Source organism: Nomascus leucogenys, chromosome 18 (genome assembly GCF_006542625.1).
Source record: "Nomascus leucogenys isolate Asia chromosome 18, Asia_NLE_v1, whole genome shotgun sequence".
Lineage (NCBI taxonomy): Eukaryota > Metazoa > Chordata > Mammalia > Primates > Hylobatidae > Nomascus > Nomascus leucogenys.
Window position 1 is genome coordinate 98,883,433 of NC_044398.1, and position 141,446 is coordinate 99,024,878.

General features: G+C 50.1%; 2 protein-coding genes, 1 long non-coding RNA gene and 1 pseudogene across 7 annotated transcripts in view; 3 read left to right on the forward strand and 1 right to left on the reverse strand.

The window, feature by feature from the left end:
• The window catches only part of LOC115831209, an 8,572-nt gene extending 3,471 nt beyond the window's left edge, over nucleotides 1-5,101 (forward strand). Inside the window, exon 2 of the long non-coding RNA XR_004026728.1 lies at nucleotides 4,323-5,101. This is a non-coding gene — a long non-coding RNA (uncharacterized LOC115831209). The remainder of the gene's footprint in view (nucleotides 1-4,322) is intronic.
• Nucleotides 5,102-9,034: 3,933 nt separating this feature from the next.
• On the forward strand, nucleotides 9,035-63,557 carry SRL (sarcalumenin). Of its 3 annotated transcripts, XM_030798135.1 has the most exons (7): nucleotides 9,035-9,108; nucleotides 38,141-38,270; nucleotides 48,403-48,504; nucleotides 49,748-49,843; nucleotides 55,028-55,144; nucleotides 57,117-57,350; nucleotides 59,951-63,557. In XM_030798135.1, the coding sequence occupies exons 3-7, from the start codon at nucleotides 48,468-48,470 to the stop codon at nucleotides 60,760-60,762; spliced, it is 1,296 nt and encodes a 431-aa protein (XP_030653995.1). In that variant the 5' UTR covers nucleotides 9,035-9,108; nucleotides 38,141-38,270; nucleotides 48,403-48,467; the 3' UTR covers nucleotides 60,763-63,557. The 3 variants fall into 3 exon arrangements, with proteins under 3 accessions (XP_030653995.1, XP_030653994.1, XP_030653996.1); XM_030798134.1 differs by lacking the exon at nucleotides 38,141-38,270 and having other exon boundaries at nucleotides 9,041-9,108; XM_030798136.1 differs by lacking the exons at nucleotides 9,035-9,108; nucleotides 38,141-38,270 and adding an exon at nucleotides 11,352-11,461.
• A 32,987-nt stretch (nucleotides 63,558-96,544) lies between these two features.
• Nucleotides 96,545-96,742, reverse strand: LOC115831297 (annotated as a pseudogene).
• Nucleotides 96,743-112,083: 15,341 nt separating this feature from the next.
• ADCY9 (adenylate cyclase 9) overlaps nucleotides 112,084-141,446 on the forward strand; it is a 146,912-nt gene continuing 117,549 nt past the window's right edge. Inside the window, exons 1-2 of one of the 3 annotated variants that reach the window (XM_030798060.1) lie at nucleotides 112,084-112,597; nucleotides 112,800-114,535. In XM_030798060.1, coding sequence (XP_030653920.1) covers nucleotides 112,843-114,535 — 1,693 coding nt within the window. In that variant the 5' untranslated portion in view covers nucleotides 112,084-112,597; nucleotides 112,800-112,842. Of the gene's footprint in view, nucleotides 114,536-141,446 lie in introns of all 3 variants that reach the window. The other 2 variants (XM_030798058.1, XM_030798059.1) reach the window with 2 other exon arrangements.

Genomic DNA, 141,446 nt, shown 5'->3' on the forward strand with positions numbered 1-141,446 from the left:
ATTTTGCCATGTTGGCCAGGCTGGTCTCCAACTCCTGGCCTCAGCTGATCCACCCGCCTTGGCCTCCCGAACTGCTGGGATTTTAGGCGTAAGCCACCACGCCTGGCTGGTCCCCTGCCCTATTTTAAGAGTCTCTATTAGGGATAAACTTCATGGAAAATGTATGTCTGCTCTAAGAATGTTCTCAAGTGTCATTACCTGGTGCTGTGTCTGTTTGCTCTTTACGAGTATTCTCAGAAGAAATTCTTGCCGAGTCTCAATAGTTGAAATAATTTCACTCCTCCCAAGCATTTGGTTTGCTTTTATTTTAAGGACACTGAATTGGGCAGGTGGTCAAGTTACACACATGTGAGGGACTGAAATATATGGTGTCATTTTTTCCCGTTAGTCTTACGAATGGTTCCATATTGTGTGCCTTCCTGTTTTTCTTCCACCAGTGCTTCCAGTTCGTGCTTTCTTGCCATATTTTATAGAGAAAGGCCATCTCTGTGTCTTTCTGGTACTGGGTGGGTTATAATAAAAATATGCCTTTGGTGCCATGATTTGGGGGTGTCTTTGGCCGTGCAGCAGAGCGATGCCCCAGCTCTGCTAGATGTTTGAAGGGCTATTGAGTGGAAGAAGGGTCCCTTCCTGTGACCTTGGCCTCCTTATCGGTTGACTAACTGGCCCCAGACCAGTATGTAAAGCACATGCAAATCCTCTAACAGCCTCTTGGAGCCAGCTGGCCATGCTGTCCCTAGCTTCAGATTTTTTTGTGTCTCTGGCTCCACCCTGTTCCCCCCCATCCTAGTCCATCCTCCTGTCCTTTCTTGAACCAGCTGTCTGTCTGTGCTTTCCTCGATGCTGTGTGGCCTTGTAGCATTTGTCATTTTCACTCTGTTGAGTTGTCCAGCTTGGCCTCCCTTGCGCTGCAGGTCCTAGGCAGGGGTGGGGTTATATCATCCTCTGCCTTGGTCTCCTTTCTCCTCTTGCCCTGCTGAGTTGCAAGTTTCTTCTGTTGATTGGCAAGAACCTGTGCTGACAGAGGAGGGGATAGGACTGGGGGCTGCGGCAGGACCAGCTCTAAATCTGGCAGCTGCAGAAAGGAATGAGTTCCCCAAAGCAGCTCCCCTCACCACACCCCCGATTGAGAAAAAAAGGAGCTGGCCAGGCATGGTGGCTCACGCCTGTAATCCCAGCACTTTGGGAGGTCAAGGCAGGTGGATCACCCAAGGTCAGGAGTTCAAGACCAGCCTGGTCAACATGGCGAAACTCCGTCTCTATTAAAAATACAAAAATTAGCTGGGCATGGTGGTGCCTGCCTGTAATCCCAGCTACTAGGGGGGCTGAGGCAGGAGGATTGCTTGAACCTGGGAGGTGGAAGTTGCAGTGAGCCGAGATCGTGCCACTGCACTCCAGCCTGGGCGACAGAGCGAGACTCCGTCTCAAAACAACAATAACAATGACAACAAAGGCTGGTGGTGGTGGCTCACGCCTGTAATCCTAGTACTTTGGGAGGTCGAGGCGGGCGGATTGCCTGAGCTGAGGAGTTCGAGACCAGCCTGGGCAACACGGTGAAACCCCGTCTCTACTAAAATACAAAAAATCCGTAGTCGCAGCTACTCAGGGGGCTGAGGCAGGAGAATTGCCTGAACCCTGGAGGTGGAGGTTGCAGTGAGCTGAGATCATGCCACTGCACTCCAGCTCGAGTGACAGAGCAAGACTCCGTCTCAAAAAAAAAATAAATAAAAATAAATAAATAAAAATTAGGAGCTAAGCATGACAGCTGCAAAGTTACCTGAATTAGGAGGCCCAAGTCAAGTTTTCCCCAGGGTGCCGGCTATCTTGGTGGATGGCCTCAATAAATAGGCAGGTGATTTGTGAAGGTTGCAGGTGCCACACACATCAGAGATTAGTCTGTTGATAGGCATTTATTATGTCTCCTATTGTCTCCTGCCCTGTGGGAGATGTAGACAGTGCTCTGAACGTTCTGGTTGCAAAGAGAGTTGACAAAACTCTGCTGTTCTCCAGCCTGACCAACATGGTGAAAATCCATCTAAAAATACAAAACAATTAGCTGGACTGTAGTGGTGCGCGCCTGTAATCCCAGCTGAGGAAGCTGAGGCAGGAGAATTGCTTGAATCCAGGAGGTAGAGTTTGCAGTGAGCTGAGATCACGCCATTGCACTCCAGCCTGGGCCACAGAGTGAGACCCTGTATCTGCTGTTCTCTTGTAGGAGAAGGAGATGTCAGGTATAAGGGTTAGCAGGGGGTGGCTTGGTTGCGATCAGGAGAGAGGTGGTGCTCATTCTCCATGAGATGCTTGTGGTGCATGTCCCTGGCTTTTTTTTTTTTTTTTTTTTGAGATAGAGTCTCACTCTTGTCACCCAGGCTGGATGGAGTGCAGAGGCAGGATACTCGGCTTACTCAGCTCTGCCTCCTGGGTTCATGCATTTCTCCTGCCTCAGCCTCCTGAGTAGCTGGGATTACAGGCGTGCACCACCACGCCTGGCTAACTGGTATTTTTAGTAGAGATAGGGTTTCTCCATGTTGGCCAGGCTGGTCTCAAACTCCTGACCTCAAGTGCCACGGTTTGCCACGGTTACCACGGGACTAAACGAAGGGGGACGAACGTAGAAATGAAAACTTAAAACAAAAGAAACTATTTTAAAGGAAGGGGCCAGGGGAAGAAGAAGAGGGCTCCCTGCATCTAGGGAGCCAGGGCAGCCGCGTTGAGCCTCTACCGCCCTTCATATTCATCGAGTAGGAAGAGCAGGGAGGAGGAGGTAACAATTGGTCAGCTGCTTGATTGATCACAGGTTCACATTATCTCATTACAAGAAACACTTGTGCCTGGGTCGTGACTGCCCTCAGCATTCCTTCTGGGTGGCAGGCGCAGTTTGTCAGTTTGCCAACATCCTGCTTTCCTGAGAACAGTTTGCTGTTTACTCATATAGTCTCCAGTGGTATACTGAGTTGATCACGACCCTCACTCTTTCGGCCTGCAACACTCAAGTGATCCACCCGCCTGGGCCGCCCAAAGTGTTGGGATTATAGGTATGAGCCACCGCACCCGGTCTGTTCCTGGCTTTTGGTCGAAAGTTGAGACTTAGAAGTTGGGAGGAGACCTGGAGCACTGGGGCTCGTTCTAGGCCCTACACTCTTCAGCACAGCAGAGCTGTAGCTTTCTGGTACTGAGCTCTCTGTTGCTGGGAGTATTCAGAGGCTGGATGGCTGGCTGTTAAGGGATTTCTGCTTAGGTGGGAATTTGGGTCCCTCTAAGACAGATAACCTATGATTTCTAAGATAAATGGGACAGTACTTTCAATGAAGGTTCCACGTTAACGCTGGGTCAGTCTTGAGTACAAAATGGATTCAGAGGCCTGAGTTGTCATGTGCAATCTGATTTTCCTAGCCCCTTGAGGAACCATTTGAGGTGTGGCATGATATAGCAAATCAGCTGCCAAAGAGGGACTGAGCCACGGGGAGTGCGTGCCCAGAACAGTAAAGGGGCTGTGGCCTTTATTTTTTTTTTGGAGAAGGAATCTCGCTCTGTCGCCCAGGCTGGAGTGCAGTGGCGCAATCTCGGCTCACTGCAAGCTCCGCCTCCCGGGTTCACGCCATTCTCCTGCCTCAGCCTCTCCGAGTAGCTGGGGCTACAAGCGCCCGCCACCACGCCCGGCTAATTTTTTGTATTTTTAGTAGAGACGGGGTTTCACCGTGGTCTCGATCTCCTGACCTCGTGATCCGCCCGCCTCGGCCTCCCAAAGTGCTGGGATTACAAGTGTGAGCCACCATGCCTGGCCAGGGCTGTGGCCTTTCTTATCTTCTTCACTCCCTGTCCCCACCATCACCTGCTCTTCATGTTTTGTGATAATTCAGTGAGCTCATACTCGTGACCTGTGTCCTGCAGCATGTGGGTTACAATTCAATGAAAGGTTAAAATATCTACCCGTCGGCTGGGCACGGTGGCTCACGCTTGTAATCCCAGCACTTTGGGAGGCCGAGGCGGGCGGATCACGAGGTCAGGAGATCGAGACCACGATGAAACCCCGTCTCTACTAAAAATACAAAAAATTAGCCGGGCGTGGTGGCAGGCGCCTGTAGTCCCAGCTACTCGGAGAGGCTGAGACAGGAGAATGGCGTGAACCCGGGAGGCGGAGCTTGCAGTGAGCCGAGATCGCGCCACTGCACTCCAGCCTGGGCGACAGAGCGAGACTCCGTCTCAGAAAAACAAAACAAAACAAAACAAAATATCTACCCGTCTAGCATCTCTCGTGTCCCTCACAGCAGTTCTATGAGCTGGCTGCCCTGTTTGACAACTGAGGCCCGTGTCTTCCCCAGGATCACAGACGTGTGGCTCTGAGCCCTGCCCCAGGGAGTTTCTCCATCAGAGAAGAGGAGCACTTCGAGCTTTGAGAAGAGCAGCCCTCGGCAAGTGAAGTGGAAAAGAAGGAAGCAGGCGAGGAGGCCCATCCAGACCCTCCCCCAAGACCCTTGCTGAAACGGCTGGGATGCGGCGTGCAAAAGCTCTCCTTTCCTTCACAGCCCCTGGCTTTCCAAGAGTCCCTGCCCACCCAGATGCCCGCTGGCGGATGCAGCCTCATCTCAAGAACACTGCTTGCTGGATAAATCCCTCACCACCCTAGAGACAGCCCACAGTCCTGAGACAAGGATGCGGGCCAGGCTTGATGCAGGTAAGCGCCTCCTGCAGAGACCAGTGAGGCCGGAGTTCCGGAGGAAATGATGTAGGGATGGAGGCGGAGGGCCTCCAGGAGGCACCAGCCCCAGGGTCTTCCCTCGAATCAGACTTTAAGCACAGGCAGGGAGGGAAAGCACTTGAGCAGTGCCCCTCCCTGCATACCTGGTCTCTGCTGGAACCCCTGCAGGGACAGGACATTTCTTTATCAGCAATCCTGTTCCTCTCCTGGGCAGCTTCAACCTGAACATCCTCCTTTACCTTGAGCTAAAATGGGTTTCTTGTCGCCCTTGCCTGTCAAACCTGGCCTTGCCCTCAAGAACCACACAGGACAAGCCTAATACTTCCTTCTTGTGGCAACACTTTAGCAATGGAGACCTGGCTGTCAGGTCCTCCAAAGAAACATTCGTGACTGTGACGTTGACTTGTCGCTTCTGGGGACCTCTTCTCATTTGATCGGAGAAAGTTTTTCAGGGTTAAACCTACTTCTTTCCCACCAGAAACTCTTGTTGTCAGGCTCACGCCTATAATCCTGGAACTTTGGGGGGCCAAGGCAGGAGGATTGTTTGAGACCAGCCTGGGTAACGTAGGTAGACTGTGTTGCTACAAAAAGAAAAAGAAAAAATGGCCAGGTGTAGTACTCCCAACTGCTTGGAGGCTGAGGTAGGAGGTTTGCTTGAGCCCAGGAGGTTGAGGCTGCAGTGAGCTATGATTGTGCCACTGCACTCTAGCCTGGGCGACAGAATGAGGCTCTGTCTCAAAAAAAAAAAAAGATTAAGAAAACTCCTCACATATTTCTCCCTGGAGCATGTGCTCCCAGGCTCAAATCCACAGCAGCCTTGTTACACGTAACACATCATCCCCTGGCCCCAAGATACTGCACCACCTTCCCCTTTCTAGCTCTGAACCCCCACATGAAGCAGCCAGACGTAGGAAAACCCAGATTCATAAAGTGCTGATATGGTTGATCCTTTACTAAAGGATTTTCTGCTTTACGAAGTAATTCACCAAATGATTTCCCTAGAGTGTGGGCAGAGATCTGCAAACTACAGCTTAGAACCAGCCTGCTGCCTCTTTTTTATAATAAAGTTTTATCAGGATGCATCCACATCCATTCATCTCTGTGGTGCCAGCTGCTCTAGCTATACAGGCAGAGTGGAAGAGTTGCAGATGGCCAACAAAACCTAAACTATTTACCGCCTGGCCCCTTACAGAAGCAGCTGGCCGACCCTGGCTCCAGGGCATCAGAAATGGGACCGTTGGAAAGGAGTAGCTGGGCTATATGGTTTTTCTCCTGCCCCATGTCTTGTTCTCAAACACACTTCCTCCCCAGTCATCTGAGGAATGTCAGTCTGAGACAGTCACGAGCAGGTGTGCCTAGGGATGCATGGCTTCTGAAAATGGGGCTGGGGACTTTTAGGCTGAGGGCCCTGGCAGCTTCTGTCTGAAGGCCGAGCTGAGCTGAGCTGAGCTGGGCATGGTGGCTCACGCCTGTAGTCCCGGCTACTCAGGAGGCCGAGGTGGGAGAATCACTTGAGCCTGGGAGGTTGAGAGGAGCCTGGGTAACACAGTGAGACCTCATCTATATTTATAAAATTTTTTTATTTTTTAATTTTTTTAATTTTTAGGAGCAGAGGGTTAATAGGCAAAAGAAACAGAAAGAAAGAGAGAGAGGAAAACAGCTCTCTCCAGTGACAGAGAGGGGACTTCTGAAAGGAAAAGGCCACCGGCAGCGGATGCACCGGATTTTATAGTCAGGCTTGAAGAGGTGGTGTCTGATTTACATAGGGCTCACAGATTGGTTCAGTCAGATATGATGTTTACATAGCTCTGGGGTGGGGGGAAGGCTGACCTCCCCACTCTAATCTTATTATGTAAGTGAACTTTCCCCTTGGCCAGCGCCATCTTGTGTGCTCCTTACTGTGCACGTGGCTGGCAGAGAAGGGAAGATGGAGCCACCATTTTGAACATGATTGGCACAACTGCCTGCATCTATGTCTGCAGCTCGATTTTACAGACTGCTCTTTGTTAGAAAGGAAAATGATTTGGGGCTGCTTTTCAGTAAAAGGAAAACCTTACTGAGGACTTCTGTGTCCTCACTATCTAAGTAATTTCTTCTTAACTCCTGTATCATTCACCACTCTGGAGTGGTGACCCTAACTGCTCTTAGGGGTTGTTTGATGATGACGCTTTCTGGCTACTTCATGCTTAAAAGGGGTGTTGTGTGGGGAACAGAAGCTGAGGGCTCCTCCGGGGGTCGAGCTAAGGGTCCTCAGAAAAAAGACATGTCCATGCGTGGTTCTGTCTGCAGCACCATTTAGAGTTTGATTACTGTCAGCCATTCTGATGGGTTGTAACACTGGTTTGTCTCCACCAGATGTTGAGATAGTTTCCAGATTCCAGAGAAACCAGGCAGAGAGAAACAAACATGCTTCAAATTTTCTTCACAGGACTATACCTTATTTAATTATTAAAGGCCGTAAATAGTTCACAGTAAGTTTTCTTGACTCGTTTTGGTGAGTGTTGTACCTTGGGATCCTGGATGAGGTCCCCAACCTGAAGCGGCTACATTGTTTGGGGTAAATACCTAGGGTTCATTGTCTCACGCCAAGAAAATTTAGGACACAGACACACATGAGGAGTTTAGGAGCAGAGGTTTAATAGGCAAAAGAAAGAAAAACAGCTCCTTCCTTAGTGAGAGAGAGGGGACTTCCAAGAGGAAAAGGCCCAAGGCCTTGTCTTTGAAAAAGCAGTAGCTCATGCCTGTAATCATAGTGCTTTGGGAGGTCGAGACAGGAAGATCTCTTGAGCCCAGCAGTTGGAGACCAGGCTGAGTGACATAGGAAGACCCTGTTTGTACAAAACAAAAAAATTAGCCAGATGTGTTGCACACCTGTATTCCCAGCCCCTCAGAGGTTGAGGTGAGAGGGTGGCTTGAGCCCAGGAGTTCAAGGCTGCAGTGAGCTATGATCGTGTCACTACTCCAGCCGGGGTGACAGAGAGAGACCCTGTCTCTTAAAAAAGATTAAAAAAAAAAAAAAAAGTCAAGTGCCTACCAGATGCATAATTCTTTTTTTTTTTTTTTTTTTTTTTTTTTTGAGACAGAGTCTTGCTCTGTTGCCCAGGCCAGAGTCAGTGGCACAATCTTGGCTCATGGCAACCTTCGCCTCCTGGGATCAAGTGGTTCTCCTGCTTCAGCCTCCTGAGGAGCTGGGATTACAGGCACCCGCCACCACACCTGGTAATTTTTGTATTTTTAGTGGAGATGGGGTTTCACCATGTTGGCCAGGCTGTTCTCAATCTCCTGACCTCAGGTGATCCACCCGCCTCGGCCTCCCAAAGTGCTGGGATTACAGGTGTGAGCCGCTGTGCCTGGCCCTGATTTAGTTCCTTTCCTCCAAGGCTGGCTTCTACCTCTTCCCCACACAGTGGCACCATACCCCGACCAGACAAGCAAGTGCCTGCTTTCCCTTGGCTTCTTACAACTGGCTCTCTGGGCCATCTATAAAAAATTTAAAAAAATTAGTACAGCATGGTGGCACTATTGTCCTAGCTACTTGGGAGGCTGAGTTGGGAGGATTGATTGAGCCTGGGAGGTCGAGTGCAGTGAGCGATGATTGTGCCACTGCAGTCCAGCCTGGGTGACAGAGCGAGATCCTCTATCAAAAACAAACAAGCACTTTGCAGAGGTAACTGAATGTTCTGGAACCCCTGGGCCATTGGAAATGGATTTCTATTTGCCCCATCCTCCAATTTACACCGCAGCCTCAGCTTGTGTCTCACCGTGCCCCTCTCCCTCTGGTCTGTGCTCTCTCTCTTCCAGAGGCTGGGACGGTTGTTCCAGGGCTGCAGCCTTGGAGCTCAGAGGTCACACGTTGCGGGTTTGCTGTAGCTGACCACTCTCTAGCATGTGGATCAGTGGCTGTTAAATAGGATTTCTTTTGCGTGGCCTTACAGCTTCCTCCTTCCAGTGCAGGCGTGTAAAGGTCGTTAACCTGCCCAGACTTCAGGTCAAGTTATTGCAAGTTCTGGGAAAACTGAGATTCCCAGCTCCACTGCCTAAGCCCAAGGGATGCTCCATTTTATGCCTGTCACCCACGCCCTGTGACCCATGTCATGTGATTCCAGGGCTGCAGGGGTTCGGGGGAAGAGAATCCAGCCACAGCCCTGCCTTCTGGGGCCTGGCAGCTGGGACAGCAGTGGTGCAGCCTGAGCCTCTGCACAGCCTTCTGGGGTCTGGGCTTCTTCCCCATCACACCCTCCTAGTTGCCCTGGTGACTGTGTGACCCCTCTCCCCCCTCCACTGCCTGCTGCCCCGGCCGGCCGTATAAATAGAGGCGAGGAGCAGCTGGGCTCTCTTGGCAGTCACCATGAGGGCGCTGGTCCTGCTCGGCTGCCTCCTGGCCTCGCTCCTGTTCTCAGGACAAGCAGGTAGGGCCCCTCCCAGCATGACCCAGCCCAGACTGCGCCCCCACGCTTCCTCCAAGGTTTTCTGTCTACCATGGGTGGGGTAGGGGGTCGGGGCTGACGGCAGACCCTGGCTCTTGGCTGGTGTCTTCTTACCCTTCTCTTTTTCCCGGGCCTGGGGCCTCAGAGAAAGAGCTGGGTGCTGGAGAGAAGCAGCGCAGTTGCAGGGCTCTCAGGGAGGCCAGAGGAAGTGGCAACAGCAAACAGAGCTGAGCCAGGGTCAGAGAGGAGTCTGGCCAGTAGATGTGGGAAACAGGGCCCTCAAAGTCAAGACGGGGGAGCCTCTGAGACGGACAAAATAGCAGTCTGGGAGCTGGAGGTCGTTGAGGTGACCCTCCCACCTGGTGGGAGATAAGGCAGAGGCCTCACTAGGGCAAGAGACCCGGGTTTGCGTGGACAGAGGGGGATACAGTGGGCAAAGGTGGGGACCGTTTTGGGAGCAGTGAGATAGAATTGGAGTTGGTTTGGGATAAGATCGGAAATAGAGTTGGCGGTTGGGCTGGAAACAGAATTAGATGCAATTCAGAAGAGGAACGGGGCCCGTTCTGGAGTAGAGCCTCTGCTCGGGGTGGGGGCTTCCATCAGAAAAGGGGCTTGGCTCTGTGTGCTGAGGCTTCCCTTTGACATCTCAGCACTTTGGGTAGCAGAGGTGGTGGCTTGGGTTGCAGCATGGGGGTTATCGATAGGCTGTGGAGGAGATGTCAGATTGTTTTGCCACCTGTCTTGTTCCTAAGGTTCCTGAGGGCAGGTTCCCCTGGGAAGTGCGTTTAGGGAGGTACTCTGGGGATCCCCCTAGGATCCGGACTTCCCACCGCGTCTTTTCATGACTCGACAGTCTTCCCCCAAGCGGGGCTCTGAGCCTAGGTCGGTATCTGGACTGGCGAGGCCCAGAGTCCAGTCCCTCGGGTCTTTGAGGTTGAATAGGGGGTTGCAGGGTCACAGTCCCTGCAAGGAGAGCAGGCAGTGGGTGGGAACAAAAGCTATTTCTTGGGGACTCAAGATGTAAGGTGGGGGGCTCCCGCCACTGCGTGTGCTGCTGGGCCCTGCCCTTGTCTGTCCTTGAGTTAATTTGGGCTCTGCAGGGCTGCAGCGGCTTGAGTGCTGAGTATTCCAGGCGGCTGTCAGGCGGCTAAGTATGGAAACAGCCGCGTAATTGGATCCGGAGCCCCAAGCCGCTGCCACCCTCTCCCTTCGTGGCCCCTCCTCTGCTGCCCCCCAGCCCCAGCTGCTGGGCTGCTACACACTGGGCCCCAGGAATTTTTGGCCTTTTAGGGACATCCCTTATCTTTCCTCCCACCGAGGGAACTGGCCATCTGGAATGTTCTGCAGGTCTCGCTGGGGGCTCTTGTCGTGGGGAAAGGACGCAGGCAGGTGCTTGTGCAAAGGTCCCTTCTCTCTGCTGTCTTTCCTTCCTGGGTCCCACAGCGTGCGTCTGCCTCTGGCCCAACCTCCGGCGTAAAGCTTCCCTCTGTCCCTGCTCCTGCGCAGCGCTTGGGCTGTGGGTTTCATCCAACGTGGTGGATTTTATCAGGACTCTGCCCCACTGTGAACTGTATACCCCAGAAGAGGCTTCCTCCTGTGTCCACCGGCAGTTTCTAACCCACAAGGTGGCTTCCTCACGCCCCCATCATGACAGTCCTTCCTACTGGGTGACTCCCCCCTCAGAATTGTGCCACCCCAGTAAATACTCCCCCACCCAAAGGTCACACCTTGGCTTCTGACCTCTTTCCCTCATCTCTCTGCTGTGTGCTAACTTCCCTCCCTATCGTGCTTGCTCCTTGGCTGGGTGGTGGCAGATATTCTCGCTCACCACTCCCATCTGCTTCCTGGGCCGGGGACCCCAAGAGCTTCTCCTCCGGCTTTTCCTCCTTGTTGCTCCTGTACTGCTCTGGCCTGGGGTGGCGTGCTCTGCAGCCCTCCTTCTCGCCTCCCTGTGAGGAGACAAGCGCCCCTCCGTCACCCACCACCCGTCGCCTGTGCCCATGCCAGGATGGGGAAGAAGCCAGGTGGGGCCTTCCCGGTTTCCACCTCCCAACCTGCTGCACTCAGGCCTTTGTACCCACTGGGCCCTCCTCTTTGGGAGTCCTGGCTTGGGGCTGTTCCTCCTTAAAGCAGTGGGAAACGCCCCTAGCAATGATTCGATCAGTCTCCCCACTGTCCAGGGAAGGGAAGGAAACCCAGAGAAACAGGAAGACTTTTCCGAGGTCAGACAGCGCGTCAGTGACAGGCACACCCGGGCCCGGGTCCTCTCCTTTCCTCGGCCCGTCTCTCTGTGACAGACCCTGCCTGCACTCCCAAGCCCCTCTCTCCCTGTAGGGTGAATGTAAAAGGAGGAGAAAGGGTGCAGTGGATAAGACCGTCCTAGGGGAGCTTCCCTAGTTTGCAGGGCAAAGAGCTATGCTTTTGGTTTCCCTGGAGAGCGAGGTCTTCCGAGAAAGCATTTCATTTCTTCGGGTTTAAGCCATTGGTGTTTATTGCTAAAGGCAGAATTTGGGACCTCTTTGCTTCCTGTTGTCCCTCTTCTTGCTCGATACGGAGATTGGGGATCTGGTGATTCCTGTCCATCTCATCCTTCCTCCACCTCCAGCCCTAGCTTCAGACTTGCCCATCTGCCCTGGCCCCGCCCCGCCATCCCCATGGCAAGGGGCTGGTGCATGCTGGGGCTGCCCCTCTGTGAGTGCCCACGGCTCAGCGCCCGCCATGTGAGACAAGGGTGCAGTGACGGTCAGGAAGCCGTTTCCCCACCCCTTTCTCTCCCACCCTTAGCTGGTTATTTCTGGAAAGAGGCCAGCACTCCAGTTTCCTCATCAGGGCAGCCCAGCTGCTAGGATCCACTGTGGCAGGGCTGCTGAGAAAATGTAGCAAGCTCAGGGGTCCTGGGGAGAGAACAGACCCCAGAAGCCTTTTCCCCACAGCTGGTTCCCTGACTCCTCATTTGGTGCAGCCGGGCAAGCCCGTAGGGGACATCTGGTCCCACAGTGAGCCTGGAAGGCACTAGACTGGGTCGTGCTAATGAACACATCCCTCAAGAAAGTGACACCTTGGTCGGACACAGTGGCTCACACCTGTAATCCCAGCGCTTTGGGAAGCCAAAGTGGGAGGATTGCTTGAAGCTAAGAATTTGAGACCAGTCTGGACAACATAGTGAGACCCTGTCTCTAAAAAAAAAAAAAAAAAAAAAAAAAATAGCTGGGTGTAGGGGTGCACGCCTGTGGTCCCAGCTACTTGAGAGGCTGAGATGGGAGGATCACATGAACCTGGGAGGTCAGGCTGCAGTGAGTTGTGATTGCATCACTGCACTCCAGCCTGGGTGACAGAGCGAGACCTTGTCTCAAGGAAAAAAAAAAAAAAAGGTGGCATCTGGCATGGTGGCCTGTGGAACTGCTGTTTAGGAACTGCTGTTTTTTTTCCCACATCCGGGTATTACAATGAAGGTCAAACAGTGAGTTCATGGCAGTCCAGAGCTGGAATTCAGTCCTTTCCACTCCTTGGCCAGTGCTTTTACCCACTTATCCCCCAGAGGGAGGTCCAGATGAGGCCGGTAGCATCCAGCTGGCCGTTTGATGCCTGCTTGGGTGTAGTGGGCTGGGGAGAGTCAGCCTATGGACACAGGAGGAGAACAGCTGCTTCCGTTCTCTGACCTGGCCTGCGGGCTAAGGACAGGGCTAGGCCCTGTGCATCGTGGCTGGAACGAGGCAGGCGGCTGGGGGAGTGGGGAGCAGGGAGTGCCATGGCTGTGGGATGGAGCGCCTGGGCTTACTTAGCTGTCTCTCCTGGGCACATGCCCTGCTCCAAACCCAAATCCAGGCCTCATCGCAGCATAAGTCCTTACCTGTAAACATCGCTCATGTGTGCAACCCTCTCATTCAAACACCTCAACGCGTTCCATCATTCGTGAACCCATCCCCTGTTTGCTGCATCCCTGCTGTTTTTGAGGTATGGTACTAGGGGAATTGAGACAGGCATTTTGTCCTCAGTGCTTATAGTCCGGTAGGGGAGAGGAGGCATCTTCTACCTTGCACGTAGCTGAATCTAGTCAAACGGGACACACATCAGTGTCGTTGGGGAGGCACAGGAAAAGCAAGGTGGGGTTGAAGGCAGGGAGGAGACCATCTTGAGCTGAGTGGATTGGATCAGAAAAGGTTTTACGGATGAGGGAATATTTGAGCTGGGCCTTGAAGAAAGCAGGATGCAGAACAGAAAGATGGCAGGAAGGGAATTCTGAGTTGAGGGAACAAGATGAGCAAACTCACGGTGCCAGAGCAACGGGGCTCTGGTGAGACCCAGGAAAGGGGAGCATTGTTCTGTCTTGCATGAAGGCGGGCAGATGGAAGTGGGGTGGTGGGACGTGTTTGGAAGGCAGGGTTGGGGCTGAAGTGTGAAGGGCCTTGTTAGGCCAAGCAGGGCTTTGCTCCTTGGGCAGCGGGTCACCACCAAGGGCTCAGGGAAGATCCATCTGGCAGTTGTTTGTAGGAAGAGTAGGGAGAGGGGAAACTGATTAGTCAGCCATGCCAGAGAGGTAGGTGAGGGAGTGTGGACCTGGGCGAGGGATTGAGAGTGGAGAGAAGGGGTGGACCCAGCTGATGGCTGGTGTAGAATCCCTGGCCTTCCTAGCTTGGGAGCCAGGTCGGGGGAGGGGGCCCTTACAGGTTCCGTCGAGGTCACTGGGAGAATGATCTTGCCAGAAAAATAGACTGGGAACATAAGAGAGAGGAACAGATTTTGAGTCCAGTTTGGGCTTGGGTGAAGTGGCTCACACCTGTAATCCTAGCACTTTGGGAGGCAGAGGCAGGAGGATGGCCTGAGCCCAGGAGTTTGAGGCCAGCCTGGACAACGTAGAAAATAAAACAAAAAATAGAAAAAATGAACTGGGCATGGTGGCCGGTGCCTGTAATCCCAGCTACTTGGGAGGTTGAGGCAGGAGGATCGCCTCAGCTTGGTAGGCTGAGGCTGCAGTGAGCTGTAATTGCACTATTGTACTCCAACCTGGGCAACAGAGTGAGACATTGTCTCAAAAAAAAAAAAAAAAAAAAAGTTTATGGCCAGGTGTAGTGGCTTACACCTGTCATTCCAGCACTTTGCGGGGGCTGAGGAGGGCAGATCATGAGGTCAGGAGTTTGAGACCAGCCTGACTAATAGGGTGAAACCCCGTCTCTACTGAAAATACACAAAATTAGCTGGGCGTAATGGCATGCGCCCGTAATCCCAGCTACTCGGGAGGCTGAGGCAGGAGGATTGCTTGAACCCGGGAGGCAGAGGTTGCAGTGAGCTGAGATCACGCCACTGCGCTCCAGTCTGGGCAACAGAGCAAGACTCTGTCTCAAAAAAAAAAAAAAAAAAAAGTTCAGTTTTGGTCATTATGAAGATTGGCTACTCGTGGGGCATCTGGAAGGAGGTGGCAGGGGTTAGAAAGGCAGGACTGGAGCTTAGGAGGGAAGTCAGGTCAGGGCATTTAGGAGTGAGATTCATTTACGTAAAGATGAGAGGGAGGCTCTGAGGTCACCCATGGAGCTGTACCAGGGAGAGACAAAGATTCAAGGACCGATCCTTGATGAACGCTGAGTTTGAGGAGTAGGAAGAGGAAGAAGATAAATGAATTTCAGAAAGATAGGAAGGGACCCAAGAAGAGACAGTGACCTGCAAGCCCAGGTCTTCTGGAAGAAGGGCGGGTGGCCAGCAGGATTAAATATCACAGAGATGCTGAGGGAGAGGAGCTGTTGCTTCTGACAGCTGAGGAGGGTTTGAGGGTATTTAATGAGGATGAGGAGGCAACGTCTTTAGACATAGAAACTTTTAAAAATTAAGTTTGGGATAAATAAAGGCCAACAACAGTAACTTAAAAGCAGATGGGTTTACTGAGATAGAGAAAATTTTTTTCTTTACCTTTTCTTTTTATTTATTTTTTTAGACAGGGACTCACTCTGTTGCGCAGGCTGGAGTGCAGTGGTTGATCAAGGCTCACTGCAGTCTCCACCTCCTGGGCTCAAGCAATCCTCCCACCTCAGCCTCCCGAGTAGCCAGGACTACACTATGCCCAGCTAATTTTGTTTTTTATGGGAGAGACAGGACTCACTATGTTGCTCAGGATGGTCTCAAATCCCTGGGCTTAAGTGATCCACCTGCCTTGGCTTCCCATGGGCGTGAACCAGTGCACCTGGCTGAGAAAAGTTTTTTCTTTTTTTTAACTTTTATTTTTAATTTAATTTATTTTTTTGAGATGGAGTTTTGCTCTTGTTGCCCAGACTGGAGTGCAGTGGCGCGATCTTGGCTCACCACAACCTCTGCCTCCCAGGTTCAAGTGATTCTCCAGCGTTAGCCTCCTGAGTAGCTGGGATTACAGGCATGCGCCACCACCCCCGGCTAATTTTGCATTTTTAGTAGAGACGGAGTTTCTCCATGTTGGTCAGGCTGGTCTCGATCTCCTGACCTCGTCATCCGCTCACCTCGGCCTCCCAAGTGCTGGGATTACAGGCGTGAGCCACCGTGCCCGGCCCAGGGTTAGCTTTTTTAAGTGGGAATTGGCGCGGTGGATACGTGGCCTGAGTTACCCAGATGATGACCGTAGTCCTCTCTCTCTTTTTAATTTTTATTTATTTTTTTGAGATAAGGTCTCACTTAGTCTCCCAGGCTGGAGTGCAGTGGTGCAATCATAGCTCACTGCAGCCTCAACTTCCTGGGTTCAAGTGATCTTCCCATTTCAGCCTTCAGAGGAGCTGGGACTGCAGGCATGTGTCACCACACCCAGCTAATTTTATTTTTTGTAGATACGTGGTCTCACTATGTCACTGTGTTGCTGAGGCTGGTCTCAAACTCCTGGGCTCAAGTGATTCTCCTGTCTTGGCCTCCCAAAGTGCTGGGGCTGCAGGCGTGAGCCACTGCACGCAGCTGACTTTGGTTTTCATTCTTCCTTATGGACTGGGGATGGGAGTCCAGCCTCAGGTCCCCTTCATGATGTGTTCCTGGCTGTGAGGCCTGTGCCCTCTCATGTCCCATTGGTGGGACTCACTTTGGCTCAAGGTGATGGGCTGGCTTCTGTTGTCTCCCGAGTTTGCTCTGGGAGTCCTGGCTCCTCAGGGTCCTTGCCCCTGGCCTCACCTGTCTTCTTAGAGCTAAAAGTCGATCTTCAGAGTCTGCCACCACCCTATTTGGCTCCTTCATTGCCTCCTGGGTCTCCCTTCCCTATTCACGTTGGGCCCCTGCTCCAACCCCTGTCCCTGCTACCAAGACCCTGGTCAGGGGAGGAGCTGCAGCTCATTGCAGTGGAGGCCGATGACTCGCAGCACAGATGGGCACTTGGCTCAAGTCTGTCTGTGTTTCAGAGGATTCAGAAGATTTCAGCTCAAGGAAGATATCTCTAAGATGGAATTTCCCATTTGGCAGGCAAGGTCTCACCCAAAGTTCCTAAATCTCAACACAGAGGTGGTAAATAGTTCACCGGTTCTGAGTGCAGAGGGAATGAGGTCCATAGCAGGGGTTTCTCTTCTGGGTCCTGAATGGGTGAAATAATGAATGAATGAATTGGAGCCATGGTGAGCACGGCTGCTCAGCATGATCTGCCCAGTGCTCGAGAGGTCCCAGTCCCCTGTGCTCATCCGTAGCTGGGTGTCCTCAGCAGGACGTGACAGGGGTGGGTGCAGTTTAGCAAATGGGACAGATTTAACTGAGTTTCTAGAGACTGATTCATATCCTCGGTGGCGGCAGCCTGTGCTATCATCCTTCTCTAATATCAGAGAAGTCCTGTTCCATCTAGTTTCAGCCTCCCTCATCCCTCTGCAGCCCTGAAGGTGGTTTTACTCGGAGTCAAGGTCCCAGCTGTCCCCCTACTTTGGGGCCATGCCTGTTGCCTGTCACTTCCTCATTGTGCCTCACAGAGGGACTCCCAGAGCAGCCATCGCTGAACCACCCCATCTCAGGGAAGGTGGCAGAATCAGAATGAAAGCACCAAATTAAATCAGAATTAAAGCAATAATTTATTAAATTTAATTAATAGGCTAGGCACAGTGGCTCACACCTGTAATCCTGGCACTTTGGGAGGCTGAGGCAGCAGGATTGCTTGAGCCCAGGAGTTCCAGACCAGCCTGGGCAACACAGTGAGATCTTGTCTCTACAAAAAAAATGTAAAAATAGCTGGATGTAGTGGGTACACTGTGGTCTCAGCTACTCGGGAGGCTGAGGTGGAAGGATGGCTTGAGCCTGGGAGGTTGAAGTTGCAGTGAGCCAAGATTGTACCACCATACTCTAGGCTGGGCAACAGAGCGAGACCCCATATTTAAAAAAAGAGAGAGCACAGAATGAGTGCAGGCTGTGGCCAGCCCTGGCAGGAGAGGAGAGATTGGGTGCCAAATCCTGAAGAAATGAGAGATGCTCCCTAAAGGGAGTCCCCCTTTAGGCTGGAAAAGCAGGATGGACTCAGGTTAGGGATGAAGACACAAAAGGATCAAATAGAAGCATGAGGGTATGGCACAATCTCAGACTCAGATGCCTCAGGGACTGCAGGGAGCAGAGAGAGTGGGGCATTTGATGAGAGCAGGGAAAGGTGTAAGGCAGCTGTGGGTCCCTCCCTGCGAGGCCCAGCTCTCAGCCCCTTGTCAGCCCTGTGAGGTCCTGGCCAGCTGCACTGTGCAGGCGGGAATGAGTTGTGTCTCTGCCCTCAGGAGCTGACCTTCTATTTGGGGAGATGACACGCACTGAAAAAAAAATGTAACTAACACCCCCCCACCGGCAGCCTATGCTCACTCTGGTTGAAGTTCAGAAGGTGGTTGGGAAGGTTGGCTGTGCAGAGGGACAGGGTTTCAGCCCAACTTGCAGGGAGGGGATGATCGCTGGACGGTCAGCTTGGGGAGGGTGGAAGCTGTGCCTTTGTTTAATTTGCCCGTATTTCATCACTAACAGTGTAGCATGACGCTTGGCTCATTCAAGGCAGTCAACAATGTCTAATGAATGACAGATGATTTGTGCAGGCAGAGACACCTGAAGATGGTGACAAAAGCCAGGAGGTTAGGAAGCTCAGAGCATGGCACTGCCAGGGACAGGATGAGACTAGCTCTGGCTAGAGTGTGGGGCTCATGTTCAGGGGAGATTAGGCCGCCCTGATGAGTTGGGGCCAGTTGGGAAAAGAATGCTGAGCCAAGTGGCTCTTTCTCTCAGCCCTCTGAAGACTCTAGCGTGTTTTCTTCCAGATAGCCCCTCCCATTCCCCTCTCTCTCAGATATTTTTGGATGCCTCTAGGGCAGGGACTGTACTCTGAGCTCAAACAGGTGCAGACAAAGTCTGGCCTGGAGTTCTGGGCTTGTAGGAAGTGGCTTGTGCTGGGAGCTCAGGGGAGAGTCCCGGGGTTTGGGAGCCCCCGCCTCCCCCCACCACTGGATTGCTGCCAAAACTGCAGCCCCCGGTCCTCCTTCAGGTAGTCATTTGGCTAGGACCTAGGCCAGCTCAGTTTTCTCCCACAGAATTTCCTCTAGGCTGGGCACGGTGGCTCTTCCCTGCAATCCCAGCACTTTGGGAGGTTGAAGCGGGTAGATCGCTTGACCCCAGGAGTTCGAGAGTAGCTTGGGCAACATGGAGAAACCCCATCTCTACAAAAAATACAATTAGCCAGGCATAATGGCCTATGCACGTGGTCCCAGCTACTTGGGAGGCTGGAGCAGGTGGATCTCTTGAGCCCGGGAGGTCATGGCTGCGATGAACTGTAATTGTGCCACTGCACTCCAGTCTGGGTGCCAGAGCAAGACTCTGTTGAAAAAAAAAAAAATTTCCTCTAGATGGCAATAGGTAAAGGCTTGACCAAGCCATTCCTTTGGAAGCCATGCCAATGATGAGCATCCAACTTACACAGCATTTAGGGCCTGATGTGACCGCCTGCGTCCCTGTGTCCACCAGAGAGGCCTCTAGCCAATTTGTTGGTTACTTAGTGTCAAGTAGTAGATGATTACTTATTTTTCTTGCACTTACCCAAGGAGATCAAGAGACCAGGAGTGCTCTCTAGGACTTGGGAAGAATCTGGAAAAGAACTGGAGAAGTGTCAAGTACTCACCCTGTCCTGGGGAGACCATCCTGGCCTCGGGCTCCCAAGACACCGCCCACCTCCTTTCCTGCCTTTGTTTCCTTTCCGAATTGGTAGTTAAGCTGGTGGGCAGTCCACCAAGTCCCTCCTCGCTTGGCGCTGTCCACACAGAGGCAGAGCCGCTGGCCTGGGGTGGGGCCCATCGGGAGCACTGGAACCCGGGGGGCAGAGCAAATGCTGGTTTTGTCACAAATCAGCCGCCAAGTCCCTGACTATCTCTGCGTTTGTTTCTTCACCCATAAAATGGGGATAATGATACTTGCCCTATTTCCAGCATGGAGCTGTTTCATGACTATAATAAGAAAATGGCTATCGGATGCTTAAAATATTTTTCGATAATAGATACTTTCTAAGGTTAAAAGGGCTATGACAAGAATGATAGGTTATCACTCTTGTGAGTATGCAGCAACTTGATATTTGCCTTGCCTCCAGTTTCCTGAAATACCATGAAACTTGACCAACCAGGGGAATCCATCAACACGCCGCCCCTGCTCAGGACTGTTAATATCTTTGGGATTCTCTGTCCTCAAAGAGCTTACAGACTAGGAGGGGAGACAGCCCCTGCTCATGACATGAATAGAGAACCATATAAGGTAGACGTAATCAGCAGCTAAAAATAAGCAGCCTGAGAGTGCAGAGAAAGGGGGAGCGGTTGTCGGGGGATGCTTCCTGGAAGGGGGGCTCGAGCTGGGTTTCAGAGCATGTGGGCCCCAGGATGGTGACGACAGGGTCTGGGGCCATGGGGATGGTGAAAATGATCGGCTCAGTGTTAAATGGTGTCGGGAAGATTTCACAGCGCCAGGCTTAGGTGTTGGTTCCTATATGATCTTCCTGGGACTAGGGTAAAACTTGCCACAAACTCAGTGGCTTAAAACCACAGCAATTTTTTTTGTTTTTGAGACAGGGTCTCACTCTGTTGCCCAGGCTGGAGTGCAGTCGTGCAATTTCTGCTCACTGCCATCTCTGCCTCCCAGGCTCAAGTGATCCTCCCACCATTGCCTCCCAAGTAGCTGAGACTATAGGCATGCACCACCATGCTCAGCTAATTTTTGTATTTTTTGTAGAGACAGGGCTCTCGCGATGTTACCTGGGCTGGTCTTGAACTTCTGGGCTCAAGCGATCCTACCTCGGCCTCCCAAAGTGCTGGGATTATAGGTATGAGCCACCGTGCGTGGCCAAAACCACAGAAATTTATTCTCTCACAATTCTGGAGCCCCAAAGTCTGAAATCAAGGTGTTGGCAGGGCTACATTCCCTTTGAAAGGTCTAAGGGGGATCCTTCCTTGCCTCTTCCAGCATCCAGTGGTTGCCAGCAATTCCTGGCATTCTTTGGGTGGTAGCTTCATCACTGCACTCTCTGCCTCTGTCATCGTGTGGCCTTCTTCCCTGTCTGTGTGTCTCTGTGTCCTCTCCTCATCACCTAAGGACATTGAAGATGTTGGGTTTAGGGCCAACCTAATCCAGTATGATCTCATCTTAACTAATTACATTTCAAAGACCCTGTTTCTATAGAAGGTCACATTCTTCCTGGTGTGGTGGCTCACACCTGTAATCCCAGCATTTTGGGAGGCCAAGGGGGGGGGGGGTGGATCACGAGGTCAGGAGTTCAAGACCAGCCTGGCCAACATGGTGAAATCCTGTCTTACTAAAGATACAAAAAAAAAAAAAATTAGCCAGGCATGGTGGTGCGCGCCTGTAATCCCAGCTACTTGGGGGGTTGAGGCAGGAGAATCGCTTGAACCCGGGAGGTGGAGGTTGCAGTGAGCCAAGATCGCACCACCATACTCCAGCCTGGGCGACAGGGCAAGACTCCATCTCAAAAAAAAAAAAAATCACATTCTGAGGTTCTAGGTGGATATGAATTTTAGGGATACACTAATTTTGGGGGGCTTTCTCCTAGGGGATAGTATTCCACTGGGTAGAGGGGGTACCTGTTTCCTTGGTCCTCTTTGTTCCACAGCCCATATGTTGCCCCCGCAGCTGATCTGGAGCTCTGCAGACACACCCGGGCAAGTGTGTTGAATGAACGGATGGAGAGCTGGCTCGGGCAGAGAATCTCAGGAGGTAGCCCAGCCTAGTAGTGGTGCTAGGTAGGAGGGTGGCTGCCCGGGTGGGGAGAATTGAGCAGAATTGCCCAGCTCCTAGGGGGTGTGTCTCGGACTCAGCGTGAGGTAGAGAGGGGAAAGGGATGGAGGTCTGGGTCCTGGCTGCCTGTGTGATGAAAAGAGTAAGGGACCAAGAAGCCGGAAGCCCAGGACCAGCTTGCTCTGTGACCTGAGGCCCAGCTTTTCTTCTGCACGAGGCCCCAGCACGCAGTCCCCTCAAAGTCTTGGCCCTGGGCACAGCAGTCAAGCAGGAGAGGGTGCAGGATGTGGAAGCACCTCCTTATCTGCAGAAGCTCCTCAGAGGAAGAACTTCTGAGTGAACTTTATTTTAGATTCAGGGGGTACGTGTGCAGGTTTTTTACATGGATGTAGTGCGTGATGCTGAGGTTTGGGCTTTTTTTGATCTTATCAGCCAAATAGTGAACATAGTACCCAATAGGTAGTTTGTCAACCCTTGTCCTCTTTCTCACTCCCCCATCTAGTAGTCCCCAGTGTCTATTGTTCCCCTCTTTATGTCCATGTGTGTCCAGTGCTTAGCTCCCACTTATAAGTGAGAATATTTGAGAATATGCAGTCTCTGGTTTTTTGTTTCTGCCTAAATTTGCTTGGGATAATGGCCTCCAGCTGCCTCCATGTTTCTGCAAACATTTTTTTTTTTTTTGAGACGGTGTCTTGCTCTGTCACCCAGGCTGGAGTGCAGTGGCGCGATCTTGGCTCACTGCAAGCTCCACCTCCTGAGTTTGTGTTCACGCCATTCGCCTGCCTCAGCCTCCCGAGTAGCTGGGACTACAGGTCCCCACCACCACGCTTGGCTAATTTTTTTGTATTTTTAGTAGAGACGGGGTTTCACTGTGTTAGCCAGGATGGTCTCGATCTCCTGACCTTGTGATCCACCCGCCTTGGCTTCCCAAAGTGCTGGGATTACAGTCATGAGCCACTGTGCCTGGCCATGATTTTTTTTTAATGGCTGTGTGGTATTCCATGGTGTAGATGTACCACATCTTCTTGATTCAGTCCACCGTTGATGGGCACCTGGGTTGATTCTGTGTCTTTGCTGTTGTGAGTAATGCCGCAGTGAACACGTGAGTGTGTATGTGGAACCTTCTTGAATGTTGCTGAGAAGTTCACTTTCATATGACCTCTCCCTCTCTAGAAGGAGGGGTCCCCCACTAGAAGGCTGTGTGCTCTCACTGTGGGTGCTAGGGGTCCCAAACCCAGAGTCTGGGGTTTTTGGGCAGCACTTGAAGCTGGTGGCTGTGGCTCAGTCCAGTTCTGGAGGGGAACAGGAGTGAGGAGACTGGTCCCCACCTTTCCCCAGCCCTGGGGTCTTCAGGCCTTTTCCTTTTTCCTTTTTACTTTTTCTTTCTTTTTCTTTTTTTTTTTTTTTAGACGGAGTCTTGCTCTGTCACCCAGGCTGGAGTGCAGTGGCATGATCTCGGCTCACTGCAAGCTCCGCCTCCCGGGTTCACGCCATTCTCCTGCCTCAGCCTCCCGAGTAGCTGGGACTACAGGTGCCCGCCACCACGCCCAGCTAATTTTTTGTATTTTTAGTAGAGACGGAGTTTCACCGTGTTAGCCAGGATGGTCTTGATCTCCTGACCTCATGATCCACCCGCCTTGGCCACCCAAAGTGCTGGGATTATAGGCGTGAGCCACTGCGTCCAGGCTTTTTGTTTGTTTGTTTTAAGGTGGAGTCTCGCTCTGTTATGCAGGTTGGAGTGCAATGGTGCGATCTCGGCTCACTGCAACCACCACCTCCCGGGTTCAAGCAGTTCTCTGCTTCAGCCTCCTGAGTAGCTGGGATTACAGGCACGTGCCACCATATCCAGCTAATTTTTGTATTTTTAGTAGAGAGGGGTTTTCACCATCTTGGCCGGGCTGGTCTTGAACTCCTGACCTCGTGATCCACCTGCCTCAGTCTTCCAAAGTGCTGGGATTACAGGTGTGAGCTACTGCTCCCGGCCTTCAGGCCTTTTCGGAAGTGGCCACCAATGGTCGGGGAGGCCTGGTCCAGGAATCCCAGGCTGCCCTCCTTAGACCAGCATCCCAGGCTCTCCTTTGGCTGTGTCCTACTGTCCTAACCACAGCCACTGTCCCCACACACCTGGCTGGGCTCCTGCAGTGTCCCACCCCAAATGACTTCACTTCCTCATGGGCTCCTCTGCTAAGCCCTTTGGGTTCACATTCCTGCTCAGGAGCTGCCCTGAAGTTAGTTCCATGTTTCTGCCTGCTTGCCTTCCCCTCCAATAAGATCTTAAGGTCTTTAAGAGGAGGCCCTACAACTCAGCAGTTCAGTTCATGTGGCTGTCACATGATGAAAGGTATGGAAAGCAGCTCCTCTGGGGCCTTTTAATAATGAGAAGCAGGCCTGGAGAGTTTAGGTGACATGGCCTGAGGACACAGCCTACTCCTAAGCAAGCACTTCCCTGGTTCTGAATCTGGGTCCTCTCCTGTCTCTTGGAACCCAAGTGGGGTTGAGGGAAGGTCTTCCATTTTGCCACCACCACCATCGATCCATCCATTCATCCATCCTTCCATTCACCCATTTGTCCACCAATCCATCCATCCACCCATCCATCATCTACCCATCATCCATCTACTCATCTACCCACCCATTCATCCCATCCACTCATCTATGCATTCATCCACCCATCATCCATTCACTCATCCACCCACCCCACATCCATCCTTCCATCCATCAGTCTACCCATCCATCCATCTCTCCATTCATCTATCCATCCACCCATCCTTCCATCCAGCCATTCACCCATCTGTCTGTCCATCCGTCCACCCACCCATCCATCCATCCACCCATCTATCCATGCATCCACCCATCCATCCATCATCTATCCATTCATCTGTCCACCTACCCATCCATCCACCCATCCCTTCATCCATCCATCCATCCACCATCCACCCATCTGTCTATCTGTCCATCCATCCATTCATCTATCCACCCTTCCATTCACCATCCATCCTTCCTTTCATCCATCCTTCCATTCATCATTCCACCCATTTATCCATCCATCCATCTGTCTGTTCATCCATCCATCCATCCATCATCCATCCATCCATCCATCCATTCATCAGTCCATCCATTAGTCCATTCTTCCATCTGTTCATCCATTCATCCACCCACTCATCCACCCACACACCTATTCATCCACCCATCCATGCATCTACTCATCCATCCACCCATCCGTTCATCCTTACATCCATCCATTCATCCGTTCATCCATCCTTGCATTCATCTTCCTATCCATCTTTCCATTCATCCATCTACCCATCCATCCATCCATCCATCTATCCGTCCATTTTTCCATCCATCCATCCATTCAACCATCCATCCACCCATTCATCCATCCTTCCATCCATCTGTTCATATTTCCTTTCATTCATCCTTCCATTCCTTCACGCATTCACCCATCCATCATCCTTCCATTCACCCTTCCTTCCTTCCATTCATCCATCCACCCATTTATTCATCCATTCATGTATTTATCCACCCATCTGTCTATTCACCCATTCATCTGCCCATCCATCCATCTTTCCATCTATGTGTCCATCCATCTGTCCCTCCATTTATCCATCTATCCATCCTTCCACCCACCTACCCACCTACCCATTCATCCATCTATCTATCCTCCCATCCATCCTTCCATTCATCCACCCACCCATCCATCCATTCATCCATCCACCCATCCATCCATTCATCTGTTCATCTATCCGTCCTTCCATTCATCCATCTACCCATCCATCCATTTCATCTGTTCATCCATCCATCCTTCCCTTCATCCATCTACCCATCCATCCATTCATCTGTTCATCCATCCATCCTTCCATTCATTCATCCATCCAGCTTTCCATTTGTTCATCCACCCGTCCATCCAATGGCTGCCCTAGGTTCTGGGGCTACAAAATCCCTAACAGACAGGAAACCGAGTAAGTTATGTAGATTATTAGAAGGTGGTAGATGCAATGGAGAAAAACCAGGGATGGGAGATGGGGAAGACTGACTGGGAGACAATATTCAATAATTCAGTAGGTGGCCAGGGAAGGCCTTATGGAGCTGGTGACATTGGAGCAGACTTAGAAGAGGAAGGAGTGAGTCAGATGGTTGTCTGGGAAGCATGAGCATTCTCAGCAAAAAGCAAAGCAAGCACAGGGGGCAGGAGGGGCCCTAAAGAGCAAATCCAGAGTGGTTGGACACAGTGGACAAGGGGGCACATGGGAGAGATGGGGTCACAGGTGAAGCAGGGCTAGAGGGCATGGGCCTCCAGGTCACCGTAAGATGTTGGCCTCTTCTTTGCATGAGGTGGGAGCCACTGGAGGGAGTGTATGGAGTGGGGGGGTCTCCTGTGGCTCTGCGGCTGTGTGGGAAACACGCAGGGGGTGGGGGACAGAAGCAGGCAGCTCGGGAAGGGGTGACATCAACAATCCAGGTGGGAGATGACAGTGGCTGGCCCAGGGAGCCGGTGGGGGCTGGGGTGTTAAGAAATGGTTGGATTGGGGGTATATTTTGAAGGTAAACAACAGGTTTAATTAAGGTTTTGGAGAAAGAAAAGAATCAGACACTTTAGAGACAGGGTCTCACTCTGTCGCCCAGGCTGGAGTGCAGTGGTACAATCAGGGCTCACTGAAGCCTCAAACTCCCGGGCTCAGGCAATCCTCCCACCTCAGCCTCCTGAGTAGCTGGCACTACAGGTGCACACCACCACACCCACCTTGTTTTTTGTATTTTTGGTAGAGATGAGGTCTCCCTATGTTTCCTAGGCTGATTTTGAACCCCTGGCCTCAAGAGATCCTCTCACCTCAGCCTCACTGAGTGCTGGGATTACAGGGGTGAGCCACCACACCCGGCTCTTTATTATTTTTGAAAACAGGTTTATTGAGATATAATTCATACGTCATATAATGTTCTCATTTAAAGCATACAATTGAGTAGTTTTTAGTGTATTCACAGATATATGCAGCCAATAACACAGTCAATTTTAGAACATTTTTTATCACCTCAGAAAGAAGCTCTGGACCCTTTAGCACTCACTCCCCAGTTCTCCTCCACCATCCATTCCTCCCTGCTCCCCCAGCAACCACCAATCTGCTTTCTGTCTCTATGGGTGTGCCTATTCTGTACTTTCGTATAAATGGAATCACATAAGTTGTGGTCTTTTGTGTCCACCTTCTTTCACTTACCATCATGTCTTCCAGGTTCAGCCATCTTGTAGCAGGTGGAAGTGCTCCACTCCTTTCCATGGCTGGAAAATATTCCATTGTGTGGATAGAGCATGTTCTGTTTATCCATTGATCTACTGATGGAGAGTCGGGCTGCTTCCACCTTTTGGCTATTGTGAATCACACTGCTCATAAACATCAGTGTACAGGTTTTTGTGTGGATATACATTTTGGGGACACTTTATCTTTTTTTTTCTTTTTTTTTTTTTGAGATAGGGTCTTGCTGTGTTGCCCAGGTGAGAGTGCAGTGAGTGCAGTGGTGCAGTGTCGGCTCACTGCAACCTCTGTCTCCTGGGCTCAAGCCATCCTCCCGCCTCAGCCTCCTGAGTAGGTGGGATCACAGGTGTGAGCCATCACACTAATTTTCTTAATTTTTAAAATTTTTTATAGAGATGAGGTTTCACCCTGTTGCCCAGGTTGCTCGCGAACTCTTGAGCTCAAGCAATCCTCCCATCTCGGCCTCCCAAAGTGCTGGGATTATAGGCATGAACCACTGTGCCCGGCCTCACTTTATCTTAATATTAGAAATATCTTGTATGTTCTAGTACTCTCCAGCTTTCAGAATTCCTCCCACTGTGTGACAGTATATAGGCACTCCATCAATAGTAGTAGGATGAAGGCACTGCAAGCCTGAGGGGTGGGCAGGGTGGGTGTTTTTCTCTTCTGTTTTATTACTAATGAAACATGCCCAGAAATGTTTAAATACTTGCTTGAGGTCCCACTGCTGATTAGGGGAGAACACTTGGGCTCCTAATGGTGATCTTTCCACTCCTCTCTCTCTCCCTCCTCCAGAGGCCCGGGGTCCCAGGGCTGTTCCATCACTGTGCTCCCTGGGCAGCTCTGGCTACTAGAGTTCCATCCATGGTAGTTGCTGTGAGGGCCCCCGACTGCCAGCTGATCCTCTCTCTGCATTCTCCTCCCAGGAATATCATCTGGTGGGGAGCAGGGCCAGCTATGCCCCCACCCATGATGGGCCTAGGGCTGATGGGCATCAGCTTTTGTTGGCTGCCTGTGGCCTTGGAAATGGATCATAGCTAGGAAGGGGGTCCCAGGGGCAGGACTGGTGCAGCCTCATACAGGCAGGTTCCTCCACCCTTTGCAACCCGTAGGTCTCTGGGAAGATGGGCTTAGATTGACTCCCATAATCAAGGTCCAAGGATGGTGGTTCTCGGATGTTAGTGTGTGTGAGAATCTTCTGGGAGCTTGTTTAAAAGGCAGATTCCTTGCCAGATGTGGTGGTTCATCTTTCTGTAATCTCAGCCCTATGGGAGGCCCAGGTGGGAGGATCACTTGAGCCCAGGAGTTTGAGACCAGCCTGGATAACAGAGTAAGACCCTGTCTTTACAAAAAAATTTAAAAACCTAGCCAGATATGATGGCATGCACCTGTAGTCCCACTACTCGGGAGGCTGAGGTGGGAGGATCATTTGAGCCCTGGAGTTTGAGGCTGCAGTGAGCCATGATTGCACCACTGCACTCCAGCTTGAGTGACAGAGCAAGATTCTGTATCTTAAAAAAAAAAAGGTGGATTCCTGAGGCCCCCTGCCCACTCTGAGTTTGTTGCGGAGGCCCGAGAATAGGCCTAGGAATCGTACTTTTCTTTTTCTTTCTTTTTTTTTTTTTTCAATCATCCAGCCCCAAACGTTAGGAATTGCTTTTTGTTTGTTTTTTCTTTTTTTTTTTTTTTTGAGACAGAGTCTTGCTCTTTTGCCCAGGCTGGAGTGCAGTGGCATGATCTCGGCTCACTGCAAGCTCTGCCTCCTAGGTTCACACCATTCTCCTGCCTCAGCCTCCCAAGTAGCTGGGACTACAGGCACCCGCCACCAAGCCCAGCTAATTTTTTTGTATTTTTAGTAGAGATGGGGTTTTACCACGCTGGCCAGGCTAGTCTCGAACTATTTTTTATTTATTTATTTTTTTTTTGAGAAGGAGTCTCGCTCTTTCATCCAGGCTGGAGTGCAGTGGCGCGATCTTTTCCACTGCAGGCTCTGCCCCCCAGGGTTCACGCCATTCTCCTGCCTCAGCCTCCCACGTAGCTGGGACTACAGGCGCCCGCCACCTCGCCTGGCTAATTTTTTTTGTATTTTTAATAGAGACGGGGTTCCACCGTGTTAGCCAGGATGGTCTCGATCTCCTGACGTCGTGATCCGCCCGCCTCGGCCTCCCAAAGTGCTGGGATTACAGGCATGAGCCACCGCGCCCGGCCTAGTCTCGAACTCTTGACCTCAAGTGATCTGCCCGCCTCAGCCTCCCAAAGTGCTGGGATTACAGGCATGAGCCACTGCACTCAGCCTAATTTTTGTATTTTTAGTAGAGGCGGGGCTTCACCATGTTGGCCAGGCTGGTCTCAAACTCCTGACCTCAGGTGATCCATCTGCCTCAGCTTCCCAAAGTGCTGGGATTATAGGCGTGAGCCGCCGTGTCCCACCAGGAATTGTACTTTTAACCAAGCTCCTCTGTGGTCCTTTTGCAGACAGCCCTCGAGCCACAGCTTGAGAAGTGCTGGCCAGGAGCGAGGCTCCTTACTGTCAGGTGCTCTCAGTGCAGCCAGCAGGTACTTATGGTGAGGGGATATCTGCCAGGCCCCAGCGGGACACCTGCAACCATCCTGGGGACAAGCCACAGGCACCAGCCTCCAGGAGCTGCTCATCTATGGAGGGACACAGGTTAAAAGAAAAAAAAAAGGGCCGGGTGCAGTGGCTCATGCCTGTGATCTAAGCATTTTGGGAGGCTGAGGCGGGTGGATCACCTGAGTCAGGAGTTCAAGACCAGCCTGGGCAACATGGCAAAACCCCCTCTCTACCAAAAATACAAATATTAGCTGAGCATGGTGGTGCACACCTGTAGTCCAAGCTACTCAGGAGGCTGAGGCAGGAGAATCACTTGAACCCAGGAGGTGGAGATTGCAGTGAGCTGAGATTGTGCCACTGCACTCTATCCTGGGTTACAAGAGTGAGACCCTGTTTTAAAAAAAAGCCATCACATAGGGTGATGTCACATAGGTGACAGGTGCTGCAGGGACACAGAGCAGAGGAGGGGTCGTGGAGGCCTCCCAAGGGATGGGCCTCAAAGCTGAGATCTGAAATGTGAGCTGGGGTTAGTCAGGGGCTAGGCTGGGGGAAGGGAGTGGCAGTGGGTTAGGCAGGTGGTGGTGTGGGCTATTGGGAGACCTGTTATGGGTTGGATTGCATTCCCCAAAAGGATGCGTTGAAGTCCTTACCCCAGAACCTCAGAATGTGACCTTATTTGGAAGTAGGGTGGTTGCAGATGTAGTTAGTTAAGATGAGGTCATGCTGGAGTGGGGCTGGCCATAAATCCAATATGAAGGTGTCCTTATGGGAAGAGAAAAGAGACAGACACACAGAGAAGGCCTTGTGTCAATGGAGGCAGAGACTGGAGTGACGCCGCCACAAGCCAAGAGTTGCTGGCAAACACCAGAAGCTAGAGAGGCAATGAAGGAGTCTCTCCTGTGGGTTTCAGAGGAGGTGGCCCTCTTGGCACCTTGATTTGAGACGTCTGGCCTCTAAGACTGTGAGTGAACACATTTCCATTGTTTTACGCCACTGTTTGTCGTGCTTTGTCACAGCAGCCCCATAGAACAAATACAAAACCACATTCAGGCATCAGTGCAGGGATCTGGGCCTTTTTTGGCCAGGGCTGAGCGGGACCCTTTGGGCAGGCCGGCCCACGGAGCTCCTCAGACATGGGCTGGAGGTGGCCCCCTGTGGCTCTCAGTGTTGACCAGGGAGGGTCAGCCTGGGGACAGCGAGTGTGGAATGTACACTTGCTCTAGTCCTGCCGTGGCTTCAGCCTTCCTCTCTTCAGGGGAGTCCTTTGGGAACTAGGGAGTAGGCAGCCTGGCCTGCTGTGTGACCATGAGCCTGCCGAGGGAAAAGAAGAGAACGGAATAGGCCAGGTGCAGTGGCTCACACCTGTAATCCTAGCACTTTGGGAGGCTGAGGCGGGCAGATCACGAGGTCAGGAGATCGAGACCATCCTGGCTAACATGGTGAAACCCATCTCTACTAAAAATACAAAAAATTAGCTGGACGTCGTGGCATGCGCCTGTAGTCCCAGCTACTCGGGAGGCTGAGGCAGGAGAATCACTTGAACCGGGGAGGCAGAGGTTGCAGTGAGCTGAGATGGTGCCACTGCACTCCAGCCTGAGTGACAAAGCGAGACTCCGTGTCAAAAAAAAAAAAAAAAAACGGAATAGCCCATGGTCCTAGGCGATGAGGGCTTCATCTGGTTTCAGTATTTGTGGGGGTTTTTTGAGACAGGATCTCGCTCTGTTGCCAGGCTGGAGTGCCATGGCACAATCATAGCTCACTGCAGCCTAGAACTCCTGGGCTCAAGCGATCCACCTGCCTCAGTCTCCTGAGTAGCTGGGACTACAGGTGCATACCACCAGGCCCAGCTCATTTTTTTTTTTATGTATATTCAGGGTCCCACTATGTTGCCCAGGGTGGTCTTGAACTCCTGGGCTCAAGCGGTCCCCCGTGCCTCAGCCGCCCAGAGTTTTTCAGTGTTTGACCAGATGAGACAGATGCAGAGAGCCCAGGCTCTTGGTGACACCAAGTTCACCAGAGAAAGCTGCTGTTGGGTTGAATGATGATTTCTCCCTGGGGTGGGATATCCAGAGAGGGAGCCAGGATCCTTGGAAGCCTGGCCTGAGGGGTGGGATGGAGCCTGCAGCTCACCCAGGAAAGTGCATCCCCACGTGTCTGGGGTTAAGGGGTCTGGGGATGTAAATCAGAGGCTCTAGCAAGGCTGCTCCCAGGGAAGACATGAGATGTCTGTTTTGTTGTTTTTTTTTTTTTTTTTTTTTGAGACAGTGTCTCCTGTCACCAAGGCTGGAGTGCAGTGGCGCCATCTTGGCTCACTGCAGCCTCCACCTCCCAGGTTCAAGTGATTCTCGTGCCTCAGCCTCCTAAGTAGCTGTGTGTCACCACACTCAGCTGTTATTTTTTATTTTTTTTTGTATTTTAGTAGAGACGGGTTTTCGCTATGTTAGCCAGGCTGGTCTCGAACTCCTGGCCTCAAGTGATCCTCCTGCGTTGGCCTCCCAAAGTACTGGGATTATAGGCATGAGCCCCCATGCCTGGCCTAGACGTGAGATTTCTAGGATGGTTCCCCTTAGGGTGGCTGGGTGATCTGGACGCCTGTACCTGAGGCATCCCAAGCTCTGGAGTGAAAATTCAGGATAATGGACAGATTCGCTCTGGAGGCTTCCAGAGTTTGTACTGTTCATGGAGCGGCAAGGTGGGGTGGGAGGGTCTTCCCTTCTCTAATGACCCAGACTCTGGAATGCTCTTCTGGTCCCGTCTTCTTCTGGCCTCTGCCACCTTGAACTCAGATAGCTAAGAGCTGATCTCACGCAGCCCTCATGGAACCAACTGTCCTTTGTCTCTTGGTGGTGATGACAACCATTCCTGCATGCCTCTGGTGATGCCAGGAATACCACAGACTTAATGGTGGATGCGGGGAGCTAACCCTCACCCTGGGTCCTTCCTAAAATCTCCATACAGGCTGGGCATGGTGGCTCACACCTGTAACCTCAGTACTTTGGGAGGCCAAGGCGGGAGGATTACTTGAGTCCAGGAGCTTGAGACCAGCCTGGGCAACATGGCGAAACCCCATCTCTACTAAAAATACAAAAAAATTATCCGGGCGTGGTGGCACGTGCCTGTAGTCCCAGCTACTCAGGAGGCTGAGGCAGGAGAATCGCTTGAATCCGTGAGGTGGACGTTGCAGTGAGCCGATATCACGCTACTGCACTCCAGCCTGGGCGACAGAGTGAGACTCTGTCTCAAAAAAAAAAAAAAGCTGTTCTCAGGGCGCCAGCCTGACACTACTGTGGCCGCCCCGACACAGCCCTCAGAGACTTACCAAGGGGCTGTCCTTTGTAGGAACAATAGGGGGACAGATGAGCAATCCAGGGGCCCCAGCTCCCAGGGACAGGGCAGGGTGTGAGCATCCAAAGCTTAGAAACGTCGGGGAGAAGGGGAAGTTGTATTTGTCTGGACCCCCTATGGGAAGACTATGGCTGCGGGGTCAGGAGACCTTGTCTCTAGTTCTAGCTTTGTCCCAGTGCACTGGCGACTTCTGGCAAGCTCCTTTTTCCTCTCTGGGCATTGGTTTCCTCCTCTGTGAAAAGAAAGAGTTGGGCTAAAGAGTTGGACTAGTTACTTTCTAAGTTTCTTTCTAGTTCTAGAGCCTTGAATGCAAAAATAACCATAAGGATAAATAAGATGAGACCTGGGGCCATGAATGCCAGGACCTGGTGGTGGGGCCCATCTGTCATGGATTCGGTGACACTCTCTGGGAAAGAAGGTGGAAAAATCTGGCCTTTTGGTGTCCAGGCAGCAGTTTTTCCAGAAGGGTCTATGAGCCGGGGCACACGGGCAGGACATTTGTTTATTCTTGCTGCTCCAGCTCTGCCAGAGGCCTGGCCTTCCTCCTTAACCAACTCTGCGTAGGCTTGGGAACCGCCGGCTTCTCTGGTCTTCCTGGCAGTTGTAGGAGAGACGGCTGAGGACACCTCCCTGGCTGAGCAAGTCGGGGGCTGTGCGCCCCGTTTTCTGGCATTCTGGGTGTGGCATTTCCTCTCACCTGCTCTGCTAATGGGGACAGAGCTGCTGGTGACGGAGGAGCAGGGCCCGTGTGGTCCAGCGGGCTGGTGTGCGAGGCTCTTGAAAGCCATGGGGACATCAGCTGTGATTTCACTTGTGCGGGAGGAGCAAAGCGCCGCTGTACTGGAGGCCAGAACTGCTCCTGCCCCGTCTCTGCGGCTCAGCCCTGGCTGCGTTCTCCAGACCCGAGTGGTTTCTGAAGGGCTGATTGTCTCACTCCCAGTGCTCACTTACCATGAGGATGAGGAAGCCACACAGCACTGCTAATGACCTCCCTCCGACCGTGTTGCTGTTTCAGAGAGCTTTGAAGGGCCCTTACTGGCCCTCTGCTTTCGGAAAGGGCCTCCCTCCCATTCTCAGAAAGACGTGGCCCTTAGAATGGGTCTGTTTAAACTTCCTGAGTGCGCATTTGCATTGGGGTGAAGTGCGGGGTCACCTCATTTCAGTGACTGGACAGAAAGGATGGGACGTGGTGGGGAAAGGGGAGGCCGCATGTGGCCTCAGATGTTGCTGGTGAATCAGGGCTGACTGAGGCTGGAGTCAGGGACCACAGGGGTTAACTTTGGGATCAGAGGAACGAGCTCCTGGCCCCTGGAAGTGTTGACAGCTCAGCCTGCTCCGTTCCCAGAACAGCCAGAACTTCATCAAGAGCGCAGGGCTCACCCCCGAGGCACCCTGCAGCTCCTCGCCTGAGCTGCCTCTGGCTGGCAACCAGGGAGGAGGAGTCCCAGGCAGAAGGACGGCTCTGGGCCCCCTGACTGAGCCCCCAGACCCGGAAGGCTACAGGAACAGCGTGAAGGGCCAGCTGGCTCGGCTCCTGTTTGAAGCCGGCCCTGCTTTGGCCCACTCAGCGAGTTTGGGATTTGGCCTGGTGTCTTTGCTCTTCTAGGAAAGAATGATGCTCATAGCTGACATTTATTGAAATGCTTCTGAGCACCACCTGATGTTTAAAATGCTCTGATGCGGCTGGCAAAGCAGGTATTGTTATGTACGTTTTATGCGCAAATAAAGTTGTGTGCAGAGGGAGTAAGGAGCAACCCAAGGTCACGTCGCTGGGTAGTAAGACAGCGGGGGTGCCAGTGATTAGACAGCAGCGGGGGGCCAGTGGTAAGACAGCAGGGGGGGCAGTGGTAAGACAACAGGGGGGGGCCAGTGGTAAGACAACAGGGGGGCCAGTGGTAAGACAGTAGGGGGGTCCAGTGGTAAGACAACGGCGGGGGGCCAGTGGTAAGACATCGGGGCATCGGGGGGGCCAGTGCCTCACGCCTGTAATCCCAGCACTTTGAGACGCTAAGGCTGGAGGATCGCTTCAGCCCAGAAGTTTGAGACCAGCCTGGGCAGCATAGTGAGACCCTGTCTTTACAAAAAATAAAACAATTAGCCAGGCCTGGTGGTGTGTGCCTGTAGTCGCAGCTACTCTGGAGGCTGAAGTTTGACAAATAGGAAGGCTGCAGTAAGCCTTCATCACACTGCTGCACTCCAGTCCGGGTGACAGAGCAAGACCCTGTCTCTAAGGGACAGGGTCAGTAAAAAAAGAAAAAGAGTAAGGGGCAGAACCCAGCTCTCCTGACTTCCAGGTGCATTCAGAGAGACCAGCCACTATCCAGGAGGACGGAGCCTCAGCCCCGGGAAGAAAGAAAAGGCATAGCTGTGGGCCTGGCTCAGGCTAGGGAAGGTGTCACACCCATTTCCCAAGTTCCCACGTTTCTCAAGAAGATTCCCTCCAGCTTCCCTGGATTGGGGATGGGGTGGGCCCGGATTCCTTGACCCCTTCACCTGCCAAGCTGGAGATGGCTCTGACCTTAACCCAGGATAGCTGTTAGACTGAGACCTGGGGGAGCCACGCTCCCTTGGCTCCCAGTAAGTCTTTTCCTGTCTGGGGCCCAAAAGTTAGACCAGCACCTCCTCCCCACAGATCCCAGGGAGATTCAATTTCTTTGGACTGGGAGGTGGGGGGAAGCCAGCCACCTGCCTCAGTCTGTCTCAGAACCCAGCCTGCATCCCTTTCTCCTTCCTTTCCCTTTCCTCCCCAGCTCGGCCCCTCTGAAGGGAGGCAGCAGGCCCAAGGCCTTCTGCAAGGATTTCTGTTCACTGCAGGCACGGCTGATCTCTGGAAAAACTGAGTGCTCTATAGAGCATCCCTGCTAGTGATTGACTCATACTGAGGGGTTAGGATATAATGTTTTGCTCTTTCTGAGGTATTTGTCTTTTAAAAGTGAATAGTGGCTGGGCATCGTGGCTCATGCCTATAATCCCAGCACTTTGGGAGGTTGAGGCAGGTGGATCACTTGAGGTCCGGAGTTTGAGACCAGCCTGGCAAACATGGTGAAACCCCATCTCTACAAAAAATACAAAAATTAGCCGAGTGTGGGTTGCATGCACTTGTGGTCCCAGCTGCTCAGGAGGCTGAGGCAGGAGAATCGCTTGAATCTAGGAGGCAGAGGTTGCAGTGAGCCGAGATTGCACCACTGTACTCCAGCCTGAGCAACAGAGATGCTGTCTCAAAAAATAAATACATAAAATAAAAATAAAATAAAAGTGAATAGTCATTTATACTCGTGACTCCTCCAGGCATCGGTGACAAGCATGTATATATATGATGGTTGTGGGATTTCTGGTAATTTCTTTCTACCTCCCAAACCAAGAAATTCCCAGGGATTGGAGGTGGGGTGAGGAGTGAAGTTATTCTGTCAATTCTCAGGACTCTATGGGTTAAAAACAATTGTGTTGAAGTCTTAATCCTTTTTTTTTTTTTTTTTTTTTGAGACAGGGTCTCCCTCTGTTGCCTAGGCTGGAGTGTAGTGGTGTGATCAAAGCTCATTGCAACTTCAAACTCCTAGGCTTAAGGGTTCCGTCAAGCACAGCCTCCCCAGTAGCTGGGACCGCAGGCACACGCCACCATGCCAAGCTAATTTAAAAAGTTTTTGTAAAGATGAGCCGGTAGTAAGACAAAGCAAGTAGTAAGCAAGACAGAGGTCTTTTGTTACCCAGGCTGTTTTCAAACTCCTGGGCTCTAGGGATCCTCCCACCTCGGCCTCCCAAAGTGCTGGGATTACAGGCATGAGCCATGGCTCTCAGAGCCACCGCGCCCAGCCTAAAACAATTATTTTTAAAGATTGGAAGAGGGTGGGCTAAGAAATCACTACCCTAGGGTAGACTTAGACCCTCTTACTGGCTGGCCCACTGCTGGGAGAGCATCCACAGAGAGCTGAGTTCTAGAAGCAGACTGCTGCCAACTACCTTAACTAGCCCCGTGGCCTTGGGACAAGCACTTATCAGGGTTTTGGGGTTTTGTTCATGAGTGAAATCAAGCCAGTTGGTCTATGAGAAGATCTCTCTGGACCCCCAAATCCCAAGGTTCTTTCCGATTGCTACCTTTGTCATTGTACCCTGTCATACTTTTGTCATTGTATCCGATTCCCTGGATGAATCATTTTAAGGGCTAGAGTCCAGCCAGGGACAAGCTGTCCCAGTGGGATTAGCCTTGACTTTAGGAGCATGGCCAGGAAGCCAAAGAAACCTTCCAAGAATGGCTGCCTCAGCCCCTACACTCTGGTCACCCATATTGGGAGAAGAGGGAAAGGCTGAGAGAATTGCAGAAGAGGACTTCAGGGGTCCTGGGAGAATGCAGACAAGCCTTCCTCCAGCCAGAATTTCTCTTCTTGGGTCCTTATGGGCGACAGCCTTCTGCAAAGTTGTCCTAAGACTTCATCTAAGAAGTGGAAGAGGCCGGGTGCAGTGGCTCATGCCTGTAATCCCAGCACTTTGGGAGGCCGAGGTGAGTGGATCACCTGAGGTCAAGACTTCGAGACCAGCCTGGCCAACATGGTGAAACCCTGTCTCTACTAAAAATACAAAAATTAGCTGGGAGTGGTGGCAGGCACCTGTAATCCCAGCTACTCAGGAGGCTGAGGCAGGAGAATTGCTTGAACCCAGGAGGCAGAGGTTGCAGTGAGCCAAGATTGCACCACTGCACTCCACTCTGGGCAACAGAGTGAGACTTTGTCTAAAAAAAAAAAAAAGGTGGAAGAGCAAGGGGTCCTGAGCAGTGGATGTTTACGCAGTAGGATAAAGTCAAGGAAAAAGAGGACACCAGAAGAGGCTGCTGGCCCACATTTGCCCGGTCCACCAGTGTTCAGAGACAAGATCTAGAACAAGGAAGGGAGCAGGCTGCCTGGTCTGCAGCGTGAACTCTGTTTTCTGAATTGCTCCCCGCTGCACTTGAGATATAGCCAATGAGAGCCAAAGCGTGGGGCGGGGGGCGGATGGGGGCAAGACATAGGGCTCATGTGTATGCCATGGCTGGTGCTCCTCACTCTCCGGGACAGATGAACCAGGCAGAGATTTGGAGAGTGATTCCTGCCCCCCCCACCCCCCCGGGGATTTTATTACTAATGAATAATTTGCATAACTGTGTATGAGTAATGGTCAGAGGTATTTTACTTGCGCATGACTTTGGACTTGCTAGCTCTAGTTCAAATGGATGAGAAGTCATGTGGAAGAATAACCTTGGCAGGTACTTGTTAGAAACATGTGCTAAGGAGACTTGGACGGGCTGGAATAGAATCAACATTTGATTCCACGAAGGCACTGAATACATTCAACACCCAGAGGTGGGCTCAAAACAGGTCCTGACCTCTATTCTCTCCATCTCTACTTTCAACTTCAAGACAGAGCTTCCTGGCCCTTGGTACTGAGGATGGCTAGTGCAGAGGGTCTGAAATGCTGGTGTTCTGTAGAATCCCCTTGTGAAACACCCAGATGCGCGTTGACCCAGCCCCAGAAGCTGGGTATCTGGGCTTGAACAGCTCAGCAGGTCATGGTCACTCCCAGGGAGCTTTGCTCCGTCTCTTGGCCTGAGTTCCAGCCCATCCCTGGAATGACTTGTGAGGCAAACGACTTGACTTCCATGTGTTTGTTGCCTCGTTTCAAGAGAGGTAAACAACCCTTGCTTTTTCTGCCTCAGAGGGCTGCTAGGAGCATCAGAGAAGAATAAGCACAGGAAACTACCTTGGAAAGATGGAGTCCTACGTGAGGGCAAGAGATGACCCAGCTCAGAGCCTGGCATGTGTGGACTGGCAAAGTGAAAATATGCTGTAAGGGTGGCTCACACCTGTAATCCCAGCCCTTTGGGAGGCTGAGGTGGGAGGATCGCTTGAGGCCAGGAGTTCGAGACCAGCCTGGGCAACATAGCGAGACCTCATCTCTACAAAAATGAAAAAAATCAGCTGGATGTGGTGGCACATGCACGGAGTTCCAGCTATTTGGGGGAGCTGAGGTGGGAGGATCCCTGAGCCCAGGAGGTGGAGGCTGCAGTGAGCTGTCATTGTGCCATTGAACCCCAGCCTGGGCGACAGCAAGACCTGTCTCAAAAAAAAAAAAAAAAAAAAAAAAGAAAAAGAAAAAAGAAAAAAAGAAATAAAAAGATGCTGTAAGCAGGATGTCTTGGGATGTCGGAGAAAATAATGGATAGGAGGCTCGAGGCAGATACTAATATTTTGAAGGAAGAAGCGAGAAGAGTAAAGGAGCAGGGCTTGCCAGTCTCCCTCCAATCTTTCTCTGTAGATACTGGGGCAGACAAATTCAAGGAGAGCAGAAAGTACAAAGTGGGTGGCTGTCTCTGCTGTTTGATCTTTCCTCACCCCATGAGTCACTTCTATGGAACCCTAGCACTTCATGGGACATGGTTTGTGAACTCCGTGCGGGCAAAAAGAACTCCAGACTAAGGGTCATATATTTGGACTCCGTCCCACCCCTGCCCCGATCTTGGGCAAGTCTCTGAAGGTATCTGGCCAGAGCTTCCTCCTTTACAGTTGGACTCACGAGGGCCCTTGGCAACTCCACAGTCCTCTGAGTCCATGAAAAAGTGCTTTGTGAAGAGACAGGGCTGAAGAAACAAAATCAGGGCGTTTGGTTGGTGGTGGAGAGAGGAGAGAGGGACTGAGCCTGGGCGTGCCCTGAGGCTGTGGGGCTGGTGGGAACTGCTGGAAAGCTGGCCCCCTGAGAAAGGCTGGTGGCAGAGCTGGTGGGAGAAGCAGGATTGTTGTGTGTTGTGCTTGGCCTGGGTGTGAGTGGGCCTGGGGCCTTCCCATGGTCTCTGGGCAGAGTTGGGGCCTGCTATTCCTGTGCTCTGACGTCAGTCCCGGGCCTGGCCTGGCTGGAGCCGGGGCGGCCACCCTGGCAGCAGCACATACAGTGCGGTACTTCATATCCCGGGATATACCAAGACTCATCTTACTGGGGATTCACCTCTCCAGGGTGTCCTGGGTCCTCTGCGGCCTCCCTGCTCCAGGGCCAATAGGGTGCTTCGGCAAGAAGCAAGGGAGGCGGGAAAGACACTGGCCTTGATTTCCCAAGATTGAAGTGAGATGTCATGGGATGGAAGTGAGTGTAATCGGAGGCTCCCACACCTCTGTCTGCACCTCCAAGAGGAGAACCGGGTCCAATGGCACAGCTGCTTCCCGGGGACTGAGCTCTGCGGCCCAATGGGACAGCTTGTTTCATTGAGAGACTTTCTGTTGGAGCAGTTATTTTTAGCCTGGGAGAAAGGTCACAGTGTAAGAAGCCATTATCCTCAGTCCTTTTTACTCCAAATTAGCAGAATTTCAGGGGAAGCTTGGCCCTAAGTTGTGAAAACCAGGGAAGAGCTTGAATATAAATGTGCATACACATATGCACGTGCCTTGCTTCCTGCCCAGGGCCCAGGAGTGGAAACACACAGCAGTGTGAAGGTCATGGTCACGGTGAACCTCCAACGTTTGGAATCTTCATCCCCCTTGGGACTGTGTGGCCCTCTCACCTTTACCAGGGAAAAGGGCTTTTGAGACTTGTCAGAAATGTTATAGGACATCAGACCTAGAGTTCATTCAGCTCAGTATCATTGTCACCACTGTCATCGTCATCATCATTGTCATCATCACCCTCACCATCATCGTCATCGTTGTCATCACCATCATCATCATCATCATCATCATCATCATCACGATCCTCATCATCACGATCCTCATCATCAGCACGGTCACCACCTCATCATCATCATCACGATCCTCATCATCAGCACGGTCACCACCATCATCATCACCGTCATCATCACCATCATCATCATCATCACGATCCTCATCATCAGCACGGTCATCACCATCATCATCACCGATCCTCATCATCACGATCCTCATCAACACGGTCACCACCATCATCACCACCACCATCATCACCATCATCATCATCATCACGATCCTCATCATCAGCATGGTCATCACCATCATCATTGAAGGGCAACAGGAGCCCATGGAAAGGGCTGGATTCCCAGAGGAGAAGCCTTAACCACTGCCGTTCCAAAGGCAAATGCCAGGCCCTAGGAGACCCACCCCAACGTGGGAGCCCACAATGGGGATCCTTAGTGGGGTGGGCCTGCGAGTAGGGAGGGCCTGGGAGCTGAAGCCTGGGGGTCAAGATTATTTGATTTGGTAGTTGCAGTGTTTTGCAACTTTGTGTGTTACCTAAGACTTTTTTTTTTTTTAATCGTGATGCTGGGGCTATACCTTGGATTATTTAAATCAAAACCGCAGAGAAAGGGAAGTATGGGACCAAGAAGCAGGTGATTTCAACATGCAGCCAATGCTGAGAGTCGCAGGCTGAGGGGCAGTTTGTGAGGCAGTGTAACCCAGCACTTCTCAGACCGTAATGTGCACAGGAATCACCTGGCCATTTTGTTAAAATGCAGATTCTGATTCAATGGGTCCAGGCTGGGGCTTAAAAGTCTGCGTCTCTAGCAGGCTCTCGGGGGATACTGTGGCTCTGAAGTCACGTGGCCCAAGCCAGTTATTAGCTGTGTGACATTCAACAAGGGCCTCAGTGTCTCTGGTTTCAGTCTTCTCATCTGTAAAAATAGGGATACGAGGCTGGGTATGGTGGCTCATGCCTGTAATCCCAGCACTTTGAGAGGCTGAGGTGGGCGGATCCCTTGAGATGAGGAGTTCAAGACCAGCCTGGCCAACATGGTGAAACCCTGTCTCTACTAAAAATACAAAAATTAATCTGGCATGCACCTGTAATTCCAGCTACTCGGGAGGCTGAGGCGGGAGAATCGCTTGAACCTGGGAGGTGGAGATTACAGTGAACTGAGATCGCGTTCACTGCACTCCAGCCTGGGTGACAGAGTGAGACTTTGTCTCAAAAAAAAAAAAAAAAAAAAAAAAAGATATGAATAATACTCATTTTACCAAAACAAATAAGATTAAGAAAATTCAGTATGATGAAGATACTGTTTTATATATAAAGTGCTTAAGCATTGCCTGGCAGGCTGTATCTCACATATGTACACACAGATGTATGTCATATACATTATACGTATCCCGCTGCTCAGAGGACAGTCAGTCTCCTGTGATTAAACCAAGTTCCCACCATAGATTTTTCTGCAGGGGTGGAAGGTGGAGAGATAGAGATGTAGGTGAAGGAGTCAGGACTTACAGGTATGTAGGTGGTGATGAAAGGAGATTAAAATGAGCAACACTCAGCTCCCTGTCCTGTCCCCCACTAAGGGACCAGGAATTCTTTTTGGTACCCCAATCTAACCGCGGACCTCTTCCAGCACTTTCTGTGGGTCAGGCAGGGTCCCAGGCCCTGGGAACACAGAATTAAATTGGATTCCTGCAAATCAGGAGCCAGGACCAGTACGGAGCATGAGCCTGGAGAGAAGGTGCGTGCAGGCAGGAGCTGAGATACCGGCAGGAAGGGGTCCCCTGTGCCCCGCTAAGCACAGCATGGCATGGAAGCCTGGACAGGGTCTGGGCAGTTTTGGGTTCCAGTCGCCCATTAGCTACCTAGTGGTGATGTATCTGGGGCAGGGCAAAGATCTCTGGACTTTCACTAATTCAGCTCTAAAATCTTTCTGACAGTCGTAAAGAAGGTTACATGGCCATGCATAGGAAAGTGCTAGGGGAAAAGTTGTATATTTCAATCCACGGGGCTCCTCTTTAATAAAAGGCACCAAGCTTCACATCTTTCTGAGTTCGACAGCAGGCTGGCTATCTATGGGAACTAATGAGAAAATATTTGCTTCTGATCCCTGGAGGCTGCCCCAGCTTTTGGGGAACAAGGGTGGGTACCCTGAGGGAGAAGGGTTACCCCAAGAAATGGCTTTTCTTTGTGGGAGGGAGAGATGGGAGTAGCAAGTGGTGGCCTGAGAGAGAGGGGTTGTCTGCATCCAGCAGATAGGTGGGGTGCTCTTCCTCAGAGAGGGGCCTTGAGAGTCAAGGGAGAACAGAGGCTGCCTCAGCTGCTCCAAGGCAGGACGCCTGTGGTCCCCTCATCTCCATGAGCCTGCAATGCCCCCCATAAACAGACCCTAGCCTGGGGGCAGGGGGCAGAGGGGTGGGCCTAATGGGCCCCATTTTCTTTTTCTTTTTTTTTTTTTTTGAGATGGAGTCTCACTCTGTTGCCCAGCCTGGAGTGCAGTGGTGCGATCTCGGCTCTCTGCAACCTCCACCTCCCGGTTCAAGTCATTCTCCAGCATCAGCCTCCTGAGTAGGTGGGATTACAGGTGTGTGTCACCACACCCAGCTAACTTTTTGTATTTTTAGTAGAGATGGGGTTTCACCATGTTGGCCAGGCTGGTCTCAAACTCCCAACCTCAGGTGATCTGCCTGTCTCGACCTCCCAAAGTGCTGGGATTACAGGCATGAGCCACCACACTTAGCCTTTTCTGACCCCATTTTCCAAACATACTAAACTTGATCCTTGACAGAGGTCTCTGGCACAGATGAGGCCCCTACTCTTCTCTCTTCCTGGGCCCTCTGCTCTCTGGGTTAAGCTGCAGTCCCTTTCAAGGGGATCCCCTTGGAAGGGGTTGGCCAGAGCCTTCGGGAAGCCAGGCCCGGCCTGTTTTGGATATCTCCTCCTCAGGCCATGTACCCTCTAATATAAGGTAGGGAGGCCAGCAAATGCCTGCCCTTACTGGGACAGGGTTAGATGTGTGACTTAATAAGGTTGAGAGCCACAAGTAATCCCCTAAGCACTTTGCCGTGTAACCTAAGATTATCTGGCCTGCAAACACCTGTTTTCACTCCTTTGCTGAGAGCAGTATTAAAAGCCTGCTGGTTAATGGCGGTAGGAACTGCCGTGAGGTGGGATGCACAAGCATTTGTCCCTTCTTGGAAGCATCTCCAAGGTTAAGCCCGGCTGCACACGCCCGTGAGCAAGGTTGAGGGACTGGAAGGGCTCACGCAAGTTTCCCTCCATATACAGTCATCAGGACCAAGCCGGGAAGCTTGAAGGTCAGGGCCAGGGTCGCAGGGTGGGGGTTCTCAGGTTAGCACAGCTGCTCACTTCGTTAGTGATGTACGCAGGTCAGTCCTTTAACTCCCTGATCCACAGTTTCCACATCTTGGGAGGGAGGCAGAATAACACCTATTCTGCTCGCTACGCACGAGGTAGTCCTGAAGACCCAGGTTGGTAGGCGTAACACTGCACATCAGACCAACACCACATCCCGGAAGATGGGAGCTAGGTTAATGTAGACTCTTTTGAGAAACAGAGCCGGTGCCAACCCTGTGAAACTGACCAATCATGTTCTAATCATTTAGAACTGCAAGTCTCCGCGTCGGGTGGCACAGAAGATGTTGGCAATTTGTTGGAGAATCATTTCTCTGCTGGAGACGCAAGTCTAGAGGAGAAAGAAAGGGCGCTTTATGCAGACACAGCCCCTCAAGACAAGAAACTCCTCCTTCACTACCCAGATGGCAGGGAGGCTGAGAGCCCCGAGAAGACCCCTGCGTCTGCCGCCGGCCCGGGCCCCGATCCTGAAGCCAGCCTCTCCAATGCCTCAGCCACAGAGTCACCTCCACCTGGGGAAAGGGATGACAGGGACGCTGCGGGGCCTGGGGAGGAAAAGAATGGCCCACCAGTGGCAAGCGCCCTCCCTCCAGGAGGGGCCAAGGGGCCTGTGGAAGAGGAGTGGCCAGAGCCCAGTTCTGGAGAGGGACTAGGAGAGGAGGAGACTGGGCTTGGGCTCCCCACGGAGGGAACTGCCAGTGGAGAGGCAGGAGGACAGGCTGGGGGCCATGAACTCTCCGAGGAAGTCCAGGAGGTCCCAGGGGACAGCCTGGTGCAGGGAGCAGTGGCAGGGACAGCAGAGCCAAAGGCAGAGGGGGCCTCTCCTCACTCAGAGGGTGATGGGGTCCACCCACTGAATGCAGGGGCCGAGGGCAGCCCTGGGCCTGGCGAGGAGCCTGCAGTGCCAGAGGGAGCCCCTGACGTCGCGGCTGTTGCGGGAGAGTCGGAGCCGAATATTGACACAGAAGCCAGTGAGGGCACCGAGGACCAGGGGGAGCCCGGCCCAGCTGCAGAGGCCAGTGGAGAGCCTGGGGGCGCCCAGAGCGTCAAGGCAGGGGACACTGAGGAGAGCCAGTCCCCAGAGATGACCGAGGAGGATGCAGATGAAGCCTCCTCTGAAGAGGAAAGTGGCGATGGAAGTGGAAGTGAGGAAGAAGGAGGAGTTCCCTCCGAAGAGGAGTCTGAAGAGGACAGCGGCGATGGGGCTAGCTCAGAAGCAGAGGGCACCTCCGAGGAGGCCACAGAGCCCCAGGAGGCTGGGGAGCCCCAGGAAGCCAGGGAGCCCCACGAAGGCGGGGAGCCCCAGGAAGCCGAGGAGCCCCAGGAAGGTGGAGCGCCACAGGAAGGCGGGGAGCCCCAAGAAGGCGGGGATCCCCAGGAAGCCAGGGAGCCCCAGGAAGGTGGGGATCTCCAGGAAGCCAGGGAACCCCAGGAAGGTGGAGAGCTTCAGGAAGCCACAGCAACCACAAGTCACAGGGACAGAGGGGCCCAGCCTGGCCCGGAGGAATTGCATACAGAGTCCACAGGCAGTGAGACCCTGGACATGAAGGCAGAGGAGCCCAAGGAGGGACATCAGGGGAGGGAGAGTCCCATCATTGCTGCCCAGGGTAGGAATTAATTCCCTAACAGCAACCCTGTCCCTTGGGCAGCTGCATTCTCCCTGGAAGTCTTGTGTGTAGGGGACAGGCAGGGACAGAAGGTGGCAGAGGGTCGCAGGCCCTTTTCAGGGTCCTGGCAGGGAGGTGCCTTCAGGCTGTGCATTGCCTGCTGGCCTCCAGTTTGGAGGGGCCAGTGAGAGGGGTCAGAGGGGCCCTGGTACTTCCGAGTCAGGGGCCCCAGAACCTCTCCTTAGGGTCCCTGATGCGCCGTAGCCCATGCCAGTGCCTCAGCCTAAAGGAGCAGCGAGCTAATGGAATGATCGGTGCCCTGTGGCCAGCGGGTGGAGGGACGTGCAGAGAGTGGATGGGGGTGGGTTGGGAACTTCCCTGGTGATTCCCTTAGTGGGCTAGGACTGGGGTCTCCCCTTGAAGACTAGGCTGTAGGAAGCATTGCAGAACCAGGACTGAGGGGTCAGGATCATGAGATGAGAACTCAGGCTGGGACCGCTGTTGTCTCTCAAACGCCCATCTAAAGCAGCCAAAGCTGCCCTCAAAGGGCTGGGGGCCAGGAGCAGAGTGGGAAGGGCCGGGCTAAGCTCTCGGCCAGTGTGAGAATTGCAGCCAATACGAGGGTTGGTCAGGCACCTTCATGGCTGCATCTCCTTAGTACATGGACTTAGACCAGGAGTGGGGCTTTCAAGGTAGAGGTCGAGGTCAAGTCTTCACTCTCCAAGATGGCTTTCCCAGAGGCTTCGTTGCAGAATTAATTTACATACTTTTTTTTTTGAGACAGGGTCTCGCTCTGTCATCCAGGCTGTGGTGCAGTCATGCAATCATAGCTCACTGCAGCTTCTAACTCCTGAGCTCAAGTGCTCAAGCGATCCTCCCACCTCAGCCTCCTAAGTAGCTGGGACTACAGGCATGCACTATCACGCTTGGCTGATTTTTTTGTTTGTTTTGTTTTGTTTTTTGTTTTTTGTTTTTTGAGACGGAGTCTCACTCTGTCGCCCAGGCTGGAGTGCAGTGGCGCTATCTCGGCTCACTGCAAACTCTGCCTCCCGGGTTCACACCATTCTCCTGCCTCAGCCTTCCAAGTAGCTGGGACTACAGGCGCCTGCCACCATGCCTGGCTAATTTTTTTGTATTTTTAGTAGAGACAGTGTTTCACTGTGTTAGCTAGGTTGGTCTCGATCTCCTGACCTCGTGATCTGCCCACCTTGGCCTCCCAAAGTGCTGGGATTACAGCTGTGAGCCACCGTGTCCACTGTGCCCGGCCTAATATTTGTATATTTTGTAGAGATGGGGTCTTGCTGTGTTGCCCTGGCTGGTCTGGAACTCCTGGGCTCAAGCGATCCTCCTGCCTCAGCCTCCCAAAGTGCTGGGATTACAGGCTTAAGCCAACACTCCCAGTCAGTTTATATACTATCTACATACTATTTATATACTACCTGTCAGGAATTGTACTCCATAAGGGCGGGTGTGTGCTGCAGTCAGTCAGCTCCCTATTCTGGCTCTGGGGTTGGGGCTTCCTGGGACTGGTTTAAAGAGTCACTGTCGTGAGATGCTGCACAAGGCATATCAACTCTTTTTTGGTTCTCGCCCCTAGTGGAGCTGGCTTCCTTCTGCCCCGTAAGGCCTGAGTCTACCCCTCTTCTAATCGCCTAGAATCCTCTGTGCAGGCAGCCTGGGAAGAAGCAGCTGTGATATCATAGGCTCAGGAACAGGAGCCTCGCCCTCCCTGGGAGCCTGTGGCAGGCACCCACATCACTTGCTGTCTGAGTGAGAAGCAACAGTTGCTCCCCTCAACACACACACACACAGAGACACAGACATAGACAACAGAGAGACACACAGACACAGAAATATACACACAGATACAGAGATACAGACACACAGAGACGCCCAGAAACACACACACAGACACACCCACATAGATACAGACACCCAGAGAGATTCACACAGAGACACACAGATACAGTGATATAGAAACATACAGACACACAGAAACACATACATACACAACACAGACACACACAGGCACACACAGACACAGACACACACAGCCTGCAGTGGCCCTCCCAGTGGTCCTTCCCACACGGCCATCGTGGTCCTGATGAAATGCTCATGTGGCCGCGGCGGCTGCCTGCCTAGAGCCCCTCACTGGCTCCCATTGCTCTTGGGATGAAACCCAAAGCCCTGTGGAAGGTCCTGCCCGGTCAGCCCTGAGGACCTTAGCAGCTGCCCAGCACCCAGGCCTCCCCGACTGCAGCCAGACACCCCTTCTCCTGCTTCTTGCTAAACAAGGCTCATCTGGGGCTTTCGCAGAAGGCTTTTCTCCACTCGTACTCACTCCCCCAGCAGAGACCTGGGGAGGCTTTCTCTGAACGTGCTGCTGAGACCACTGGTGCAGGCACACTCCTGAACCCCACTTAGCTTTCAGAATGTTTCCTTCTGTGGCCACCTCATCATCTGTAATGATTACATTTTATTAATTATTTTTATTATTTTTGAGACAGGGTCTCCCTCTTTTGCCCAGGCTGGAGTTCAAGCCAAAAGGCATTCTCCTACCTACCCGTAAAGCCTCCTGACATGTTTGTTATTTTAATTTTTTAATTTTTTAAGATAGGGTCTTGCTCTGTGACGTAGGCTGGAGTGCAGTGGGGTGATCATGGCTCACTGCAGCCTTGACCTTCTGAGCTGAGAGAATCCTCCTGTCTCAGCTTCCCGAGCTGAGACCATGGGTGTGCACCACTGCTTGGAAAGTTTTTTTTTGGTAGAGATGGGGTCTTGCTATGTTGCCTAGGCTGGTCTCCAACTTTTGGGCTCCAGTGATCCTCCCATCTGGGCCTTCTAAAGTGCTAGGATTACAGGTGTGAGCCACTGCACTCGGCCCTAGCGTTACTTTAAAGACTATCATCTCTGACTCCGCTGGACTAAAAGCAGTTGCTTAAGGAGTTGTGCCTGTTTTGGGCACCACTGTATTCCCAGCATGATGCTTAGTGCCTGGTGTGGCGAAGGTGTTCAATGCATATTTGTTGAATATATGAAATATATAGATAAGAAGGTTTCTGCAGGCTGAGATGTGGACCAGCTCCCCAAATGCGAATACAATGCACATGGAGCATCATAGAGTTTGGATGATCAAATTCCTTTCTAAAGGCAGAACTCAGTCCAGTGTAACCTGGCAAGACCCTGCTGAGCCCCTGCTCAAGGCCCAGCCCTCGTCTGCTGCGCCAGGGCGCAGAGCTCAGCCAGCTGTTAGCTTTGCTCTCACCTGGCTGTCTGCTTCTCTCCACAGGAGAGACGGAAGATGCAAATGAAGAAGCCCCATTGAGGGACCGCTCCCACATCGAGAAGACCCTCATGCTGAATGAGGACAAGCCATCCGATGACTACTCTGGTAACCAGGGGAGGGAGATGTGCCCAGGGCTGGGAAAGCCCGGCCTCCAGGGCCCAGGCAGACTCCTGGAGGCTCCTGAGAGCCAGGGTGTGCCGGGGCTGTGTCTTGGAGGCTGGAGGGGACATTGGGGAATAGGAGAGCCCTGAAGGTGGGAGGCTTCGTGGAGGAGGCTCTGTGAGCAAGGTCCAAGCCTCAGGGTTCCAGCTGGGCACAGAGAAGGAAGGGCCATCCAAGCAGACAGCCCAGTGTGGGCAAATCCAGTGCGGCCCCATGCTGTGCTGGGGCCATCTCCTTCGCTGTGATTTTTAGTTTATAAAGCCATTTCATGTGTGGTGTTTCATTTTATCTTTGAAACCCAAGGATTGCAGCAGGGCTCGTCTCCTCTTAATCAATGAGCCACCTAACTGGAGCTCAGGCTAGCAGCAGTTTGCTCGTGGCGCACAGCTAGAGGGTGGCAGATCGAGGGGTGGAGTCTCGCTAGCCTGACTTGTCACCCCATAGGCCTCCCCATTGTGGGCTCCCAGCAGGGAGCTTCCTCTTAGAAGAGACCACCCGAGTTATCTGACCCCCCTGCCCCAGGAGTGTCTGGGAGTACAGTGACAGGCCAAGGCCAGGGCCAGGGTGCCGAGCTGCAGGCCTGCAGGGTGCTGGGCCTCCTTGCCTTCTAAGCCTCAGGGAGCACACACAGAGGTGGGCAACAGAGATGGAATTCTCATCCACCAAAGAAAGGGCTTGCAGTGAGGCAGCAGGCCGAGGCAAGGTTTCAGACACACTATTGAGGTGAGGAAGGAGGAGAGAGGTTTTTAAAAAACAGCTCAGGCCGGGCACAGTGGCTTATGTCTGTAATTCCAGCACTTTGGGAGGCTGAGGTGGGTGGATCACTTGAGCCCAGGAGTTAGAGGCTGCAGTGAGCTATGATTGCACTACTGCACTCCAGCCTGGGCGACAGAGCAAGATCCTGTCTCTAAAAAAATAAATAAATAATAAAATAAAATAACCAAACAGCTCAGGAAGCTTTGGGGGTGGGTAGGAGAATGCCTTTTCGTTTGAAGGTTTCTGCAGGTTGAGATGTGGGCCGGCTCCCCAAATGCAAATACATTGCACAGTTGCTGGGATGCAAACAGCACTTGCTGCCCACCAGGCAGAGGTGGAGCTGCCCTGGGTGGTGAGGCCCCTCCACAATGGAGGAGCTGCCTGGATCGCACCTGCCTGATGCTCTTCCCCTGGCCCTCTCTGTCTCCAGCGGTGCTGCAGCGGCTTCGGAAGATCTACCACTCATCCATCAAGCCTCTGGAGCAGTCCTACAAGTACAATGAGCTCCGGCAGCATGAGATCACAGGTAGGGCTTGAGATCACAGGTACGGCGCAGGCCTGTCGGCGGGGCCACACTGCTGACCAGTCCGGTCTCCCCAGGTACCCACACAGGTTCGGGAGCTCATTCATGATGTGTGCGAGGACTCATAGGTCTGGGTCTGGGCTCCCCCTGGGAGTTGGAAAAGACGACACCTCCATCACAGAACTACCCTTTCACCAGCAGAGCACGATGCTTTACCAGGGTGTTACAGATGCATTTTGGTTTTAAGCCTTTATGCTTCAGTCATGCACATTTGAGTTTTCAAAGGCGATGATGCCTATTTCAATCCCTCCTGTGCTCCAGAGGAGCCCACAGGTGCCCCCTGTCTACTCACGGGTGGTGCCTGAGTCCTCTGATCACTCCATTCCTTCCCCTCCTATTGCCCTTCTCCTCTGCTTCCTTGGGCCCGGATTCTTTACAAAATTGATTTTCAAAATAATAAAAATAAGACACACTTGTTGCAAAAAATTCAAATAGTGCAGAATAGTATACGTTGAAAAACAAAAATTCTGTTCTTGACCTCCAACTTTTTTTTTTTTTTGAGATGGAGTCTCGCTCTGTCACTCAGGTTGGAGTGCAGTGGCATGATCTCGGCTCACTGCAAGCTCTGCCTCCCAGGTTCACGCCATTCTCCTGCCTCAGCCTCCCGAATAGCTGGGACTACAGGCGCCTGCCACCACGCCCGGCCAATTTTTTGTATTTTTGGTAGAGACGGGGTTTCACCATGTTAGCCAGGATAGTCTCGATCTCCTGACCTCGTGATCTGCCCGCCTTGGCCTCCCAAAGTGCTGGGATTACAAGCGTAAACCACCGCTCCCGGCTGACCTCCAACTTCTTAAATTCGACTCCCAGAGAAACCCGTCATTATAGTGAAGACTTCCAAGCATTTCCTCTGCATGTGTGAGCACATAGATGGATGTTTTTTGTTTTAACAAACATGGGATCCTGTCAGGTGAGCTGTGTGTGTGGAGACCTCCCTCCTTCCCTCTGACGGCTGTGTGCTCTTCCCCTGCATGACCCCGCCATGCTCTGGAAAACCAGCATCCTCCTGGTGGCTCATGCCTGTAATCTCAGTACTTCAGGAGGCAGAGGTGGGAGGATGGCTTGAGCCCAGGAGTTTGAGACCAGCCTGGGCAACATAGTGAGACCCCGTCTCTACAAAAAATACAAAAATTAGGGGCGGGCATGGTGGCTCACACCTGTAATCCCAGCACTTTGGGAGGCCAAGGCGGGCAGATCATAAGGTCAGGAGTTCGAGACCAGCCCAGCCAACATGGTGAAACCCCGTCTCTACTAAAAATACAAAAATTAGCCGGGCGTGGTGGCTGGCAGCTGTAATCCCAGCTATTCAGGAGGGTGAGGCAAGAGAATTGCTTGAACCCGGGAGGCAGAGGTTGCAGTGAGCCGAGATTGTGCCACTGCACTCCAGCCTGGGCAACAGCAAGACTCCATCTCAAAACAAACAAACAAAACACACACACAAAAATTGGGCCCGGCATGGTGGCTCATAGCACTTTTAAAAACAATCCGATGGTCGGGCACGGTAGCTCACACCTATAGTCTCAGCATTTTGGGAGGCTGAGGCGAGCAGATCCCTTGAGGCCAGGAGTTCGAGACCAGCCTGGCCAACATGGCAAAACCCTGCCTCTACTAAAAATAAAAAAATTGGCTGGGTATGGTGGTGGGTGCCTATCATCCCAGCTACTGGGGAAGCTGAGGCACAAGAATCACTTGAAGTGAGGAGGCAGAGGTTGCAGTGAGCCGAGATTGTGCCATTGCACTCCAGCCTGGGTGACAGAGCGAGACTCCGTCTCAAAAAAAGAAAAAATAGCTGGACATGGTGGCATGCGCCTGTGGTCCTGGCTACTCGGGAGGCTGAGGCAGGAGGATCATTTGAGCCTGGGAGGCAGAGATTGCACCAGTGGACTCCAGCCTAGGCAACAGAGTGAGATCCTGTCTCAAAAAAAAAAAAAAAAAAAAAAAAATTGGAAGCCTGGACTTAAATATTTTGCTAGTTGTTGCCATATTGTCTCCCATGATACCAGTTTGTACTCACAATAACAGTAGATGAGAGTCGTTGTTTCTCAACAGCAATGCCATTTAAAAATGTTACTCATCTTTACAAAATTTAGCAATGGTATCTTACCGTTTTTTGAATGAGATTAGAAATCTTTCCCTGTGTTAATTTGGCTATTTCTGTATGATCTCATTTGATGCTCTGGATGGCTGTTACGTGGCCAGGGTATAATAGGGTTTGTATTCTTCCTGTTCTACAGAGGGGAACCCGAGGCCCAGAGATGTGCTGGGTTACCCAGGATCACACAGCTGGAAGCAGGGAATACCCCGTTCCACAGCTACCTGTACTGTTTTTTGTAGCCTAGGAGCCAGTTATCGCCCCACTTTGTAGCGGATGCAAAGCCATTGGTGTGAGCTTACAGAGCCTCCCAAAGGCTTTCTCTTTCCCTCTTGGCCTTAAGACCCAGAGGCTTGGCCCTCCTAGGAAACCTGTGTGTACAGCAGCAGGGCCAGGAGCTCTGGCGTCCCCAGGGCGTGGCGCTCTGCAGGGAGGGCCCGCTTCCTGGCCCCTGCACTCACCTTTTGGACTTGGCTCTTAACTCCTAGTCTCTGGCCACCTTCCTTGTAACCTCTCCCAGGCTCACCTCCCACCTCCTGCATAGGTCAGCGGTGCCCCCTGCTGTGAGGAGCCGAAACCGCAGCACCGGGAAAGGGCCCTGTTTGTGGCTTGTCTCGGAGAACGAGAACATCTAGGGCTCTCCTTGGTGTCACCTGGGCTGGTGTTAAGAGACTGTGACATCTCTGTGGCTGTAACTGGGGACTCCTGCCACCCTCTCAGCCTCCTTATCCCTTCCTGGCCCTCAGCCAGGGCTTGACTTCCACAGAGATGTGAGTGTCTCCTGTGTATTCACAGACAGGGAGGGATGGGGCAGGGCCATGGTGTTGCTTTCAGGCAATGTACATGTGCCTGCCATCTATAAGACACCACCTGGTTTGGACTGAGCTTTAGCCTCGGAGAAGGAAGACCAGAGCATCCGAAAGCAAGATACAGAAGAGGAAGCATATGACACCACTCTCTGTAAAAAGATGGGGGCCGGGCATGGGGGCTCACACCTGTAATCCCAGCACTTTGGGAGGCCGAGGCAGGTGGATCACTTGAGGTCAAGAGTTCGAGACCAGCCTGGCCAACATGGTAAAACCCCATCTCTACTAAAAATACAAAAATTAGCCAGGCATGGTGGCATGCACCTGTAGTCCCAGCTGCTTGGGAGGCTGAGGCAGGAGAATGGCTTGAACCCAGGAGGCAGAGGCTGCAGTGAGCTGAGATTGTGCCACTGCACTCTAGCCTGGGCAACAGAGCAAGAATCTGTCTCAAAAAAAAAAAAAAAAAAAAAAAAAAAAAAAGAAAGATGGGGAAGGGCTGGGTGCCGGGTTCATGCCTGTGATAGTAGCACTTTGGGAGGCTGAGGTGGGTGGATCTCTTGAGCCCAGGAGTTGGAGACCAGCCTAGGCAACATGGCAAGACCCCATCTCTACTCTAAATACAAAAATGAGCTGGGCTTGGTGGTACATGCCTATAGTCTCAGCTTCTCAGGAGGCTGAGGTGGGAGGATTGCTTGAGCCTGGGAGGTCGAGGCTACATGAGCTATGATCACACCACTGCACTCTGGCCTGGGCCACAGAGTGAGACCAAAAAAAAAGATGGGGAATATGATAGCTGCAAATATTGCTTATATATGCATTAAAATGTCTAAAATAACATGTAAGAAATCAGCAGTGGTTACCTATTCCAGGGGGTGTTAGGGCTGAGGCAGACTGGGACAGAGATGGGAGACTTTTCACTGTTTACCTTTTTATATTCCTGATCTTTGAACCAAGAAATTAAATAAATTAAAATCATAATAAATAAATGAAACAAAAGGGGAGTGCCTAGTGTTTTTAGGGTGACCTGCTGGCCTCAGGGAGACAAGTCTGGAGAACTTCAGTGCTGAGTTATGCAGGGCTGACCCTCTGTGCTGTAGTCCAGGGAAGAGCTGAAAGAGCTGAGGCCTGAAAATCTGCAATAAGATTGACCACACCCCATGTTGAAAGCCTCTCCCCTTCCCTCCCTGTCCGCTGGATTTGAAAGCACGAGAGCATTCTATATTTCCTCTTAGGCACCCACCTGGAGTGGCCCTTGCAGTGTCATCTCCCCAACATGGCCTTCGGAAGGATGTTGGATGCAGGACCCAAGAATTGCCAGTTCGTTGTTTGGTTTTGGGCACTGGCAAATTTGCCATGGACTTTAGAGGCTAGTGTGTGAGAGTGGCCCTAGAAGAGGGTGAGTGCAATGGCTCATACCTGTAATCCCAGCACTTTGGGAAGCCAAGGTGAGAAGATTGTTTGAGCCCAGAAGTTTGAGACCAGCCTGAGCAACGTTGCAAGACCCCATCTCTACAAAAAAAATTTAAAAATTAGCTGGGCATAGTGGTTCATGCCTGTAGTCCTAGCTACTACTTAGGAGGCTGAAGTGGGAAGATTGCTTGAGCCCAGTAATTGTAGTGGGGCACAATTGCACCACTGCATTTCAGCCTGGGCAACGGAGACCCTGATTCTAAACAAAAGAGGACAGAAAGAGAGAGAGAGAGAGACACTGGCCCTAGAGTCCAGGATTAGGCTGTATTGGGAATTCGGGGAGCCCCAGGTTGGAGGAGAGGAGAGCTGCAGAGGCTGGAGACAGGTAGGGTCTGAGTCCAGACCACCCAAGATTATACAAGCTGTTCCACATGCATCCTCCATTCTCAACCCAGATTCTCTCCATGTGGAAGCTCTGTCCTCCTTTCTCTATGAGCTTTTCTCCTCCAGGTTTAACCAGGAGACCTCACCCAGAGTGAGTTCGGAGTCAGGGTTTGTTGAATTCACAGAGATCCTTCTTCTGGTGGCGGCAGATGTGCCAAGGATCTGGGCAAGGCCCAAAAGTGACTTCTGTGTCTTTTTACTGGGTGATCACACTTATGTAGCAAGAGAAGTGCCACTGGGGGCTGCACACGTCTGATTCATGGAGAATTCCACAACTCAGTTGGATGGACGTTGAGATGCTTTGGAGTACGGTGCCATACCCCTTGTGTGAACTTTTGTTAGTTTTATTCCATCTCTACTTCCTGTTGCCCACAGATGGAGAGATTACCTCCAAGCCCATGGTGCTGTTCCTGGGACCGTGGAGTGTTGGTAAATCTACCATGATAAACTACCTCCTTGGGCTGGAAAATACTCGCTATCAGCTCTATACAGGTAATCAATCTTCTTGTGTGATTGTTGGGATTTGAATGTTGTATGTAAAAGCACCATGAAAAGTTAAATCGCTGGCCGGACATGATGACTCATGCCTGTAATCCCAGCACTTTGGGAGGCCAAGGCAGTGGATCACGTGAGGCCATCGGTTTGAGACCAGCCTGGCCAACATGGCAAAAACCCATCTCTACTAAAAAAATACAAAAATTAGCTAAGCATGGTGACACGTTCCTGTAGTCCCAGCTACTCAGGAGCCTGAGACATGAGAATTGCTTGAACCCAGGAGGCAGAGATTGTAGTGAGCTGAGATTGTGCCGCTGCACTCCAGCCTGGGTGACAGAGCGAGACTCCGTCTCAAAAAAAAAAAAGGAAAGTTACGCCACATGCAGGTGTTAAAATACAAAATTTGAAAAAGGCTGGGCATGGTGGCTGTATGCCTGTAATCCCAGCACTTTGGGAGGCTGAGGCAGGAGGATCACCTGAGGTCAGGAGTTCGACACCAGCCTGGCCAACATGGTGAAACCCTGTCTCTACTAAAAATACAAAAAATTAGCTGGATGTGGTGGGAGGTGCCTGTTGTCCCAGCTACTTGGGAGGCTGAGGCAGCAGAATTGCTTGAATCCAGGAGGCAGAGGTTGTAGTGAGCCAAGATCACGCCACTGCACTCCAGCCTGGTTGACAGAGTGAGACTCTGTCTCACACACACAAAAAGAAAATTTGGAAAAAACAGAAAACAAAAAAAGACATCTGCACCAATGTCCACAGCAGCATTATTCACAATAGCCAAAACGTGGAAACCACTCAAATGTTCATCAACGGATGAAGGGATCAACAAAATGTGGTCTGTTCATACATAAATTATTAGCCTTAAAAAGGAATGAAATTCTGATATCTGCTACATGGATGAACCATGAAGACATTATGCTAAAAGAAAGAAGACAGACACAGGAGGACAAATACTGTCTGATTTCACTTATATGACAGTAGGCGGCTGGGCGCAGTGGCTCACGCCTGTAATCCCAGCACTTTGGGAGGCCGAGGTGGGTTGATCACAAGGTCAGGAGTTCAAGACCAGCTTGGCCAAGATGGTGAAACCTCGTCTCTACTAAAAATACAAAAATTAGTTGGGCGTGGTGGTGGGCACCTGTAATCCCAGCTACTTGGGAGGCTGAGGCAGGAGAATCACTTGAACCCGGGGGCGGAGGTTGCAGTGAGCTGAGATCATGCCACTGCACTCCAGCTTGGGCGATAGAGTGAGACTCTGCTCCAAAAAGGAAAAAAAAAAGAAGGCAAAATCAGAGAGAGAGAGATGCCAGAGTGGTTGTAACCAGGGACTGGGGGAAGAGGGAATGGGGAATGACTGTTCAATGGATACAGAATTTTCAGCTGGGAAGATAAAAACATTCTGGAGCTGGATGGCGGCGATGGTTGCACAACTGTGTGAATGTGCTTAATGCCACCGAACTGCATGCTTTAAAATGACTAAAATGGTAAATTTAGGCCAGGAGCAGTGGCCCACACCTGTAATCCCAGCACTTTGGGAGACCAAGGTGGGCAGATCATTAAGGTCAGAAGTTCGAGACCAGCCTGGCCAACACGGTGAAACTCCGTCTCTACTAAAAATACAAAAATTAGCCAGGCGTGGTGGCGAGTACCTGTAATCCCAGCTACTCGGGAGGCTGAGGTGGGAGAATCGCTTGAGCCTGGAAGATGGAGGCTGCAGTGAGCTGAGACTGCACCACTGCTTTCCAGCCTGGGTGACAGAACAAGACTCTATCTCAAAAAGAAAAAAAAGGTAAATTTTATGTTATGTATGTTTTACCACAATTAAAAGAAAGCCCCAATAGCTTAGCAAACATATCCAGTTCTATTGCAAAAGTCTCCCTGTGACAGCCGGCATATACACATGCTTCTCAGTAGGTCTGTTTCACAGGGATCACGTATTCCTTCACCTCTCACCCCCTGTGCGCAGGTGCTGAACCCACCACCTCTGAGTTCACGGTCCTCATGCACGGGCCTAAGCTGAAAACCATCGAAGGCATCGTCATGGCTGCTGACAGCGCCCGCTCCTTCTCACCCCTTGAGAAGTTTGGCCAGAATTTCCTAGAGAAGTTGATTGGCATTGAGGTTCCCCACAAACTTCTGGAGAGGGTCACTTTTGTGGATACACCAGGCATCATCGAGAACCGCAAGCAGCAAGAAAGAGGTAATTTAGCCCTCATTTCTGAACGGTGTAAGCTCTGTTTCAAAAAATTATTTTTGGCCAGGCATGATGGCTCATGCCTGTGATCCCAACTCTTTGGGAGGCCAAGACAGGAGGACCCCTTGAGGCCAGAGATTCAAGACCAGCCTGAGCAACATAGTGAGACCCCATCTCTACAAAAAAATTTCAAAGACAGCCAGGCATGGTGGCATGTGCCTTTGGTCCTAGCTACCCGGGAGGCTGAGGTGGGAAGATTGCTTGAGCCGAGGAGGTTGAGGCTGCAGTGAGCCGTAATCGTGCCACTGCACTCCAGCCTGGGCAAGAGTGAGACCCTATCTCATATAAATAAATCAATAAATAAGGCTGGGCACAGTGGCTCACACCTGTAATCCCAGCATTCTGGGAGCCCAAGGCAGGTGGATCACTTAAGCCCAGGTGTTCTAGACCAGCTTGGACAACCTGGCAAAACCCCGCCTCTACAAAAAATCTAAAAATTAGGTTGGCATGGTGGCACATGCCTGTAGTCCCAGCTACTCAGGAGGCTGAGTTGGGAGGATTGCTTGAGCCCAGGAGGTTGAGGCTGCAGTGAGCTGTGGTCATTGTACTGCACTCCAGCCTTAGTGACACAGCAAGACTCTGTCTCAAAAAAAAAAAAAAAAAAAAAAGGGGAGAGAAGAAAACTACTTTTGACAGTGGGTGGTAGGCAGGCAGGGAGAGGAAGTGTGCCCAGTGTTGCCCAAGACCAGGAGAGGCGTTCTTAACTTCCACCCTTCTTGTCATCACTGCGATGCCATCTGGGTTTTGGAGTGCCTGGTCCTCCTACCTCCCCAAGGACTGATTTGGTTTGGAGACGGCAATATTTTCCAAAGTGGGGGCCCAGTGCCCTCTGCGAGCAGCTCTAAGAGGTTCAAGCTGGGGCTCAGTTGTCTTTGGGAGGCCCTGTGTGTCCTGTGTAGCCAAGGGCCTGGACTAATTGGATCCCAGTACCGTGTTTTTGACTTCTGGCTAAACTGGGTCTGGGCTACTGGGCCTACTGTAGGTTGAACCTGACCTTCAACTCTTCCTATTCCCAGTTTCTGCTTTTCCAGCCTTGCTTCCCCAGAAGCCTTTAGCAGGCTTCTTCAAAGCCCTACTTGCCCTCAGATAGCAGGGGAATGCTACTTTGGGCCTGTCTGACTTCACTTACATGAGAGCAGGCAAAATCAGAAAGACAGAAACCAGAGTGGTTTTAACCAGGGGCTGGGGGGAAGGGGAGATGGGCAGTTACTGTTAATGGGTAAAGAGTTTTCAGTTTGGGAAGATGAATAAGTTCCAGAGAGGGATGGCCATGATGGTTGTACAACAATGTGAATGTATTTAATGAACAAGGCTGACAGCCAGGCCACAAGACTAGAAGCCAGAGCCAGCAGGCATGCCGCTATGGACTAGGCCACTGAGTCCTGCCATGAGGCAAGGCTGTCTGCAGAGAGTCCTGAACAGGGCAGTGCAGGAATGTGTGAGCAGACGGTGGATCTCAGTTTATGGTTACAACTCCAACTGTGGTTATAAATAGATCTTGTAGTAATGATCTTAGCAATAATATTAGAAGCAATTAATAATATTAGCAGTAATCTTAGTAATAATATTACAGTATATTTAATTATATTATGGCATAATGACATTAGTAGTAGTATTAGTAATGTTAACAATGTTAATAATTATAATAGTAAATTGTACCCCTACTACACATTGGATAATTTTATACATTATTGTTAAAAAAAAAGATTTCAATGTTTTTAAGACAGTTAGTCCTCATCTCCTCAGTTTTCTTTTTTGCAAAGAAAACTAGGAAATAAGAAGCTAATGGAATTAAAATGTATTCTGCACCAGCTGTATGATTGGAATTTTAGGTGCTGTCCTATATTTACAGCAACATGGTAATCTTTATATCAATTCAGATGTTGATATTGTTCTTCTTGTCATTTTGGAGCTAAAAAGGTAGAGCTTAGAGGCATTTAATATACAGCTGGCCAGGGGCAAAGCTCAAATTCTAGTCCAGGTCTCAATGCCAAGCCCACATTCCTTCCCCCTAAATAATGCATTCATTCTTTCATGTTCTTCTAATTCCTCATTTCTCTCCCTCAGCATCTTTGCCATTGCCCCAGATCCTTTTAGACAATAGGACAATCTCCATTTTGAACAGGTATTTAGCTTTCTTGGAAACTTGGATTTCACAGTAGATTAAAACAATGATCAGGTGGGGCATGGTGGCTCACGCCTATTACCCTAGCACTTTGGGAGGCTGAGGTGGGAGGATTCTTAAGCCCCGGAGGCTGAGGCTGCAGTGAGCTATAATCATGCCACTGCACTCCAACCTGGGTGACAGAGTGAGACCCTGTCTCAAAAAACAAACCAACAAGAAAAACAAGGATCAGGCCGTTCTTGGTTGAAGATTGGCAAGGGACAGGAGATATGCAATTGATTTTTTAATAGTCTTTAGAAACCCAGAAAATCTGTAGCGCTGTTCCTTCTTTCAACCCCCAGAATGGTTTAGCTCTGAAAGGAGGTGCGTGGGCTTTGAGGGAGGCCTACTCAGTTTGACTTCTCGCTTCTGTCTCCCAAAGGCTACCCCTTCAATGACGTGTGCCAGTGGTTCATCGACAGAGCTGACCTCATCTTTGTCGTCTTTGACCCAACAAAGCTGGATGTGGGTCTAGAGCTGGAGATGCTCTTCCGCCAGTTGAAGGGGCGTGAATCCCAGATAAGGATCATCCTGAACAAGGCTGACAATCTGGCCACCCAAATGCTCATGCGGGTTTACGGGGCCCTCTTCTGGAGCTTGGCCCCTCTCATCAATGTCACAGAGCCCCCAAGGGTTTACGTCAGCTCCTTCTGGCCACAAGAGTATAAGCCGGACACCCATCAGGAACTGTTCCTCCAGGAAGAGATCTCCCTCCTCGAAGACCTGAATCAGGTGATCGAGAACAGACTGGAGAACAAGATTGCCTTCATCCGCCAGCACGCCATCCGGGTCCGCATCCACGCCCTCCTGGTTGACCGCTACCTGCAGACTTACAAGGACAAAATGACCTTCTTCAGTGACGGAGAACTGGTCTTTAAGGACATTGTGGAAGATCCCGATAAATTCTACATCTTCAAGACCATCCTGGCAAAGACAAATGTCAGCAAATTTGACCTTCCCAACCGCGAGGCCTATAAGGACTTCTTTGGCATCAATCCCATTTCCAGTTTCAAACTGCTCTCCCAGCAGTGCTCCTACATGGGAGGTTGCTTTCTGGAGAAGATTGAGCGGGCCATCACTCAGGAGCTTCCAGGCCTCCTGGGTAGCCTCGGGCTCGGGAAGAATCCAGGTGCTCTCAACTGTGACAAAACAGGGTGTAGCGAAACCCCAAAAAATCGCTACAGGAAGCACTAGGTGGTGTAGCGGTTCTTGGGTTCCTGTTGGTGAATGAGCTTGTGTCCTAACCGTCTGAGAAGTCCTGGTTTATTAACCCTTTGAGCCACACTGGCAGGAATTATTACACAGTGGAGAGCTGGGAGTTCATTGAGGCCAGAGGTTGGGGCAGGTGCATGGGGCTAGTGAGGAGAGTGGAAACTGTGAATTCCTGTGTGCTTGTCTTGTTGTTTCAATGAGGAGGCCTGATTGAGGCAAGTCAGCCTCCACCTGCTTTTCCTAGGTCCTGTCTTGGAAGGACAGAGAGCAGCTAAATTCTAGTGTATCTTAAATCAATGAGGGTCAAATAAGCTAAAAGCAGCTGAAATTCCTTTGTTCCCTGTGAGCTGGGAAAACAGCGAGGGCCTGAGTCGTAGAGAATGTCAGGTCCATTTTGGCTTCTTTCGACACCCACGGTCTGGCGTTTGTTCCCCAGCCCTTGGCTGCCTCTTAACTTTGGGTTGACTTTCAACAGTGAACAGTCTCTTGGGTCTGAATATACCTGGGTTTGTTTTTGTTTTTTTGAGACGAAGTCTCACTCTGTCGGCCAGGCTGGAGTGCAGTGGTGCAGTCTCAGCTCACTGCAACCTCCCCCTCCTGGGTTCAAGCGATTCTCCTGCCTCAGCCTCCTGAGTAGCTAAGATTATAGGCCTACCACCATGCCCAGCTAATGTTTGTATTTTTAGTAGAAACGGGACTTCACCATGTTGCTCAGGCTGGCCTCGAACTCCTGACCTCAAGTGATCCACCTGCCTCGGCCTCCCAAAGTGCTGGGATTACAGGCATGAGCTGCTGCACCCGGCCTCCACCTGGGTTTTGAGCCAATCCCCAGGACTTGCTCCTGGTTTCCTCAAGGGGTAGGGCAGTGGTTTAGGACACTAGACAACTAAGAACAGGAGTTCCCAGGAAGAACAAGGATCTGCCTGCCCCACTGCCACTTCTCTTATGTGTTCCTCAAAGCTGGCTCGGGGGCTCGATCCCTTTATCGGACCCAAGAGGAGGGGACTGGTTGGTGTATCCAGGTAATTTACTCTTGGAAGTGACTGCAGTGAAGGTCGTGGAAGGGCTCAGAGGGTTAATTGGTTTGCAGTGTGTCTTTGTCTCTTGCATGTCTTGGAAAACTCAGATCCCAAAGGCGCTGGGTTTCAGAGAGGACAGTGGAGACCTTGCTCCTTTTCCTTAGGCCGCCAGTCTCTCAAATTTCAGAGGAGGCTGTTTCCACAACTCCCCTGTGGAAACACTCGGCAGCGGAGTTGCTGCTTCGCAGTTTCCACACCATGGCTTTTCCTTTCCTTTCTTCTCCATTCCCTGATGCATCAACACTTAAAACTCGGAGCGATTTCCTAGGAGTCAGAACCAGCACCAGCCACGCGGTGTCGGCGGCCACCGAGGCTTAACATTGACCTTCCTGCCTGACCTTGGTGCAGATGTCCACTGAACACACCGCAGGAAAGCCAGGGCCTTCAATACCACTAAGTGTGAATATGTGTGTATGTTGTCCAAGAGAGATTAGGGAGGTCACATAGACTGCAGGGAGTGGAGAACGTCTAACAGTCTTGCAAGGCTAGCATGCACGGCTCCGCAGCAGGTGGTGGGGAGCAGAGGGGCAGGCCCTGCAGGGAAGAAGCAGCCTTTTGGATGGTGAAATGTGCATGGTGCACAGTCTGTGCATGCCCAGGAGACCCAGCCCGGGCTGCCTTGAGGGGCTCCTTTGTGCACAGCCAGCCGCTTCTCTTGGGAACAAGCCGTCCTGGGGGCCTTACCCACAAGGCAGGAGTCAGGATGCACCAGCTCAGCACCGGGAAGTCATCCTGGACCAGAAGGACAGTGGAAAGGCAGGCAGAGGGAGAGGCACTCTGAGGTCAGGCAGGGTAAGCCAGTTGGCAGTCAGGTTAGGTCTATGCGGAGAACCTCGAGTTAGGAATTCCCGGTTCTCAGAATCGTTATCACTCCGGTGCCTGCTGTCATAGGGGCCGCTGCGTTTGGCATTATGGACGGCCTGGACCCTTCCACAAGAACACCCGAGGTTCCAGGGCACTGAGGACAATGTTTCCAAGGAACGAGTCGACCAGGAAAGAAAAGTGAGTTCTGCAAGGGGCATCCACGGAGCCTGTGATAGGGGCTGATGAGATGGAATCTGTCCTGGACTTTTCTTCTCATTAACCACCCTCCGCAAACCCCGGAAACCCTCGCCTCATACTCTGTACCATCTGCCCTCTTGAGGGATGGGCCCTCCCACTTTCCCCTGCCTGCTCCTCCATGCTGTGAGCTGCTTTGGCAGATCTGTTTTTCTGTGTAGTCAGGGGAAAAACAAAAACAAAAAAACACGCACAACTGTGTGGGCATTGTCATAGCTGTTGATGTCACCACTGCTTTGGGGGAAATGGCTGGGATGAGGCTAATACATGAATGCAATATTTATATTTTCAGGGGCCTGCGTTATCAGTGTGCTCTCCCTGCCTTGGGCTTTTCTTTCCGTCATGTTTTCCTTTTCGTGTTCCTTCTCTGACTTCTCTTGTCTCTGCTGCTCACAGGCCTGCCCATCAGTCAGCACAGATACTCAGCGTCTGGTTTCTGGCCAGCTCCGTGGAGGGGGCTTTAAGCAGAATTCTGACTCTTTGGGGTGGGGGATTAGGAACTGGGGGAAACTTAAGGATCCAGAGATTCCCCCAAGAGGAGTGTCTGGAAGGATCTGTGCCTGGACAGTGGCTGAACCTTTCCAGTGTTTTTTCAGTTCTGATTTCATCAGTCTCAATAAAGTTCCAATCTCTCTTTAACACCGCGTGCTTTCTCATGGTCTCCAGCTAGGTTACTCTCTTCAGCCTCCTTTTATATCTGGTAGAATGAACTCATGTGTAAGTTTCTTGGGGAGAGACTGGAAATTAAGAAATTGCCCACCCTGGTGTTAGCTGGATGCCCCAGGACCTTCTTTGGGGCTGAGGCTGAGTTGCTCTCTCAGCCGCCCAGGAAGCCCAGGCCGGCGTGGTGTCCCCTGAAACTTAAAGAACTGCTCTCCCCTCAGCACTTCAATGCCTCATTCCCCTGGGCATCCACGCAGCTGCCTCAGATACCTGAGGGCTCTAGTGGAGGAGGGCACAGAGGTTTTCTGAATGGTAAGGCTGCCACCTCCCCTTGGCTTCACCAGAAAGTGATCTCCTCCTCCACGAAGTGTGGACTTGAGCCTCCCGCTTGGACCTGTCTTTAGAGAAACCTGAACGCAACCTTGACTGCCTGAGCCCTTTCTACCACATTTTGCCGTTTCTAGTGTTCTCTTCAGAGCAGAGGTCCTTTAATTTTTATGTTTTACTTCTGGGGTCTTCGAAGGAGTTTCACATCTTGCTTGAGAACCGGTTTTTTGTTGTTTTCTTTTCTTTTCTTTTTTTTGTTTTTTAAGATGGAGTCTCACTCTGTCGGCTGGAGTGCAGTGGCGCAATCTCGGCTCACTGCAAGCTCCATCCCCCAGGTTCACACCATTCTCCTGCCTTAGCCTCCTGAGTAGCTGGGACTACAGGCGCCCGCCACCACCCCCGGCTAATTTTTTGTATTTTTAGTAGAGACGGGGTTTCACTGTGTTAGCCAGGATGGTCTCGATCTCCTGACCTCGTGATCTGCCCACCTTGGCCTCCCAAAGTGCTGGGATTACAGGCGTGAGTCACCGCACCCGGCTGATTTTTTGTTGTTTTCAATTTTTTTTTTTTTTCTGAGATGGAGTCTCGCATTGTTGCCCAGGCTAGAGTGCAGTGATGCCATCTCAGCTGACTGCAACCTCTGCCTGCCGGGTTCAAGCAATTCTCCTGCTTCAGCCTCCTGAGTAGCTGGGACTACAGGCACATACCACCATGCTTGGCTCATTTTTGTATTTTTGGTAGAGATGGGGTTTCACCATGTTGGCCAGGCTGATCTTGTACTCCTCACCTCAAGTGATCCGCCTGCCTCGGCCTCCCAAAGTGCTGGGATTACAGGCGTGAGCCACCACATCAACCCAATTTTTTTTTTTTTTTTTTTGAGAAAGGGTCTCGCTCTAGTAACCAGACTGGAGTGCAGTGGCGCGATCACAGTTCATTGCAGCCTTGACCTCCTGGGCGCAAGCAATCCTCCCCCTTCAGCCTTCTTCGTAGCAGGGACTATAAGCACATGCCACTATGTCTGACTAATTGAAAAAAAATTTTTTTTGTAGGGATGAGGTTTCATTATGTTGCCCAGGCTGGTCTCAAACTCCCGGCCTCATTCCATCCTCCTGCCTCAGCCTCCCAAAGTGTTGGGATTAGAGATGTGAGCCATCTCGCAGGTAGAGAGCAGGTTTTGAAAGGGAAAAAACTGGGCCCTGGGGAGAAAGGGAGAGTCTGCAGTCCATGGTCTTTGAGCAACTGAGCAACCTGACCCAACTAAGGCCACTCCTGTTCACCCACCCAACCCTGCATCCCTCTTCCACCCTTTCCCGGGAGAAATCCAGAGCTCTTGCCTGGAAGAGGGAGGTCTGTTTTAAAGATAAATGTTAAGTAATATGCCAGAATCTGCCTCAAAATTGTACTGTTTCCCAAGCCTCACCATCTTCATGTTGTCTGCCATTAAGATGATAGAGAAACAGAAACAGAAAACGGAGAAAGCACAATCAGGGACCAGGATAAACACAGATAAAGTGAGGGGCGTGAATGGAGTGTTTTTAAGGGTAAGTGGATGTATCATCTGAATCCATGGGGGTTACACACATGGTTATATGCGTAAGGTGTGTGCACATACATATGTAAAGTCCATGCATGTGGGGAAAAGGGTGCCCAGGTACTTAGCACAGTGCCTGACACACAGGAGCTCATCACCCGTGTGCCATCAGAGTGAATAAGTGGGGTTTGGGGGAGTAAAGGTGTCTGTGCGGTTTTTTGAGACAGGGTCTCGCTCTGTCACCCAGACTGGGTGACGTGATACAACCACAGCTCACTGCAGCCTCGAATTGCTGGCCTCCAATGATCCTCCTGCCTCAGCTCAGCTTCCCAAGTAGCTGGGACTACAGGTGCACATCACCACACCCAGCTAATTAAAAAGTTTTTTTTTGGCTGGGTGTGGTGGCTCATGCCTGCAAGCCTAGCACTTTGGGAGGCCGAGGGGGGCAGATCACTTGAGGTCATGAGTTCATGACCAGCCTGATCAACATGGTGAAACCCAGTCTCTACTAAAAATACAAAAATTAGCCAGGCATAGTGGAGGGTGCCTGTCATCCCAGCTACTTGGGAGGCCGAGGTAGGAGAATCACTTGAACCCAGGAGGCAGAGGTTGCAGTGAGCTGAGATGGCACCACTACACTCCAGGCTGAGTGTTTTTTTTTAGAGAGATGGGATCTTGTCATCTTGCCCAGGCTAGTCTCAAACCCCTGGGCTCAAGTGATCCTCTCACCTCAGATAGTTTTTCTTTAGAAGAAAGTAAGGGCAATAAAAAAGCATTAGAAAAACAAACTGGCTGGGCTAGGTGGCTCACGCCCGTAATTCCAACACTTTAGGAAGCCAAGGTGGGAAGATCCTTTGAGGACAGGAGTTCAAGACTGGCCTGGGAAACATAGTGAGGCCTCCTCACTACAACAACAACAAAATTAGCTGGGCGTGGTGGCATGTGCCTGTAGTCCCAGCTACTCAGGTGGCTGAGGTTGGAGGATTGCTCGAGCCCAGGAGGTAGAGGCTGCAGTGAGCCATGATCCCACCACTGCCCTCCAGCCTGGGAAACAGAGCAAGAACCTGTCTCAGTTAAAAAACAAAACAAAACAAATAGAAACTGAGAGTAGTGTGATGTGACATGAGGTTGTCTGTAGAATGCTGACTAGCCCAGCCAACATGGCGAAACCCCGTCTCTACCAAAAATACAAAAATTAGCTGGCTGTGGTGGTGCATGCCGGTGGTCCCAGCTACTGGTAGGCTGAAGCACGAGGATCGCTTAAGCCTGGGGGGTGGAGGTTGCAGTGAGCCGAGATCGCGCCACTGCATTACAGCCTGGGCGACAGAGTGAAACTCTGTCTCAAAACAAAAAAAACAAAGCAAACAATATATATATATATATAAAGTAATTTTCATTAGAAAATTTATTGAGGATTATTTCCTGAACAAAAAAATGCTTTAAAAAAAATCTTAACTCCATCTCCATTTCATATTTGATCTTTACCATGATCTTGTAAAGTAGATGGGGGCAGGGATATTTCTTATTCCTAAACCCAAATCTAATATGGGGAAACTGCATCTACAGAGGTGCAGTTTTGCCTGAGTTCGGCCTGAGTTCACCCTGCTAATGCAAGACAAACCACACCAAAAGGCCAATTTCCTACCCATCCCAATATCCTTTCTACTCTATTCCATCACATTGATTTGTGGTAATCTAGAGCTGACAGCAAATTGTGCACTGTATATTTTTCAGACCCACTAAAAGATGACATTTTGTATCGTCAAGAGTGCAAAAAGATTTGTTGTATTTCCATTTTTTCCAAACTTCTTAATTTTTTCCCACCAGGATTCCAAAAAAATTTAGATACTCTGCATATTAAGGCATAGTCTCTCCCCTGGGGGATGTAGCCATCTAGTAAGGGATACAACGCACAATTGTAAATCAGGATACATGGGTCTGGCAAAGAACTTTCTTTCTCATTTGCAAATGTAATTATTTGCAAAGCCTGATCAATGCATATAAATTGTTAAATTATGTAATGGATTACTTCTGTTGAGAAGAATCAATTGACACAACCTCAGGGCTCTTCGGAGAATACTGAGACACACTGAGGGGCTAGAGTTTGGTTGGGGAAAGAGTGGAATTTTAGCTACACTTTGAGGGATGGGCAGGTTTGGTGGGTCACAGATTAGGGGGATGGAGCACGGGAAGATCGAGGGCGCCCAGATGCAAACAAGGGAAAACCGCTGTGTGTGGAGGGGATAAGGGAATGGAAGAGCAGCCAAGGTGAGACGAGGTGAATTAGGGAATACTGGGCCTTCAAGGGAAGCCCAGGGAGTCTAGGCCTGAGGCCACTGCAAGTTTCTGAGAGGGGAAGATCCAGCGGGCAGCTGTGCTAGGGCGATCTGGGGAGGCCGGAGCGTGGCACGCAGGAGCCGAGCGCCTGCCCCGGGTCTGCTGCGTGGCGGGGAGCGTGGGGTCTCTGTCCTCCCCCGATGCTGCCCCACTCCAATCCGATGCCAGCGCCCCACAAGGCGGCCGGGAGCAGAAGCCCATCCACCCCATCGGCCTGGCCCCCCGGGGGACCCCGCCCGCCCTAGGCAGGCGCCAATGTGTCCCTTCTCTGGATCCTTTGGGAATCAATCAAGATCGCGGTGACAGGGCCCCCAGGCCGTAGGAGGACCCGGGCCGCCACTCCCCGCGCGGCGTGGACGGGCTTCCAGCATCCATGCGGGGACAGAGCTGGAGGCTTCGGTGACCGCGGCGGGGTACCGCCACTCTTCCTTCGTCTGAAGGAAAACGTCGCGGCTGGGGAGGGCCTCAGATTTCCCCGGCACGCCTCCTCTCCATAGTGGGGAAACTGAGGCCTGGGGCAGGGCAGTTCTGGACCAAGGTCGTGATGGCGGGGAAAGTAGGCACCTGGCTGAACCTGGTCCCGTCCTTCGCGCCGGAATCCTCACACGCTGTCCCCGACGGGGCCATTACCCGACCCTGCGGACAGGGACCGATCCCGCGGCGGCTCAGCAGTGACACAGTACCGGCCGGCTCGCCCCGCGTATGCGCACTGCCTTCCCTTCGGCCTCGGCCCCGCCCCCTCCGGGCCGCGCGCCTCGGACCGAGTCCCGGGCTGGGGTCAGCGCAGGCGCAGACGGAGACACGTAGCGGCGGCGCTTCCAGAACGCCGCGCTCGGGAGAGCCTCGGGGCGGGAGGCGCCCACTGCCTGAGCCGGGTGGCAGAGCCACCTCTCCGCCAGCTCCCAGCGCTGGCTCGCGTCCCTGGGTTCCGAGCCCAGCGACGCGCAAGCTCCGTGGCCGCCAGCGCCGGCCCTGCCCCCTCAGCCGCGGAGGCTGCTCCCGGCCTCCGCCGCCTCACACTGCGGACTCAGCTCCCGGGCCTCGCGGTCGCTGCCGGTGGGATGGGGAGGGCAGCGAACCTCTGTCCTCTCAGGCCTTCACCGCGTGGCTGGGAGGGCGCCTGGAGGCCGAGGCCGGGGCTGCCATGCGCTCCCCGTGCCTCACCCCGCAGGTCGGTCCGCCTCGTGGGCTGTGGGGCGGACGACCGGGAAGCCTCGAGATCTCCAGATCCTCGATCGGGACCGAAAAGGCCCTGAACTTGCGCAGTGACTTGCCATTGAGTCCGCGAGGTTCTGGAGACACGGGTGACGGAAGAACGCCCAAGGCCGACTGCTGCCCTCAGTTATCGGGGTGAGGTTCTTCCCACCTGAGGCCAGCGCCCAGGGCAAACAGGAAATGAGAGTTTTAGGAGATTCTCCTCCCGGAATATCACTTCCCTTCCCCGCCAGAAACGAACCGCCCTCTCCGCCTGTAATTGAAAACCGAAGGGCAGCCCTTAGGGCGAATGAAAACTCCAGAAACCGGCAGGGTCAGGGAGGGTCATCATCTGAATAGAATGACTCTTGTGGCTCTTGGGGTTCCCTGAATCAGTCATTTTCGGAACTGAAAAGGCCTTACTAGGATCAAGTGGTCGTTAGCTTCTCTTTCCTCCCTCCCTTTCCTTCCTTCCTTCCTCCCTCCCTCCCCTTCCTTCCTTCCTCCCTCCCTCCCTCCCTTTCCTTCCTCCCTCCCTCCCTTCCTTCCTTCCTTCCTTCCTCCCTCCCTCCCTTTCCTTCCTCCCTCCCTCCCTCCCTCCCTTTCCTTCTTCCCTGCCTCCCTCCCTCCCTTTCCTTCCTCCCTCCCTTTCCTTCTTCCTTCCTCCTCCCTCCCTCCCTCCCTCCCTTTCCTTCCTTCCTCCCTCCCTCCCTCCCTTTCCTTCCTCGCTCCCTCCCTCCCTTTCCTTCCTCGCTCCCTCCCTCCCTTTCCTTCCTCCCTCCCTCCCTTTCCTTCCTTCCTCCCTCCCTCCCTCCCTTTCCTTCCTTCTTTCCTCCCTCCCTCCCTCCCTTTCATTCCTTCCTTCCTCCCTCCCTTTCCTTCCTTCCTCCCTCCCTCCGTTTCCTTCCTTCCTCCCTCCCTCCCTTTCCTTCCTTCCTCCCTCCCTCCCTTTCCTTCCTTCCCTCCCTCTCCTTCCTTCCTCCTTCCCTCCCTCCCTTTCCTTCCTCCCTCCTTTCCTTCCTTCCTTCCCTCCTTCCCTTCCTTCCTTCCTTCCTCCCTCCCTCCCTTTCCTTCCTTCCTCCCTCCCTTCCTTCCTTCCTTCCTCCCTCCCTCCCTTCCCTTCCTTCCTTCCTCCCTCCCTCCTTCCTTCCTTCCTCCCTCCCTCCCTTTCCTTCCTTCCTCCCTCCCTTTCCTTCCTTCCTCCCTCCCTTTCCTTCCTTCCTCCCTCCCTCCCTTTCCTTCCTTCCTCCCTCCCTCCCTTTCCTTCCTTCCTTCCTCCCTCCCTCCCTTTCCTTCCTTCCTTCCCTCCCTCCCTCCCTCCCTTCCTCTCTTTTCTACTCTTTTTTCTTTTTTCTTTTTGAGACTGCAACCAGGAACTCCCTGGGCTCAGGTGATCCTCCTGCCTCAGCCTCCCGAGTAGTTGGAATTACAGGTGCATGCCACCATGCCCGGCTAATTTAGTTTTTTGCTTTTTTGTCCTTTTTGAGACGGAGTCTTGCTCTGTTGCCCAGGCTGGAGTGCAGTAGCCTGATCTCAGCTCACTGCAGTCTCAAAACTCCCAGGCTCGAGCGATCCTCCTGCCCCAGCCTTCCCAGCAGGTGGGACTACAGGTGTGCATCATTACACCTGGCTAATTTTTTATTTAAAATAATTTTTGCTAATGCTGCCCGTGGTGGCTCAAGCCTGTAATCTCAGCGCTTTGAGACGCTGAGGCCGGTGGATCAGAAAGTCAGGAGTTCCAGACCAGCCTGGGCAATATGGTGAAACCCTGTCTCTACTAAAAATACACAAATTAGCCGGCGTGGTGGCGGGCGCCTGTAGTCCCAGCTACTCGGGAGGCTGAGGCAGGAGAATTGCTTGAAGCTGGGAGGCAGAGGTTGCAGTGAGCCGAGATCACACCACTGCGCTCCAGCCTGCACCACAAGGCCAGACTCCATCTAAAACACAAAAACAAAAAAGTTGACCGGGCGCTGTGGCTCACACCTGTAATCCCAGTACTTAGGGAGGCTAAGGCAGGTGGATCACTCGAGATTGGGAGTTTGAGACCAGCCTGACCAACACGGTAAAACCTGTCTACTAAAAATACAAAATTAGCCTGTGTGGAGGCACAGGCCTGTGATTCCAGCTACTCAGGAGGCTGAGGCAGGAGAAGCGCTTGAACCCGGGAGGTGGAGGTTGCCATGAGCCAAGATCGTGCCACTGCACTCCAGCCTGGGCAACAAGAGTGAAACTCCATCTCAAAAATAAAATAAATTGGGCTTCTCGCTCTGTCGCCAGGCTGGTCTCAAACTTCTTATCTCAAGCGACTCTCCCGCTGCAGCCTCTGCTGGGATTACAGGTATGAGCCACTGCACCCTGCCTGGCCTCTCTTTGAAACCTGCCCAGTGACAGGGATCTCAATGCAGGGCATTGCATGTCTTCTGACAGGACGCTGGTTTAGGTCACTCCCTCTGCCCTGCAAGCCAGCTGTGTCCCCAGCGTTTCCTAGGGCAGAGATAGATCACTCCCTGTGAGAATGTTTTGGTGTCAGCGTGGAACGGCTTCCCTGTTTGGCCCCCTGGGTATACTGGAACCTGGGAAGGGACCTCTGCAGCTAACCCAGGGCTGGGCAGTGAGTTACTGAAAGGAAAAGGAATTTATTTTTAATTTCCTGAGTTTTCTTGGCTGTTGCTTTGGAGTGGAGATCATTTAGACATCTGGTACCCTGATGGCCTGAGAGGAGAAGGAGAGTCCTTGGAAAGGAGTTACGTGACTTCTGGGTAAGAATGAGCTGATACAAGGGTGGAGAGTGGGGAGAGCTGCTTAGTGGCCAACCTGGCCATCATTGCCGTATTCACTAGGGAGCTTTTATTCTCATCTGTGTCCTCCTCCTGTAACTTAACACCTAGAAGTGGCAGGGACTTGGATCATGAAACAGCCATATAGTCCAACCCACTCATTTGTGTGTGGGTGTATGTGCGTCTATATATATATTTATATATGTCTATATATATAGTCTATATATATGTCTATATATATAGTCTACATATACTATAGTCTATATATAGTCTATATATAGTATATATAGACTATATATAGTCTATATATAGTATATATAGTCTATATATAGACTACATATAGTATATATGTCTATATAGTCTATATGCCTATATATAGTCTATATATATGTCTATATATAGACTATATATATGTCTATATATAGTATATATATATGTCTATATATATATATATTTTTTAGTGACAGGGTCTCACTATGTTGTCCAGACTTAAACTCCTGGCCTCAAGCAATACCCCTGCCTCTGCCTCCCAAAGGGCTGGGATTACAAGCATGAGCCACTGTGTCCGGACCCAACCCACTCATTTTAAAGGTGAGGAAGCTTGAAGCCTGGAAATGGAAAAATGTGGCCCAGGGTCACGGAGGGAGCTGGTGGCAAAGATGAGACTTAAATTCAGGTCTCCCGATTCCCAGGCCTGCCCTTGTTCTCCTACACCCTGTGTATTAGTCAGGATCCAGCAGAAAACAGATTAAATTGGGGACATTTAAAGTGGGGGCTTTGAGGCAGGATATAGGGAAACTCCTATGGAATGTGGAATATTCTGGGGCTGGTGACAGTGGGATCTTACCACCTCCGTACCTGGAGGCAGGCTGTGTGGTGGGCGATCTTACTAGAGCCGGGACTTTAAGTCAAGGAGCTCAAAAAGGGACTTGGAGGAATAAAAACCAAAACCCTGTCCCCACCTTCTCCCTCCCTCTAGTTTTGATTCCAGGCTCCACATGGACCAAACCCAGCTGGCAGTCAGAGGGCAAGAGCATCTTGATGCAGCGCATACAGGCCGATTCCAGGGTGCAGTGCAGGATGGAAAAGGAGAAATGTACTTGAAGAGGCAAATGAAAGATAAACAGCATCACAGGCAATCCTGCTTCTACTACCATAAAAATAGGTACATTTCTTGAACACTTAGTCTGTGTCAGGCATGTCCATTGTCTCATTGCATCTTCCCATAAACCCGGTTTCCTCCATTGGACAGGTAAAGAAACTGACTAGTGGAACAGCTTGAGGGGCGGAGGTATGAACAGCTAAGCTGTCATCTTCCCATCCAGAGTCTTATCTGGTGTATAGTAGTTCCCCTGTGAATGTTTGTGGAATGAATGAATGAGTGAGGAGCAGACATAAATAGGCTTAGATGGTAAACCTCCCTGAGGAGCCTTAGCGGGGCCTCTTCTCCATGGGACTTGGAGGGTCTCTGCAGAGATGAGTCCTGTGCCTTTTGCCATGTCTCCTGTTGGCTTGTCATAGGCCAGCTTCTTCAGGTTAAAAGGGCAGGCATGAAAGTCTGAAAAAAAACCTTGGACTTGTGCTTGGCTTTCCTAGTGGAGGTTAGCTTTTGGAATTAAAAAAAGAGTCTGGGCTGGGCACAGTGGCTCACACCTGTAATCCCGAGGTGTGCGGATCACCTAAGGTCTGGAGTTTGAGACCAGCCTGGCCAACATGGCAAAACCCTGTCTCTACTAAAAATACAAAAATTAGCCGGGCATGGTAGCGGGCGCCTGTAATCCCAGCTACTTGGGAGGCTGAGGCAGGAGAATTGCTTGAGCCCGGGAGGCAGAGGTTGCAGTGTGCTGAGATTGCACCACTACACTCCTGCCTGGACAACAGAATGAGACTGTGTCTCAAAACAAACAAACAAAAAGAGTCTCTCTGAAGCCCTCTTTACCCACCCCTTGATTCCTAATACTCCCGCAGTCTGGGCAGGAGCCCAGGGTACTACCTCTCTCCCTGCTGAACTCCTCCCCGCGGCTCCACCCACGAGCTCAGTTCTGCTAATTGCATCGCTGGTGCTGCTGCTGGAACATAGCGTTCAGGGATGAACCAACAACCAGTTTGGTGGGTGAGTTTCACCAGCACCTTGCAAGTGGCCTGCTGTGGAGCAGAAACCTCTGCTGGAAAGCGCCGAGCCATTTCTTCCATGCCTTCCTCTTGCTTTACTGCCGTGTCCCCTTTTTACTGGCCTCTTCTTTCCTGGAGGGTCCCATGAAGTCTTTCAGTTGTTGTTTATAATCTAAGCCCCTCAAGCATGGAAAAGGAACCTGATGTATATTGATCACATGCTATGTGCCTGACGTGCTTTGCCAGATGCTTCATATCTAGATCTCATTTAATTTCATAGCAATTTATTAGGTAAAAAACTCAGAGAGCTCACAGGTGAGAAAACTAAGACTGGTTAGGGAACGTGTGGAAGATTACACAGCTGTTAAGAGGAGAGCTGGCATTTGAACTCTGGTCTAATCCCAAAGTCCATTCTAACACCCTTCACACTCAGAATAAACCCTGTGTCTGGGCAACAGTGAGACCACCATCTCTACAAAAAATTAAAAACAAATTAGCAGGGCATGGCCGGGTGCGGTGGGTCATGCCTGTAATCCCAGCACTTTGGGAGGCCGAGGCGGGTGGATCATGAGGTCAGGAGGTTGAGACCATCCTAACACGGTGAAACCCTGTCTCTACTAAAAATACAAAAAATTAGCCGGGCGTGGTGGCGGGCGCTTGTGGTTGCAGCTATTCGGGAGGCTGAAGCAGCAGAATGGCATGAACCCGGGAGGCAGAGCTTGCAGTAAGTGGAGATCATGCCACTGCACTCCAGTCTGCGTGACAAAGTGAGGCTCCCTCTCAAAAAAAAAAAAAAAAAAAAATTAGCTGGGCATGGTGACGCACGCCTTTAGTCCTGGCTGCTTGGGAGGCTGAGGTGGAAGAATCCCTTGAGCCCGGGAGGTTGAGGCTGCAGTGAGCCGTGATCAGGCCACTGCGCTCCAGCCTGGGCGACAGAGCAAGACCCTGTCTTGAAAAAAAAAAAAAGAAAGAATAAACCCTGCTGCTGCAGTATTTGGGTTTATCTTGTACCTTTGCGAGTCAGAGCCTTTTCCTTGTGCCTTTACTTGTGTCCCTGGGGCTCGAGTGTGTGGAAGGTGCTGTTTCAGCTCACCCTTGTGGATTTCCACGTGGAGTGCCTAACATTTCATTCCATCCATCATCTGTCATTCCATCCATCTATTCCTTTGCTGCTGATGGCTCCTCCATCTGGGAGGCCGTTTCACCTGTTTCTGAATGGCAACATCCAAGCCCAGTTCAAATGCCACCTCCCCCATTGTGTCCCTTGGATCTCATTTGCCTCCAGATTCCCAAACTTACCTTTGTTACCCTTCCCTGAAGGATTTCTTACGTTACTCCCTGTGTTACAGTAATTTGGGCATGTAATTTATTTTCCTTGTTGTGAGGGGGCAGGGATTATTCTGCAATAGTACTTGAATCTCTCCAGGACCTTAAACTAGCGAGCCGCCAGTGAATGCATGCGTCAGGGGAGCCCTTTATGGGGAAAGGGGTTTGTAAAGTGAAGATGTCTTCCTCTACTTTACATGTTAACTTTGCTTAAAAACAATATTCAGCTGTATGATAAATATCCTGGTTGAGTCTAGGGTGATGGTAGGGCACTCCCAGGGAGAAATTCCTTGTGTTTTCCTTGAGAGCTTCAAATTTAGTTTTTTGGGTTATTTTTTTTTTTTGAGACAGGGTCTCACTCTGTCACCCCAGCTGGAGTGCAGTGGCGTGATCTTGGCTCACTGCAATCTCCACCTCCCAGGCTCAAGCGATTCTCCTGCCTCAGCCTCCCGAGTAGCTGGGACTACAGGCACGTGCCACCACACCCAGCTAATTTTTGTATTTTTAGTGGAAACAGGGTTTCACCCTGTTGGCCAGGCTGCTCTCGAACTCCTGACCTCAGGTAATCCACCGGTCTTGGCCTTCCAAACTGCTGGGATTAGAGGCATAAGCCACTGCGTCTGGCAAGAGAGCTTCGAATTTGGGGAAATGAAGAGACACCAATGAAGGCAGGCAGTGGAGAACAGGCTACTTAGGTAAAAGGCCCCCCAGACCCCATGTATTCGACTCTCCAGATGGTGCCCAGCAGAGTGGTGAGCTGTGTCCCTTGACTTTTATCACGTGCTGCAGCTTTTCTGAGACCATCACTTGTGCTCCCAAGTCCTTTTATGTTTGTTCTGATAGACGAAGGCCATCACTCCTCCTGCCTTCACCACTGGGGATGAGGGAGACCTTGTCCATAGTGGCAGGCCTCCCTCCCTGGGACCCCAGTCAGTTCAGAGCAGCTATTTCCCATAACACCCAAGACAGACAGATGCTAGGGCCCTTCAGCAGAGAACGGGTGTGGGCTGGGATGACTCACCTGCTCTGTGGCCACCTACAGTGCAGCTCAAAGCCCTTGGGAATCAAAACACTTCCCTAGGACAGGCACAGAGGCTCTGCTTAGAGACAGCAGTTTGGGTTCCTGCTTCCGCAAATGCCTGTCACCGTACTGATGTTTCAAAGTCCAGGTCACTGAGGAGCCATCCAGCTGGATGACCGTGGAGAACAGGCAGAATCAGCAGCCTCAGAAAGCAGTGCCCTGATCTGGGTATCAGATGACCCAGGTCTCACCTGGGCTGTTCCAGAAGCTCACTGTGTGTTTATAAAGGAAGAGCATTCAATTTTTTTTTTTTTTTTTTTGAGACGGAGTTTCGTTCTTGTTGCCCTGGCTGGAATGCAATTGCACAATCTTAGCTCACTGCAACCTACACCCTCTGGGTTCAAGCGATTGTCCTGCTTCAGCCACCTGAGTAGCTGGATTACAGGTGCATGCCACCACGCCTAGCTAATTTTTGTATTTTTAGTAGATGGGGTTTCACCATGTTGACCAGGCTGGTCTCGAACTCCTGACCTCAGGTGATCCACCTGCCTCGACCTCCCAAAATGCTGGGATTACAGTTGTGAGCCACCACGCCTAGTCTAAGAGCATTCATTCTTTAAGTAAACTTTTTTTTTTTTTTTTGAGACAGAGTCTTGTTTTGTCATCCAGGCTAGAGTGAAGTGATGCCATCATGGGCTCTAGCGATCCTTCCACCTCAGTCTCTTCGAGAAGCTGGGACTACAGTCCCACTATACCTGGCTAATTAAAAAAAAATTTTTTTTAGAGGTCTCGCCATCTTGCCCAGGCTGGTCTCCAACTCCTGGGCTCAAGCGATCCTCCTGCCTTGGCCAACCAAAGTGCTTGGATTATAGGAACGAGCCACTGCACAAGGCTTAAACTTTTTTTTTTTTTTTTTTGGGACCGCTGACTTCTGCTGTGCTAACTAAGGACAGAGAGGGTTATGAGAAGTCAAAATCTATCCCTCACCATGATGGTCTCTCAGTTTCTGCAAATGAATACAAGTCAGGGTAATGAATGCAATACTACACTAAGGTGTTTTGAAGTATGGAAGAGAAACTAATATCCTAGGGGAAGTGAGTGAGTCAGGTTAGATTTAATTGAAGAGAAGACATTTGAGCTAGCCCTTGAAACTGGAATTCCTTTGGCAGACTGGAGTAAGTCTGTTGCGTCTTTGGGGAATATTGTCAGAGGAATGTAGCGGAGGGTGAGGGTGAAGAGAGACGAGATTTGAAGGTCCGTGTGGTCTCAGGAGTCAAGGGCCTTGGTAGAACATGTGAACTTCAGACCTTATCCTGAGGGCAGCAAGACATGATCACATCTGTGTTGTAGAAAGATCACTGTGGCTGTAACGTGGAGGATGAATTAAAAGGGTCAAAGAGGAAGAGAAAGACACTTGTTAGAAGAAGATTAGACTATTACAGGAAGGAAAGTTTGAGGACCTCAACTAGGGTATTACAGAAGAGAGTTGGACTAAATAATCCCTAAAACCAAAGTTTTATGCTCCTGAACCCACCAGTGCTTTGGCGCTTTTCTTTTTTTTTCTTTTTTTTGAGAGAGAGTCTGCCTGTTAGCCAGGCTGGAGTTCAGTGGCATTATCTCAGCTCACTGCAACCTCTGCCTCTCGGGTTCAAGTGATTCTCCTGCCTCAGCCTCCCGAGTAGCTGGGACTACAGGCACGTGCCACCATGCCCGGCTGATTTTTTGTATCTTTAGTAGAGACAGCCTTTCACCATGTTGGCCAGGCTGGTCTCAAACTCCTGACCTCGTGATCCACCCACTTTGGCCTCCCAAAGTGTTGGGATTACAGGCGTTAGCCACCACGCCTGGCTGCTTTGGCACTTTTCGTACCTGCCTCCTCCCCACCCTACTCCTAGCTGATTGTCCTAATTGCTTGTTCATGACCCATCCTTGGGGGACGGTGACCTGTTTGGGTTTTGAACCAATCCGATTTCCCTGTTTATCTGTTCTGTTCCTCCCTGAAGTCTTACTTCAGATGAGACTCAGCTCACTGGAGACCAACTAGGAGGAAGCTGTTACCTGTCTCAGAGTCCTTCCCACCCGCACCTCCAGCCCCCTCTCTCCTCTGGCATTGGATTTGAGGTCTCCATATTGGCACTGGCATCTATGCCATCCTTCCCATTACTCTTTCCAGGAGGAAAGATGAGACACCACGTCTCACTGGAAGATGTCGACAAGCAGGAGGTAGGAAAATGGATTAAAGACTGAGCTTGTGACCTTGGTCTAAGAGCAGAAGGTGAGATACAGGACAGTCCCACATAGTCGTCGAGCAAGTCTGAGCACCTTGACTTAAATTTAGACCATTTCTGTAAAATGTAATCCAAAAACCAGAAGTACATCCCTTCTCCTAATTCCTTCAATGTCTCTATTCCTGACCAGGGTTACACATCCTGCCTCTTCTTGCTTGCTTGTAAAACAGTCATCTTGTGATTCTTTTTTTTTTTTTTTTTTTTTTTTTTTTTGAGACAGAGTCTTGCTCTGCCACCCAGGCTGGAATGCAATGGCATGATTTCGGCTCACTGCAACCTCTGCCTCTCGGGTTCAAGCGATTCTCCTGCCTCAGTCTCCAGAGTAGCTGGGAGTATAGGCTCCCACCACCACACCTGGCTAATTTTTGTATTTTTAGTAGGGACAGGGTTTCACCATGTTGGCCAGGCTGGTCTTGAACTCTTGACCCCAGGTGATCCACCCCCCCCCCCCCCGCCACCTGGGCCTCTCAAAGTGCAGGGATTACAGGCGTGAGGCACTGTGCCCTGTCCATCTTGTGATTCTTAGCCTTATAGACTTTAGCAGTCAACAAATAGGTTGGGAGTGCCTGTGGTGTGCCTAACCTGATAGTAGCTGCAACAGAGTATATATGCCCCCTGGCTATGTTGTCAAGGAATCAGGAGACTGGTATTTTAGAGTAGCTGGGAAAAGAAAACACAAGAGCTAACTATAGAAAAGAAAATGAGAGTAGTTAAGAGGGCGGTTAGAATTTGGTGGTACAGGCCGGGCACAGTGGCTCATGCTTGTGATGCTAGTACTTTGGGAGGCCAAAGTGGGTGGATGGCTTGAGCTCAGGAGTTTGAGACCAACCTGGGCATCATGGTGAAACCCTAGCTACAAAAAATACAAAAATTGGCTGGGCGCAGTGGCTCACGCCTGTAATCTCACTACTTTGGGAGGCTGAGGCAGGTGGATCACCTGAAGTCAGGAGTTCGAGGCCAGCCTGGCCAACATGGTGAAACCTTGTCTCTACTAAAAATACAAAAAAATTAGCTGGACATGATGGCATGTGCCTGTAGTCCCAGCTACTCGGGGAGGCTGAGGCAGGAGAATCACTTGAACCCAGGAGACTGAGGTTGCAGTGAACCAAGATCGTGCCTCTGCACTCCAGCCTGGGTGACAGAGGGAGACTCCATCTCAAAAAAAAAAAAAAAAAAAAATTAGCTGGGCATGGTGGCATGTGCCTGTAGTCCCAGCTACTTGAGAGGCTAAGGTGGGAGAATTGCTTGAGCCCAGGAGGTTGAGGCTACAGTGAGCCATGATCACGCCACTGGCACTGCAGTCTGGGTGATGGAGCAAGACCCTGTTTCAAAAAATAAATAAATAAATAAATAAAGAATTTGAGGCCGGGCCCGGTGGCTCACGCCTGTAATCTCAGCACTTTGGGAGACTGAGGTGGATGGATCACGAGGTCAGGAGTTCAAGACCAGAATGGCCAACATGGCGAAAACTCTGTCTCTACTAAAAATACAAAAATTAGCTGGGTGTGGTGGCAAGTGCCTGTAGTCCTAGCTACTCGGGAAGCTGAGGCGGGAGAATTGCTTGAACCAGGGAGGCGGAGGTTGCATTGAGCCGAGACCACACCATTGCACTCCAGCCTGGGTGACAGAGTAAGACTCAGTTTCAAAAAAAAAAAAAAAAAAGAATTTGATGGTACAGGCTATAGATCCTGCAGAGCCCTAGAAAAGGGAGCAAGTGGCCGGGCGCAGTGGTTCATGCCTGTAATCCCAGCACTTTGGGAGGCCAAGGCAGGCAGATCACTTGAGGTCAGAAGTTTGAGAGCAGCCTGGCTAACATGGTGAAACCCCATTCCTACTAAAAATACAAAAATTAGCCAGGTGTGGTGGTGCATGCCTGTAATCTTAGCTACTTGGGAGGCTGAGGGAGGAGAATCTCTTGAACCCAAGAGGAGGAGGTTGCAGTGAGCCAAGATTGTGCCACTGCACTCCAGCCTGGGCAACAGAGTGAGACCGTCTCAACAAAAGAGAAAAAGGAGCAAGTGGTGTCTAGTTGTCTCTAGCTGTCTTGGGTTTCCCCTCAAGTTGGGGGTTGGATCCACCTAGATCTAGCCTGAGGGTCTGAGCTGGATCCCAGCTAGTCTTACTGTGAGGTTGGGGGCCAAGGAGCACTTTGTGTGGCCTTCCTGGGGAGACATCCCTGTTATCCAAATATTTATGCCCTTTTCTCAGCCTGCATCTTCCTACTCATCAAGAGTCCCCATTCATCCTTCAAGGCCCAGCCCAAATGCCTCTTTTTTCGTGAAGACACTTTCTTCTCATCAGTTAGGATTATTGCTGTCTTCTGTGTTCCTCTGCAGTCCTTTGTTTACAACTTTATTGTGACATTTGTTTTATCCCATCATGTATTTATGAGTGTTTTCATCAGTTCCACGAGATTGTGAGCTTCTTGTTAGCAGGGACTATATCTGATTCATTTCTTTAACTCCTCATGACTAGCCTAGTGTGTTATTCTGCTCAGAAAATGGTTGCTAAATGAGTGAACAGATTCTATTCTCTCTGGTATTTGAGTTCTAAAGAATCAGTTCTAGGCCGGGCACCATGGCTTATGCCTGTAATCTCAGTGATTTGGGAGGCTGAGGCAGGAGGTTCCCTTGAGGCCAGAAATTCGAGACCAGCCTGGGCAACAAATATAAACAATACAAAGAATAAAATAATAAAAATACAAGAAATACAAATAAAAAATTAGCTGAGTGTTGTCCAGGCGTGGTGGCTCACACCTGTAATCCCAGCACTTTGGGAAGCTGAGGCGGGCAGATCACGAGGTCAGGAGTTTGAGAGCAGCCTGACCAACATGGTGAAACCCCATCTCTACTAAAAATACAAAAATTAGCTGGGCGTGGTGGCGCGTGCCTGTAATCCCAGCTATTCAGGAGACTGAGGTAGGAGAATTGCTGGAACCCAGGAGGCAGAGATTGCAGTAAGCCAAGATCACACCACTGCGCTCCAGCCTGGGTGACAGAGTGAGATTCTTGTCTCAAAAAAAAAAAAAAAAAAAAAAAAGCTGGATGTGGTGGTGCATGCCTGTAGTTCTAGCTACTTAGGAGGCTGAGGTGGGAGGATCCCTTGACCCAGGAGGTTGAGGCTGCGGTGAGCTTTGATGGCCCCACTGCACTCCCGCTTGGGTGGGTGAAAGTAAAGTAATCCTAAAACCAGAAGGGAGAAGGGCTGTTTGTAGGGCCAGTTTTTGGCAGGGGGAACACATAGTGAGATTAAAAGTCATTTTAAGTAGGTCTTTTGTGGACACACGAAAGAAGGGTGTCAATCTTCTTTTGGGTTTGACCCTTTAAGACTAAAGGAGCAACAGTAGAGTGTGAGTGGTGGGAAGGCCTCCCCTAGTGTATGGAAAGAGCATTGGAATCAGAATTGGGGACTAGTTCTGATCCAATCTCTGGTGACATTATATTTGCTTTGTTAATCCGATGAGATTGTTCTGAGAACCAAGTGAGATAAGAAAGATGTGAGTTGTTTGAAAGCTCTCAGATCATCAGCTACTAAGGCCAGCTTGAGCTTGGCCAATCTCCATTTGAGTTCCCATCTAGTCCCAAGACTAGATCCAAATGGTAAAAAGAGAAGAACACTGTGTGACTTGGGTAAATCACTTCTAGTCTCTGAGCCTCAGTTTTCTTATTTGTAAAACGGAGATAATAATCTCTACCCCACCTAACTTCTTGGGCTACTTAGGAGGGTTAACTGAGAATGAATATGACACTGCCTTGTAAACTCTAAGGGTCTGTGCAAATGCTATGGATTTATTTATAATTAATTAATTTATTTTTAAGACATAGTCTTGTGCTGTTGCCCAGGCTGGAGTGCAGTGGCATAATCTTGGCTTACTGCAACCTCCACCTCCCAGGTTCAAGAGATTCTCGTGCCTCAGCCTCTTGAGTAACTGGGATTACAGGCACCTGCCACCCCACTTGGCTAATTTTTGTATTTTTAGTAGAGACAGAGTTTCACCATGTTGCCCAGACTGGTCTCAAAATCTTGGCCTCAAGTGATCCACCTGCCTTGGCCTCCCAAAGTGCTGGGATTACAGGCATGAGCCACTGTGCCTGGCCTAGATTTATTTTTTAATCTGTGTTTGAGGGCTTTGGATGAAATTTGCCAAGGCTGTTGCACATCTAGACAGTGACATCATATACATGTTATTGAGGTCCAGGGTGGGGCACAGAAGACAGGCCCAGAGTCATGGGGGCAGGGAAGAACACAGAAGGGAACCCCACCCACCGTCTGCCTGGAGAAGACCTGATTCTGTTGTCACTCATTTGTCTGACTTGAGGAAATTTGGTCTCCTCATTTCCAAACTGCCACAGACTCCACAATTACCTCTGTGATTGGGGGTACTTTGATTAAAGCTCTACAGTAAGGGTCACTCTAGTTTTTTTCTCTGTCTCCAGGGTTGAGCTTGGTGCATGGACACAACAGACATTCAGGATAAGTTTGTTGTTGAACAAAATACAAGTAATGCATTTGTGAGACCTCATTCTCACTTCCTTTGCTTTACAAAGTCAGTTGCACATCAGCCTAAAAACCCAGGACATGATTCACAGAAATGGTGCTTGAAAGCATGACTGGCCAGTATTAATCAAAGGCCGAGCGGCTGAGCGGGCGCGGTGGCACAAGCCTGTAATCCCAGCACTTTGGGAGGTCGAGGTGGGTGGATTGCCTGAGCTCAGGAGTTCACGACCAGCCTGGGCAACACGATGAGACCCCGTCTCTACCAAAATACAAAAAATCAGCCAGGCATGGCAGCGTGCACCTGTAGTCCCAGCTACTCGGGAGACTGAGGCAGGAGAATTGCTTGGACCCGGGAGGCAGAGGTTGCAGTGAGTCAAGATCACGCCACTGCACTCCAGCCTGGGCGACAGAGTGAGACTCTGCCTCAAAAAAAAAAAAAAAAAAAAAAAAAAAATAGGCAAAGCTTCAGAAATGGCGTGTTACCACCCAGGCACTTTGTGAATCCCGGGAAGCCATGAAGCCAGAGTCTGATGGGAAAGGCTCTCTGTCTGCCTGTGGCCAGGCAGTTTTTGAACCCCTTCATTGGTCCTGCTGGTCACAGGAGCTGAAAGAAAATGGCTGAATCAGCAAATATTTATTGTGTGCTTCCTCTGTGTTAGGTGCTTTGGAGAAGAAGAAGGTGAAGTCATAGAGGAGCAGGGAATTCCTGCCTACAGGCAGTGTTTGCCCAGGGCCAAGGGAGTGGGAGATACCCACCAACATAGGACAGTACCCACTGGGGCTGGGAAGGCTTTCTAGAGGGGGAGGAGATGTGTGAAGAAGACAAAGCTAGTCGTGGAGACTCCCCTCTGCCCCCCAAATGTCTTCTTTTGGTAACTGGACCCAGTTAGGAGACTGTATTAGTTTTCTATTGCTGCGTAACAAATGACCACACAATGTGGCAGCATAAACCAGCATCCACTTATCATCTCACAGTTCCATAGGTCGGAAGTCTAGGCAAGCTCTACCGGGCCCTCTGCTCAGGACCTGGAAACGCTGAAATCAAGGTGTGAGCTGGCCAGGCACTCATCCAGAGGTTCCAGGAAAGAGCCCACTTCCAAGCTCATGGAGGTGGGGGCGATTCCATCCTTTCAGCTGTAGGATGAGGCCCTGGTTTCCCTGCTGGCTGTCTGCTGGGTGCTGCTCTCCACTCCTAGAGGCCACTCTCTGGTTCTTTCCATGTGGCCCCTCCATTTACAATCTAGCAACAGTGCATCAAGTCCCCCTCCTATTTTGAGCACCTGACTTCCTCTTCTGTTACCACCTGCAGAAGATAGTCTGCTTTTTAAAAAGAAAATTTTGGCTGGACACGGTGGCTCACGCCTGTAATCCCAGCACTTTGGGAGGCTGAGGTGGGTGGATCACCTGAGGTCAGGAGTTTGAGACCAGCCTGGTCAACATGGCGAAACTCTGTCTCTACTAAAAATACAATAATTAGCCAGGTGTGGTGGTGTGCACCTGTAGTCCCACCTACTCGGGAGGCTGAGGCAGGAGAATTGCTTGAACCTGGGAGGTGAAGGTTGTAGTGAGTCGAGATCTTGCTACTACACCCCAGCCTCAGCGAGAGTGAGACTTCGTTTCAAAAAAAAAAAAAAAAGTGGAATCCAAGATGATCAGCAAGTCTAGAGGATGGGGAAGAAGATGGCAGGATCATTAATAGAAATATAGTCCTGCATCGCTTAATGATGGGAATACGTATGTTCTAAGAAATGCATCATTAGGTGATTTAGTCATTGTACGAGCATCACAAAGTATACTTACACAAACCTAGATGGCACAGCCTACTACACACCGATGCTATACGGTGAGCAATACATACCTGTACAGCAGGCTACAGTGCTGAATACTGTAGGCAACTGTAATGTAATGGTATGTATTTGTGTATCTGAACACATCTAAACATAGAAAAGGTACAGTAAAGATACTGTATTATAACCTTATAGAGCCACTGTTGCAGGCTGGGCGTGGTGGCTTACGCCTGTAATCCCAGCACTTTGGGAGGCTGGGATGGGCAGATTGCTTGAGTCCAGGAGTTTGAGACCAGCCTGGGCAATATAGTGAGACCCCTGTCTCTACGAAAATACACAAATTAGCTGGGCATGGTGATGCATGCCTATAGTCTCAGCTACTCAGGAGATTGAGGTGGGAGGATTGCTTGAGCCTTGGGAGGTCGAGGCTGCATTGAACCAAGAGTGTGCCACACTGCATTCCACTCCGGCTTGGGTGACAGAGTGAGACCCTGTCTCAGGAAAAAAAACCAAAAAAAAACCACTGTTGGATATGCAGTTCATCATTGACTAAAACATCAGTATCCAGTGCATGACTGTAAACCCCAGGGCTAATTCTGTGGTGACAGGAAGGGCACCAAGTTTCTGTGTGGATTTCAAATATTCTGTATCCTCAGGCTTTGTTAATCCATGCATTTTGCCTTCAGAGAAGTCAGTTCCCCCAGCAAGGAGCTGTCAGGGCCACCCAGCTTTATGCCTTGACTCCTGGTTACTGTTTTGAGGCCTAAGAACAGCTGAGACACGGTGGCACGTGTTAAAATCCAAATGGGGTGAGGGTGAGGGGGTCAGAATCACCACCAGGCCAATGTCAGCATCTGGAGCTGAATATAGAGACCCCTCTTGGCCAAATGTTCCGGGCAGCATCCATGTGCAGGTGGGGTTGACTTTTTGGACGCTGCCTGGGAGCTCACACAGACGGTCACACCGCGATGTCGGTGGGGCTGTGAGCAGTCATGGCACCTCCGCAGCTGTTCCTGGGCTTATCTGCTGCAAATTAGACTATTGGTCATTCATATTTTTCCTTCCCTGTCTCTCTTTACCCATTCTGTTTCCAACAGGTGATGATAATAAAGGTGCTTTCATGGAAAATATGGGATCTCTGTAAAGATAAGATCCCTTTCTGTGAGTGTGGCTTGCTAAGTTGGGTAATTTATCTGTTGACACGCTTCTCAGTCACTTTTTCACCTTGATTTCTCCAGATGGCTGGGAGTTGATCACTCACAGGAGGAGGGAACTTCTTTGTGGTTCTGTTTTTGTGTCACACAGGCAGAGGTCTTACTGATAATTTGGAGGGGCCAGTCAGAGGCATCCTGGATAGCGGGGAGTCTGAAAGGCAGGCCAGGCTGGGCATGGCAGCTCACACCCGTCATCCCAGCACTTCAGGAGGCTGAGGTGGGAGGACTGTTTGAGCCCAGGAGTTTGAGACCAGCCTGGGCAACATAGGGAGACCCCATCTCTATAAAAATTTTAAGAATTAGCTGGGGCTGGGTGTGGTGGCTCATGCCTGTAATCCCAGCTGAGGGACTTTGGCCAGGTGTGGTGGTGGGCGCCTGTAATCCCAGCCACTCAGGAGGCTGAGGCAGGATTGCTTGAACCTGGGAGATGGAGGTTGCGGTGAGCCAAGATCGTGCCACTGCACTCTAGCCTGGGCAATGAGAGTGAAACTCCGTCTCAAAAAAAAAAAAAATTCTTTTCTCTGCCTTACAGATGAGGAAATGTAGACTCAAAGTAGTTGTGGAATTTGCCCAAGGTCACACCATAAGTGGCAGACCTAAGACTAACAAGAACAGATTATGTTTCTTTCTAGGCTGTGTTTCATGTTTATACACAAAGCACCTGCTCATTCACTTTTTCTTTTGGGTCTCCCAAAACTCTTTGAGATGAGCAAGGCAGGTATTAGAATATCCTCATTTTCCAGAACAGGAACTGGAGACCGAGTTCTGTTCCTCTGTCCTTAGCATAGACCTCATTCTCAAGCCTGTTGTCTCATGGTTGCAAGATGACTGCTGTGCCTCCACACCTCACACTGATGTTCTAGGCAGAAAGAAGAGGAAGGGTGAAGGGATGTAGGGCTTTCCCTTAGCAAGTCCTTACCAGAGTTTACCTCCCCAGAGAGGTAAACCAGGCTTTGCCTGAGGTACCCAGGTGGCAACTTTCAGAGCTGGGATTCAATCTCAGGTCCAGTGTCTTGTCTTCTGGACCCCACTGGCTGGGTGTGATCAATGGGCAATCAACTCATTGAGAGAGACAGAGACACAGAAGCAAAAGGGACAGATGGACTTCATGTGCTTCAGTTTTGCACAAGCCTACTTTTTTTTTTTTTTTTTGAGACAGGGTCTCACTCTTTTGCTCAGGCTGGAGTGCAGTGGTGCAATCATGGCTCACTGCAGCCTCTAACTCCCCAGGCTCTGGTGATCCTCCCACCTGAGCCTCCCTAGCACCTGGGACTACAGGTACACGCCATCACGCTCAGCTAATTTTTGTATTTTTTGGAGAGATGGGGTTTCATCATGTTTCCCAGGCTGGTCTTGAACTCCTGGCCTCAAGCAATCCACCTCCCTCAGCCTCCCAAAGTGCTGGGATTACAGGCGTGAGCCACCGTGCCTGGCCTGGTGCAGCCTTTTGTAGTATTTCTGTCATTGCCCTGGCGGGGATGGCAGGTGTATCTGGGACCACATGGTGAAGAGCCAACACTTGGTCTTGGACTCAGCGTTGCATACAGACGTGGTCTGCATTGCCTTTTTGTACCAACTGATCTCACGGCTTTTGTGTGTGTGTTTTCCAGCCTTGCTTCCAGACTAGCATTTGCTGCCAGAAGGGGAATTTTCTAGATCGAAAAGTCAGACTTTATCTCAGTTGTTATCTTCCTCTCCTTGAACACAGGTAGCACAGAGGAATGGATGTTTCTTGACAACCCAGTCTAGTCATATGGCAAAATAAACGAAGAAAACAGCACCCATGTCCAAGTGAGTTTTCTGCTTGTCTTGATAGAATTAATTGTGGTTGGAAGCCAGGCATGGTGGTGCACGCCTGTAGGCCTGGGCAAGATGGCAAGACCCCATCTCTACAAAAATAAAGAATAAAAAACATTAGCTGGGTGCAGCAGTGCATTTCTGTGGTCCCTGCTACTGGGGAGGCTGAGGTGGGAGGATCCGTTGAGTCCAGGAGCTTGAGGCGGCAGTGAGCCACAATGATTGCACCACTGCATTCCAGCCTGGGGGACAAAGCCTGAAGCTATCTCTTACATTTTTTTTTCTCAAAGTTCTGGAGGCTGGGAAGTCCAAGATTAAGTGCTGGCAGATTCAATGTCTGGTGAGGGCTGCTTCCTGGTTCATAGAGGTGCCTTCTTGCTGAGATCTCAGATGGTGGGCAGGGCTTGGCAGCTGTGGAGCCTCTTATAAGGGCACTAATCCCATTCATAAGGGCGTCAACCTCATGACCTGATCACCTCCCAAAACTCCCACCTCCTAACACTATCACCTCTGAGGTTATAGATTTTGTTGGAGACAGAAACATTCAGACCATAGTGGTACTCAATAAAATATTTATTAATATGTATTAATTCTGGGAGTCAAGCAAACCTAATGAATTAATCACTGGGATTTTGACACCACAGTCAGATAAACAATTTAAAAATATGTTGCATATTCTGCAGTTATTCCATGACTCAAAGTTATGTATTAAACTACTGTCGGCCAGGCGTGGTGGCTCACGCCTGTAATCCCAGCACTTTGGGATGCCGAGGTGGGCGGATCAGGAGGTCAGGAGATTGAGACCATCCTGGCTAACACAGTGAAATCCCGTCTCTACTAAAAATACAAAAAATTAGCTGGCGAGGCGGCGGGCGCCTGTAGTCCCAGCTACTCAGGAGGCTGAGGCAGGAGAATGGCGTGAACCCCGGGGGGCGGAGCCTGCAGTGAGCCGAGATCGCGCCAGTGCACTCCAGCCTGGGTGACAGCGAGACTCTGTCTCAAAAAAAAAAAAAATAAATAAATAAATAAAATAAAATAAACTACTGTCAACTTTGGGAGGCGAAGGCGGGTGGATCACCTGAGGTCAGGAGTTCGAGACCAGCCTGGCCAACACGGTGAAACCCCATCTCTACTAAAAATACAAAATTAGCCGGGTGTGGTGGTGGGTGCCTGTAATCTCAGCTACTTGGGAGGCTGAGGCAGGAGAATCACTTGAAACCGGGAGATGGAGGTAGCAGTGAGCCGAGATCGCGCCATTGCACTCCAGCCTGGGCAACAAGAGTGAAACTCCATCTCAAAAAAATAAAAAATAAAATGAAATAGATAAAATAAACCACTGTCAAAGTAGTGTTGAAAATGTGGGGATGAAGGCTGAATTTAAATCTGCTTTCATCAAGGAAACTTCATATGGTAATCATTTCTTTTCCACTTTCACTAGTGGTCTGAAATGTGGACAGCATTTGCTGCCGACAAGGAAACCGGCTACCTGCCGGGTGCCCATCAGCTTTTGATTGACACAGAGGAAGGGGCCTCCTGTGGGAGAAATGACAGAAATGAATGATGTGGTGTGGCAGGCAGGGCACTGCTGGATGTGACCTGCGAGGAGGGCGTTCAGGCAGTCACAGCCTTGCTGTCCTGTGCACAGTGGAAGCAACTGGGGAAGAATCCCCTTTCTGTTTGTCAACCAAGAGAGTCCGTATATTTTGCAAACTCCATGTGTTGTCAAACTAGGTGCTGTTTAATAACAAGTTTAATAATAATCTGTTTCTTTTTGTTCCAACCTGCATCATCTTGAAGTGCCCTTTCTCTTTCTTTCTTTCCTTCTTTCTTTCTTTCTCTCTCTCTTTCTTTCTTTCCTTCTTTCTTTCTCTCTCTCTTTCTCTTTCTTTTTCCTTCTTTTGTTTTCTTTCTTCTTTTTCTTTTCTTTCTCTTTTTCTTTCTTTTCTTTCTTCTCTCCTTCTTTCTTCCTTCTTTCTTTCTCTTTTTCTTTCTTTTCTTTCTTCTCTCCTTCTTTCTTCCTTCTTTCTCTTTTTCTTTCTTTTTTTTCTTCTCTCTCTCTTTGATGAGGTCTTTCTGTGTTGCCCAGGCTGATCTCAAACTCCTAGGTTCAAGAGATCCTTCCACCTCAGCCTACCAAAGTGCTGGGATTATCGGCGTGAGCCACCTCACCAAGCCAAAAAAGAGCAGAGACATAAAACAGGTATCTATACATGCATGTTCATAGCAGTAATATTTACGGTAGCCAAAAGGTAGAAACAAACCAAATTTCCATCAACAAATGAGTGAATAAACAAAATGCGCTCTATCCATGCAATGGAATATTATTCAGTCTTAAATAGGAATGATATTATTGCCACCAGCCATTAGAAAGGGCAGGCAGAACTTCTGCTCCCTGCACAAAGGCGGTTAATAAGGAAAAAGAAGCCCCTAGAGCTGAAAGACTCCAGGCCAGGTGCAGTGGCTCAAGCCTGTAATCCTGGCACTTTGGGAGGCTGAGGTGGGCAGATCACCTGAGGTCAGGAGTTCGAGACCAGCCAGGACAACATGGTGAAACCCCATCTCTACTGAAAATACAAAAATTAGGCCAGGCGCGGTGGCCCACGCCTGTAATCGCAGCACTTTAGGAGGCTGAGGCAGGAGGATCATGAGGTCAGGAGTTCGAGACCAGCCTGGCCAACATGGTTAAACCCCGTCTCTACTAAAAATACAAAAATTAGCCAGGCGTGGTGGCGACTGCCTATAATCCCAGCTACTCAGGAGGCTGAGGCAGTATAATCACTTGAACCCGGGAGGCAGAGGTTACAGTGAGCTGAGATTGCACCACTGCACTCCAGCCTGGGCAGCAAGAGTGAAACTCCATCTCTAGCAACAATAACAAAAGAACTGAATGACTCCGCCTTGTCTCCAGGAACGAGGCGCTGGCCATTTGCCCATGTGACCTGGCAAGTGACGCCATTTAGCTGCCGTATTCTAGCCAGGCTCACTAACCAAGGGCAGCTCCTAGAACTTCCTGTGGGGATGATATCCATTGAGCACCAGGCTGTGAGCAGGGCTCTTGGATGAAGCCAGCTTGTACTGCCCGCCTTCCAGAACTTTTGTCTGCAGGGTGCTGCTCTCTCATGACAGCCACAACTTCGGGATCACCTGAGCCTCAAAAATGCACCAGGAATTCACTTTGCAGCACGGCACATTCCAGATCCCCATGGAGGGCGGCCACACCCAGATTCCAAAGGAGAACCTGGGCAGACCGGGCTCCTCCTTCAGGCCTTCCCCCCTTCTCAGGTGTTTCTGCCTGGTGACTTTGAGCCATGGTGTGGCAGGAATGTGGTCTGCTTCTGCACTTGTGCGTGACATCATTTGTCCCCGTCAAGGGACAGGTTTCTTCATTTGAAGCAAATTTCTACAGCCATCCTGGTTTCGCTTTGGCAGCAGATATGGCTGGGGACTGTGTATGGCTGGCTTTGTGCATGCCTCTTCCTCAAGGACAGCCCTACGCTCACTCTCTGCCTCTCCATCTTCCAAAGGCTTCCAGCTGGCTGCTGAGCCACCTTGCACCATGACTGCAACCTGCAGTTCTGCTTCATTTCCTGACGTCTTCTCTTGCACCTTGTGCCCGGTGGCTTCACTGGCCTGTTTGATCCTCCATAGCACAGCCCACACTCTTGGGCTTTGCCTGGGACATTTGTCCTTCTGTCTTCTGGCCACTAATCTGACTGTATTAGAGTTCTGTGGAGAAACAGAACTGATAGGATATGTGGACAGATAGAAGGATAGGTAGCTAGATCTATATCTGTCTATCCATCCACCCACTCATCCATCCATCCACCCACCCATCCAACCAACCGTCCATCAATCCATCCATCCATCCATCCATCCACCCACCCATCCATCCACCCACCCACCCATCCATCCATCCACCCAACCACCATCCATCCATCCATCCATCCATCCATCCATCCATCCCTATCCTCTAGCTACCTACCTACCTAAAGGAATTGTCAGTTGGGTGCAGTGCTCGTGCCTATAATCCCAGCACCTTGGCATGCTGAGATGGGAGAATCTCTTGAACTCAGAAGTTTGAGACCAGCCTGGACAACGTAATGGGATCCCATCTCTACAAAAAATTTAAAAATTATCTGAGGATGGTGGCACGCACCTGTAGTCCCAACTACTCTGCAGGCTGAGGCAGGAGGATTGCTTGAGCCTGGGAGGTCAAGGCTGCAGTGAGCTATGATCATACCACTGCACTCTGGCCTAGGTGACAGAGTGAGACCCTGTCTCTAAATAAATAAACAGTTTCATGGGATTTGGGGGCTGGCAAGTCTGAAATCTGTAGAGCAGCTCAGCAGGCTGGAGACTCAAGGAAGAGTTGATGCTGCAGTCTCGGTGTTTTTTTTTTTTTTTTTTTTTTTGAGATGGAGTCTCACTCTGTGACTCAGGCTGGAGTCCAGTGGCTTGATCTCGGCTCACTGCAACCTTTGCCTCCCAGGTTCAAGCAGTTCTTCTGCCTCAGCCTCCCAAGTAGCTGGGACTACAGGAGTGTGTCACCACGCCCGGCTAATGTTTCTATTTTTAGTAGAGACAGAGTTTCAACATGTTGACTAGGCTGGTCTTGAACTCCTGACCTCAGGTGATCCGCCCACCTCAGCCTCCCAAAGTGCTGGGATTACAGGCATGAGCCACCACACGCAGCCAATGCTGCAGCCTTGAGCCTGGAGGCAGAATCTCTTATTTCTCTGGGAACCTCAGTCTTTTCTGTTAAGGCCTTCAACTGATTGGATAAAGCCCCCCCACACTGTGAAGGGTGATTTCCTTTACTCAGAGTCTACTGATTTAAATATTAATTAATCACACCTAAAACAATACCTTCACAGCAGAATCTGGACTGGCGTTTGACCAAACAGCCAAATACCATAGCCTGGCCAAGCTGACACATAAAACCACACCCTCCTTCAAGGCTTCCCTCCAGTGTGGCTGGTTGATAATAGCCAGCATTAGTTGAGTATTTACTACATACCAGGTATTGTGTGAAGTGCTTTTTTTGGCTTGTTTGATTTAATCCTCATAATAGCCGTATGATGTAGGTTCAATTTTGGTCTTCGATTGACAGGGAAGAGAACTGAGGTTGAGGGAGGTTGAGTAACTATCCCAAGGTTGCACAGCAAGCTGAAGAGCCAAGGTCTGAAGCCAGGCAGTCCCACTGCAAAGCCCGCTGCTTTAGCTGCACGCAGTCCTCTTCCAGAACCCGCAGGAACTCCTTCCACTTCCCTAATCCCTGGCTCCCAGCTCTATCCTAACTTGCAGGTCTTGGAGGCACTTTCCCTTCATCCGCCTACATCTTCGCCTCCTTCCCTATTTGTTGGGAGCAGATAATGGGTTTGTTGCATATAAATGAAGCCCAGGATTGCATGTGGCCAGGCACTTCCGACCTCTATCACTCTGGAAACCAGGGCACTCCTGAATGGCCACTGTCCCTGGCTGGGCACTGGTGAGGCCATACCTCCTGCAAGAGGCACTGTGACCCCCGGGCCCTTACAGCTCCAGCGGATACCAAACCAGGAGGAAGCCCAGCTCTGGTCTGAGGGGTCACGCAAGGTTAGCCTCCAGCAGGGCGCCATGGCCTGGCCTCTGCAGAGGCAATTAACGCAATTTCCACCTTCTCGGGAGACTTAAGGAGCCCAGGAATGTGATGTTAGCACTGTCCTAGCAGTGCTGCCCTAGCTCTCTGGGCTTTGCTTGCTTTCCTCGACCTCCCCAAGCCTCATGAACCACGATTTCGGCCCTGCCTGGCCCTGCGTTCTACTTACTTGCTGCCCAGGGAACCAGCATGCTGGCCCTTGTCTCTGATTCTTGGATGGATGGGTTGCCCAGACCCGCCCAGGGCTGATTCTGCTTCCCACTGCCTGCCTGCCCCAGGCCTGAGCCTGCCTAGGGTTGTGGCAGAGGCAGCTACTACTGAGGACTGGGGATACTGTAGGCCCGAATCTGCGTCGTCCTTGAATTAGGTTGGACAGTATCCCCCCAAAAAGACGTGCAATTCCTAAACCTAGTCCCTGTGAATATGACCTTATTTGGAAATGAGGTCTTTGTGGATATAATTAACCTAAGGATCTCGAGATGTGATTACCTGGGTGGGCCCTAAATGCAATGACAGGTGTCCTTCTAAGAGTGGCCAACATGGCAAAACTCCGTCTCTACCAAAAATACAAAAAATTAGCCAGGTGCATGCCTGTCGTCCCAGCTACTTGGGAGGCTGAAGTGAGGGATTGCTTGAGCCTGGGAGGCAGAGGTTACAGGGAGCCGAGATTGTGCCACTGCAGTCCAGCCTAGGTGACAGAGCGAGACTGTCTAAAAAAAAAAAAAAAAAAAAAAAAAAGAGTGGAACTGAACTGGAAGGAAGAGAAGTAATTGAATGCAGCTGAATTAGAAGGTGGCCTTCTAATTCAGGACACACCTGAGTTCAATGCTTCCTCTAGTATGTATTGGCTAAATTTGATTTCCTCAAAGGGTGGTGTGGATCGAAGGAAATAATAAGTGGAAAATGACTGTCACAGAGTAAGTGACCATAAATGGTGGTTATTATTCTAAGGGTCAAGCAGAGAGGAACACTGGGATAGAAACCTGGGGTTCGAGCCCCAGATTCCTCTATCATAGGATGGCTGTGACTTTCCAGGAGGCATTTACACTGGCTCTGAGTCTCGGAGCCCGCATCTCTCTGTCCGAGGGGGCCGGTTTGTCCTGTCCTCTTACTTGCAGGACTACTGTGAGACTCACAGGACTTTGGGTACAACCCTCTTTTTTTTTTTTTTTTTTTTTTTTGAGACAGAGTCTCGCTTTGTCTCCCAGGCAGGAGTGCAATGACGTAACCTTGGCTCACTGCAACCTCCGCCTCCTGAGTTCAAGCAATTCTCCTGCCTCAGCCTCCCAAGTAGCTAGGATTACAGGTGCGTGCCACCATACCCAGCTAATTTTTTATATTTTCAGTAGAGAAGGGGTTTTGCCATGTTGGCCAGGCTGGTTTTGAACTCCTGACCTCAGGTGACCCATCAACCTTGGCCTCCCAAAATGTTGGGATTACAGGCGTGAGCCACCGTGTCTGGGCTTTTTTTTTTTTTTTGAGACCAAGTCTCACTATGTTGCCCAGGCTGGAGTGCAGTGGCACGATCTCGACTCACTGCAACCTCTGCTTCCTGGGTTCAAGTGATTCTCCTGCCTCAGCCTCCCAAGTAGCTGAGATTACAGGCACCTGCCACCATGCCCAGCTAATTTTTGTATTTTTAGTAGAGATGGGATTTCACCATTTTGGCCAGGCTGGTCTTGAACTCCTGATGTCAAGTGAACTCCTTGCCTCAGCCTCTCAAAGTGCTGGGATTATAGGCATGAGCCACTGTGCCTGGCCCAAGAGTTTGGGTGCAACCCTCTTGCAAGCCATATTTCAAAAGCCCAGGGTGTTTGTATGATGATTTACACGTAATACAATGTCCCAGCATGTTGCACCCTGGTATCTGTGAATGCATGTTTGTGCAACTCAAGAGGTGGGAAAAGGTGGTTTCAGGCTTTGGATTTTACCAGGATTTGAACTGTGCTTATTAAAGAAAGTTGGCTTTCAACCAGGGGGAATGAAACTGCAAACAAGCATTCCCTTTTCAGCATCGCACGATTTTGCAGCACTTCTTGCTTCGTGTGGCCACCGATGGGCTTCTAGTAGCAGGTGTGGTGAGGGACAATGAAATGCAGACAGTCTGCATTGAAGCCCCAGGGCCCAGGAGCCAGGCTGTCCCAGTGCCGGCCCTTCCTGGACCCTGTGTGGGACAAGCCTGAACCTCTGAGCCTAGCTGGGACTACTTACCCGGGATTATTCCCTCAGGTGGCATAAATGTGACTGGATCACCGCCTTCCAGCTGTTAGAGCCTCAGGTGACACACACCTAATTTTAAATTGCATGGTGGTAAATAACAGACGCAGGTCCTGACTGTGAAGGGAACTCAGGCGAGAGATCAGCTCTTTCCTCTTGGGGAAGTGAATGAAAGCCTCACTTGGCAGCTTTTCTTGGAGTCATTCCCGCGATGAATCCCATCTCAAGAACCTCATACTCCCATCCCTGAAGATTCAATGGCTAGAGAGGTACATGCAAGAGGGGTAATTGTGCAGGGTGAGGGGTGTGATGGGGAGAGCCAGCAAAATGACTGTGCAGTGGAAGTAGAAAAAATATTTTTAATTTAAAGGAACAAATATGCTTTTTTTTTTTTTTTTTTTTTTTTGAGATGGAGTCCCGCTGTGTCCCCCAGGCTGGAGTGCTGTGGTGCAATGTTGGCTCACTACAACCTCCGCCTCCCAGGTTCAAGTGATTCTCCTGCCTCAGCCTCCCTAGTAGCTGGGATTACAGGCACACATCACCATGCCTGGCTAATTTTTGTATTTTTAGTGGAGACGGGGTTTTACCATGTTGGCCAGGCTGGTCTCAAACTCCTGATCTTGGGTGATCCACCCGCCTTGGCCTCCCAAAGTGCTGGGATTACAGGCGTGAGGCACCACAGTCGGCCACAAATACACTTTTAATTGATCTCAGATAAAAACCACTCAGGGAAGGTCAGTAATCGTTTTAGCCCCTAATCTGTTAGAACTTTATCCTGAGTAGCATTGAGGATGGGTTAACTGATTCTTTCCACTAGTTCCCACCATCCACAGTGTTAGAAAAAACAAGGCATTGTCTCATTTTAGGACAAAGGCATGGCTGGCAACCAATTCCAGTCTCTCATATTCTGAATTTTTTCTTTAACTCTTCTACTTTGTTGACGTAAGCTTTAGCTTTCATGGGCTCTTCCTTGGCAGTCCCTTTCAGCTAATTCCATGGATCTCACTTGGCCTTGCCCTTGAAGTCCACTATCCTGGGCCGTTCTGTATTTATGTTGCCTATAGTCACTCGTTTGTAGTGGCTGTAGAGGAACAGCATGTCATCATCGGCTGGCTTGGTCTTAAAGTGCTTAATATCCCGCGCATCTTTTTTTTTTTTTTTCTTCCCAGCTCAAGTGATTCTCCTGCCTCAGCCTCCCGAGTAGCTGTGATTACAGGTGCATGCCACCTATGCCCCGCTAATTTTTGTATTTTTAGTAGCGACGGGTTTTGCCATGTTGGACAGGCTGGTCTGGAACTCCTGACCTTAGGTAATCTGCCTGCCTTGGCCTCCCAAAATGCTGGGATTACAGGTGTGAGCCACCACACCCAGCCCTCCACAGCTTTCTGAAACTCAGCCTGAGACTGGCTTGCAAGGACTCCAGGGAGCCAGCGGAGGAGGCGAGGAGCAGGAAGCGATTACTAGGACTGCACTGGCAAGTGCCTTTAGGGGAGGCGCAGCCCCACACTCTCCAACCCTGCTCGGGAAGTAGAAATTTAAAAATAGTGTTTCTCAGGCCAGGTGCAGTGGCTCATGCTTGTAATCCCAGCACTTTGGCAGGCCGAGGTGGGAGGACCACTTGTGTCCCAGGAGTTGGAGGCCAGCCTGGGCAACATAGTGAGACCGTGCCTCTTCCAAAAAAAAAAAAAAAAAAAAAAAAAGGATGCTGGGCATGGTGGTGTGCACCTGCAGTCCCAGCTACTCAGGAAACTAAAGTCGGAGGATTACTTGAGCCTGGGGAAGTTGAGGTTGCAGTGAGTTGCGATCATGCCACTGTACTCAGCCTGGGCAACAGAGTGAGATTCTGTCTCAAAAAAAGTAAAAAAAAAAATAATAATAATAATAAATAAATAAAAAGCTTTCCTTGCAGGGGCAGAATTTGGAATGACTTTCATCCTGAGCTTTCAGCCTGGCCCTACCTACTGACCCCTTTGCCTGCTTATCTAGCCCTGCACCTCCTGGCTTGGCCACTTATCTGCCCGGGCCACACCACGTGCTGTTTCTCACAATGCGCCCTGCTCCTTGGCCCACAGTGCGTTTCTTTGTGGAACTCTTTCCTCTTAGCCCCGTGGCTGCCTGGTAGGGTCCTACCACCTGTTTCAAGACACCGTGCTCACCCTTCCTGTATCAAAGATGCTTTTCCAAATCTGCTCGGTCCACATGAACGTCCTGTCTTTCTGCACCCTCCTAGGTCCCTTTCTTTCTTTTTTTTTTTTTTTTTGAGACGGAGTCTTGCTCTGTCACCCAGGCTGGAGTGCAGTGGCGCAATCTCGGCTCACTGCAAGCTCCGCCTCCCGGGTTCACGCCATTCTCCTGCCTCAGCCTCTCTGAGTAGCTGGGACTACAGGCGCCTGCCACCACGCCCGGCTAATTTTTTGTATTTTTAGTAGAGTCGGGGTTTCACCGTGGTCTCGATCTGCTGACCTCGTGGTCCGCCCGCCTCGGCCTCCCAAAGTGCTGGGATTACAAGCGTGAGCCACGGCGCGCGGCCCCCAGGTCCCTTTCTAATGACATTCACCATGGCCTGCTCTGTTCTGAGCTGTGGGAAGTCTGTGTGCTCTAGGAAGGCAGGTGGTGGTTCTTTTCCACTTGCTTGTTCTTAGGCTTATGATTTTATTTTCATTATTATTATTTAGAGACAGAGCCTTGCTCTGTTGCCCAGGCTGGAGTGCAGTGTTGCAGTCATAGCTCACAGTAGCCTCCAATTCCTGGGCTTAAGCAATCCTCCTGCCTCAGCCTCCTGAGTAGGTGGGACTACAGGCAGAGACCATGGCACCTACCTAAGTTTTTTTTTTTAGTTTTTTAGTCTGGGCACAGTGGCTCACGCCTGTAATCCCAGCACTTTGAGAGGCTGAGGCGGGTAGACCACTTGAGATCAGGAGCTTGAGACTAGCCTGGTCAACATGGTGAAATCCCGTCCCTACTAAAAATATAAAAAATTTAGCCAGGCGTGGTAGCACACGCCTGTAATCCTAGCTACTTGGGAAGCTGAGGTTGGAAGGATGGCTTGAACCCAGGAGGCAGAGGTTGCAGTGAGCAGATATTGCACCACTGCACTCCAGCGTGGGTGACAAGAGTGAGATTCCATCTCAAAAAAAAAAAAAATTTAGCCTGGCATGGTGGCACAAACCTGTAATCTCAGCTACTTGGGAGGCGGAGGTTGTAGTGAGCCAAGATGGTGCCACTGCACTCCAGCCTGGGAGACAGAGTGAGACCTTATCTCAAAAAGAAAAAAGAAATTTTTTTTGTAGAGATGGAGTCTTGTGTTGTTGCCCAGGCTGGTCTTCAACTGGCTTCAAGCAATCCTCCTGCCTCACGTCCCAAAGCACTGGGATCATAGGCATGGGCCACCATGCCCAGCCATTTATTATTATTATTATTAATTGTGGTAAAATACACATACCAGAAAGTTTACCACCTGGATTAGCTTGTTAGGGCTGCCATATCTAAGTATTGCTGATGAGGTGGCTTAAACAACAGAAATGTATTTTCTCACAGTTCTGGGGCCTAGAAGGCTGACAGCACAGTGTGGACGGGGTTGGTTTCTTCTGAGGCCTCTCTCCTTGGCTCATAGATGGCTGTCTTTTCCGTGTCTCCTCATCATCTTCCTTCTCTCCTCTGTATGTCCTAATTTCCTCCTCTTTTTTTTTTTTCGTTGAGACGGAGCCTCACTCTACTGCCAGGCTGGAGGGCAATGGCTTGATCTCGGCTCACTGCAACCTCCACCTGCCGGGTGCAAGTGATTTTCCTGCCTCAGCCTCCCCAGTAGCTGAGACCACAGCTATGGCATTCGCCACCACGCCTGGCTAATTTTTGTATTTTTAGCAGAGAAGGGGTTTCACCATGTTGGCCAGGCTGGTCTTCAACTCCTGACCTTGTGATCTGCCCGCCTCTGCCTCCCAAAGTGCTGGGATTACAGGCGTAAGCCGCTGTGCCTGGTCCGTAATTTCCTCCTCTTATAAGAATACCAGTCATATGGGTGGATCACGAGGTCAGTTCAAGGCCAGCCTGGCCAAGATGCTGAAACCCCGTCTCTACTAAAAACAGAAAAATTAGCCAGGCGTGGTGGCACGCACCTATAATCCCAGCTACTTGGGAGGCTGAGGTAGGAGAATCACATGAATCTGGGCGGCAGAGGTTGCAGTGAGTTGAGATAGTGCCACTGCACTCCAGCCTGGGCGACAGAGCAAGACTTTGTCTCAAAAAAAAGGATACCAGTCACAGACTGGGCACGGTGGCTCACGCCTGTAAACCCAGCACTTTGGGAGGCTGAGTTGGGTGGATCACCCAAGGTCAGCAGTTGGAGACCAGGCTGGCCAACATGGTGAAACCCCATTCCTACTAAAAATACAAAATTAGCTAGGCGTGGTGGTACGTGCCTGCAGTCGCAGCTGCTCGGGAGGCTGAGGCAGGAGAATCGCTTGAACCTGGGAGGCAGAGGTTGCAGTGAGCTGAGATCACGCCACTGCACTCCAGCCTGGGTGGCAGAGCAAGACTCCGTCTCAAAAAAAAAAAAAAAAAAAAGAATACCAGTTATAGGCAGGGCGTGGTGGCTCATGCCTGTAATCCTAGCACTTTGGGAGGCTGAGGCAGGCGGACCAACTGAGGTCAGGTGTTTAAGACCAGCCTGGCCAACATGGTGAAGCCCCATTTCTACTAAAAACACAAAAATTAGCCAGGCGTGGTGGCATGCGCCTGTAATCCCAGCTCCTCGGGAGGCTGAGGCAGGAGAATCGCTTGAACCTGGGAGGCGGAGGCTGGGCGACAGAGTGAGACTCCATCTCAAAAAAAAAAGAAAGAAAGAATACCAGTCATATTGAATTAGGGCCCATCCTAATGACCTCATTTTAACTGAATCACCTCTTCAAAGACCCTATCTGCAAATGCAGTCATAGTCTGAGGTACCGGGGTTGGGGACTTCATCATCTGGATTTTGGAAGGGCACAATTCTGCCCTTAACATCACCATAACCATTAAAACATTTTTTCTGAGACAGGGTCTCACTCTGTCACCCAAGCTGGGGTGCAGAGATGTGATGACAGCTGACTGCAGCCTCAAACTCCCAGGCTCAAGTGATCCTCCTGCCTCAGACTCCTGAGGCGCCAGGACCACAGGTGCATGCCACCACACCGGGCTAATTAAAAAAAAAAGCGTTTAGCCACGCGTGGTGGCTCACACCTGTAATCCTAGCACTTCAGGAGGCCGAGGTGGGCGGATCACTTGAGGTCGAGTGTTCAAGACCAGCCTGGCCAACATGGTGAAACCCCGTCACTACTAAAAATACAAAAATTATCCGGAAATCTTTTGAACCCGGGAGGTGGAGGTTCCACTGAGCCGAGATTGTGCCACTGCAATCCAGCCTGGGCAACAGAGTGAGACCCCATCTCTACAAAAAAAAATTATTATTATTTTTTTGAGACAGGGGTCTCGCCACGTTGCCCAGGCTGGTCTTGAACTCTTGGCCTCAAGCGATACTCCCCACTTTGGCTTCCCAAAGTGTTGAGATTATAGGTGTGAGCCACTGCACCTGGTCTAGAACCATTTTATTTATTTATTTATTTTTGAGACACAGTCTTGCTCTGTTGCCCAGGCTGGAGTGCGGTGGCACGATCTCGGCTCACTGCAAGCTCTGCCTCCTGGGTTCACGCCATTCTCCTGCCTCAGCCTCCCGAGTAGCTGGGATTACAGGCGCCCACCACCATGCCAGGCTAATGTTTTTGTATTTTTAGTAGAGACAGGGTTTCACCGTGTTAGCCAGGATGGTCTTGATCTCCTGACCTCGTGATCCACCCTCCTCGGCCTCCCAAAGTGCTGGGATGACAGGCTTGAGCCACCGTGCCCTGCCCGCTCTATAACCATTTTTAAGTGTACAGTTCAGTGGCATTAAGTATATTCACGTTGTTGTGTAGTGGTTACCACCATCTGTCTCTAGAAGTGTTTTCATCTTACAAACCTGAAACTCTTTATCGGTTAAATAACTCCCCATTAGTCCACCCTGGCCTCTGGCAACCAGCAGTTTCTTTTCTGTCTCTATGAATTTGACTACTCTAAGTGCCTCATATGAGAGGAATCATATAGTATCTGTCTTTTTGGGTCTGGCTTCTTTCACTCAGCGTAATGTCCTCCAGGTTCATCCATGTTATAGCGTGTCAGAATTCCATTCCTTTTTAAGGCTGAACAATATTATACATAGGAAAGCAGGTTAGTTTTACATTTATCTTTAGTATTCAGCAATTTACCACATTGCTTTGACTTAGTAAGTACAATCAGGATTTGTTTCATTAAATTGGGTTAATTTACTTGAAGGGCTGGGGTGGAGAATGGGGTCTAGGAAGAACTCAGTGGTACTCAGCTGTCATTCCTAGAACTCAAGACTTTCTTTTTTCAATATCAATACAAAGCTATTTTTATAGTCTCTAAAGTTTGATAGTCTCTAAAGTATTTTAGACATAGACTAAAAGTAGAGTTCCAGTTTTTATCAGGGAATTAAGGCCCAAAAAGCATTAGGTTGGCTGAGTGTTGTGGCTCATGCCTGTAATCCCAGCACTCTGGGGGGCTGAGGCGGGCAGATCACTTGAGGTCAGGAGTTTGAGACCAGCCTGGCCAACATGGTGAAACCCCATCTCTACTAAAAATACAAAAATTAGCTGGACTTGGTGGCACACACCTGTAATCCCAGCTACTAGGGAGGCTGAGGTAGGAGAATCACTTGAACCTGGGAGGCAGAGGTTGCAGTGAGCCAAGATCATGCCATTGCACTCCAGCGTGGGTGACAGAGTAGGACTCCATCTTGGAAAAAAAGCATTAGGTTGACTAGAAAAAGCTTATAGACCTTGCAAGCCCTAGTCAACTCTTTTTGGCCTGAATAGCTCTTTGGAGTAAGAGTAGATTGTCTCAACACAGTGTGAACCCAGAGACCCACCCCTCTCCTTCCATGGCTCCCATGAACTGAGCCAGAGCAAGCTACAGTGAAGCGTTCAGTGCCTGGGCGTGGTGGTGTGATGCAGGGGGATTGATTTTTCCCATCAAGGCCCCAAATCCCCTAGGCCTTTGGAGATTTAGAACGACGTTTGGACTTGAGGCTACTTTGAGATACTCTCGGTTTCATTTCCAGCTGTGATGGCCTTAAGGTTCCCTCCAAATGGGATGATGCGTGCCCTAGGTTACGAAGGGCAAAGGGGTCAAATGGTGCCCTTGCAGAAAGTTGGTAGTAACTCCTACATGCCTTACGGATTCGGTTCTGTACTTACATTTGAGCATGGATGTGTCAGATATTCTGGGAAAGCACTGTACATGCGATAATGAAGCCACACTAATGAAGACCTGGCCCTGGAGAAGCTGGGAAGCCATCCAGCTTCCACCTCCTGCCCCTGCTCACCTCCTACCTGGAACCCGCTACGTGCTGGGAAGAGAGCACACTTCTCTCAGACCGACTCAGAGTGTTGAAATAAGGTCCATTAACCACACGCTCCTCGGGGCTGAATTCACAGCACAGACGCCCAGTGATTTATTCCAGCAGTGTGTGTGTCTCTCAGCAACACTATAAATTGCCAAAGAAGACCCATGCCTAACCACCGCAAGATGGGGAGGGACCCAGAGAGAATACAGAATGCGGATCCACTGTCTCCTCCTCCTGGATAGCTGCTCATGGCTGCATCTGAGAGCATGTGGGTGCTGTTCCAAATGAAAACATGATTCCTAGAAAACCATAAGCTTATGGCTACTGAGAGCAATAAGACTTTTATTATTTATTGATTTTATTTGTATTCTTTGAGACAAGGTCTCACTCTGTCACCCAGGCTGGAGTGCAGTGATGCAATCACAGCTCACTGTAGCCTCTACCTCCTGGGCTCAGGCGATCCTCCCACCTCAGCCTCCTGAGCAGCTGAGACTGCAGGCATGTGCCACCATGACCGGGTGATTTTTAAATTTTTTCTAGAGACAGAATCTGATCATGTTGCCCAGGCTGGTCTGGAATTCCTGGGATCAAGCAATCCTCCTGCCTCGGTCTCCCAAAGTGTTGGGATTACTGGCATGAGACACCATGCCTGGCTTCTCCTGGAGTTTTTCAGTTTGAAAAAAAAAATATTATCTATTGGCATTGCGATCATATTTGTCTGGCTCACAAACTTATTTTGTGTTTTTTTGAGATGGGGTCTCCCTTTGTCACCCAGGCTGGAGTGCAGAGGCGTGATCTTGGCTCACTGCAGCCTTTGCCTGCTGGGTTCAAGTAATTCTCCTGCCTCAGCCTCCCCAGTAGCTGGGATTACAGGTGTGTGGCACCACGCCCCCCTAATTTTTGTATTTTTAGTTATTTTTAGGAGAGATGGGGGTTTCATCACGTTGGCCAGGTTGGTCTTGAACTCCTGACCTCAAGCGATCTGCCCTCCTCGGCCTCCCAAAGTGCTGGGATTACAGGCATGCGCCACCGCACACAGCTGGCAAACTTATTTTTGAGTAATGTTAATGATATTTTGGTACTACCCTATGGCTAAAATAAACACGCATCTTCCTAACAAGCCTGCGAGTTTCTCCCACGCTGGCTGCAGATGCGTGCTTCCAAGGAAGTTCAGGTTCATCATGGTAGATCAGCCCCATCTGCAAGTGACTGCCATAGGACTCCAGGGTAAAGGTTGGCAGCATGCGAATAGTATTGAAACTATCCGTACTGATGGTTTGCTAAGCGTAGGTTTTGAAAGTGAAGGCTGAGACTTCCAGCCTTCTGCCCCTCTCAGCTGAGTGGCAGCAGGTGGGAAGGGTCTTCTCTGGAAAACCTGACTAATTAATCCAAGGAAAAATAACAGCAGATGGTGACACAGGGGTGGGATCCCCAACAAAATGACGTGGCCTGATTGTTCTAAACAACACGTGATTACGAGAATCACCCTGGGAGGTTTACATGCCTGTCTGCACCCCTTCCCCATCCCCAGATGGTTGCATGCAGGTGTCATCGTCATTCTCCACCCTGTTTGAAACCTGCTTTTTCTCTCTGGAACTTCTCCCTGTAGCTCTCTGTAGTTCTGAAGTTGCACTGTGCTATGTCTTGGTGTGGGTCTCTTTCCAGTCATTGTGTTGGCCACTTGCTGGCCCTTTTCAATCGCATCCTTCATTTAGGAAAACGTTTCTTGAATGGTTCTTCAGTAGTTTCTCTCGTCTGTGTTCTCTCTTCTTTCTGAAACTCTTTATTATTTGGATGCTGGCTTTCTTGGCTGTTCTCATTTTCTTGCAGAGACCAGAAAATTCCATTACTCTTGTTTTTTTTTTTTTTTTTGAGCTGGAGTCTTGCTCTGTTGCCCAGGCTGGAGTGCAGTGGTGCAATCTCAGTTCACTGCAATCTCCGCCTCCCAGGCTCAAGTGATTCTCCTGCCTCAGCCTCCCAAGTAGCTGAGATTACAGGTGCTGACCACCACGCCTGGCTAATTTTTGTATTTTTAGTAGAGATGGGGTTTCTCTATATTGGCCAGGCTGCTCTCAGACTCTTGACTTCAGGTGATCCACCCGCCTCGGCCTCCCAAATTGCTGGGATTACAGGCGTGAGCCACTGTGCCTGGCCCCATCTATCTTATTTCTCTTTCTCACGGTTCTAGAGGCCAGAAGTGTGAAATCAAAGTGTCCGCAGAGCGATGCTTCTTCTGAAGATTCTGGGGCAGGATCCTGCCTTTCCTCTCTCGGCCTCTGGAGGCTCCCAGGATGGCTTGGGGTTCCTTGGCTGGTGGCTGCATCACTCTTATCTCTGCCTCTGTCTTTATATGTCTTTTGTCTTATCTGTCTTCTCTTCCCCTGCGTGTCTCTGTGTTTTTCCTCCTCTTTTTCTTTTCTTAACTTTAATTTTTTTTTTTTTTTTGAGACGGAGTCTCACTCTGTTCCCCAGGCTGGAGTGCAGTGGCGGGATCTCAGCTCACTGCAAGCACCACCTCCCGGATTCACACTATTCTCCGGCCTCAGCCTCTCGAGTAGCTTGGAGTACAGGTGCCCGCCACCATGCCCTGCTAATTTTTTTGTATTTTTAGTAGAGATGGGGTTTCACCGTGTTACCCAGGATTGTCTCGAACTCCTGACCTCGTGATCCAGCCGCCTTGGCCTCCTAAAGTGCCGGCATTACAGGCGTGAGCCACCACGCTGGCCTTAACTTTAATTTTTTATTTTGAGACAGGGTGCCCAGGCTGGAATACAGTGGCGGAATCACAACTCACTGCAGCCTTGAACTCCTGGGGTTAAGTGATCTTCCCACCTGAACCTTCTCAGTAGCTAGGACCACAGGTGCGTGCCACCACACCTAGCTAATTTTTAAAAAACATTTTTGGGCTGGGTGTGGTGGCTCATACCTGTAATTCCAGCACTCTGGGAGGCCAAGGCAGGTGGATTGCTTTAATCCAGGAGTTTGAGACCAGCCTAAGTGACATGGCAAAACGCCATCTCTCTAAAAATACAAAAATTAGCCAGGCATGGTGGTGCATGCCTGTGGTCCCAGCTGCTCAGGAGGCTGAGGTGGAGGGATCACTTGAGCCTGGGAGGAGGACGTTGCAGTGAGCCAAGATCACGCCACTGCACTCCAGCCTGGGCAACAGAGCAAGGCCCCATCTCAAATAAAAAAAAAAAAAAAAGCGCAGGGCTCACTCTGTTGTCTGGGTTGGTCTCAAACTCTTGGGCTCAAGTGATCCTCCTGTCTTGGCCTCCCAAAGCCTTGGGGTTATAGGCATGAGCCACCGTGCCCGGTTCCTCTTATTAAAATGATGCCACTCATTGGATTTAGGGCCATCGTAGTCCAGTACAACTGTATCTTAACTAATTATGTGTGCAAAAGCCCATTTCCCAATAAGGTCACATTCTGAGTATCCTGGTGGACATGAATTTTGAGGGGGCACCGTTCAAACCACTTCACAGCTCTTGCATAGTTTTTCCTACACCCAATCCTGGGCTCCTCACCATTATTCTACACAAGATGGGATGGACGCTCCAGCAGGAGCTATACCAGGTGACAAAGCTGAGTGACAGACCCCATGCTTTACTTCGAATCTCCCATCTGCTCTTTCAGCTAAGCTCATCTTGTTGGGGCCACCAATCGGCACCTCCTTACCTTAAAATGTGATTGCCAGCTGGGTGCTCACACTTGTAATCCCAGCACTTTGGGAGGTGGAGGCAGGTGGATCACTTGAAGTCAGGAGTTTGAGACCAGCCTGGCTAACATGGTGAAACCCTGTCTCTACTAAAAATACAAAAATTAGCTGGGGGTAGTGGCGCATGCCTGTATTCCCAGCTACTTGGAGACTAAGGCAGGAGAATTGCTTGAAACTTTTTTTTTTTTTTTGTGATGGAGTCTCACTCTGTCGCCCAGGCTGGAGTGCACTGGCGTGATCTCGGCTCACTGCAAGCTCCGCCTCGTGGTTGAACCCATTTTTTAAAAAATAAAAATATATTAATATAACTCCCATATGCAGTCATTCAATGAATATGTATTGGCCTCTGAACTGGGCACGGCTGGATTTAGAATCTATGGATGTGGCTAGATGGAATACATCTGGTTATGGAGGCACCTGCAGGTATTTTGGTGATCTTCTCCAAAACATCTTTTGCTTTGCTGAGATGCCTGATCCTCTTGTCAATGTGAAGGTAGCTGCTGGAGACTTGTGAACAGCCACCAGGATCAAGGCAGTCAATGGTAGGGAAAAAATGTGGGTAAAAGCCAAGCGTGTGGCTCACATCTGTAATCCCAGCACTTTGGGAGGCCGAGGCAGGAGGATCACTTGAGGTCAGGAGTTCAAGACCAGCTTGGCCAACATGGTGAAACCCCGCCTCTACTAAAAATACAAAAATTAGCTGGGTGTGGTGGCATATGCTCGTAGTCTCAGCTACTTGGGAGGCTGAGGCAGGACAATTGCTTGAAACTGGGAAATGGAGGTTGCAATGAGCTGAGATCATGCTGCTACACTCTAGTCTGGGCGACAGAGTGAGACTCCATCTCAAAACAACAAAAAAAAGTGGGTACATTCCTACAAACTCACCCTCATCAGCTGAAAGGGAAAAAGACTCAAAGCTTGTAACTGCAGTTTTGGACGCATGATCAGGCAATAGCAGGGAATCCCCTCTTCCAGCAGATGGTTCTCCAAGATTGTTGTCCACCTGACAAATGAAAATCACGTAGGCACTGCCAAGTCCTCAGGGGCCTGTGTGATGAAAATGGCTACAACTCAATCATTATGCAACTTATCTCAAAGCCTATCATGGTTGCCACCCAGTCTGACCTCTGATATCCTGGGGCCAAGGTCCTCACCCATCATGTGAATTTGCATGCGAGGGAGGGTGAGGAGGAGACACTGAGGCAGGCAAGGCATTCTGCAAGCTTTTGCAGAGTTTGCATGGATACATTCTGATTCCCACTGTGTCCAGGTGGGAGTTCTGTACACAGCACAGATGGAAAATAGAAACTGTCTGTGGATTTGGCAGCACCCTGGATTGGGTGTTTGAAGAAAGCTGTTGCATCTGCCCCGTATCTTCTGTGAATCAGGTACCTTTATGCTTCTGGGTGGTCAAGAAGAAGAACCCAGAACCCTCCAGTGACTTCCCTTCGGGTCTTGGCATTATGAGAAGATGTTTAACCTCCTTTATAGAACTCTCCTTCACATCCAATCCTTCAGAAAGCCTAATTGATCCCATCTTCTTAACTCAACCCCTTCCCCTGGACATCGTTCCTAAGCCCCTTAAAGATACGGATGGTGGCTGGGTGAGGTGGCTCACGCCTGTAATCCCAGCACTTTTGGGAGGCCGAGGCGTGTGAATCATGAGGTCAGGAGTTCGAGACCAGCCTGGCCAATATGGTGAAACCCTGTCTCTACTAAAAATACAAAAATCAGCTGGGCATGGTGGTGGGTGCCTGTAGTCCCAGCTACACTGGAGGCTGAGGTAGGAGAATCACTTGAACCCCGGGAGGCAAAGGTTGCAGTGGGCCGAGATCGCACCATTGCACTCTAGCCTGGGTGACAAAGCGAGACTCCGTCTTAAAAAAAAAAAAAGAAAAGAAAAGAAAAGAAAAAGATACGGATGGCATATCCTTGTACCTCCAGGGCCTGACACACAGTGCCAGGCATCACATCCCCAGTCCGCCGGGGTTGATGGCATGATTCACACGCTGACCTGGAGACTGGGGAGGCTTGTCAGCTTATTGGTTTCAACAGCAGGGAATGTGGCCGAATTGCTGCCAGAGAAGTAGGGAGGTGAGTATGATCATTACTTGTGTCTAAAAATCCGACATGACTAACTTACAAACACGTAAGTTACCACAAATGATTTGGGGAGGAGGAGAGAAGTGCAGACAGGCGAACTTTCAGATCGTTTCAGGAAACCAGGAAGCGGGGAGCACAGTGTTGCAGCCAGGGAGGGGAGACGGAAGCTGTGAGTCCTGGCTTTGAGGGCTTCCCGTCCAGCTGGGCTGATGGATGAGACAGGTACAGTCTGTGCTGGGCCATCGTGAGGCTTGCAGAGGGTAGTGCCACGGTTACGCAGGGCGTCATGGCCTCAGAATTCTGAGATCTGGTTTTCCATCTGAACTCATCACCCTTAGTGGGAGACCTAGGGTGCGTTTCTCTTCAATCCTGGGTTTCACATCTCTAAACAAGGGACAATAGTATCTACCTCAGAGGGTTGCGGCAATGACCAAATGTGTCACAGGTGAAAATGTCGAGTAGTTTCTGGCATTTATGACATGTTCGGTCAATGTTAGTTCACTATTATTATCCCATTTACTAAGCGAATGCATGTGACGCACCGTGCGTTTCTTAACCTCATGTGTGAGAGTGCCTGGCATACAACTGATGCTCATTAAAGGTCTATTTTTTAAATTTTTCAATAAACTTATTTTGAAATAGTTTTAGACTTGAAGAGTTGCAGAAATACTGGCGAGTTTCCCTATATCCTACATCCAGCTTCCCCTAATTTTTTTTTTCCCCGAGATGGAGTCTTGCTCTGTTGCCCAGAGCTGGAGTGCAGAAGCACGATGTCGGCTCACTGCAAACTCTGTCTCCTGGATTCAAGTGATTCTCGTGCCTCAGCCTCCTGAGTAGCTGGGACTACAGGTGCACACCACCACGCCCAACTAATTTATGTATTTTTAGTAGAGATGGGGTTTCACCATGCTGGCCAGGCTGGTCTTGAACTCCTAACCTCACGTGGTCTGTCTGCCTCAGCCTCCCAAAGTGCCGGGATTACAGGTGTGAGCCACTGCTCGGGGCCCAGCTTCCCCTAATGTTAATGTCTTACCTAACCATAGTAGGAGGATCAGAACCAGGAAATTGCAGATCTTATGTGAATTTCGCCCGCTCTCCTCCTACTGTCCTTTCCTGTTCCATGTTCCCAAGCAGGACCCCATGTTCCATTTAGTTGTTGTATCTATCCCCTTAGGGACGATTCCTAGATTGTGACAGTTTCTCAGTCTTTGTCTTTCATGACCCAAAAGTGTCCAAGGACACTTTTGATGGGTACTGGTTAATCGCTTTGTAGAACAGGTCTCAGTCTGGGTTTGTCTGGTGTTTTCTTGCGATTGGACTGAGATTACACACTTCTGCAGGAATACCACCGCAATATATTACTTTTAGTTTTTTCCTCCTTTATTGTGGTAAAATACACTCAACATAACATTTACCATTTAAACCACTTTATTTTATTTTATTATTATTTTTTGAGATGGAGTTTCACTCTTGTTGCCCAGGCTGGAGTGCAATGGTGCGATCTCAGCTCACCACAACCTCCGCCTCCCGGGTTCAAGCAATTCTCCTGCCTCAGCCTCTCGAGTAGCTGGGATTACAGGCATGTGCCACCACGTCGGGCTAATTTTTGTATTTTTAACAGAGATGGGGTTTCTACGTGTTGGTCAGGCTGGTCTTGAACTTCCAACCTCGGGTGATCCTCCCACCTCAGCCTCCCAAAGTGCTGGGATTACAAGCCTGAGCCACCGCGCCCGGCCTAAACCACTTTAAAGTGTATGATTCAAGGGCAGTATGTAGATTCATCCTGTTGGATCATTTCTAGACTTTTTCATCATCCTAAAAGGAAACCCCAAGCTCCTTATCTTCCTCCCCTACCACCTGGCTACTTCCAATCTGTGTTGCCTCTACGGATTTGCCAATTCGAGACATTTCATCTGGATGGAATCATATGCTATGTGGCCTTTTGTGTTTGGCTTCTTTCACTAGCATAACGTTTCCCGGGTTCCTCCACACTGCAGCACGCATCGGTGCTCCATTCCTTTTTGTAGCCGAATAATATTCCATTGCATGGACAGATCACATTTTACTTTTATTTTCTAGTTCAACAGTGAGACCTGGTGTGGGCCCCGGCGCTGGGCCTGGCAGGCGAGGGAGGGGATGGAAGACAGCCCCGTGACTGGCAGGAGGCACTGTGGAGTGTGGGGAGAAGGGGTCGGGATCTGCATGCTAGGGAGAACAGGATTTTATTTACACGTGGCAATGTTTATGGAGGCCAATGCAGAACTGTCGTTATGGGACGCGGACTCCTTTGAAAGTCTCATTCGTGTAAAAGGAAAAGCAGTAGTTCATGAGGAGGGGGAGAAGGGCTCAAGGACAGCAAGGGAAACTCCCCCTGGGGCGGGGGAAGTGGTCGTCGGTGGGCCCAGCTTTGGAGGCTTGGCCCGCGAAGGTCGCCCCGTGAGCAGGTCCAGGACAGGCCGAGTGCCCCGGGGCCCGCATTCATTGCTGACGGAGCAAGGGGAGCCTCCCGGGAGGGAAATCCAACGGTTGCAAACTTCGATTTATCCCAAAGGCGCGCCGAGCGTGAAGGCAACATTTTGATTTCCCAAACGTTGCGCCCAGCGGCTCCTTCCGCGGCAGGCGCCTTGAGGTCTCTCCGCAGGGTCGGGACCCCGGGCGGCCTGCGGTCTCTGGGGCGCCGAGGGAGGCCCGGCCCGCAGCGCCCGGAGCGCCGACAAAGTCCGCAGCGCGCGGCCTAGGAGCGGCACCGCCCAGGGCGGAGGGCGGAGCCGAGCGCGCGCCCCCGCCCCGCCCCGCTCCGCCCCGCCCCGCTCCGCCCCGCCCCGCCCCGCCTCGCAGCCCCGGACCCAGCGCGCGCACCAAGGCGGGGCGGCGCGCGGCCCGTGCGCGTGTCCGGGGCCAGGAGGCGGCGGCGGCGTGCGCGGGCCGCGCGTGCGCGCTGCGGCTGGGCGAGGGGCGGTGCGGGCGCGCGTCTGTCAGTGACAGCGGGCGGGGCAGGGGCCGGAGATGGTGGCGGCGGCAGCTCTTCCGACATGAGGCAGCGGCCGCGGGGGACACGGCGGCGGCCGCATCTCTAGCTCGGGGAGGCGGCCCCCGGCGTGGGCGCGGGCGGGCGGGCGTCCCTGCCGGCGTCGCGGGAGCCCTGCTCTGCGGCAGCGTCTGCACCGCCGCCCGGTGGTTCCACGCGCTCGGTCCCGGGACAGCGGCGGCCCCGGCGGGGGCGGCGGCGCACTCGGGGGGAAGCAGGCCCTGCTAGACGGGCTGCGCCGACGGGCTCCGCGCACTCGCAGCCCGGGGCGCCCTCACCCCCAGCGCCCGCCGCCGCGGGCAGGGCCGGCCCGGAGCGCGGGGGGCAGCCTGGGAGCGCGGGCCGGGGGCGCCCGCCGAAGCTCGCGGCTCGGGGCCGGGGCCGGGGCCGGCCGCGCGCCGCCTTTGACGCATCGGAGCGCGGCTCCTGCAGGATGGAGGGCTCCGCGCCGCCGGCGGAGTTGTTTGTGCGCAGGCGGCTCGCGGAGCTGGGAGCGCTCAAGGTCTGAACTTCCCTCCGGAGCCGCAGCTGGAGGAGGCGAGCGCGCGAGGAGGAGAAGCCGCGCGGCGCGGGGGCCACCCTCGGGGCGAGCGGCGCGGAAGGCGAGCGAGTAAAGCGGTCCCGGACCCACGGCGGCCACGCGGCGGGGACCCCCGGGCTCTCTAGGTCCGTCCCGAGCGGTTCTTGTCCGCCTCGAGGGTGGGGGCGGTGGGGGCACGGCTGAGCCGGGAACTACAGTTTCGAGGAACAGATGGTGCCTGTCCAAGTCGGGTGCTGGAGCCGCCCCTTAGGACAGGAGCAGGTCCCGGGCCTCCAGGTGTGCATGCCTAGGTGGGAGCGCCGCTAACTCTCCCCGTTTTGCTGGCAGGTACTGGTGACCCCGGCCGGGGCAGGCTCCAGGACTCGACAACATGGCTTCCCCGCCCCACCAGCAGCTGCTGCATCACCACAGCACCGAGGTGAGCTGCGACTCCAGCGGGGACAGCAACAGCGTGCGCGTCAAGATCAACCCCAAGCAGCTGTCCTCCAACAGCCACCCCAAGCACTGCAAATACAGCATCTCCTCCAGCTGCAGCAGCTCTGGGGACTCCGGGGGCGTCCCCCGGCGAGTGGGCGGCGGAGGCCGGCTGCGCAGGCAGAAGAAGCTGCCCCAGCTGTTCGAGAGGGCCTCCAGCCGCTGGTGGGACCCTAAGTTCGACTCGGTGAACCTGGAGGAGGCCTGCCTGGAGCGCTGCTTCCCGCAGACCCAGCGCCGGTTCCGGTATGCGCTCTTCTACATCGGCTTCGCCTGCCTTCTGTGGAGCATCTATTTTGCGGTCCACATGAGATCCAGACTGATCGTCATGGTCGCCCCCGCGCTGTGCTTCCTCCTGGTGTGTGTGGGCTTCTTTCTGTTTACCTTCACCAAGCTGTACGCCCGGCATTACGCGTGGACCTCGCTGGCTCTCACCCTGCTTGTGTTCGCCCTGACGCTGGCTGCACAGTTCCAGGTCTTGACGCCTGTCTCAGGACGCGGCGACAGCTCCAACCTTACGGCCACAGCCCAGCGCACAGATGCTTGCTTATCTCAAGTGGGGAGCTTCTCCATGTGCATCGAAGTGCTCTTTTTGCTCTATACCGTCATGCACTTACCTTTGTACCTGAGCTTGTGTCTGGGGGTGGCCTACTCTGTCCTTTTCGAGACCTTTGGCTACCATTTCCGGGATGAAGCCTGCTTCCCCTCGCCCGGAGCCGGGGCCTTGCACTGGGAGCTGCTGAGCAGGGCGCTGCTCCACGGCTGCATCCACGCCATCGGTGTCCACCTGTTCGTCATGTCCCAGGTGAGGTCCAGGAGCACCTTCCTCAAGGTAGGGCAATCTATCATGCACGGGAAGGACCTGGAAGTGGAAAAAGCCCTCAAAGAGAGGATGATTCATTCCGTGATGCCAAGAATCATAGCCGATGACTTAATGAAGCAGGGGGATGAGGAGAGTGAGAATTCTGTCAAGAGGCATGCCACCTCGAGCCCCAAGAACAGGAAGAAAAAGTCTTCCATCCAAAAAGCTCCTATAGCCTTCCGCCCTTTTAAGATGCAGCAGATCGAAGAAGTCAGTATTTTATTTGCAGATATCGTGGGCTTCACCAAGATGAGTGCCAACAAGTCCGCCCACGCCCTGGTGGGTCTCCTGAACGATCTGTTCGGTCGCTTCGACCGCCTGTGTGAGGAGACCAAGTGTGAGAAAATCAGCACTCTGGGAGACTGTTACTATTGCGTGGCGGGCTGTCCCGAGCCCCGGGCCGACCATGCCTACTGCTGCATCGAGATGGGCCTGGGCATGATCAAGGCCATCGAGCAGTTCTGCCAGGAGAAGAAGGAGATGGTGAACATGAGAGTCGGGGTGCACACGGGCACCGTCCTGTGCGGCATCCTGGGCATGAGGAGGTTTAAATTTGACGTGTGGTCCAACGATGTGAACCTGGCCAATCTCATGGAGCAGCTGGGAGTGGCCGGCAAAGTTCACATTTCTGAGGCCACCGCAAAATACTTAGACGACCGGTACGAAATGGAAGATGGGAAGGTTACCGAACGGCTGGGCCAGAGCGTGGTTGCTGACCAGTTGAAAGGTATGTGCACTTCTTTATCTCGGCATTCCCCCTCCCTGATCCTGATTGTATTAAACTGAAAAAAAAAAAATCTTCCAGCCTCAGTGTCTGGAGGCAGCTCAGGTATTTCAGAATGCCTTACCATGGGGGGATCTCAGGGACACTGTGACTTTTCCTCCAGCGGGTCAAATATCACAGATCTGTTCACACTGCAGAAAGGGACGCTGTGCAGAGATGACCTAGATGCGACCTTTAGAAGGAAGGAGAACTTTGAACGTGCATAAGCACTGGTTGTCAGAAATGTGGGGGCACGTCCGGTGAATGTAAGTGTGTGGAGCCCTTCAGCATTCAGGACTTTTTAGCACTTAAGGAAATTGCCTTTGCATTTCATCTGGTCACCCTGAAGTCCCATCCAAATGTTTCTCTCTGCCCTTTTTGTGAAAACATGGAGAATAAAACCTTTCTCCTCTCTAGGCCTCACTTTGCTTATCCTCAAAATAGGGATAGGAAGTCGGCGCAGTCCTGCAGGTCTCTGGAGAACTAGACGGAGTTGCTTACCTCTGAGTACACACTGCCTTTTATCTAGGCATTTTTTTTTTTTTAAAGTTTGCATTTCCAGCTTTCAGCCATCATTTGTTTAAGGATATTTTATTATCATAGTATTTGCCGTAAGTGAAGAGCTTAATATTGAGTTTCTCCAGCCACCAGGTGATTTGGAAGGAGAAACCTACCCGCAGGAGAGCTGGTATTCCCCTCCCTCAGCCTCTCAGGTTTGGATGTGGTGCCTGGTCCCTGGTTTGAAGCTCCTTACTGCTACTCTTGATGTTTTTACTGGGTTGCTTCTTTTTTCTGATATAGGACAACAGTCTTTGAGATCTGGAAAATGATGTTAAAATAAGTAGGACGAAAAAGAAAGATTTTAAGTAATCTGCTACATTTCTTCCCCCACTTCCTCCTTTTTAAACAGTCCTTATGTTTTACTAAAATCTTCAGGATTGAGGGGAACATCTATTTTGGAAGTATGTAGAGAAAATAACACTGATTTTTTTAAAAGCCTGCTTTTGTTAAGCTGTATTGTATTTTGTGGTCCCCACACATTGCATACTTAAACAGTTAAAAGCCTCAGGAAAGGGAATCCTCGGAAGGAGAAGTAATTAATAGTTCCAATCAGAGATGGCAGAAGTAATAGTTTCAGTCAGAGACGGCAGAAATAATAGTTTCAATCAGAGACGGCAGAAGTAATAGTGTCAGTCAGAGACGTCCAGTGCTTGAGGTAGGGCCTGCATAGGTCGTTGGTGTGAGATCATCCTATGTACCCAGTTGGCATTCTCTTTCTCTGGCTTGTGATCTGAGCTCCTGTATCTTTTATGTATTTGTTCTCTGGCAAGGGAACATCATCTTTCTTCTGATTTTTCTTTATTTTACTAAGTTTGCTGTTGAAGATTTTATGGATGTAGACGACAACTATTTTCACCCGAGAATTCCCCTAACCTAGAGCACTTTAAGGAGTATGTTGACGAGGTCAGAAACTATACTTTGCTGTTCACTTGAAAGACGCTGCCGTGACGAGTGTTTTTTCCATGTAGGGTGGTGGCACTCGCTCTTGAGCCTGAAGATGTCAGTGGACGGGGCTGTGGGTGTAACCCCCTCCTTGACACCTTGGCATTTTTAGGGCCCAGGTGTTGCGAGCTCTGTCCTTGGAGACTGCGGGATGGTGGAGCTGGGCGGCAGTACATTAAATTAAATGTGTTGGCCCACAGGACAATGAGAACAGTTTTGTAAGCTGTACTTTGTATGCTGTATTACTCGAATTTCAAAAATGAAAAGGGTGTAATTATTAAGTATGTTTGGAAATTGCCAAGTCATTGAATACCTATTTTGTGAATTTATGAGTAGTTTTATTTTAAGTTTGTAGATCAGGGGTCTCAGACACAGAGCCAAAAAAAAAATGCTAGAGTGGGTTTGTGTGTTTTTTTTTTTTTTAAACCTCAAATAGTGTAAATTTGGTAAATTAACTTCTCTTGACATTTGTGTACATTGTATATTTATAAAAGTTTTAGTACTGTAGGGAGTAGGGAAGATAGAAGGCTTAGTTAGCTAAGCTGCTGATTTTTTAAATGTGATATTCTTTACTTTAGCTGTTTCCCTGAGACCACGATTTTGTTTTCTTGAGCTCATTTTGCAAACCTTTGTGGATAGGACTCCGGGAATAGAGTATGTCTACACAACTTCCTGGCCCTTTTGGAAACTGTCCTTACAAAGCTAAATTGAGATGACAGCACAGTTTGTAGAAGACCCTTTCACACACATAGTTAAGCTTATCTACATGTAAGATCGATTTTAGCCTCTGCGTTTGAGCTGGTGGCAGATGTTTTCTCTATACAGTACTGGGTATTACGGGAGGCTGAGGCAGGAGAATTGTTTGAACCCGGGAGGAGGAGGTTGTAGTGAGCCGAGGCTGCGCCACTGCACACCAGCCTGGGCGACAGAGCAAGACTCTGTCTTAAAAAACAACAACAACAAAAACAAACCCCCAATACTGGGTGTATTTGCCTTTCCCTCTTACCCCCTTTTCGATCCCAGGGTTAAAAAGCAGCCAGTAGCGCCCTGCAGGAATGGGCATCCACAGAATGAGAAGGGGCTTCTAGAACTAGCCTGGGAGCACAGAAGGAAGCTCCTCTTATTCGAATTTATCTGAACAGGCTTTGCAGAAGGGTAGTTTCATGATTTCTGCATATTCCCTCACCCTGAAATCTGTGCTGTGCCTCTGGCACTGACTGTGCACCTGGCACTGTGGATGTGGAGGAGGATCTGTGATCGTGAGGTAGGAGGTGGGACTCGACTCCAGAGGCGGGGTGCAGATGCCAGACTGAATTGAGGACTAGCTAATACAGGGATGGGGCAGAAGCAGCGTTCTGCAAGGCACACCCACCAGTGTGCCATGTTAGTTTACTGTCCTCATGGCCACACCCGGAGTTACTGCCTCTTTCCATGGCCATGACCTGACAACCCAAAAGCCACCACCCTTTTCCTAGAAATGTCTGCCTAAGCTGCCCCTTACTCTACAGGAAATTAAAAGTAGGCATAAGGTAAGGCTGGGCGCAGTGGCTCATGCCTGTAATCCCAGCACTTTGGGAGGCCAAGGCGGGTGGATCAACTGTGGTCATGAGTTGGCGACCATTGTGGCCAATATAGTGAAACCCCGTCTCTACTAAAAATACAAAAATTAACCTGGTGTGGCGGTGCACGCCTGTAATCCCAGGTGCTCGGGAGGCTGAGGCAGAAGAATCGCTTGAACGCAGGAGGTGGAGGTTGCAGTGAGCTGTGATCATGGCCACTGCACTCCAGCCTGGGCAACAGCCTAGGCGAGACCTCGTCTCAAAAAAAAAAAAAAAAAAAAAAAAAAAAAAAAGTGGATATAATTGTGATTGCAAAACTGCCCTGAGCTGCTACTTTCCGCCTTTGGGAAAGCTCAGCTCTGCAGGAGCAGTCACGGAGCTGTAACACTGCCTGCCTCTTCAATAAAGCTGTTTTCTTTCCTGCCACCGGCTCATCCTTGAATTCTTTCCTGCGCAAAGCCAAGAACCCTCTTGGGCTCGGCCCCACTTTGGGGCTTGCCTGCCCTGTGTTAATAGTTCCCCACCTCCGTGAGCTCACGGTTAAAAATGCTGTGGAATATGTCCGGGAGTGGGGAGCGCTTGAGAGGGGGCTCCCGGTGGAGCTGGGTCCTGAGATCAAGCCATGGTTCTCCAGGTGGACAGAAGAGCCCCAGGGCAGAGCGGAGAGGTGGGCGTGGCTGGGCCCCGTGCTTCTCTGTGGGGGCGGGCGATTGTTAGTCGTTCATCAGGACAAGGAAGGCCATGGGTAGCGTGGGAAGGAGTTTGGATTTGATCCTGTAGGTGTCAGGGAAGCACTCAACAGGGGGCTTAGGTGATCTGACTTGCAGTTTTAGAAAGTTCACTCTTTCAGAGCTAGTGAGTGTGGGTTGGAAAGAGATTAATGAGGTGCTGAGTAAATCCCAGGTAGGGGTGATGGTGGCCCCGTCCAAGGTCACAGCAGCAGTGATGGAGGTGATGGGATCTGAGTGGCATTAGGAAGAGCAGCTTGATGGGACTGCAAGCCAGATTTAAACAAACGACTGGCAGGAGGGGAAGGGCTTGACCATGTGAATGGGAAATGGCATTTTAAGTTTCTGGAAGTGACTTGGCGACAATGTGGAGTCAGGAATGGGTGAGGGGCCTTTGAAGTTGCTATGGTCTGAATGGAGAATGCAGGATGGGCTTGCAGAGTACGGAGGCCCGGAACCCCTGGCTTGCTTGTTCATTCAGCGAGTCATTTTCTCTGTGCCAGGCACGGTTCTGGGTTCTGGCGATACAGCCATAAACAAAACAGACAAAAATCTCTGCTCTTGTAATAGGGGACAAGAATTTTTAAGTCAATAATATAGGAGGATCGCTGGAGCCCACGAGGTCGAGGCTGCAGAGAGCCGTGATTGCACCACTGCATTCCAGCCTGGGCGACAGAGTGAGACCCTGTCTGTAAGAAACAAAAAACAGGCCTTCTGATAGGGGAGACCTAATAGAGGGGACAGCAGGGGAGTCAAACCATAAATAAGTAAAATAGAAAAAGTGTTTTGTGAACAAACATAAAGCAGGAAGGGGATATGGAAGATGGGGTGTACATGAGTGTGAGAAATCTTATCTAGGGTGGCCAGTCACTGGGAGAAGGTTGCAGGAATTTTTAGCATACTGCTAGGATTTTGGAAATAATCTAAAAAGTGAGGGGCCGGGCATGGTGGCTCATGCCTGTAATCCCAACACTTTGGGAAGCGGATCACCTGAGGTCAGGAGTTTGAGACCAGCCTGGCCAACATGGTGAAACCCCACCTCTACCAAAAATACAAAAATTAACCAGGCGTGGTGGCAGGTACCTGTAATCCCAGCTACTCAGGAGGCTAAGACAGGAAAATTGCTTGAACCTGGGAGGTGGAGGTTGCAGTGAGCCAAGATTGCACCATTGCACTCCAGCCTGGGTGACAAGAGCGAGACCCTGTCTCAAAAAAAAAAAAAAAAAAAGTGTGAGAGACAGTTATTAAAGATATGGAGAAATGGGCCGGGCGTGGTGGTTCATGCCTGTAATCCCAGCACTTTGGGAGACTAAGGTGGGCAGATCAGAAGGTTAGGAGTTTGAGACCAGCCTGACCAACATGGTGAAACCCTGTCTCTGCTGAAAATGCAAAAATTGGCTGGGCGTGGTCTCAGGTGCCTGTAGTCCCAGCTACTTGGGAAGCTGAGGCAGGAGAATCGTTCGAACCTGGGAGGTGGAGTTTGCAGTGAGCCGAGATCGCGCCATTGCACTCCAGCCTGGGCGATAGGGCGAGACTTCGTCGCAAAAAAAAAAAAAAAAAAAAAAAGAAGAAGAAACGGTCTGATTCAGGTGAGGGACCTTCCACAGCATTTGGGATGAAACCGCTAGGCCTGAGGGAACCGTGGCTGTTGTATTCTGCCTTGGGCCACAAACAAAAAATGGTGAGACGTGTTATCTCGAGCTGTTGGCTTTTCCTGTTATAGATACAGGGTCACAAAGACAGAAAGTGAAACCGTTAGAAAATATCTACAGGCATCTTCTTTTCCCATGTAAATATTAGGAAGACAGAATGAAGATACTCCTCCACTCTCATCCACACCCATGGTAATATCTCTGAAGAAGGTTATACCGGGGAGTGATCACATTGTCAGATGCAGAAATTAAAAAAGCTTTTTTCCCCAGCCAAACTTTATGCTTGTGGAGCAACTCGGGGAAGAGACCCACTGGTGTGCATTTGGGCAGATTGACACCTGTTGGCCACCTCTGTGATCGAGACCTTCGCCTTAGAGGAGTTCCTATCTAGACCCTGTCTGGTGGGCCGACAGACCGACGGCGGACAGAGGCATTCTGTATGCGTTAGCCTCTGCAAACACCTGTCTCATGTTGGAAATCTGGGTGCCCCGTTAACCCTGGGCACGGGCCTGCCAGCTGACAGAACCCTAGCCAGGTGTTGGTTTGGGGTTCAGTTGCATGCTCAGGTGTTCCCCTTCCTTCCCCCGTTAGCTTGTCCCCACCTCAGCCTGCAACCCTTGCCACTGGGATGCTAACCCGTTAGCACAGAGTTAAGTCTCCTTGCTTGGAAATTCTGCGTTGACCTGCATTCTTTTTTTTTTTTTTTTGAGACAGAGTCTTGCTGTGTCGCCCAGGCTGGAATGCCGTGGTGCGATCTTAGCTTACTGCAACCTCTGCCTCCCGGGTTCAAGCGGTCCTCCTGCCTCAGCCTCCCAAATAGCTGGGATCATAGGTGTGCCCACCACGCCCGGCTAATTTTTGTATTTTTAGTAGAGATGGGGTTTCGCCATGTAGGCCAGGCTGGTCTCGAACTCCTGACCTCAGGTGATCCACCCGCCTCAGCCTCCCAAAGGGCTGAGATTACAGGCGTGAGCCACCACTCCCAGCCTTGACCTGCTTTCTTGAGCAGGATCTCTTGTGCACGTGGAAATACAGCCTCTCAGATAGCAAATGGCAGAGATGAGGTGAGGCACACAGTTCCCCTCCGCAGCTCGGGTGGGAGACAGAAAACAGCTGTAGAGTCGACCCTCAAGCCTCCCCCAGTGACCATTTGTTCAGGCTCTTTGAGACCTGGCTTCCAGTGAGAAGGACACAGCTGTTAATTCTGAAGACAAGCTTTCGAGTAGAAGTAACCTCTGGTGAAGCAACAGAAGGTTAAGGTTTGCTGAATTGCCAACGGGATGAAGAAGGAAGGGAAGGCTATCTTTTCAGGTAGAATGCCTAAGGAAGGGAAACATGGAGAAGGAACAATTAGAGCAAGTCAAGAAGTTTCAAGATTTTTGTCTTCTGGCCAGTTTGGTTAGATAGTAATTATGTTTCTGCATATTGGTCAGCGTTGCCTATGTACTTTGCTGTGGAATAGTAACCTTGGAAAAAAAAAACAAACCCACATTAATCCGTCCATGTCCAGGCAGAGAGTGTGCACAAGCCTGCGTGGGCCATAAGTCTTGTCTTTCTCTTGGTTAGTGATTTCAGTATTGGTGTTTTTGCTGGAATTGCAGTATTGTAAGAGTGTGATCATTCACCATTAGAATTCTGCAGGTCCCCTCTTGACTCTGGACTAGCTGAGCTTAGGGACCTGTCATCCATCTGGCCCTGGGCATATCATTTGTACTTTGCCTGTGACACACCTCAAGACCTTTTCCAACAGGAACTAGCATCCCTGGAGGGAATTTTGTGAAGAGATGAGAGTTTTTGAAACAGGAAGGGAACTGGCAAGGGAAGTGGCCAGGCACCGGTGCTGCCACGGAACAGAAGGGAAGGGACTGGGCTGCATCAGAGGGTGGATATGGGGCTGCTACCCATGGGTGTGGGCCAAGGGTAGGGTGGTCCTCCCCTGGGAAGACTGCAGACGGCAGTGATATTCTTGTAGTCTCGTGGATGTACCCAGTGAACCACACCAGCCAAGCCAGCCCATGGCTAAATTTTAGTCAACTTCAGCGAAGAAGACTGCCCCTTATGAAACTTGTCTGCTCTTGGAAATCAGGTTTTTTGTCTCATTTTCCCCAGCCTTTGCTAGCATTGCACTTGTAAGAAATTCCCGGCGTCCTTTCTGCAGAGTTAAGTGGGAAGTCTCGATGTTCTGGGATAGGTGGGAACATCGAACCCGCTAGAGGCTGGTGGTGGCGGTGGTGGCAGTGGAGGCAGAATGAGTTGTAGCAGTAGTGGTGGCAGGAGTGTGACCTAGAGAGCAGAAGCTGGGAAACAGGGTGAAATGCTGGGCCCCGACGCTCAGGGATAGCTGCACCTAGCTTATATGCCTTGCTCTAATCCAGTAGAAATTGTTGTTTCTGTAGGTTTTTTTTCTTTTCTTTTTGAGACAGGGTCTTGCTCTGTTGCCCAGACTGGAGTACAGTGTGCAGTCACAGTTCAGTGCAGCCTCGACCTCCTGCACTCAGATGATCCTCCCATGTCAGCCTCTTGAGTAGCTGGGACCACAGGCGCATGCCGCCACACCCAACTAATTTTTTTTTTTTTTTTTTTTGAGACAGAATCTCACTCTTGCCCAGGCTGGAGAGCAGTGGTGTGATCTTAACTCACTGCAACCTCTGCCTCCCAGGTTCAAGCAATTCTCGTGTCTCAGCCTCCCCTGTAGCTGGGATTACAGATGCATGCCACCATGCCCGGCCAATTTTTTTTTTCTATTTTTAGTAGAGATGGGGTTTCACCATGTTGGCCAGGCTGGTGTTGAACTCTTGGCCTCAAGTGATCTGCCCGCCTCCGCCTCCTAAAGTGCTGGGATTATAGGTGTGAGCCACAGTGCCCGGCCTAATTTTAAAAATTATTTGTAGAGATGACGTCTCCCTATGTTGCCCAGGTTTATGTACATTATTTATATAGGTTGTCTATTGATATTTACAGTAATAGAAATTGAAACAAACTGAGAAGCTTAAAAATCTTTTCTTAATTTATTTCAAAATAATAGTGAATTCATTTCACCCATTGCATGTTAATATAAGTAACATTTTTATAAAAGTAACTATTTTTTAAAATGAAAAAATTTGATGAGAAGGGTGGCATTGCCGTACATTTTTGCAAATCTCTTTAATGTCTGGATTAATAAACGGTTGAAGTTTTTTTTTTTTTTGATGGATTTTTTCCCGCTTGTTGCCGACATTGGAGTGCAATGGCACGATCTCAGCTCACTGCAACCTCTGCCTCCTGGATTCAAGCGATTCTCCTGCCTCAGCCTCTCGAGTAGCTGGGATTACAGGCACGCACCACCACGCCCAGCTTATTTTTTGTATTTTTGGTAGAAACGGGGTTTCACCATGTTAGCCACCGCGCCCGACCCATGGCTGAAGTTTTTTAAGTGATAATATGTGCACAACAGAAATCTACCATGTTCAACACTTTTAAGTGTGTTCGCTGAATTTTCTGAACTGCTTTGGCATTCAGTTTGTTGCAATATGTTGAAAAATGTGTAGAAAATCTGGCTTTAGTTGGAAGAGCATTTTCATAGCCTTTTTGTGTAATTCTGGATATTTTTCTTTGATTCTGTAGAGACACTCAGCAAGTGAGTAGTAGTTTCTTTTTCTTTTTCTGAGATAGGGTCCTGCTCTGTCACCCAGGCTGGAGTGCAGTGGTGCTACCCTAGCTCACTGTAGCCTTGACCTCCTGGGCTCAAGTGATCCTTCTGCCGAGGCCTACCAAGTAGCTGGGACTACACGCATGCACCACCACACCCCGCCGATTTTTTATTTTGAGTGGTAGTTTCTTAAAGGTTAGTTGCAGTATGGAATCTGAAATTTTATTATATTTTTTTGTACACTATTATATTAAACGTTGTTGGGTTTTTACCCAGGTGTGATTTTATAACGTCATGCACTAGTCATTTGGAAAATATTGGTCTCTTGAATGATGCAGCTCTTCCACATGTTGATGTCAGTAAAGTCTAATAGTCTGAAGATGTTGAGTTCATCACAGTGGCTGATGTAAGTTTTCCAAAACTCTACTTGAAAATTGGAATTTTTTATCATTGGCGGCAAATACTGTCAGTTATTTTACTTGAAGCGACAGACTCGTTCATATTCCCAGGAATAGTCTGCCCATACTCAAGCCTGAACGACCGTAGTTTGTCTGTAGGTCACGTGTAAATGATGTGCTACCAAAAAGGTGGACAATTCAGCTTGCAATCCAAACAGCTGCACAGCTGCTTTTCTCGAGGACCGCTGTGCTTTGATGGGCAGCAGCGTCGTCGTAGGCGTGCTTCTCATTTCATCACTCAGACTATTCAAAAGACACCTACTCAAGCTTGCGATTTAACACAATCATTCATGCTGACAGCTTCATCAGGGACATTCTTTTTTTTCTTTTTTCTTTTTTTGAGACAGAGTCTCGTTCTGTCGCCCAGGCTGGAGTGCAGTGGTGTGATCTTGGCTCACTGCAACCTCCACCTCCTGGGTTCAAGTGATTCTCCTGCCTCAGCCTCCTAAGTAGCTGGGATTTACCGATGTGTGCCACCACGCCTGGCTAATTTTTGTCTTTATGGTAGAGACGGGGTTTCACCATATTGGCCAGGCTGGTCTTAAACTCCTGACCTTAGGTGATCTGCCCACCTCAGCCTCCCGAAGTGCTGGGATTACAGGCATGAGCCACTGCACCCGGCCCATCAGGGACATTCTTAAGCAAAGCTGTCTGCCTTTCCTTTCATAAGTGTGGGGTGGTGAAGGACATGCTGAGGGCTAGTGCGGTTTGGTTTCTGTGCCTCGGGACCTGCTCAGGCACTAGTGGTTTCACCCATGGGTTCTTCTGCACTGTCACTGCAAATGTCAACACTGAAGAAGGCAAATGCTGTCTTAGTGTCATTGTGCAAATAGTTTAGACTCCACAGATGCCTTGCAGAGTCCTCAAGGACCTCTAGGGATCTGCGGACCACACTTTGAGAACTGCTTCCCTAGCTGGGCTGCAAGATGGGAAGACTGAGGGTTTTGTATGTGCCACCCAAACACGCATTCTCATGTGTGTGAAACAACGCCAGTTGGAGTTGTGACACGCATTACGTGTTTCCTGTGGAAATAGCAAGTGACCTTAGTTCATACATTGACCTTTTCTTACAAAATCCTTAAAAATCCTTTGTGATTCTAGTAAATCTTTGTTGCTGATGTTCAAAGTCTGTGATAAAGACCATCAAGTTCGAGCTGGCCACGGCTTGTGCCTGTGATCCCAGCGCTTTGGGAGGCCGAGGTGGGTGGATCACCTGAGGTCAAGAGTTGGAGGCCAGCCTGGCCAACATGATGAAGCTCCATCTCTCCTAAAAATACTCAAATTAGCCAGGTGTGGTGGTAGGCACCTGTAATCCCAGCTACTCAGGAGGCTGAGGCAGGAGAATCACTTGAACCTGGGAGGCGGAGGCTGCAGTGAGCCGAGGTGGCACCACTGCATTCCAGCCTGGGCGACAGAGCGAGACTCTGCCTCAAAAAACAGACATGGCTGGGCGTAGTGAGTCACGCCTGTAATCCCAGCACTTTGGGAGGCCGAGGCAGGCAGATCACCTGAGGTCGGGAGTTCGAGACCAGCCTGACCAGCATGGAGAAACCCCCCATCTCTACTAAAAACACAAAATTAGCCGGGCGTGGTGGCACATGCCTGTAGTCCCAGCTACTTGGGAGGCTGAGGTAGGAGAAATGCTTGAATCCAGGAGGCGGAGGTTGTGGTGAGCCGAGATCATGCCACTGTGCTCTAGCCTGGGCAACAAGAGCGAAACTCCATCTCAAAAACAAACAAACAAACAAAGAAACGACCATGAACTTTGTTTCTGTAAATTTTTTTTGGAAGGGCTCACCCTTGAATGGTTGGGTGCTTGGATTTTGATTTCTGATACATTCGGGCTTAATTCTCAGTTGTATGGTTTCCTAACTGTGGGACCTTGGGCAAGCTACCTAGGGGCTCTGCAATTTATAGGAATGGTGGTGTCTCTGTCAGAGGGTCGTTGGGAGAATCAACTGAGATAATTCAAGAAAAGCACTTACTTGCATAGTGACTTGATGGTGGACAGCCATTCCATCAATAACTAACGCTCCCCGCTGGCTGAGTCACATTTCATATTGCACTAAAGGGTGTTTCTTTCTTCCTGCGCTCAATCTGGTGCACATCTTGTATCATTCGGTACAGAAACCTAGAACACACTAGGGACTGCGATTGTGTCAGTTTCTCGTACTAAAAAGGGCAAGTGTCCAAAATACAAAACGCTGATAGCTCGCCCTGGTTAAACTCTAGCTGCCGAACTTGGCTGCCTCTTTACTGAAAACCCTCGGGGGTTCAGCAGTCTCGTTCCTAGGCTGCTTCAGGTCCCCAGAGCCTGGAGGTTCTTAAGATGATGGGCCCCTCGATGGTTGAGGAATTATAAGCAGATCTTCAGCTTTGCAACTTGAGCTATTGGCCGTGGTTTGAACTAGAGTGGCTTTTTCAACTGTACTGTATCCCACTGTAAACTCATTTGTTTATTCATTAAATATTGAATGGGTTCCTACCATTGGCAAGGCCAGGACTAGGTTCTGGAGATAGAGGGGTGGCCCCTGCCCTCTTGGGGCGTGATGTCTAGAAAGGGAAGTAGACAGTGATCAAATAATCTGTACAGGCCAGGTGCAGTGGTCATGTCTGTAATCCCAGCACTTTGGAAGGCCGAGGTAGGAGGATCACTTTCGTGCAGGAGCTCGAGACCAGTCTGGGCAACATAGCGAGACCCTGTCTCTACAAACAATAAACAATTAGCCGTGCATGGTGGCATGTGCTTGTATCCAAGCTACTTGGCAGACTGAGGTGGGAGGATCGTTTGAGCCTGGGAGGTCGAGGCTGCAGTGAGCTGTGATTGCACCACTGTACTCAGCCTGGGTGACAGAGCAAGACTCTGTGTCAAAAAAAAAAAAAATCACCTGAACAAATATTGTACTAGACTTCCTGACTGTATTACAGATAGGGCTGAGATGATCTACATTTTATAGATGAGAAGACTGAAGCACAGAGAGGTTAGGTAACTTGTGATGATCACACAGCCAGAAAGGGATACTAAATGGTGGAGCCAGTATTTACACCCAACGGCTGTGTTAGAAAACACTAGTACCCATCTCACAGAGTTGCTGCGAGGATTAAATGAGCAAATACAAATTCCTAGAAAAGTTCTTGGCACATAGTACCTCTCAGTAGAGAAGAGCTAGTCTTACTGAAAGTAGGAATAATTTTCTTAGCAGTGGCAGCAACAGCCAAAACAACCATACCTGTCTTTAGCTCTCTCCATTTATGAGGTGCCGTCACGTACACTGCTGTCTCAGCCACGGTGAAATCCTAGGATCCTGGGAGCCGTGTGTGTTTAGATGCTTTCATTTGCTTGGTTCTTTCCCATTCTGTACCATTTACAGGCTAAATTTGTTTTTTTCTTTTCTTTTTTTTTTGAGACAGAGTCTCACTCCTTTGCCTAGGCTGGAGTGCAGTGGCACAATCTCGGCTCACTGTAGCCTCCACCTGTATCAGACCATTCTAACACTGCTATAAAGATGCTACCTGAGGCCAGGTGCAGTGGCTCACGCCTGTAATCCCAGCACTTTCGGAGGCTGAGGCAGGCGAATCACTTGAGCTCAGGAGTTTGAGACCGGCCTGTCCAACATGGCAAAACCCCGTGTCTACTAAAAATACAAAAAATTAGCCAAGCGTGGTGGCATACGCCTCTAATTTCAGCTACTTGGGAAGCTGAGGCAGGAGAATCGCTGGAACCTAGAAGGTGGAGGTTGCAGTGAGCCAAGATTGTGCCACTGTACTCCAGCCTGGGCAACAGAGTGAGACTCTTATCTCAGAAACAAACAAACAAAAAAGATGCTACCTGAGGCTGGGTAATTTATGAAGAAAGCAGGTTTAATTGGCACAGTTCTGCATGGCTGGGGAGGCGTCAGGAAACTTACAATCATGGCAGAAGATGAAGGAGAAGCAAGGCACATCTTAAATGGTGTCGGGAGAGAGAGAGTGAGAGAGAGAGCATGCACAGGGGAAACTGCCACTTTTAAACCATCAGGTCTCGTGAGAACTCCCTCACTCTCACGAGAACAGCGTGGGGGAAACCACCCCCATGATCCAGTCCCCTCCCACCAGGTCCCTAATTCAAGATGAGATTTGGGTGGGGACGCAGAGCTAAAGTATATCAACCTCCCAGGGTCAAGTGCTCCTCCTGTCTCAGCCTCCCCAGCAGCTGGGACTACACATGGGCACCACCACGCCCAGCTGATTTTTTCAAATTTTTGATAGAGACAGGGTCTTGCCATGTTGCCTAGGCTGGTCTCAAACTCCTGGGCTCAAGCCATCCTCCTGCCTTGGCCTCCCAAAGTGTTGGGATTACAGGCGTTAGCCAAGGCACCCAGCTGAGTTGGTTTCTTAACATCCTCCAAAGGTGATTTTTTTTCAAGAATCAATATAAACTCTTGGATTTTAGCTTATTTGATATATTTCATTCCATTACAGATATATGATTTTTGATGCTCAAATTGTCCCATTTGGGGCCCATGGGAGCCCCTTTAAGTTAGCTGCTGAGTCCTCTTCGTGCAACCCCAGTGGTCTTTGATAGCTTTCATCCCCATTTAGTAACCTTTTTAAAGAGTTGAGAAATTATAGGTATTAAAATCTCATTAATTCTGTTTGTCTGATATGTTTATTCAGAGATACTGAGCTAAAGTTTACCCTTGTCTTTTTTGAAAAGAAAATGAATAGTATATGCATGTTTCTCTGAGGAAATAATGCCACCCAGGAAACGGTTCATGCATCTTCGAGTTCCTTGGAAGCTTTCATTTGCATTCCTACAATTGAGAGCAATGCAGAATTTCTTTCTGTATCTTCCCACTAATGCCTGTTGAGGGGCAGGTGCCTGTGAATGTAGGTAAATCGTGATAAAAAAACAATAAAAAGGCCAGGCGTGGTGACTCACATCTGTAATCCCAGCACTTTGGGAAGCTGAGGCGGGCGGATCACTTGAGGTCAGGAGTTTGAGACCAGCCTGGCCAACATGGTGAAACCCTGTCTCTACTAGAAATACAAAAATTAGCCGGGTGTGGTGGTGCACACCTGTAATCCCAGCTACTCGGGAAACTGAGGCAGGAGAATTGTTTCAACCTGGGAGGCAGTGGTTGCAGTGAGCCGAATCACACCACCGCACTCCAGCCTGGGTGACAGGGTGAGAACTCGGTCTCCAAAAACAAAACAAAACAAAACAAAAAAACCAATAAAAAAAAAATCCCAAACCAAAATGTAGATGACCTGTTTGCAGACTGAGGAGTCCTGAAGCAAACTCCATCCCCCAGGACAGCTGCAGAATGTTCTAGAAGGCCCAACTCCAGGAAATCCCTTAGTAGGAGCCTTGCTCTCAACAGTGCCTCCTGGAACGATGGGCCGGCCACTCTCTTTTCCATCTTGCATCATATGTATTTGACTTATTTTGTTTATATTCTGTTTCCACGCCACTGGAATGTATCTTAAGAGCAGGAATTTTTCATGTTTTACTTCCTGCTGTGTTCCTAGTGCTGGGAATATAGCCAGGCATATAATACATGCCTGATAATATTGGCTGAATGAATGAATGAATGAATATTACAGGCCAGACACAGTGGCTCATGCCTGAAATCCCAGCACTTTGGAAGGCCGAGGCAGGGGGATCACCTGAGGTCGGGAGTTCGAGACCAGCCTGGCCAACATGGTGGACCCCATCTCTACTAAAAATACAAAAATTAGCCTGGCATGGTGGCGTGCACCTGTAGTCCCAGCTACTCGGGAAACTGAGACAGGAGAATCACTTGAACCCGGGAGGCAGAGGTTTCTGAGATTGCACCACTGCACTTCAGACTGGGTGACAGAATGAGACTCTGTCTCAAAAAAAAAAAATCCCAAACCAAAATGTAGATGACATGTTTGCAGACTGAGGAGTCCTCCCCTAGCCCAGCAAACCCCATCGCTCAGGACAGCTGTGGAACATTCCAGAAGGCCCAACTCCAGGAATTCCCTTAGTAGGAGCCTTGCTTTCAACAGTGCCTCCTGGAACGATGGGCCGGCCACTCTCTTTTCCATCTTGCATCACATGTGTTTGACTTAATTTTGTTTATAATCTGTTTCCACGCCACTGGAATGCATCTTAAGAGCAGGAATTTTCCATGTTTTACTTCCTGCTGTGTTCCTAGCCCTGGGAATATAGCCAGGCATATAATACATGTGTGATAATATAATATTTGCTGATAAATGAATGAATGAATAAATAAATGTAAGCCTGGCATGGTGGCTCACGCCTGTAATCGCAGCACTTTGGGAGGCCAAGGCAGGTGGATCACCTGTGGTCAGGAGTTCAAGAACAGCCTGGCCAACATGGAGAAACCCCATCTCTACTAAAAATACAAAAAGTAAGGCCAGGCGCGGTGGCTCACGCTTGTAATCCCAGCACTTTGGGAGGCCGAGGCGGGCGGATCACGAGGTCAGGAGATCGAGACCACGGTGAAACCCCGTCTCTACTAAAAATACAAAAAATTAGCCGGGCGTGGTGGCGGGCGCCTGTAGTCCCAGCTACTCGGAGAGGCTGAGGCAGGAGAATGGCATGAACCCGGGAGGCGGAGCTTGCAGTGAGCCGAGATTGCGCCACTGCACTCCAGCCTGGGCGACAGAGCGAGACTCCGTCTCAAAAAAAAAAAAAAAAAAAGTCAGCTGGGCATGGTGGTGGGCACCTGTAATCCCAGCTACTCGGGAAGCTGAGACAGGAGAATTGCTTGAACCGGGGAGATGGAGGTTGCTGAGATTGCGCCCCTGCACTCCAGCCTGGGTGACAGAGCGAGACTCTGTCTTCAAAAAAAAAAAAAAAAAGATTATATATATATATATATAACTCCACATGTGAGTACCCTGTTATGTGTGAAACCACACCCCAAACATCTACACGGAACAAGCCAGAAGGTGGAGGAAAGGCAATAACCGCTTTGCTGGAATGACTGAGTGGTTCATTAAATACAGGCCATGGGTCTTGATACGCTCTAGCAAGGGTGGTGGCCGAGAGAGCTGACCAGCGCATGGTGCCTGGGAATGTGAATGGGCCCAGGGGCGCCAGAGTGTGGACAGCTTGGGACCAGGGGCTCCGAGGTGCTGCACTGAGGGCGTGGGGTGCAGGACAGAAACAGAGGACCGAGTGCTTAGGGAAGGCCCAGGAAATGTGGGGTTGAACGGCTTAGATCTGGCAATTATTTTTAAGCTTTGTAAGATGGAGATTTCAAGAAGTATATTTATCTTTAATAATACTGTAGCTCCTGGTAATTCTTATTTGATTACCATTTATACACATGGAAAACCAGCATACTTTTTTCTGGCAAAGCTCCAGGGTAGTCTTTGTGCATAATTTCCAGGATTTTTATGTAATGCTATTAAAGTGTGTTCTTTTTTTTTTTTTTTTTCCCTTCCAAAGTGGGGAAAAAGCAGCTTTTGAATCGTTTATTTTCGTGTTTGAGTTGTTTGGGAAATATTAACTACATTTTCTAACACTCTAGCCTGGAGAAAGGAAGAAACCCCACATGCGTGTGATTTATTTCCTTGTGTATGGGTATTAAATGCAATATACCATTAAGGCTATGACATTTTAAGTGAAAGGGTTTATTGCATGTTGATTCAATTAGTTTGTACCCTATTGTGTTACTATTTAAAGTGTGGATTGCATTGCATTCTGGAACTTCATAAATGAGTTCTTTTTCCCATGAGGAAAGACCACTGCTTCTGATGTTCATTAATGTGATTTTTGTGTGTGTGAATGAGCTGCCTAAAAACTGGGTGTGGTGAGGGTGGTTTCTGAAAGGGAAGCACTTTTATAGCATGACCTTATTTGAAAATTTAATTTGTTTTTGTAAATTAGCTTTTGGTCTTAATACATTTCCTCCACTAACAAGCACTTTTGGGCAAATAATTTAATCTCTCTGGTTCTGTTTTTTTCATATTGGTAAAATATAAAGTTTGAGCTAGATATGCTTAAAGTCTCCACCATTGTCTAAGTATAGCTGAGATTCTCACATGATTGGGACATAGTGCTCATTCTTAATATGAAAAGTAGTTTTTTCTTTGTCCACTTGTTTAAACTACGAACTCTCATTTAGACACATTTAGCATAGGGAAGCTCCGATTTATAGAGCCACTAAATTGCAGGGCGTGTGTGAGATTCATAACTTCATAAAAGATTCTTTACTTCCTTTAAATATAAATACGTAAGATTGAGTTCTAGAAGTATAATTTACACATGGTTTGCTGAGGATCACGTTTCCTGAATAAAGCAGGGTATCGTTAGAGGAACCCCATTTGATTTTGTTGTTGTTGTTGTTGTTGAGATAGAGTCTTGCTCTGTCACCCAGGGTAGAGTGCAGTGGCGTGATCTCAGCTCACTGCAACCTCCGCCTCCTGGGTTCAAGTGAGTCTTGTGCCTCAGCCTCTCGAGTAGCTGGGCCTATAGGCATGCAACATCATGCCCATCTAATTTTTGTGTATTTTGTAGAGATGGGGTTTCATCATGTTGCCCAGGCTGGTCTTGAACTCCTGAGCTCAAGCAATCCAGCTGCCTTGGCCTCCTAAAGTGCTGTGATTACAGGCATGACCCACGGTGCCTGGCCTGGGAATCCTGTGTGATTTTGAAAGTCTGAGAAACACTTTTGAAATGGCTTGGAGAAAATGTGAAGTGAATAATTATTATTTTTTTAATGTGCTTCAGTTCCCATGTGAACATTATTTTAGAGAGACTGGAAGGTTAGTTGCCAGTAAAATGAATTTCACTGTGTTGGCAAGTTTTTCACTGGTAGGACTGAGTGAATCCTGGACTGACAGTGTTCTTACCGATGATTCTGTTGCGGAAGGACTTGCTTGCTCTTGTTGCTCTTGACGGTGAGCTTCTGGATCTACTGGCCCTATGTTGAGTGTGCAAGGGGACGTGTTAGTCCTCTAGTTGTCCCCCACATTAATGCATCTGGAAAGTGTCTACCTTAGATCTTGTAATTAGAAATTAGAGGGATGGGCGTGGTGGCTCACGCCTGTCATCTCAGCACTTTGGGAGGCTGAGGCATGTGGATCACCTGAGATCAGGAGTTCTAGATCAGCCTGGCCAACATGGCGAAACCCTGTCTCTACTAAAAATACAAAAATTAGCCGAGTATGGTGGCGAGCACCTGTAATCCCAGTTACTCAGAGGCTGAGACAGGAGAATCACTTGAACCTGGGAAGTAGAGGTTGCAGTGAGCTGAGATTGCGCTATTGCACTCCAGCCTAGGTGACAGAGACTGTGTCTAAAAAAAAAAAAAAAAAAAGAATCAAATGTCACCGCTGTTGAAAGGAAACTCTTGGATTTTGTCAAAGATTTATAAAAAGTTTTGAATGATTTTATTTTTTTTCACACAGAAGCATAATTTCCCTCTTAAAATCCCTGATGTGGATCATTTGGTTCCCTGTCATTTCCATTTTCTTTGTTCAGAGTGTCTCTTCTGGATCTCCTGATTTTCTGTGTGTGTTTTCTTCCTTTTTGCTCAAATGATGAGCACACATGAAAGCTTTTCCTCCTTTGCCTGGGTGAGGAGGTGTTCCAGGTGTGATCTGCAGTACTGATTATTATATTGTATTAATCTCCTCAATTTTATTTTCTGGCTTGTCTGCATTTTTCCTTGTCTTTCTTCTCCCTTTTTTTTTCTTAGTAGAGATGGGGTCTTGCTATGTTGCCTGGCCTCAAGCGATCGTCCCACTTTGGCCTCCCAAAGTGCTAGGATTACAGGCGTGAGCCACAGCACCTGGCCTCCTTTTCCTTATAGTAATTTGAATGTGGTGATTTTAATCCTCCATGGTTTTCTTATCCTTCCTCAACAAACAGCAAAGAGGCTGCTGGCAAGCCATATGACATTTGCTGTGATTTGCACGGCTGATGGGAAAACACTACTTGGTTCTGAAGGACAGGGTTGTCATTGGATACCTTTGCCCTCTGACCCGAGTGAGAATCTCACCTGGACAAAGACCTGAGTTGTGAAATCACACAGAGAAAGTGTGATTCCAAACCTGCTGCCATCCTATGCTTCCTGAGGACAAGTGAGTGACTGACTCCGTGTGCCAGGAATTGCAGGAGGTTAAAAACTTTCAGAACGACCATGCAAATGAGAAATTTCAAAGGACTTTTCTCTAACACGCCTTTCATAGTGAATGTCTCGGCTGGATTAACATAATTAACGCTGTGTTCTTTCTGGCTCCTGAAAGAAACTGTGCTTGGGAACACTTTCAGGGCTGATGAGTCTAAGTTACCAACTTTGTCCCTTCTGCCACTTGAAGTTCAAATGGAAATGTTTGCTTTCATAGCTCCAGTCATGATGTTACTTTATTTAGTAGCTATTAAGTTTCTGATTCCATAGGCCCCTGGGAGGTGTTCCAGTTTGCACTAAGGCTTCTGTTGCATTTAGCACCACTGCCTATGGTGTGTGGAGCTTTCCTGAACAAGGAATAGCAACAAGATTCTTAGCGTAGTAATAATTTTAAGCTATTCTTTGATTTTTTTTAAACAATTAATTAATTATTTTGAGACAGCGTTTGGCTCTGTCACCCAGGCTGGAGTGTAGTGACGTGATCTCAGCTCATTGCAGCCTCCGCCTCCTGGGCTCAAGCGATATTCTCCAGCTTCAGCCTCCTGAGTAGCTGGGACTGCAGGCCCATGCCAACACGACTGACTAATTTTTGTATTTTTTGGCCGGGCGCGGTGGCTCACGCTTGTAATCCCAGCACTTTGGGAGGCCGAGGCGGGCGGATCACGAGGTCAGGAGATCGAGACCACGGTGAACCCCGTCTCCACTAAAAAATACAAAAAATCAGCCCGGCGTGGTGGCGGGGCCTGTAGTCTCAGCTACTCGGAGAGGCTGAGGCAGGAGAATGGCGTGAACCCGGGAGGCGGAGCTTGCAGTGAGCCGAGATCGCGCCACTGCACTCCAGCCTGGGCGACAGAGCGAGACTCCATCTCAAAAAAAAAAAAAAAAAATTTTTTTTGTATTTTTTGTAGAAACAAAAATACTTTTTTTTACTTAGAGACAAAAAAAGTTGAATGATAAAAAAATCTTTTATTACTTAATAATATACTTTGATTAAGATTTAGCTGTTTTGTTTTCACTAGCGTCCAGACGTTTTCCTGAAAGGCATGATTCCATGAGATTTAATACTGAATTATAATTTGATGTAAATGTTTTATATAATCAGTTATTTGTTTTTAAACAGTAGCCTCTTTTCTAGGCCTGCTCTAGGTTGATTAAATATTAAGTTTTCTGATCAGCCAGATCCTTAATAGAGAGCTTCAGGGATAGCAAATGGTTGAATATGAAACCACCCTCATTTGCCATATTGTTAGATATAAATGTCAGTAATAGCACTTTCTAGATGGTTGAGTTTTCTGAAGAGCAGAGGATTTTCTCTTTTAGTCAATCAGATAATTTTCTGTTTTAACCAGTTCAAACATTTGATTGTATGTTTCTGAAATAGATAAAGCACTTTCATAAAAATGGACTGTGCCAAATAAGATGTAATTTTCTTGATGACTCAGTTATTTTTACCTCTTGTTGTTTAGCTTTTACTAATATAGCAATTTCTCTATAAAAATAGGAATCTTTGCTTTTTAAAAAAATCGAGATCGCTCTGTTTTTCCAGTTCTTATGTTTTAAAAACTAATTTTTTGACTTCTTTTGCTATCAATGTATGTAGCTGTTGGCGTGCTTTCTTGTATCACATTTGCTCCTGGTTTTTACTTTGTTACATTAAAAAACCAAACCAACAAGTAATTAAGCTCGTTCAGCCTGCAGATATCTTTTGATGGAAAGGGCTAAGGATTCAGCCTTTGTGCAGGTTTTTAGTTGTCAGCTATAGTCTGAGTAAGTGAGGTTGCTAGGTACAGGCGTTCAGGGTGAGTAAGATGTTATTACAGTTATTTTTAGTGTATTATTAAGGGGGAGGAGGAGAAAGAAATTTGAATCAAATTTGTGTCTTATTAAATAGGACATGTTTTCCACAAGACCAAAAGGACATTTCTTTTGCTTATGTACTAGAAATGGAAAATGGAAATTAGATATTAGATTGTATAATTGAAAGTCAATTAGAATTAATGAACAATTGTATAACTAGTTATACTGTAAGCTAAAATGTGAATGTTAAATTAGAGAAGTATTGATTTTTATGAAAATTTACCAGAATTTCAGGAAAGGACTTTGCTTACTTTCCCAAGAAACATCTGGTAGGAGTCACTGTAGAAATTGTACAACACTGCCCAGGAGGAGCTGGCCACATTTCTTCCTACTTCGTTCTTTCGTTTGTTTGTTTTTTGAGACAGGGTCTTGCTCTGTTGCCTAGACCAGAGTGCAGTGGCGTGATCTCAGCTCACTGCAACCTCCGCTTCCTGGATTCAAGCAATTCTCGTGCCTCAGCCTCCCAAGTACCGGTGATTACAGGCACCCGCCACCACACCTGCCTCATTTTTTGTATTTTTAGTAGAGACAGGGTTTCACCATGTTGGCCAGGCTGGCCTTGTACTCCTGGCCTCAGATGATCTGCCTGCCTCGGCCTCCCAGAGTGCTGGGATTACAGGCGTGAGCCACGGTACCCAGCCTGATTTATTTTTAATTGAAGCTAAATTCACATAGCTTAATGATTTTTAAGGTGAACAGTTCAGTGGCATATCGCACATTCATAGTGTTGTGCAACCATCCCCTGGGTCTAATTCCGAAGTGTTTTCATCACCCCCAGAAGGAAACCCTACACCCACTAAGCAGCCGCTTCCCAGCTCCCAAGCCCTAGCACCTGGCAGCCGCTGTGCTGCGCTTTCCATCTGCAGGATTTACTGAGTCTGGACGTTTCTTATACTTGGAATCATAGGATATGTGGCTTTGTGTGTCTGGATTCTTTCGCTCAGCGTGTTTTCAAGGTTTATTCATGTTGTGGCATGGAGTAGTCCCTCCTTTTTATTGTGAGTGCATAAAATTCCATTGTATGGATAAACCACATTTTGTTTTTCCGTTCATCCATTGATGGACATTAGGGTTGTTCCTGCCTTTTGGCTATTGTGAATGGTGCTGCTGGGAACATTCATGTACACGTTTTTGTTTGAGTATCTGTTTTCTCAGTTCTTTGGGGCACATACCTGGGCATGGAGTTGCTGGGTCACGCGGTAACTCTGTTTAACTTTTTGACAAACCTCTGCCACTTTTAAAATGAGGAACTTGGGCTGGGTGCAGTGGCTCACACCTGTAATCCCAACACTTTGGGAGGCTGAGGCGGGAGGATCACTTGAGGTCAGGAGTTCGAGACCAGCCTGGCCAGTAGGGTGAAAACCCGTGTCTACTAAAAATAGAAAAATCAACTGCGCATCGTGGCGCATGCTTATAATCCCGGCTACTCGGGAGGCTGAGGCAGGAGAATCGGTTGAACCTGGAAGGCAGAGGTTGCAGTGAGCCGAGGTCATGCCACTGCACTCCAGCCTGGGTGACAGAGGGAGACTCTGTCTCAAAAAATAATACAATACAATAAAATAATAAAATAAAATAGGAACTTGTACGAAGACCCTGTAAAAAGTTAGCTATGGCAGTCCGATGTTTTGGAAAATATCTGAAAGCTTAGGTCAAGTTGGTGATAGATGTGGCTGGCCATTATGTTTTCTTGATTGGAATAATTACTTTGTTCACTCCCATTCGGAATAGTTTTGTGATTAGGATAAAAATTATAATGTAGACATAAGAGCCTGGAGACTCTTTTTATATGAATGCATAAGTTTTGGCTGTTCCCTTCAAACTGGCATGAGGCTTGGCACCATTGGAATTGTGTGCTAGATAAACAGTTGGTATCTAGGGCAAGGTTGAAAAAAAAAAGTAGTATTTAAATATTGACCAAAAAAAAAATCTCAAACAACTCTAGGAACTTTCTTGTTCAAATGAATCCACAGCGTCTAAATACAGCGTGATAAAATTAGGCTTCCCTCTGGTTTCCGTGGGGTCGAGTCAGCCCTGGGCATCTCGTGCCCAGCCAGGACTCTGCCTGCTGGCTGGCTTTGGAACACAGGGAGGTGGGACGGTTTCCACGGCCAGCAGTGTTCCCACAGCACTTCCTTAATATAGAACGTTTTTAAAAGCAGCGTTGGCCACTGAAAAAGCTCGACTCCCAAACACGGTCATCAGTTCATAGTCCATTTTTATTTTGTTTTCATGTTGTTAAAACAAGAAATAGCATGTAAACATGTCTGTGTTACCGAACGTCAGTAGTGTTTAGGATAGAAGAGGAAAACATTGAGTTTCTAAGCAGAAAAAAAATCTGTTCATCCTTAAAGGCAAAGGAAGGGGCAAGGTCCCTCCTTGAATAACTGGGTGAGGCTGGAGGCCTCCAGCTGTGTTTGCTAAGTTGAGCTTGGAAGTATCCATACGGCGTGGGGGGCCTGCTCCAGGGCTGACCTCGGCTGGAGTCCCCTCCAAGTCAGAGGTATCGCTCCACACGCATTTGTATGAGTTCACCTGAAAAGTGCCCTTGTTGGGGGAGCTTGGAATGGCCTGTGGGGCAGCTGGGTCACACAGTGGCTGCTGGGACGCCTGCCAAGCTGTTAAGCAGCCCTCGGGCCCACGGAGTCCCAGCAAGTGTGGTTTACTATTTGTTAGGATGTAATTCAAGCCTGTGGGTAGGTAAAACTACCCAGGATAAGGGGGGTTGGCTTTTCCAGGGAACAGAAGGATCCCACCAGGGAGAGGACTGTTGTGGGAAACGCCCTGGTCCTCTGTGGCCAGGCTTGATTTGCTGTCTGTTTGAAAGCCACCTTGACACGCATGCACTGGTGGAAAAGTTTTGGAGTACCTGCTGGGGGTTGAAGATGTGAGCACGAGGAAACCATAGGCCTTGTCTTGGGAACCTCCCAGACTTTCCCCTTCACGGCTGGTGGGAACGTGAAATGGTACACTTGCTGCAGAAGACAGTCTGGCAGGTCCCCAAAAGGTTAAGCACGGAGCTACCGTAGGGCCCAGCAATGCCACTCCTGGGTTTGTGCCTAAGAGGTGAAAAACACACATCCACACAAAAACTTACAGGAATGTTCATAGCAGCATTATCCCCAATTGCCAAAAAGTGGAAACAGCCCACATGCCTGTCTGCTGATGAAGACATAAACAAAACAAGTAACACATCAACAAAACTAACACCTCTGTAGGATAGCGTACGATTCAGCCTTAAAAAGGAATGGAGTTCTGATACATGTGACAACATGGATGAATACTGAAAACATGCCAAGTGAAAAAAGCCAGACTACAAGGGCCACGTTTCGATCGCTTGAGCCCAGGAGTTCGAGACCAGCCTGGGCAACATGTCAAAATCCCGTCTCTACTGAAAAAAAAAAACCCCAAAAATTAGCCAGGCATGGTGGCATGCGCCTGTGGTCCCAGCCGCTCCGGAGGCTGAGGTGGGAGGGTCACCTGAGCCCAGGAGGTGGAGGGTGCAGTGAGCTGAGATTGCCCCACTGCACTCCAGCCTGGGTGACAGAGCAAAACTCTGTCTCAAAACAAAACAAAACAAAAACCCAAATGCCACGTTTTATATGATTCCATTTCTAGGAACTCTAGAACTACAGGCAAATCCATAGACGCAAAGTAGATTAGTGATGGCCAGGGCTGGGGAAACTGAAGGGAAATGGGAGGTGACTGCCCATGGGTATGGATGGCGTTTCCCTTCGGGGTGATGAAAATGTTCTCGAATGGGCTATGGTGATGGTTGCACAACTCTGTGTGCGAAACCTCCCTGAATTATAAACTATAAACGAGAGAATTACACGGTATATGAATTCTCTCTATATAAAGCTGTTATGAAAAGTGAACCTACCAGACCAGCATTAACAATTAGAGTATATTGTAGTACAAGACAGTTGTAGATTGGCAAGATAAGATTGGACACAGAGATTTTGTAGACTGTGGAGCAGAGAGGGATGAGGTGGACGGTGCTGTTGCAGCCCCGTAGGAGGGACAGAGATCTTGAGGTGATCACCGAGCTGCAGGATCTTGTTCATAATTTTGAGATTAAGAATCTTGGTTTGGAAACCCATGCCTGTCATCTCAGCACTTTGGGAGGCCAAGGTGGGCAGATTGCTTGAGCTCAGGAGTTCGAGACCAGCCTGGTTCACATGGTGAAATCCTGTCTCTACAAAATGCAAAAACTAGACGGGAATGGTGGCACGTGCCTGTAGTCCCAACTACTCTGGAGGCTGAGGTGGGAGGGTCGCTTGAGCCCGGGACGTTGAGGCTACGGTGAGCTGAGATCGTGCCACTGTACTCCAGCCTGGGCAGCCCAGCAAGACCCTATCTAAAACAAAAACAAAAACAAACCGGAATCTTCATTTCCATCAGTCTTCAGAACTGTGTGAGTTTAGGAGTCGTGATTCATGCTAACCATGAGACCGATGTATAAAGCAGGTGCCAGTGTATTAAGTTACTTTGGGGAATATGATGTACTTTTCCAGTGGCTAGAATATTAATATCTACTTCCCAAGGCACTTCCTCCATGAGATTAAGGTATCTGTGAGGCCTAATTAATAGTAACAAGTTAGCCGGGCATGGTGGCACATGCCTGTAGTCTCAGCTGCTGGGGAGGTTGAGGCAGGAGCATTGCTTGAGCTCAGACTGCTGCACACCAGCCTGGGTGACAGAGCGAGACTCTGTCGCAAAAAAACATAAAAAAGAAGAAAAGAAGAAAGAAAGGAAAGAAAGGGAGAAAGAGAGGGAGAGAGAGAGAGAGAGCGAGAGAGACAGAAACAAAGAGAAAGAAAGAAAAGAAAAAGAAGGAAGAAAGAGAGAGAGAGAGAGAAAGAAAGAAAATAAATAGTAACAGGATTGCTTCAGGACTGTAGTATCCGAGCAAAGGAGCTGATTTTATCCAGCACATCCCACGAGGGACTGAGTGCTTATGCCCACCAGACTCAGTGTCCTCCCTGGACTGTGCAGAGTAAACTCTGCAAACTCTTAGCTGTTGTTCTTTTTTTTTTTTTTTTCTTTTTGAGATGGAATCTCGCTCTGTTGCCCAGGCTGGAGTGCAGCATCAAACAATTCTCATGTCTCGGCCTCCCAAGAAGCTGGGATTACAGGCATGTGCCACCACACCTGGCTAATTTTTTGTATTTTTAGTAGAGACAGGGTTTTGCTGTGTTGGCCAGGCTGGTCTCGAATTCCTGCCCTCACCTGGTCTGCATGCCTCAGCCTCCCAAATTGCTGGGATGACAGACGTGAGCCACCGCGCCCGGCCCTCCTTGTTCTTAAAGAAGGAGATGTTGCAGAACAAACGAATCTCCATACAAAACAAAACCTCACCGCAAAAGAGGAAACTCCCT

Bases quoted from the DNA above. Each gene is read 5' to 3' on its own strand.
- SRL (XM_030798134.1), top strand. From the start codon at position 9,048: ATGAGGGCGCTGGTCCTGCTCGGCTGCCTCCTGGCCTCGCTCCTGTTC. The intron at 55,145-57,116 runs GTAATCAATCTT...CCCTGTGCGCAG, and splicing joins TCGCTATCAGCTCTATACAG to GTGCTGAACCCACCACCTCT. The intron at 57,351-59,950 runs GTAATTTAGCCC...TGTCTCCCAAAG, and splicing joins CCGCAAGCAGCAAGAAAGAG to GCTACCCCTTCAATGACGTG.